The sequence below is a fragment of the Photinus pyralis genome, unplaced genomic scaffold (assembly GCF_008802855.1).
Source record: "Photinus pyralis isolate 1611_PpyrPB1 unplaced genomic scaffold, Ppyr1.3 Ppyr1.4_LG7, whole genome shotgun sequence".
Classification (NCBI taxonomy): domain Eukaryota; kingdom Metazoa; phylum Arthropoda; class Insecta; order Coleoptera; family Lampyridae; genus Photinus; species Photinus pyralis.
The window spans coordinates 35,115,688-35,247,066 of record NW_022170738.1 but is presented as its reverse complement, the minus strand read 5'-3'; the positions used below and the strand labels follow the sequence as shown (position 1 = coordinate 35,247,066).

General features: G+C 36.2%; 1 long non-coding RNA gene across 1 annotated transcript; it reads left to right on the top strand.

Moving 5' to 3' along the window:
* The first annotated feature begins 10,204 nt into the window (after positions 1-10,204).
* Positions 10,205-126,639, top strand: LOC116177518. Its single transcript, XR_004146689.1, has 3 exons — positions 10,205-10,262; positions 76,534-76,564; positions 126,524-126,639. It is a non-coding gene; the product is annotated as an uncharacterized LOC116177518 (long non-coding RNA).
* The last annotated feature ends 4,740 nt before the right edge of the window (positions 126,640-131,379 follow it).

Here is a 131,379-nt window from a genome sequence, read left to right as displayed (position 1 = left end):
CCGGTATATCTCTTCCATAATATTTCTCTTCATGTATATTTTATCCCGGGTACCGAAGTAATTCGTGACGAGTTAGTTTTCACCTTCACATTTCACTTCCTGAACAGGTTGGTACTCACACTATTACAATAAGGAAACCCAGTTTCCACTTTTCGACAAATTGCTGTTTTAATTTTTCTTTTGGTCTTTTGATTTGTTATTTATAAAATCGCAGGTTAGTTATCCATGATCCACGTTTAAGAACTTAAAACCTTCCCCATAAAATTCAATTTATTCAAAAGTTTGATGTTTTACGATTGGCCTGATGATGGCTTGTTAGCCGAAACATGTCGCCTTAGCCTTATTTTTCAACATCAAATTTTTGAATAAATTGAATTTTATGGGGAAGGTTTTAAGTTCTTAAACGTGGATTCATTGCACCCCATTTCGAGTTAGAGAAGGAAGTTATCCATGATTTAATACATTAGAAAATATACCTGTTCCTTTTCATTATGATGGAGTTTCTCTGTTCACGAGCAAAACATATTGTTGTGCAATTACCGTCATTCAGATGTTATTTCGGCCTAGACACAAACAACATTTCAAATTATTAATTAAGTCCGGGGATCATTTATGGCAAATGAAAATGGGGCAGGGATCTTGGATAACCTCGAAACTGTAATTTGACACAGAAATAAAGGCTTCGTTGACCTTAGATGACCTTGAACATGTAATTAAAAACCACAAACACCTTGGATGGCCTTGAATAATATAATTAGACGCTAAATAAAAATGTGACCTTCGCTTATCTGGAAAATGTAATTTGACGCAGTTAAAAAATGGGTTCATTGACCATGGATGAGCTTGAAAATGTAATTAGACACCACATAAAAATCAGACCACTGTCCTTGACTGATCTTGAAAATGTAATTTGACACTCCAAAAATGCGTTCATTCAATTTGGATACATTTACCTTGGAAAATGTAATTTGTCACCTCCACAGTTAAAGCCATATTGACCTTGGATGTAATTTGACAAATATGGAGCCTTGAAAATGTAATTGGCACCCCAACAATTGAAACCCCAAAAAATAAAGTACGATAACTAATGCTTTCTCTTTAAACTTTACATCTACCTATTTTTTAAGGTCAGCGCCAGGTGGCACGCGACGTTCACGTTGATCTTCTCCCTAAGGTTACAGCCACGTGATCCTTACTTACTTTACAAGGTCATCAATAGATGGCGAGTGACTTTGAACTGGTCCAAGATCGGCCTTGTATACCTACTGAAATAAGCACAAAGTTGGCTTACGTGTTATTTTCCTTTTAGAATTGTTTGTAATTGCGTAGTTTTTGTTTTGGATCTTATAAGATAAGATAAGATGTAATTTGACACAGACCCATACTACGACCTATCTGGTCACGTTTGCGTACTTGGTAAAAGGTTACCTCTGGTCGTTTGCGATAAGAAGTTTGATTGTTAGGCGAAATCTAATACACGAACGTCTTCTGGTGCCGATAACGAAGACGCAAGTGTTTCAAGAATTGCGCGTTTCCTGTTGGAGAAGTGAGGACGTTTGGCGTATTTTACGGTGGAAGTGGTGTTTCCTTATAAAATACTGGAGATAACTAGAGATCTTTCAGAGATTTTGTTCTAATTTTTCCATGTGTTACGAAATAAATTTGTCAGATTTTTCTGACGGTGCTGGGTAAAGTTTGGGTGATAAAGTTGATCGAGTCTCTCTAATTGAAAAATTTAAAGTTAATATTAGCATTTATCTTTGTAGCAGATGCCGGATGTGTACGGGGAGAGATTTTAAAGGTTTAAGTTTCAGTTTTGATTTATTTGAGCTAGCTGGACAAGTGTTATGTGAGTGGTGTGGTAACTGTACACTATTGCACACAGCAATATGAACACAGTTTTATTAAAAAAAAATTTCTGTGGCTAGCACATGTGCCACCCGCACACCTGCGCATGCGCGATCCTGACCTTTTGTGTTTAAGACTATGTATACCAAATTTGGTTCCAATCGGTTCAGACGTTTAGCCGGAAATGAGTGTACAGACGGACCGACATCATCGAGATTTTCTTTGATTAGGATTCCGGGTGCTTCAAAACCTATATTTCCGTCAAAAAAGTGGGGGGCTATTTTTTACCCCATGCAAATACCTCCCTTACTAACGTGTGGGTGGAAAAAAATTAAGAAATGCATTTGGTAGAGAAAAAAAATGTGTACCAACTTGTATTAGAAACAGGCCATAAATATATAATTAATGTTTACAACGACATAATAACAGTTCTGGACTACCTATCTTTTCCCTTTGCTCTTATTTTAATTACAATGACCCGCTTCATTTATCTCATCCTGAATATACACCATACCGCAATACAAATATTAACGTACTCTATTTACATCTGAAATAATATTTCATTTTTAACCGCGATTGTTAATTCATACTTACAATTCCCTTTTAGCTGTCTTACGATTAAATAAAAAACCAACTTGGGTTATGAATAACTGAAACAATTAATTTCCTTGCAATGCTTAAACACACACAAAGTTATCGTTGCGTATCTATTTTTTAATCATGCATTTTTACAAAACTGTGCAATTGCGGTAGATAGAAGTTTTATCACACAAGCTCTTTCGAAATATAATTTAAAAAATCTAGATTAAACTTGATCATGGCCCCGAAACATCGGAATGTCAGAAGAAGGGGCAATGAGAAAGTGTTATTGGTGTTCAAAAAGCTCTTAAAATAAAGGCACGAGAAAATGAAAAAGAAATTAGTGAATTTCGGTTTTTCTCCGAAAGTATTCGGAATTCTTTCACTTTTAAGCAGAATTATTGGCCCCCAAAATGCGCAACTTTACCTTCATTTAACCGACGTCGTATCTCTAACGTGTCCCGCGATCCCAATGGTCACATTGGAACACCCTATACTTTAGTTGTGACATGGTTGGAAATAATTTGTCTTTCTTCTAATGAGCCTGAACACTAACTTTTACGGGGCGATTTTTCTTGAACTGTCCCTTTATCTTCTTCTAAGATTAATAATTGGAATGCGTAGGTGAACTGGAAGAACTAGAGAACATTATTTTAATTTCAAAATGGGAGAGGTAATGGAAACAGAACAAAGTTGTGAAAAGCTAGATATTCAAGACAGCATACATTTTGTGGAATATGATAAGCTCAATGGTTTGGTGCAAAATTCAAATAAAAGTTTCCCTCTCACAACCGAGAGTAGCTCTAGGGTCTTTATTGATTACAAGGAAGAAAAAGAGCTACCATGGTTCATGTAATATAAACTCACCAAAACTCATTTAAGAAACTCACTACGTCGCTTTCTGCCGATTCTCATTCGCGTGCCCTGCCATCACATTAGTACCAACCATACAAAGGAGAGGTCACCCCTAATAAAAATAAAAAATAATGGAAGCATTTACCTAGTTCCGAAAAGATCTCCCACACACAAAGGCTACCTTAAAGGACACGTGAAGAGAAATGGAAGATAATGTCAAAATTGACGGAATTTGAGGAAAATTTATAGGACACCTTCATGCTTGGCTTAAAGAGACGTTGAAGAAGAAACTGGGAAATATACGTAAAATGTTGCCAAGAATCTGATGGAAACGTCAGGTATGTTTTGGAGTACCTTGAGAGATACTAACGAGGAAAACATCAGGGAGAACTTTGAGAGGAGGACTCGAAAAGAAATTAAGAAAAACCCGATAATTACTTGAAGAGAGAATTTGATGTGATGTGCCCACAAATTTCCACAGGCTATTGTTGCGCTACTTCGGTTCTGCTTGAATACCTATTTTAAATTAATTTAATCCACCAGAAACACCCAAAAATAGTTTCATCAACTTCACACAATGGACGCGCCAGTTGCCTATTGGAATTGCCTCTTCGAATCGTAAATATGAACAACCACAGTCCACAGATGGAAAATGTTGCGCATCGATAACGAAAGCTTCATCTAAATTTTAACTTTGATGCTATATTTATCGAACCTCTACATTATATATTTAAGAATCGAGGTTCTAACTTCACGAACGAATATTTCCAATTCAAAAGAGCCGCCACTTTAATATTGGATGTTACCAAGTGAATTAAAAACGAAACTTTTCCGCCCACACCTTTCCCACGAAGAATTTTCGTGGCAATTACTACGCATTTAAACCTGCTCCTTTTACGCGAATCTTTGCATAAATTGAGTTAAGTACCTATCCGGTAGCAGTACCACAATAAGGAATTAAGATTTGCCTTTACGAGTGTGAACGTGTCAGTACAGTTTTTACGGAAATCCAAAGTTCTGGAAAGGACAGATAACCAACCTTTTACAAATCGTGACAGTTGCGGCAGTGCTGTCATATACGTCGACTTCAAAAAGGGAAATTCCATTTCGATATCAGATTACATTTTTTTTCCATATACATACACGAAACGTTATTAAAATTTCAATTTTCTCGTAAATTCTGTACCCAATACCATCTACTAATTTTTTTCCTCATGTGTAACGCCGCACTGTACGTGCGCAAGTAAAAGGACATAAGGGTAGGATCACGTAGGCTTATGGTGACTCGAAGGACGGGTATTAAGTGAAATTTGTGTTAAAAGGGTTTAAATATTTACGAAAATGTGTATTTGAGCAATATTTATTATGGTTATTCCCTTATGTGTAAGTGCAGACGAAATAAAATACGCCCGCCCCGCAAGGAAACATTTTCCTCTAGGCCGCTGGAGTCGAATTCCTTTTCTTTATTATACAATCGAGAGCGTTGGGCCTACTTCAAACTTACGGCTTTCAATGCAGGTTTTCCCGAAAATGGCATAGCGTTAGTACTTCCTTCCCCAGCCATCGTACCACTATATGTAGTCTTATCCCCTCTCGGATTAGAACAATAATATTTGAGCCTCAGACAGGGCATCCAAAGTCTAAGGGATTTTTATAGCTATGATTTAAAATTCTGCGCGTCACAGCCGATTTATTTCGGATGTCTATTTCAGCAGTGAATCGCATGCTGGAAACGGCAAGTGGGCATATTTTATTAAGGAATGCACGAATATGCTTGTCCGCGACGGAAAATTTCACAGTTGCCTTCAATTTGCTTTACTGTCTCCTTTTCCGACAGATTAGCTGCTTACATTGATGGTCCGTCGTGTGTGAACTGTGACTGCGTAAATCGGGTTTAAAGAGGAATTCAACCGACTGAATATAATTTATTTGTAGATATTTAATACGTTACGGATGTCCCACCTACAGAACTTAATGTTTCGGGAAGGTCTAACATGGTAGAAATATTTAAGGGTAAAATCGCCTTAGCTGCTCCATTTTCGGCTTTGACTAAAACTTCGTTTGATGACTGTTTAAATAATCTTGAGTGTATATTGTGATACCAAGGAACTTCTGATCACAGAATATGACTGGCCTGACGACTCCAGGCTGTTCGAGTTAGAATACAAACTTTCGAGCCGACGACGCCCGTCACGACGCGATAATTACTATCGTTGAGAGAATCAATGATGGGAAGATTCAAATCCTCCCAGTATAAAGAAAATAAACGTGTAAACAAATAAAGCAAACGAGCTCGTGGGTATGGCTATAGCACCAAATTTTGAAACTGGCGTTACATTTGCTTTTATTCCAAGTGCCTATGTATCAAATTTCTTTTAAATACCTTTATAAATAAAAAAGTTTGCAACTCGGTTCATAAATGGTCGAGATGCGAAAAGGGCATCGTGAATGTTGAATAGATTAAATTCAATTTTTGGCATTGCATATTATATGGATAAAGCTATGGCCGTATTGAATTTCATGCAATTCGGTTCATAACTAACGGAGATTGTCAAAAGGGCCTTTCTTATGTTTTTACCTACATTGCCAATTCACGAACTTCGATCTATACATTTGATAAAGAATGCTCCTGCAAAATTTCATCGGAATCGGCCTATTCGATTTCGAGATATTGCGCTACCGGACAGACGGACAGACTCCGCAAAATTATACACTCGCTAGGAGTTCGTTAATAAGCATCCTTTATTTAAAAATGTTTTATTCTGTAGCCGAATGAGCTAGCTTCTAGTCGGAGGCAATACAATGTTTAGTATGTCAATATAAAATTATGGCTCCCAAATTTTCTTCTTAAACGCCGCAAAATCATATGTTTTAGGGGAACCTAATTGTATTTACCTTATGCAACGCTGGGGATCATTGTAGCAACCAGTTTTTGGTGAGGTTACGATTTCGAAAACAAACTTTTTTTAGTCGTAAGAAGAAGCGGCTCGATAGTTGTCTTTCTTATACACAGAGGGTGCTGGCCAAATTTCATATAAATATAACAATTTTTGTTCCTCCACAAGATCAGCTTCTGCGTAAGCGAAAATTCAAGGGAAAGGAAATGGATCAACATTATACATATAATATATACATAAAAATTCTTTGTGTGACCTCTAGCGGCAGAATAAGGACCTACAAAATGAAAACTATACCAATAATCTAAACCACAACGAATTTACAGAAATATACAGATGTCGTAAAGGGTATCGGAAAGAATGTTTAATTAAAAGTTGAAAGCAACAAAACGTTACAATTTTCTTACAATACCGGACTTCTTGAGGAAGTCGATTCAACATCCCTGTGTTGAAGAAGTGGTTCCAACAAATAAAGAAATCTGACAAATTCATTGTTTATTGCGCGTAACTTTTTCTGTACTAACAGGTTCTGAGTAAGGGAGGTTTTTGGTGCCGAATGCGTCGAAATTAGCATGACGTGTGGGAACGCTTTCGTATATACGGTCATGGTGGGAATTTTGCATTTGAATGGCAGTATCAAATTTAGATGAATACAGATATACAACAGAATTTCAATAGAAGCGGCCAGCAAAAAGGGCACTTTGGTTTAAAAAAAATGGGTTACGTTGATCATTACGGGGCGATAAAAGCGGAGTTGGTCGCTCATTTTCTTATTTATGTGCTTTGGGCTCGTACACTTCAATTTGCGAAGCTTCTTTTACAGCTTATGTCTTTATGCAAATCAAACGTTTTAATTACAAGGACCTGTAAAGCTTTTAGTCCTAATGGTTTTTTTTACAGAAATTCTGCATTAGCATCACTTCTTTCATACGAAAGTTTACAAGAAATTGGTAAAATACTCACTCAGATCAGAATGACAAAGTTTCTTCTAACCTCGAGTACAGAATCTGGAAAACGTGCATTACACCCTTTTTGTACCCATCGCGGTATTTTAACGCTATAAGCCTGTTGTTATATAGATTTTCCGAAAATGCTTTATAAAGAACGTTTCCATTTATTTACCTCAGATATATGAATATTACGTCACGCCGTTTATATCGTATTGTGAGTAGGAGCTAAATCACTTGTAAAATTTTCATGTGATTTGGTTTTTCCGGTGTTGCGAGAGAGGTATTTAATTTATGGCTTTGGTTAAAATGTAAATCTTTTGTGTTTTATCATGTGCAATTCTACGGTTATGTATGTTCCTTTTTTGTTCGCACTGTCTATTATTTTATAAATAGTCTTTTGCCGCGTATTTATGTCACGAATCTCGAACGTTTTCAGAGCTAGCGTGGATTTTATATGAAGGATTACCTAACAAAAGCTACTTTTAAGAATTTCCTTTCGAAATTTAATGCAACGATATATTTTATTTATTTATTAAAAAAGCAATGATTTTGAAGTATTATTATTATGGCAATTAACCGGATGTTTTGTAATGCTTGAAGTAATTTTTAATCGAGTCTAAACACTTATCTCCTATTGTGGAGGATTTCATTGAATCTTGGGAAATTACGACTTTTCTATTTAACTGAGTTATTAGTCAGTCCTAGTTGTGGCTTCCAAATTTTGTATTTATTTTCAATTTCTCACTTCACATTCACGTTTATGTACCAGTTCGAATATCATTAGTACCTGCCCATTGCACTTTGACCTGTGCGGCGTATATTAGTTTGTAGAATGCAGACTTGTAGAAAGACAACACCAAACAGCGCTTGAAGCGGAGACTCCGTTATTGGGCCATTTATGTTAACTTTTCTGTTCTTCGATAATTAATCAGGTTTGTAATTAGTGGGTAATTTCTCTTCAAGGGATTACCTATACCAGTGTTAATTTTGTTTTAACTTTGAAAGTCAAGATCGATCTGATTTTGGAACGCGCTTTTCTCTTGGCCAGTAAATATCGACACAAAAAATCACTAAACTCTCAAAATATGATGTACCTCTGATTTTTTAGTTTTTTGTTTGGGCCCACTAATGTAGTGTAGAAGAAAAGGAACACATGTACATGGATAGAAAGGGGTGACTTGATTACAATATGCTCAGAAACACACACTATGACATGCCACGATATGTACTATGGAAAACGGGCCCTAAGCCAGCCACAAACCACCTATTCAGATAGCTCTAAACAATTCAAGTCACTTACAAAAACAATTGACATGAAACTCTTAAAATCGAGGACCGTAATTTTGGCTCAAGCTGATATAAAACTTTATTAAAACATAACACAAATTTAAATAAAGTCTTAATTAGGTACCTTGTAATGTCCATAATCCAAATATCCAGTCTTACACAGTACATCCGAAAACCGAGAAGTAGAGAGCACGACCACAAGAAATGGGTCTGACTCCATCCAACGGAAAATACGGCTGCGGTGGTGAAAAGGCCCAAAAAACAGCCAACAGCCTCGGCATCCGTTAAAGCAGTTCCTCTTCTATTTAACACATTTCCAAATCTTGCCCGATCTTCGACTCCACCTCATAATTCTTTACTTAAAATAAACATAATTCTCTTACCTAAACGCGCACCTACGTCAAACCCTTTACAAAATCAATTAATTTCTGCGAATATTTCCTTCATATGTAATAAATCCCATATGAGGTGTGCAATTATCGCTCAATTACAGCGATAATTTTTTATTCAAGCATGTTGTCAGTAAGAAACTGCATTGGGTCATTTTGATATTTTGTTAAAAGTGGAGCTCTTTCGCCAAAATATGAAAATAAACTGATGCAGTTTTTAGACAACATGCTTTCAAAAAAATTATCGGTAATTTTGATGCACTTGTGCCCTACGATAATTTATTATCTACGACCAGAGAAAAACATGAGATAAAGTTTTGGAAAATTATGCAAATAATTTCGAAATGTTCCTTATCCTGTAACACAATTCAATACGACCAAAATATTAATTTACATTTAATGTTACTAAAATTCGTCCAGATCTGTGGTATCCCATTTAACACATTGGAACAAATAATATTCCGGTGGCTATTGTTAATAAAGAGACGACCAATTCATTTGTTGCTTTGAACGTAAACCAGTATAAAGCAACTTTACTATATTAAAAGGTTCAATTAGCGCGATTGCAAGTTGTGTAATGTCTACGTCTACAATCCAATTTCTTCCATTGCGCGGGGAAGGGGGGGGGGGGAGAGGATAATTACTTCATTTAGCGCTCTCTGTATCCACGCTTGTGGTTTCACGTTGTTTAACAAAGTTGTTAATTAATTATCTAATATGTTTGAGGTTTTCCTTGTTTTATTCGTTTCCGCCCTAAGTTGTATTTGGTTTATTTGCGACATCTTCCTGTTCTCTTCCACATTAATCAATAAAAATAAGATTAAATGAGAACCGCGAAGGGAGAAAATGCTGAAAGGATGCATTAAAGCGGAAATGAAATTGTTCTACTAAAACTAATAAAAATAATAACGATCGCATGAAATATGAGTTTGCAAACAATATTGGAGACGAGTTATGGGACTAGGCAACCAAAATCCAGATGCCCTACTATTGACGTACAAGCTCTTCCGCACTAATAAGAAAGAATCCGTTTTGAAGACATCAAGCAAATGGCAAATGAAAATATTGTTTGGTTTGCTAAATATGGTCTTTATACGCTTTTTATCTTCCGTTCGTTCTAGGTTACACACCTTTTTTTTAAACTGATTGCGAAATTTTTCGCGAAACGCCTCGCCTACAGTGTCTGACAAGGGATCGTGTTATACTGCAGGCTCAATTATAAGAGCTTAAGCGTTTTAGTTGAACAGGACGACAGTTTCTCCAACGGTGATGTTACATCGTTAAAGATTTAATGACGATTCCGGTCAGCCAAAAGGAATAAAACGTGATTTGTATTGTGCCCTTTGGTTTTTACGTACCCTTTGTCCTTTCTTACGTTACAGCTCACAAACGCAATTTACTAACTCGTGTCTTTTTTTTCAGATTTTAACGACTAGCAGTGCCAGTAATTATACATGGTGAGTGTTAAAAACATTCCTTAATGACGTATTCAAATTATTTCATTTCGTTTTTTTGCTTATTAAAAGCAAACAGCATCTCATATTTTCGTACAGGCCATGAACTTATTTTCGTTCTACCTTTAATTTTATCTCTGAGTGAACTCAAAAAATACATTTACTTATATTTATATATTTATTTTGTAAACACACCCTTATTAAAAGATGTAATAACGATCATCATACTGAAAAAAAGACCTTAACCGAGTTGCTTGGAAAGTTATAATAATAATAATAATGTTTATTGAGCATACATCTAAACGTAACAAAACAATAAAATAATAATGTTGTACAGCTCAAAAGGTAATGAATTCGGCCTAAAGCCGTTTTTAATTAAGATATAAGGTAGCTAATTAGCGGAATACGTGTTGGTGATTTAATAGTTATATTATTTCTATAGTTATAGAATTTGTTGTGGGTCTTCCTTTTTTGATTTATTTATTTATTATTTATTTAATTATTTAAGGTGCCGGCAGTTGCAGAGAAGCCATTATATAGTTCTTGGTAGCATTTGGAATTGTGTCCGTAATGGAACCTATCCAACTTTGATTTTGGTTTCCTATGTTAATTTTAATTGTGCATTAAAGCTCCAAGGTCTTGCAGTTCATTTAATTATCGCAGACCTGCTGCCTGTTGACTCGAAATTCCAGGTACCAATTGGTAACGAATTTGAACATTTTAATTCGGAAAATTAAGTTAGTAATTAAGTGACTCGTTAAATGAGTTGCAGTAAATCGCATCCGAACCAATCGTGAGTGGTTTCATTAGAAGCGCGCTTAATTAAGGTAAATTTTAAGACCAATGATACATTTTTATGTTTATCACAGGCCGCACAATTAAATAAAAAAGTTTTAATTTTTGGATGTAAACAATCGAATACGCTGTGTCGACTGGAAAAGCCGTCATATGAAATAGCCGAAGGTAACCCCGTTGTTTACAGTGTATACTGTTCGATTGTCTTCTGTCGCGTACTCAATCTCGTAGCTTAATACCAGAAAGTTAAGAAGAGTTCTTGCTATCGTAAAATAATATACTATACTCGCAGTTCTTCTTGGTCGGTCGAGATTGCAAATGACACACCGGTATTGCTACGAACTACCCGATGTAGTTTTTATTCTTTTGAACAGCACGATTACATTTACGATTTTGTGGATACACTGGCACTTTGTAATTAAACTATCTTAGTTTATCGCTCTGTAGGTGCACAAACTCGCGTTTTGATTTGCGGCCACGTCACAGTGGCGGCGCGTTGAATACGGAACACAATTTCATCAGAAAAATCTTCCGTGCTTGTTTTTGCAAAACAAGACTCGAATTTGCGACTGACACGGTTGGAGACTTCCGTGAACCGCGACTGAATTCTTTTTCAATTTTTTTTTAAATCAGAGGATACGGTTGAGCCGCGATCAAGACGCGAATAATAATTCTTGAGGGGAGACGTTTCGTACCGAATTTAATTCCAAATTAGTTAATATTGTGCAACGTTTTTCTCTGGAATCACCAAGTACAGTTCTCTAGTATGACTCCCGCCAATTTTACTTCATGAATGACACTCATAAAATGGCGAATTATCAACCCAGGCGGCCAGCTCTAGTCGTACTTTTACTACTGTTTCTTTGCAATACCAATTACAGACATCCCACACGAATTCCAAAATGCAAGCTTTTCCTCGCTTGTGTTGAAATCATTCTTATTTTCAAAAACTCTAAATTCACAAGGGAACTGAAGTAATTTCTCTGCAAATTCACCCTCCGGTCATAAGTATATATGTAGTGTATGACTGGAATTCTTTTTAATTTATCAACGAATTACTATATTCAAAAATGTATCCGAATTAACATCGAAATCGTTCCAGTAGACATTAAAGTTATGCGGAGTTTCCGGGACTTTGTTTTTTGCGCAAAATCTAGTGCAATAAATAGTTAAGTTTCTGATTTCAAAAAATTTCCTGCTACCAATAAATGCAGATTTATTTTATTATTCACCGTTTTGCACAAAAAAGTCTTTCTTTGTGTACTCAAGAACGCAGTCTCAACAAAAAATCGTTAGGAAACACCGGGATCTGAAATAAATGTGCCTCAAGAACTTTCTCTCATGAGAATATTGGCTTTGAAATGTGAGAAAGTTTATAACTTCAGCTTAAAGCGCAATCTGACAGTTACGAAAGAAGCTAATTAAAATACATAGGCTATTGTAACGTACATTTAATTACGTGGTATATTTTATTTACAATTAATTAGTAATGAATTTATAACAGTATAAATTAATTAATTAATTAATTATATAATTAATTAATTATATAATTAATTATATAAATTAATTTATAACAGAAAATTATGTGTGATACTCGCTCAAACATGTAGTTACAACACACGAGCGCGAAGTCACAACTCATCAGTTCGGCGTCGACTTTTATTACATACGCTTCCATTTGCCGACGGGAAATTTTTTGATTTTTTTTGAAAAGGCGTGTCAAATTTCAAGGAAAGAATGCGTCGCATCCACTTTCATTCTTCATCGCCAGTAATCTTTCATCGACTTGATGGCGCCCCGATGTCTAGGATGCTTTCTTAATGTTTGCGACAGTATCGTTTCCGGTTCCTTGTAGTAGGCATTCTAAACATCCAGTTCCATTTTTCCTGTAACCCTGTAAGCTATATTTTTAATGTTTCATAGTAGATGTATTTATTTGACTTTTAATTAACCCAGGATAAGATACAAAACCTGGAATCAAAATTTGACAATCTACTATACTGACGCTTGCAAATGCCCAATTTTTCTTAAAAATCGATACTTTTCTGATATTCACCATATAATAAAAAAGACGTACAATTACACGTAGAATTAAAAAATGCATTCAAATACAGGGGGTTCTTATTAAAAAAAATGTACCATTTTGGCGCCCTACTTTGAGGCGCACTGTGTATAATTCCAAATATTTTTAAAATGTGGAGAATATTCAACCATATCATAATACAAAAGCACTCTATCGAAAAATCTTATCTTCAAGGCATTAAGTTACTCCGCGCAATCGTTAACTCACCCTGTACTGTAACGCTACTAAGTGAGGTGGTATAGGCAAAGGGACAAATTTACTTGAACTAATAAGTGAGAGACACTCGATAATTTGAGAGTCACTCATCTAACACAAGGAGGCCTTATGGCCACACCCTTGAATTTAAATACACTACTAGAAAATGATTTTTTTAGTACACCTAAGCGGTATATGGGTATTTAATCGACCGTACAACTATTACTAATGAACATTATATACGCCTGTAAAAGGAAAAACTGTATGAAAATCTACAAAAAAGGTAGAGCTATAATAAGCTGGGGTGAAAATTAGAAATGAACACATAAAACAGTATAGATTGACACGGAATAATTTACACGATGTCTGATCCCTATCCGTTTTATCTAAATTGCGCTCAATAAAAAATTGTAGGTAATCAAACTTCTCGTGTCACTTGGGTTGAAAACTTGTTTTATCAGAACATAAAAAAGTTAGCACAAGCCATTTACTGTTTATCACAAAAACCGCAAATAATTAACTATGGTGGAGTGTATAGCACGCGGCGCAATTTGCAAGCTACTTCAGAAAAATGTACAGGATTTACACACTGGTGCTAAACTCGACAATAGGGCAAAATGGCTTGTTACAGTTAAGAATCTTAAATTATTCATGATAGCAAACTCTCGAGCAACTGAAGAGTACAAATCTTATCGTAGCAGAAAATCGTAGTATAAAATGAGCTGCGCGGAAGGTAATACCTCAAGTGGATGACGTATAATATGCATACGATGGGAGCACTCTTGAATCTGACAACCACGTTTAATCCAGCGACTGGCTTCTATTGTACTTTATATTCTGTAGCTTAGCAATTTCGCTGAAGGGTGAATACTTACTCAAACATTTCTACCAAATATGCAATGCTGGTGCATTATCGGTTTTCATTTCCGATTTACTCGAAACCTACGAATTCAAAGAGCTTTTATGTGTTACGTTTTGCATTTTCGCATTTCCCTCTAAGTTACAGTTAATGACTGTTGGAGATTGCAGTTAAAAAAAAATGTGACTGTCACCACCGCAAGTTTTACGCATAAAAAGGACAAGAAACCAATTTAAATTAGTTCTCAATTGCTATTTCAGAGAGGAGTTAAAAGATAATTTTCAATATATGTCGGCGAATTTTGAAGCTCCCATACAAGCAAACATTCACGATTGTTCCAAAAAATAGGAAACGATTTCCGCTGAAGTATTTGAACTAGTAAGAGACTTCCTGTCCGTTTCAGTTGTTGAAAGACGTGTCTCCAGTAAGTTTTTAGCGTAGATGAATAAAATATTGTGGAGTCTTCTTTCAAACGATGTAGCGGCCATCAAGTCCAGTAATAAACGTTTATTAATCTCGGAACGTTTAAGAATAAAATTGCTTCATAAATCAAAATTACCAAATTAAGAAAGTTTCATTACTCTCTTCAAAGGGGTTGTTTTCGAAAACCACCTGTTATATACTGGGGAATATTCGTGGCTTGAATTGTCCAGATATGTGGTTTCATGGGATGGATTACCCAAGGATGGCAAACGAAGCCACCCATAAATCACCTATCCAGCTAGCTCAATTTAATAAAGTCACTCATCACAACAACAATAATTAACGTGAAGCTCTTAAACTCCAGGGTCGTACTTTGGGTTCAAACTGGTACAAAATTGTTCATTTAAACAACAAAACTTAGTCGGTAAAATTGCTGTAATAAAAAGTGGCGACAATGCCAGCGATAAATGCCACGCTACAAGCGATCTATCGAAACAGATTAAATAAAGTTCTTAGTTTTCGCTTTCACACCTTCTTTCTTTGAAGTCCCTCCTTACGCTTTCCTCCAGATTTTCCGTTGACTCTACGCCCGCTTTACATCTCTCCTTTTTACATTTCTTTCATTCAACTATTTCCCTTTAACGCTCCACTGTCTTCACACAATTTTCGTGCTCCCTTAACACCACATGCATGACTCTTTCCTTATTGCTTTGTTACGCCCTCCTTGGTTCTAATTCTTTTATCCCTTCTTTTTTTTGCTCCTCTCTATGCAAGCTTTTTTCATCGACGCCAAATTCAAGTAAACTTCTTTATTTTATGTTTAATTCAGAACCCCATAGCGGGCTTGGTTAATTTACTAGGGTCAAAAACCTCAATTGCATAGAACCCCGAGCTACCATAGTTACTTAAGACAAAAAATAAGTATTGCTATACAACGTGGCAATGTGTCAAGTGTAATGGGGACGCTTCCAACTGCGATCCCCATGGAAGAAATTTATTATTTATTATAAATGTTTGATCTTTAGAAATTTTTAATTTTTCATTTGTTAAAATAAAATTTATATTGTGTTCTCATTAAAAAAAAAAATTAAAAAAAAAAATTGCATAGAATGAAATTGAATCCCTATACCACTGGCAAAAATTGTAATATTATAATTAATTTATAATTTCCCCGCGGCTAGCTCAATAATAAAAAAATGCTTCTTGCGAAACTTTGGCCCCTTATCTCCTTTTAAAATCTAATGATTTGGTTTGATTGAACTCTGATAAATACGCATATGACTTTAGTTGAATAAATTTATTAATGAAAATAAAGGCGTCAAATTCCATTTTTATTTACACGTTCCTTGATGTAAACTGTTAGATTTATGAAAAGGAATACAGAAAATGTGATGCCAACTTCGTGATCCCGTGTGCCAAAGTTGATCCCTATCTAAACTGTCATTCTTCTAGACATAATAAATTGTTGCTATCTTCTTCTGTTTAAAACGTACATACAGTCCTGAATACTAAACACATTTTTAATCGCACCAAGGGATTTGTATTACTGAAATGAAATGCAAAATTTCAAATCCATTGTTTAGATTTGATTATTATCAATAAATACAATACAAGATCTGTTTCATGCAAATAATTTTTAAGGGTCGATTCCTTTAGGAATATTAAAATTACACCGAACAAAATTTCTTAGGCAAATTCCTAAAACTAACCGACCACTATTTTATACAAATCAAAAGATTTAAAATAACTTATCGACGTGGGTCTCCTTGGAAAATTCTGCTATCTTTAGAAATATAAAATATGGTACAGTCCGTGATGAATACAAAACAAAAATGTCCTTACGTATTGTTAATTCGAGCAAACTGGCCCCAATTTCGCGAAGGTAATACTCGAGATCGTAATTATGCACAGGAATGAAGTACCAATGTCCGCTGTATTGATATTAATTCTGCCCAATTTATTAACTAGGTTTCTTTGGCGATAAGCGTCTTTAAATTCTCTGCTGTTGTATACAAATTTGAATTATCGCAGAATGCGCAGGTGAAAGACGTAACTTAACTTTAAGAAACTTGTTTTTAACCAGCCCTTACTGTTAGCGATCCGAAAAACTTCCGTTATTTGTCACAATGGGTGTTAATGTTAGTTTTATTTAGTCTCGCTTTTTACCAACCGTAGATAAAAAGCGTTGGTACTTCGCACACATATAACTTACAATTTTCTTACACTTTCTCTGCCACTTATTTCACTTTGCTTGCTACCCGAAGATAAACTGTCAATTCTTTACTACTACTCTGATAAGTTTGGCTCAATAAATATACGTTGTGGTTTTTGAATTTGGACTAAAATCTCCACACATACGCGAAATAAAATCGCTTTAACACAAAATCGTACGCGCTTAGCATTTAGTTTCAACGCACTTAAAATGATACTCGATGTTTTGCGAAAATTAACGTGGAATAAATTTTTAACGATAGAAAATTCCACGCTAAAAGCGATAGCTCGCGAATTCGTCTTGGAATCTAATTTTTAACCCACCCAATGGGTACGTTTTGACTGGCGAGGAAGGAAGGCATCTTCCGCTTCCTCACTTCTTTCGCTATTTCAATTTCGCCCACGAGAAAAACCGAAAAGGAACTTATTTTTGAATGAAATCGTTATTATCGCTAGAGATACTTTCGTGCACGTTTGCTATGTGAAGCGGTACATGTGGAAATTTTGTTTAGCAAAATAGAAATCCAAAACCAAATTTTTGAATCAGCAAAGTTTCATTCGGATTCATGTTCATTCGGAATTGTTTAGATACGAAATTTTAATCCGGGCTTCTTTTTGTCCCGTTAACTTTCACGACAAGTTTAAACATATGTTCAAACGGCACGTGTAATTACGGTATTCTTGACCACTAATAAATTTTCTTGAACATTCTCGTGCACCAGAACCGAATGTCCTACCGTATGTCTTCTGGACTCCTACCCTTCTTGAACTTTCATTGATAGTTCAAATTTGGCCCATCCCAATTTTCTTTTTACTGTTTTTAGTGTTAACTTGTAAAGTGAACAATCAGTACGTAATTCTAACTGACACAATTTTTAATAAGGGAACATAACTATGCAAAGTGATTATTAACAGTGACTTAATGCAACCAAGTGCTAGTCCGAGAAGTGGCCAACTTGAATGACACTCCTTTATAAAGTTTTCATAACCACTTAACCCTAAGTTGTAGCTAAACACAAGTTTGTTCGCTTTGCCGTTGACAAAAACCGTAAATATGAAATACACACAAATAAGAATAATAAGAAATAAGTACACACTAATTAATAGTACATTATATATCAAGGTAGAGAAGTCCACTATTATTGCCTGAGCACCAAGATTACATCTCGAGGCGCTTGCGCCGAGGGGTGTAAGGTGCGAAGGCAATAATAGACTTCTCTACCGTGGTATATATACTATTTTTTTCACTACTAGCACTTGAAATCCTCTAAATTAACATATTATATTGATAAGAGAGTTAACGGTTGGACAGAATTGTTTGTTTCTTAATTTAACATGTCAATCAAGTACGTGGAAGTACAAGTCAAACAGGCCGTATTTTGTTCTGTCATTGAGATTTTTCAAAGAGTAATTTCGTTCGAATTTTTTCAAAATGTGATAATTTTAGGTATGTAATTTCTCTGGAAATTGCGAATGGTGGCAATTATTCGTTTTAGAGAACTTGTCTAAACGTTCATTGAGCGAAATTTCGGGTTGTGTTTTCTAAAAGTGACAGCGTGACAGTTCTCATTATTGACTACTAGTTAATAATAAAAAATTATTAACCACTTTGAACAAATGCCGAGAAAGCCTACTTTACAAGTGGAAAAAAGGTTAATAATCATGTCATCAGACGCTAGTAGTGAAAAAAAATTGTTAAAACACTTAAAATTGTCGTCCTTTGTCAAGAGAGGCACTCAAAAAACGGCATTTTGAGTGAAGTATACGCACTGTGTGCTTGTGTCCATAGAAAGACAAGATCAACACAGTCAATGGAACTTGTTTCTTTGTGTCGCCCTTAAAATTCGGTACTCCCCTGATATTAAATATTCAAGTTGAAAAGTTTTTATCTTGGTAACACCCCGCATCGAAAAGAATTAAGAACATGGTCAAATATAAAGGACATTTTCGATAGCATTGAAAAGGACCTTTTTGACACGGCGTTAAATGACCCTCACGAAAGATAAAAATTTGTGTACAAAACACAACGAAAAACCTTTGATTCTCGCCAGTAACGTGTATTTGAACACGACTAGATATTAGATAAAACAGATGAGCCGACAAGAATGTTTTATCCCCTACCTTTCCGTTTTTCCTTTCCGCGTTTGATATATATCTTGTAGGGCGACAAGAAAAACCATTTGGTGGATTTATACTGCTGTAAAATAAGGCAGTTTCGTCCTTAAAGTAGAGAAGTGCGTGTGTCGTCTGTGCTTACATGATTTTCTTCATTTTTGACGAAGGGGGCGTACTCCATTGAAAGGACGACTGTACGAGTAGATAATGTAAAACCGTCAAGCGTAACTATCATATTAGAGTTCCAAACGTTAGCTCTCTTTACGGACCGTGCACTTCGGCTATTTTTAATGACACTCGAACCTACAGCACGTCCTCTTTTTTCCGACGTCCTCCTTTGAGCGTGTTTTATAGTTGTGTTTTATTGCATTATAAGGGATGTACCATAAGATAAATAGTTCAAAATAAACAATTTCCCTGTTTAACTGTCGGAATATTTTATAGCATTCTATAATGTCGCAAAGCATTTAGAGTGTGACGCTATTTATCCTTTATCGCCTAACTTTAAAGCGTTTTATGAACTTGCAGTTATAAAAGCAGGACGTAAACACTGGGTACGAAATTTTTTAAGCGCACAATAAATCTTGAAACCAATTATTACTGCTGGTCAAGCGAGGATTGTAACGCTGCTACTGCACGATCTCTAGTCAAATTAATTAAAAATCTATACAAGCGAGGATTTTGAAAACTCGGTAGAATTCAAGGAAATCTGAACTTTATTCAACAAATATTGCTAATAATTTCAGCAGACATCTTTCGGAATCATTACATTCCCTTTCGTCAAAAGCATGCAATAAAATTTCATACAAATTGCTCCAGTGTTGTTTGCTAAACCTTATCCAAAATATCGCGAAGTTTCGATTGCCGATAAATTATCTTTGGAATATATCAGCTCCGGGTGCTTGTTTTCTTTGATATTACCGACTGCGTATTCAGCCTAATTCGTATTTACTGGAGTTATCGGCCTATTCTGGACTGCTTTTTTACCAGAAATTCCAGATTATTCCTTTCAAAGCAACGCAATGAACATCAATCACATTCTGTGACACCCTCTGACGCAAAATAATCATTAACCCAAGCAAAAGTGCGATTTTGCACCTGGTAACGGTCCAGAATTGATTAACCGGCATAATCAGAGTATTAACGAATAGTATAAGTAGGTCTCGATATTAAGATGCGGTTTTCGCGAGCTTGTTTAGCCATCATTTAGCTACTTTTTCATGAAAAAAATCAAACCAACGCATTTAATTTTTTTGAGAAAATTAACCCTTTCTGTCGGAATGTCGAAAAAAGCCATCAAGCGGCGATATGTGAAACTAGCAAAACTTCAAATATTATATTTGTAGCCGAAGAAAACTCTTTTCAAGTAACCCGAGTTTGTTAAAATCGGCTCAGTCGTTTCGTGTTCTTTACGGAAACCTTTGAATACCCCTCACCACTTCATTTTTAGAGATACAGGAAAAATTGTCAAACAAAAAAGGTTCAGATTATCGTCGTCTTCATAAACCGGACATTTTTTGTTAGGTTAATATAACGGAATTCACAGAAAAATCACTTTTTTAGATTACAGATTGCAGTTATGCCCCCTAGCTACCATTTCAGAAACTTAAAAATATTTAGGTTTTTCTCGCGGCTTGTTTACTAATAACTTTTTACCGCAAGCCTCTACGATGGACAGGTTCCCAGATACAGTACCTCGCATTCTTATTTGGCCACCCTGTACATTATGTATTTCCAAATTTACCAGTCCTTTTTGAGCCCTATTGAAACCGCACCAATGCAAATTGTCGGAGATTTATAAGTGCGTATTGTAATTTGTAACGTTATTTCCTCGCCAATTCCGCTTGAGTCACCCTTGTTCTGTGCTCTTTAACTACATATTCCTACACTATCTACATGTTTACTTTGTAATCTACTGGTCTAGATGTAAGTTAAACTCTGTAGTGTAAATGATTCCTGTAGTAGAGCTCTTCTACCTAGTTTTGTTTATTTTTCGTTGTTATGGAGTTTTTTATAGTTACTTCTTTATCTAGTTGCTAGAGTGCACGCCTTGTATCACTTTTTTCTCTCAGCTTGAGCGCAGTTGTAGTTCTCTTCCTCTTCAGTGCGAAGTTTCTGCCGCTGAGTTGATTGGATGCAAATGTTTTCTTTTGGTATGCCATTCTTCGCGTCTATCTTAAAAGGTCTTAGTGTTAGGTTTTACCACATTTATCTTTGGAGTGATTTCTCTTTCTTCATGATGCTTATGATTGTGGCTGCATTGAATCGTTTTGCGGATCTGTATTTTGCATTTAACCAATACGAGGTATGTTACATTATTGCGCAGTATGTTTCTTAGGCTTTAACCTTCACCCAAAGGATTTAAGTTTTCTTTTTCTCATCGTCATTTCCTTTGAATTGCCTTTCACGTTAATTTACCTGGATATTACCCACACAGCACGGATGATGATTTAGCATTTTTATTTGAACCCGCCATTTTAGCAAAAATGACGCGTGGATGTTTCTACATTACCGACTTGGCAGAATTACCCGCCATTTCAGTGTAACTAAACACCTGATTCCAGCAACATTGGCCTACTTCGACTTTATTTATATACCTGGAGATTTCAAAATAGTTTCTGTAACCGCAAGTATATTACAAAATGTTGGAGCTTAACGATCTTGTAAATGGCTCCGCCGCTATACCCGATTTTACTTGCCTCGCTACGCCCCACATCCAATGTTGTTTACGATTACTTTTGTTACTCCAATTCTGTTAGTTTAATTACGTTGTACGTTATACCGATATTAGTACCGTCGCTTTGTAACCAAGTTTTTGAAGTTACCGAAGCTTTCTCCCTAGAGGGAAGCAAGTACCATTTTTGGTGTATGTTGGTTTATTCAAATTCAAACTAATTCACGTTAATTCAAAATAATTCACTTAAATGAATGTTAATTCACGTAAATTTTCACATTAATTAAAATGAATTCACGTTAATTCAGAGGAGTGTACACAAAAAATCCCAGTTGTTTCCCCTAGCTTTGTCCGAAGCCGATATTTACGATTCTGTGTTGTTTTTTTTACTTCAAATACTCGGCTCATATTATCTTGTTGATTAGATTGCATTGATATTGAATAAAATTTAGTTATTTGGGCATGGCGAGGTATTTTTCTAAAATTTAATGCCACTTTTATGCTTTTGTAGTTATAATGATAGTCGTAGTCGTTCAAACTTTTAGTTTTGCTAATGTATTGTTGATTTTTTTTACTATTAATTACAGTTTTAGTATACAATTAGCCTACGTGTCAGACGTTAGCATTGCTATTTCGCAATATTTTATGTGCGGCACGATTCACTAACCCCCTTTTATTTGTATTTGCGGTATTATCTGCTACAGATTTGCAAAACGCGTCCTTCTGAGCTCGAAAGGTTGTGATCCGCAGTTAAAAGGTAAATTTTGTTATTTTCGTCGATTTGATTACATTACTGTTAATTGATACACTCGAATTGTAATTATTACATCTGCTTGGTATTCACTTAACGATTCTAGCATAAAAAATGTTGTGTGTACGTGAATTGCAATTATTACGGTTTGCACGTTAATCATTCGAGGTGCACGTATTTTCAATTTGGAAATATTGATACCACACTGTCTGCAACGGTAAGACTAAATGGTGTTGTGATCGTAAGAATAGTATAGGAATTCAAAAGAAGTGAAAGAGGGTTCGATATAAACCAATTCATACAGGTATTAAACGAGAAATAAAACACCGTATAAATAAAATCGCGACAAGTTCCGTGAAACACACAGCGTAAGTTTATCAACTTTGATATATTCGAGAACACTCGTTGGATACATTAAAAGTATTTGAATACTGTATTCAAATACTACCCAGCTCTGATATATAACTTCTGTTGTTTCTTGTTAAAATTTAAAAGTCACGTAAAATGTTTAAGGTGCGACATCTCAGAAAAGTTTAGTTTTCTGCCTTTTTTCGATATCGGGATAGGTTAAGAAATGATACAGTGCGCATCGTCCAAATGATTAGGTATTTTGCGTTGCATACGTCATGTAACAGTGGCCAATGTCAACTTTGATATTTTAAGTACACACCCTGTATATTTTTCAATTTTTCAATTCGTCGAAACCTTATAGACATATTTGATATACAGAAATGGAAAGTAATTATTGCGGACCAGACTTACAATAAGGTAGAAAGAAACCCAATAACTCGCCCAATAAGCACTATATGAGTGTGAAGTGAGATGAAATACACGACAAAATAAAAGCGCTCATACTATACAGCCTAGTATCAATGACACATGTAATCAATAACAAAATAACCAATAAAATCGAAATGCAAATTAAACGGCAATTGATCTTTATTTTTCTTTACTTTAATACTTTCTCGATGCTTGGATGTGCAATGCCCACGCACCGACGAGACCCTAGATGTAACTTTTCGTTGATTGATTCTCCGATGTAGAATTGAAATCTCCGAGGTGTGCTCTGCACGGACCGGTCACAGAATCCGCGGGTTGACTTCCGTGGCTCAACTCCCAATCTCTTAGAATTTTGGACCACACACTCATCGCGCTGGAATTCCAAAAACGAATAAACGAATCTCTCGCTCGAGTTATCCCTACGTAATTCATTTTGACTCATTAGCCACTACAAAATGGCTTCTTATTACTGAAAAACGGCCATATTTAATCGTTGATTCGTTTTCTTCGTTTCTGACCTACGAACTAAATGAGAGCTAGGGTAATAATCAATCCCACGTACGATAAAATGACCTAATTCTCACTCTGCGATCTGAATTTAACCCTTGTTACCTCGATACGATGACGCCGACACTTCCGGGACTCATTACTAGCTCAACAAGTTGTAGAATTTAAAAGCGCAGAAAATGACGATCACTAAATTTAATTGAAAACTCCGACTTCTATCCAGATTACCAAGCCTATCCTTCAATCATCTGATGAACTCCCTGAAAAAACCAAAATTTCAACTTCATAAAGATTAAGAGTTACCGTTACAAGCCATGCAGTTTTCGATGCCCCTAGTGTTCAAGTCATAACCTTCGATCCTTCAGTATTCAGTATTAGTCCAGTCAAATAAGAAAAAATAAAAACATTAATCGGTAAAGATCTGAAATTTTGGTACACATGTTCATTAGTGTTCCCCATTGGACATACTAAAAGTCCCCGTCAAAATCTGTTGCGCTCGAGGCGCCATCCTGGAAAAAAGGAGCACTTTTTCAGTTTCTTGCCTATATATCGGCAACAATTATTGATACGGAAAAATAGTTCAGATAAAAAATATAGTTTATTAAATTGCCCATAAAAAAGCATATTAACATTTTTCTGTATGCCCAATACTTTAGCTATAATCCGACATCGAATAGGGAATCAAGTATCCTGAGCTCTCGAAACAGTCGCGCAGATATTTTTTTACAACTTTTTACAAATCATTAAAAATTCATTGAAAATTCTACCAGTATTTCTTATATATGCGAAGTCGTCGCACTCAAGCTTGGTATGAGACACGTTTAGTAAGGTTTCTCATAAAACTCTCTCTCAATAGAACTTTCATCTTCAATGTGAGCACTGAGTGTCCGAACAGGGTCAAGGTCATTCTGAAGGTCTGATAACGATGTCGGTTTTAATATCTCTCACTAGCAGGCACGTTATACTTATGCAGATAAGGGCGTTCTTCAGCTTCAGAAATCATTTCGTTGCTCCAACACTTTTACACATTTTCGCTTACCTTTTTGAAAAAAACATGATGTATCATCAAACATTATGTCATTGGTAGAATGCTTTATCGCACGACGATTCTGTTCATTTTTTGACTCTATTACAGCTATCGATGTAGTCATAAAAAAGACGGCCTCCTATAATATTACGATACGGGGCCTAAACGCGTTCTGACGTATTCAACGTGAGATTACAGCTAAAGTACTGGAGATACAAAAAAATGTAAATACTCTTTTTTATAGGGAATTTAGTAAACTATATTTTTCATGTAAACTATTTCTTCGTGTCAGTAATAATTGCCGAGACATGGGCAAAAAACTGGAAAAGTGTACCGTTTTTCCAAGATGGCGTCTCGAGCGCAACAGATTTTGACAGGGACTTTTAATATGTTCAATAGAAAGTCCCAATAAATGTGTATACCAAAATTCAGATCTTTACCAATTAATGTTTTTATTTGTCCAAAATTGCGCTAATTTGACTGGACTATATTATTAACTATATTTAAAAGGCACACAGCATTTGCATTTAGTTTGGAATCAGGAGCGTTTCTGAAACCACACGCCATCCTGGGGAAGGTTGACCAGAGCGCGTATGCAATTAACTGCCCCAATGCACCCATCTCTCAAGCTTTATAAAATGGTGGATTATTGACCACTGACCAATCAGGTGTTTTGAATTATTCCGCATTTTACGAACAAGGGTGTGCTTGCGTTTTACTCTATTCCATTGTTATAAGTGTCACTACTAAAATACGAAAAATAGTATCGCCGGAAATTCATGCTCCAGTTTTGTAAATTGTTTTGTAGTTTTTAAAATACATTTTCAACACTTTGAATTCCTTACTCCAAAAGTGCAGTTTTCAGCAAAAGGATTCAGTCTCTTTCATTCAAATTAAATACATTTGCATTTACAGCAGTTCCTCACATATTTAACAGCCCGGCTGCATTTAATGTAGTGAATCAAATGGGGTTCATTATTGGAGATATACCGACGGAGTTAGGGAGATGCTAAGGATTACAAAATAATGCTCCTACAATGTTCTGGTTGCGAGTAACTCTCTCATGGTGTGGTGTGGTTATTATATATGTTTTCAAATTTTCTTTTCGAAATGATCACGACACTTTTTACTCACAAAATCGTCACTAATCGAATTTCTCTGACTTGCCAATTGAAGATTAATGCGCTTAGACGTAACACGCATATTAATCGCCATTTGTTGGCCACGAAATTAACCTAAATCATCTAATAAATCAATCATGGCAAATCCCACAAATGTAAATCAGAGTGTAACGTAGGGTGAATTATGGACAAGCTACTGCTTCAGTATTCTCTCGTTACCTCTATAAGCAATTCGAGCAGTGGGTTAAATATTGATTTATTGTAAACATACCCGTTGTCGTTTTAAATTCTCGACCCACACTTCGTCCCGACAGTAATTTCCTGGGAAAAGAACCTCGGGTAATTGGGGGAATTGGAATAACGAGCTGACAGCGATTTCGAATACGCCGTTATTAAAATGGTGGGAGTTAAGCACTAATCGCCGGCATACGTGCAAGTTTTTTTTTCTGTCTTAACGATAGGTATAACAGTAAATTTTCCAAATAAAAAGAAAAGCGGACCATTTACGTTTTATTTTTATGTTTGGTACGTTTATCTGGTTGAATTAACTTTGGAACATCTCGTCGTGCTTTTTTTGCAGATGCTAATAAAATTAAGGAGGATTTTATTTTCCAAACCCCAATAAAGGTTGTTTTCAATACGCAACTGATGTTTTACATATAATTATAATATTCACGCACTTTACCATTGAGGCATGTTAAATTTTCATTTTACGGCTGATTTCTCAAAAGAGTTGGTTTATACTAAAAAAATGCGCCAGCATGCAGGTTTGTTTTCGATGTAACCAAGCGTATAAACATTCGTATACTGTTCTTCGCACACATTTTGTTTTAAACCCAGCAGAGACGGTAGCTCGGAGGTCCAACTATCTGAACCACCATCTTTATCTTCATCATTTAATTAGAAATACTATAAAAACTACAGTAAATTAAAACTATTCATTTTTGCGCCAAAATTTGAACTAAAGCTTTAACGTTATGACATGCACTTGCTATGAATCAAGCTGTGTGAGTGGAGTTAAATACTGGAAATAGCAACTCTGAAGTTCTTTTTCTGGATAAAGCTTATTTCGATATTTGGATTACAATGAAGTGGCCGCAGAAATTTCTATTACACAAATATAGTAGTACGTGTGAAAAACAAACAAAGTCCGTTGTTGGTTTTGTTGGTCATTTGCAACGGGCTTAGCACTTCTTTTTTGAAACAAAATGGAGAGACGAAATTTTTCACCAAATTTTGTAACTGACCCACGGTTCGGTTAACTCTTGAGATTTATTTACGGTGACGTACTAGTGAAAATGTCTCCTTCGGCTTCATTTTCCGAAAGATTGCTATCTTTAAGAATCTTCAAATCCAAAGTTTCCGTAATGATATAAACTGGATTATTACGTCGGATACCTACTTTTCCTTCTATGAATTCGTTAGGGAGTCATTGCTCGACACAACCTCCTAGGTTTATAAATGGCAGGAAAGCAACGTTTTTCTTCTTATCACGACAGTTAACGGTTTTCTTTGCAGACGTTTAGAACAATTTTACCGTTGTGATTTCCAACGACAAAGTTCAGTCCCCTCTCGTTTCACGAAAATGCCAACACATTTTAAGAACTTGCTCTTGACCGGATACGAGTGTAATTATTTACGCAAAAGAAATGCGTTTAATCAGCGTTACAGTTTCTCAGGCTTCCTGTTAAGACATACTTCTTTTAATGGAGATAAAACGGATATATTAAATTCACTCAGTTGTGTTAGTTTGTTGTTTCTGTACAACTTACGGAGCTTGCCTGAATATATACGCCCGAAATCACAAATTTATTTTATGAAGCCAGTAAAATTTTACTCTGGCAAAGCTCGAACGAAATTTGTCTTAGCAAACGAATTTCTTCAAACGTAATTGAGCAACGAGTTCTCTCGTGACCTTTAAAATCAAAGCTGTGAACTTGACCCACGCAGTGAATTCTCCAGTGGCCCAGGACCGAATGCCTAAAAATGTTTCTTACAGATTAATCTCCCCTTTTCTGCTATAAAATAAAATAAAATAATTCATTAACGGGCCCTTTTTTCCTGATTATTTTCGGTTATCTTTCTTCCCAAAATTATTACCTTTGGACTTTCTACGAGACCGGTTCCTTAAATGATAGAATACACCCAAAACAAGTGTATGTTTAGGAGTAGTTAAGTGGGGGTAGTTTGCAGCGTAGGAAATATGAATACGGACAAAGTATATGAGGGATAAAGATCTCCAAAGGAAAAAAATATATCAATGTTTTGATCTAGAAAAAGAAGGACGCCCGAAGACATATGATAATAAAATTTCTAACTTGGACCAAATCGTAAAATCCATCCAGTAACTTCTGAGAAGACTTCAGATGTAGATGATTATAGTCAGATTAGTTTGAGAAAACAAAAATTGTGGTTCATAACATTCAATTGTATTTTAGATAGCATTATTTCATTCTAAGGAGTCATTAATAAAATTGCATTTAAGAGTGTCGATTATATTCGAGAAAAAAATAACGTTAAAATCAGCTGTTCCTTCTTATAAACCGTACCCAACAAATTGTTATGTTATTTGTTGATGTCTCTCAAACCGAAAATACAATTAAAATTTGTCAACTAAACCTGGAAACATATGCAGAAATTAAAAATAGAGAAATGTGGGAATGCGGGGAAGAAGGGATACATGTAAAAGAGTTACAACATTAGGCACTAGGAAGCACTAAAAATGCACAAACCGTTAAAGACCCAACATGAGAACTAATTACCAAAGGGGGATGAACAAGAAGATTTTAACGAAGAAACAAGAATTACAGTATGAGCAAGTGATACAGAAGGTAATAAAAATATAGAAGACTTAGAAAAAAGCCCGAAAATAGGCACAGGCTCCCGACGACCCGAAAGTTCTCTGATATTCCGTGACCGAAATCTCGATCCATTTATATAAAGCTTAAAATAAGTCCGGGCGACCGACAGTTAGTGAAACGATAAGCTCCTTTTTGAGAATCAAAAATGCGCTAAAAAGGAAGTTATAGCAAGATAAAATAATTTATCTTCTCATATATGACGCATTTTTCTGCGCTAAACAGATATTTTCTAAAGAAAATTTCGGTAGCTCTTAAAAATCAACCCTTAGATCATCATCAGAAGCAAATATTTGACCTAGTAAGTGCTTTTTCTACATATTTGGTTATAGCTGTAGCTGTTTTTTGTTTCATTGAAACTGTCGTCTACTGTTCCGTTCCTGTGACCTAATTAGAAAATAAGTTAAAGAAGAACAAGTTAGTGCGATACGTTTTGTTAAGTGCGAAAACTGTAAGTAGTTGTAAGATTTCATGGTAATGCGGGGTGTGTAAACGGACCTTGTTATAGTCCATTCTGATTGTTGGAAGTTTATCGTTAATTTAATTTCTGTGTTTGAAATAAATTTTGTTTGTCTGAATTCATGTAAATCGGGTGTTTATTCGAACCCCTTCACGATTCAGATAAATGTCTCATGCTCCATTATGATTAAAAAGGTGTGTGATTAATCTTTATGGAATTTAGGCTATTATATTGGCCTTAGAATTTGGAATTTGAGGTAGAGGTTGGAATTTTTTTGTTTGGGCTGGAATTCACATGTCCTCTGAGAAATTTAATAAGAGCTAGGTTTAAAGTGTTCATTTTAGCCGGGCCATTGGACACAGCAATTTTATTTGCTCACCCAACGAGGAATAAATTGCGTTTATGTTTTATGCGACCCCATTGTTTGGGTCACAGCAATATTTGTGACACCTGTGCGCTCAATACAGACGCAAATACGATGTGTCTCAACTAAAATTTGCATCCTCCGAGTAAAGTTTATTAGTTTAGTCTAAGTATACTCTCATTTTCAAGTGATACGATTATATGAATTCTCATAGGTCGGGTGGCTACTCTCTTAAAATGTAGAGGTTATTTGAAAGCTTATTCCGTTCTCTATCAAGATCAAAATATATTACGATGATGAATTGAAAAACTTAAAAGTTCGATGCAATTTGATCCCACTTCAACGCATATTCGAAATGTTCAAGCATTTCCTTTGTTCATTTTCTGGAAACTGGTTGACGGTGCATGAAAATGTGACCCCCATATAGCACTCCCTCAAAAAATTTAAATTAAAAAGAAGGTTGTGTGCCACTTTCTTTCAGAGGATGTTCACAAAAAATACAGTTTTGAAACTGGCGCATTCGTAACTGATATTTCATTTTGAATGTTTGATTTAATAGCAAAATAAATAAATGGAATAATACACTAAATAATAAAATGCTGCATTCTATGTAGATTTCGTGATGGGGACGTTTTCAAAAATTATTCTTTCCACAGAACCTTTTTTTTTAATTATAATGTTCGAGGGGATACTGGGGGGGGGGGTATGAATGTCAAATTATGATTAAAAATCGAACTGTTTCAGGTTTTTTTCCAAATAGTACGTATATATAAAGGTGAAAATGAATTTATTCCGTACATATGGACCGCCACTTCAAAATAGGTTTGGGTATAACGCCTGAATTTTGTGCTGTAAGTACTTAAATACATTAATGTAATTGTCATCTTCCAAAGCTTTGAATATTGAGCAGTAAGGGCTACCAATGACCTTAAAACGAAGGCCAAAATTTACCATAAAGGGAACAATATTCGAAAACGCACAGCCATGATTAGTCAAAAAAGGGTGTTCCCTTAGTACTATCCTAATTTGACTAATATTTCAAATCAAATTTGGTGGTCACGTAAAGCAACAAATAATGAAAATACTGGTTACTTCTGGTCGAACGCTGTCGGTCCACACCCAGACTAAGTTAATTATCTTAATTTAGTATAATTGAAACTGTAAGTTAGATACAGGTCCCGTAATATCTCAACATTTTCAAATGGGAGAAATGTGAAGCTTTTTACTTAAAAAAACGCTTTTAGCGCATGTATTTCGTCTCGTCGTATGTGCTCTATTGTGTAATTCTAAGGCCAATGGAATGATTCATTTTTGCAATAAGAAACGACAATCGAAAATATTCTGTTAGTTTTGTCATTCACTATCGTTATCGTGGTTTCCCCTTGTGATCAATAGGTATAGCTAGCCAACAGTGACTCCACAAACATCGAACACCTACGGAATGCATAATCTACCCTTAATTCCTTAAACTTTGGTATTTTCAATGAGAGGGAAACTTTTCCACTAAATTATAGGCTATTTTTGTTACGCTTTCCGTGTGCTGAAATATGATCGTTTTACTAAACTTTTCGGCATAGTGTTTAGAACAATAAATAACTCGATGAGGTAAATCATGTTGGTAAAATTTGGAGGTTGTTATAAAAGCGCCTACTATTATAGTAATGAATGGTTTTGCAACGCAAGATGAAAATTCCGACCATCTATTTGTCACGTTAAGTATACCGGGTGATCACAAACGATTGTAGACAGTTTCAATTTGTCGCTTAAAGTTTTTAGTGTTTTTTACTTAAGGCATTGGCCAATATGGTTTTCCCCCAACGGTAATTATTTGTGGGTATTTTTATTTTCTCGTCTTTATACCGCGATCCTTGCATTTTAAATTAAATAGTTCTTTTCAAAGCTTTTTTCAAGTGCAACATTTTGCAATGACTCAAGAGAATGGATTTTATTCCAAGTGTTCACTTTAATTCCGAAATGCTTCAAAATTTCGGTAAATTATTGCGCGTGATTATAAGTGGTATAAATGAAATTTCAAACCTGAAGTGTTTTAGGTGTAACAATGTAGGGCACTTTGCTGCTAATTGCACCCTCCGAACTAAAATTTACTGTTTCAAGTGTAAGAAACCGAATTATACAATTCGCACTTGTCCGGATTGCAATCGACAGCCAAAAAACGAGTTCACGAGACGCTTCTAGGTCGTGAAGTGGTCTCCACAGCATCAGCCAAATCGACTAAATATTTAACTAACACAAAACCTGTCTTAGATTTCATTACCATGGATTCTCCATTTGGGAAATTTTTCAGGTTTATTTTGGATAGAAGTGAATTATAATAGTAGTACAGAAGTATTACGATTTTCAGTCGTACTTTTCACTTGTGTTATTAACGTAATTTCGGTTTGAATATTGGAAATAGCAGTCGGGACAGACTGTATGTAAAAGAATTCAAATAATATCATAAGTCCTGGGGAATTTTTTCAAATAGCCACAGAATTGGGAACATTTGTTGTTTTTTTAATGTTAGTTTGTAATTGTTTAATTATTTTAATTCTATTTGTTGCGTACAGTTTGTATGAAAATTTTAAAACGGGTAACTATGGTAACATTAATTAATCGAAATTTTTGCGTAAGTTTAAAGTTCTATCTAGTCAGATGTTGATAAAAAATTGTTATCGGACAAGAATTAATTGGTTCTTCGACAAACAATGTCATGTGCGAGATAAGCGATGCAGGTGTTTTATCAGTTCTGGTGATGGAGAGGAATTCCGAGTGTCGTCAGGTTAACAACGATGTTGAATTTGTTAGAGGAGGTGGTTTTGGTTAAATAGGAAGAATGAGGAGTACACGACGCCGTCTCAGGGGTAGTTTAAAAGAGAACTTAAATGTCTGCGACGTTAATTTTGATACAGATAGTCCAGCCGGCTATACAATTTTAAAAAAGAAACGTAATCGACCTCGCGGTAGCAAAACAAATCAATTTGTATCCCAATTTGAGTATTATTTTTCTGTCAGTTTTTTATAATTTCTTTTTATCCGTACGTTATTTCCAATTTCATTCAAAATTTCGTAATTTCATAGGAATTTGATTGAGTCTTTCAGGTTTATAAGAGTTTTGAATCAATGTTAAGATTTTCTTCTTGTGTGGGAACCAATTTGCGTCTTGAGTCACCATAGACATCAAAGAGAAAGAGAAACCACTCCAAAGATAAAATAATATGTAGCTCTGCACTTCCTATTCTAAAATATGCTTAGAGGCCTTTTTAAGTGCTCCTGAACTCTTCTGTAATAGTATTTTTCTCAACAGATTCACTAAACTCCCTGTTCAGCGTATTTCCTCAAAAATGAAAAACTATTTTGACTACTTTTTCCGTCCGTCCCTCTGTCCGTCCATCTGTCCGTCCGTCTGTTCGTTATAGTAAAAATATTTTTTTTCATGTACCATGATTTTACACGTTGCCGTTTTTTGTTCTTATAAATTCCATACACTAAGATGTTTCTTATAAAAAGAAATTGAGATGACGTGTTAAACAGGCGCAGTGGTAGCTTTCTTATTTGCGGCCGAATTTTTTCGAAATTTTAAAAAATAGTGCTTCTTATAAATGGAAAGCGAGCTCAGAAAATGGATTGCTCGCGCGTAGATCTAACTTGTGGACCATATTTTCTGAAATTATAACTGGAAATACTACTTACAAAAGGAAATTGAAAACATAACCTTAGGAAACAGATTGTATACATGCCCAGAGGCAACTTTTTGAGTTGTGGGCGGATTTTCCCGATACTAAAAAAACGAATTGGGCTGAGTTAACTATTTTTTTCGCCGAAAAGACTGTTAACGTGGAAATGCGCTTTTTGCTATGTAAATCGTTTATTATTGCTTTTTAACTTGTTTAAATTTGTTTACTATTTAACACATTGGCTACTATATATACGGCGATCCTTTTCAGAAAGAACTAATTAAGAAGCTGGAAAAATTTCGCCGGTGATCAGTGGTAATGCAGCGATAGATGGAATAGATAACGGTCGAAGGGACTCGTCAGAAGCAAGAAGGCAAAAGTACGCGTAAATCAAATTAAGCTACTCATTATCCCGAGATCGATAAGAACGCAATCAACCCGATTTTCATTTAAGTTAATTATAATAATATTCAATTATCCACTTCTTTGGAGCGTAAAATTGTTAAGGAATAAAATTAATGTACTACATAGTTGAAACGGTTCCCTACTTCATGCTGTTAAAATCACACGGGTTCAAAAAGTTTGCTTCTTTAAGTGAATTGAATTAACCTTCTTTGTTTAAATTTATGGGGCACCTTTGCATAAAAAGTGACTACGCTCGATAGAGGGAAAGAAATTTGTCTATGACTCTAAATTATAGGCTTAGTGTGAATGCACGGCTGCTACTTCGCTGCTTCTGTAGCTTCTCATATTAATATTTCAGTATTCTCAAATAATCCATTCGCATTTTTCTTGGTGGTAGGACTGTTCTTTGCTTACTTTAACCGTTTTACGGCAGTACGCTCGAGTTATAAACGAACGTAAACTCGAAGTTTTAATTATAACTTGCACTTTCCATTTTTTAGACGACTTTATCATCAATTTCCTTTTATGCGGATAGGGTCGTCGGGCGTTTATTAAGAAATACCCTACGAATGTGCAAAAAAGTAAGAGCAATTTTCTTGTTTGAGATGTTCATCTCCGTCCTCTTCATAGATTTTCTAAGGCGCCCTCTTATCTTGTCGTCCGCAGAGTCAAGCCTTATTGACCTCGGTCATAAAATTCATCTTTACAGTCCATTTTAGTATATGCCAAAATTCTACCTTTTCTTGTGAGAGTATTGAAATTCCTTCCCTTATGATAGTGGTAGAAATTAAACGCACACTAGCCGATGTCGTCTCTTTATATGAAAATCTTGTGTAAATATATAAAAAAGAAAATTTAGGAATTCTTTTGTGTGCAGTTTCGTCTGTGTGTGTATGCGTACCTTTTTTCCTCATATTGAAGGGGCCCCTTTTGAAATGTAATATGTTTTCATATGTGAAAGGAAGTCGAATCCTCTTCGACAAAATCGCAAATCCAGCATGAAACGTCCTTTCGTGTGTGTAATTAACTTTTCTTCAAATTAGTGCACAGTTCCTTAATTGATCTTGCAAATTGTGTTAAATATAAGGAAACTTTTATGTAAGAAAACCTTGTAAAATAGTAATTAAGTATTTATCTCTCTCTCTACAAATATGGATACCCCAGCAGCACCCGACCCGTTCTTTTAGCTAAACAACCTTAACCACTTGCATTAACATTTGACACTTTCACTGGCTTATTCTGAATGTTTTTGCTTGACTTTTCAACGTTGTACTATTACACCTTAGGGCTTAGAGCTTTATTTTCGGTGTGCCTTTTCGCATTTTACCGTAGACTTGACTGGCGGGTTCTAACACGATTTCAATTCAAGACGTAAGAATTTTTATGTTCGTCGATCTATTATCACTTATCAGTTCAACAGTGAGCAAGTATAAATTTGGGTGTAATGAGTATAGTGGGGCCCATAGCTCTTTACTCGTACTATGGTTTTAGGGATCATACCCCAGTTTTAAAAAACCCCAATGAAGAATGACCGACTAACAAACTAGTTTACTGAAAAATTCGCACGTAAAGGGCCAAGTACAAATAAAACATATAAGGCCAAGAAGTAAGCTTAATTCTCGCATCCAAAACCTGAAATAAATCAAAGAAAACCTCCAAAGTCGCAAGGGTCGGTATATAATTAGTTGAATAGTGCCTGAAGGGCCTCGCTCTACTCGTAATATGCTTCTATACCAGGTACTTAATTTGTCAACCACTTCACAAGTAAGTGGCGCGGCGGTCTACAATATTATTCGCGTTTCAAGCTCAATCATAACTTAACCGAAATGGCAAAGATATTAAGTTAATGTTAACAAATTACTTGAATGTATTAGCATAAATAAACCAGAAGAAGTAAAATAGTTATGAATTAATACGAGAGCTACGGAAGTTGTCTCTTTGCTGAGATCGCTCCTTGATACAAAATTTCGTTCATGAGCCGTTGACTCATTTCACAGCAAATGGCCGCTTGTTATCAGCAGGTGGAAAATAAGTCAAGAGCGTCGGTACTAAAAAAAATCAAAGGTAACTCTCTTAGTTGATGTCATAAATCTAATCTTAGATGAAGCAGCAATTTTATTGTCGATGGAAAAATTATAGTACACAAATATCAGTCGAACCTAAAGAAATGTACACTTCAATTACAGGAAATGCAAATGGTGGTACTTACGTTAAGAAAAAAAAAACTCAAACTCAAAACTTAAATCCTAGGACAGTCGGAGTAATAGACGAATCCGTCCCAATTACGGCGGAATCCCCAATTTAATGAATCCAATAGCTAGATATTAATAAATATGTATGATGGTAATTAAAATTCCATGCGTTCTAACTAACGGTTTCCACTGTTTTAGTAAAACGAAGTGATACGGTTCTCGACATAAAGAAGGTGAAATTAGACACGTAGTGCGCGGCAAACTTGCTTTGTTAAATTCCAACGATGGAGAGAGTCATCTGTTCAAAAGTTGTGAGGATTTCAATTAAATATACCGTGAACAATAATGAAGGAGTGCCACGCCGAGGAGGAGTGGAAATGATCAGGATAGCAGCAAGGATACAGAAGAAAGCAACAGCATGAGGGCCACATGGAACGTACAAGGGGCAAACGACCTAATGAAAAGGGAGCTAATTGACGACGAAACCAGCCTACAGGAAACCAAACTAACAAGTGGGATGGCAAGGAACTACGATTGGTGGATAAGAAGAGGGAAGAAGGAGAGAACCAGAAGGAGCACAGCAATCGTAATAAGTAAACACCAAGGATTTGAGATTGAGAAATTTGAAGAAAGAAGCGAGAGTATATCTATTGGTTCTAATCAAGAGGAGCATAGGAAGGATGCCACATATCTCGTCGGACAAAACGAGGAAACTAAGCGAAATAATAGAGCAAAAGAGCGGAAGATAACCGGGCATCATATTAGGTGACTTCAACGCTTCAACTAGACAGACTAGACGGAAGGGAAGGGGAGGAACAAAGGATAGGCGAAATGCTCAAGCGCGAGCAAGACAACGTGAATGGCAGCGAGCTTATTAACATGGTACATCTCATGAACTGAGGGTGGGAAACACATTCAGCAAATCCAAAACGGTGCTCACAACATGGAGGTGAGGAAACTCTGAATATCAGTTCGACCACATAGCAAGGACCAAATCAAAGAAAATAAGCATCACGAACAGTAGGATCGGGCTACAAAATGAGAAGAGGGAAAGTAGAAAGGGGGGAGTGAAGAAGAAGGAAAGGATAGGGAGAAAAGCGGGAGAACTGAATGGTCGGATATGAAAGTTCTCATAAAGGAGGAGAAAAGGGAGATGTATAGAAAGAAGCAGGGCGAGATCAGAAACAAAAAGGGGGAAGGGAGGCCATTTTGGAACAGGATCGCCGAAACGCTCAAGGAAGCAGCAGGGAAAACACTTGGGGGAAATAAACCGTCCACTTCCTTCACCAAACAGGAAGTAAGCCTGGGCTGAGGTAAGAATTTTTCATCTGTGGCAGAGATGGGAATTTCCTTAGATCCGTTTCGAGCATTCTGCCGGCTACTCCGAATTAGGTTTTCCTGCAGGTTTCCTAATTCGTAAGGGAAATACTGGAGTAGTATAGAACAACTTAAGACCTTCTGCAAGGGCATCTCTAAAAAGAACTATGCAGGTCACTCTGTAATTGGTCGAAAGCCTGCTGAGGGCCAATAACAAGAGACGATGAAATAAATAAATAAACAACCACAACAGAGCATTGAAGAGGTTTGGGTAAAACCCACACAAACCTTGAGCAAAGAAAGAGCTAAGGGAGGTTAGAGATGAGAAAAACAGACAACATGATGAGATCAAGGAATTCACTGAGTTTACAGAAATATCACCAAGATTAGCCCAATGAAGAGGAATGCGCAAATGTATAAACACATAAAAAACAGAAGGAGGAAACAAGGAAGAACCAAAACATATGTACCAATGACAGCACGGGAGAAGCTTCTGAAGGAGGAACAAGGAGCACAGGTCCAGCTAATGGATGAGAACGATATTAGGCAGATTTCACAAAATGCAGATCAACGGACGACCATATATTAATAGATAGTATGCACGATGGCTTCCTAGGCACCTCTCGGGTTGCATCATACATAATAAATTAATATATAAAGTAAATGCAATTGAGGTGCAAATAGCAAAAAGAAAAAATTGTCATTTCCATTATTAATGTTACATTAGAACTATAATCGACTACTAAAAAGACTATCAATCCTGGGAGGTATAACAAAAGTAAACCGACGTATTACGTCCATCGTTCATATTATATAATATTATTCTCGACCTAAAAAACGTTTCAAAATTTGTAAATGCCGGTATTTTTCGGATTTCGGACTACATTTTTATTTGTTTACCCGAAAACTTCGAGGTAAACAGCGCAGTGTAGTCTAAGAAACTCCTTTTCGGGAGATTTTAAGTTATAGGATCTTCTAGGTCAAGCTTTCTTTTTAGAATAAAAGCAGGTAGTGGATCTTCAAAACGATTTGCTACATCGGATAACTTTGTTTGTTGTCGTTTTGAAAGGCCATAAACCACTGACAAAGGGGGCCCGCTTTTTTTGGTTAAATAATACTTTAAGTGGCGCCCGCAAATCACCCTAATTTAACAAATAAAGGATGACCATCGGTATCGTGCAAAAATTTCGTCAAAAGTATGGAGCAAGGGGAGAAATTACATTGTTTACAAAAATTAATCGACGATTACACTCTTGGGAAGGGCGTGCTAAATCGATATAAAGAGAGGGGGTTGCGGTATGTTTAGCGTAAAGAATTATGCATTGGCATACGTTTCACATGTTGGACCGTTAATTATGGATGAAATTTCATTCCAACTTTTTACACGGGCTAACGCGAAATAAAGTTCTAATGGAAGGATTGTACAACCTACAGGGTTTCAATGAGCCATCTCAAACTGCGATTCGCTTCATCGTTCCCGGGGAAAACCTCGAATTTTCTCTGCGTTTTAATACGTGAACAAATCCCCTTGATACAGTATATTTACTGAGAACCATTAGTAGGTATTAACCGAAATGCCAATTTCCCTCAACTGTTATCGTAGAAGTTGAGGGATTTATCCCGTGTGGGAGTCGATTTCGTTCAAATTATGCCCACATAAGATCAATTACCTTTGTTCAAGGCGGACAGTCGAAAATTCTTCGAGTATTGAAAGTCAGTCGAATTGATAATATTGTTAATAAGGTCACCTATTGTGAATGTTTTGCTAATGGCAGACATTGGAGCATTATTTGGTAGCAAAACTTAGTTCGGACTTGTCCCTTTGTAATAGTAGATGGAAACAATTTTGTAAACTCTACCCTACCAGCGCAACATCTGCGTAGATGCCACGTAAATCATGGCGGGTATGCTCTCTGTATCTCCCTTTCAATCCTTTGCTTTCCATTCTTTTTCTCTTGCAGTGGTTGAAGCCGTCTGCCCTTAATTGAATTGGCGTATCTCGAAAAAAATGCAAATTAGCTCGTTTTATAATTTAAACTAACCTCTCCTGCTTGCGAATGCTCGTTCGTTGATAGTTCACCAGAATCTTCACTTTGTATGCGACCCTTTACCAATATTTCCATTTTAAACTGTTGTTTTGAATGCGAAAGCTAAAGATGTGCTTCATCTTATCGAGATCGTTCGTTAGTTCAATTTCACGTTTACAGCCAATATCAGACGGACGTTTCACTAAGTAAACATTTTTATACTAAACTTCCTTTTTGCCTTTCAATTCCCCAGAATTCTTGCTTATACGTCAATAACGCATTTACCTAATATCTTCCATCGAATAATTTCGCAAAATTCAAACAGTATCAAGTAAACAATGTTTTTTTTGCATATTGCATTAAGAAAATCCCTTTAGAGTTAGAATGTCTGTTAAATGACAAACAAGTTTAAAAAGTCATTATGCAAACATAATGGCGAGAGCGTATTTTCGTCCTAATAATATTAATGCTAGCGTACCGGTAGGCACGAGATCCTTACCCCATTCTCTGTCAAATGAGCCGCCTATCGTCGAAGTCTATACAGTTTAATGAAAAATAGTGGAGCGTATACAAATACAAAACAATTTTGAAATGGGCATTAGATTTACTTTTATTCGAAGTGTCTACATATGGAACTTTTTTTAAATGGTACCGTAAATAGCATTGCCTATTGTCTACATTAGAAATTTCAATCTGGTGTTAGATTTGTCTTTATTCCAAATGCATGCAAATGTATACAATTTTATTTAAATGCTTTCATAAATAAGAAATATAACATTTTGAAAACGTCGTTAATTTTCCTTTATTCGTAGTGTTTCCATACAAAGTTTCAGTTAAATATATTAATAAATAAAAAAGTTAGCATTGCACATGCGTTAAACTAAATTTTTGACACTACGCATGCGCAAAACCAAAAAATATCTGTATCCTTGGACCTTTCAAATGAGCCCTATATCGCCCAAATCGGTCCAGTGGTGTAGAAGGAGTACGTGTGACGGACGGGCGGACGGGCGAATGGACTTTGAGGAAAATACGCTAAAAATACCTATTTCAAAACCAAATTGAAACATGCTACTGTATAGTTCCAATATTATATGAAAGACGAAAAAAATTGCAATGGATTTTGTATACTTTCATGTGCAAACCAGTGAGGTAGAAATAATTTTCATACCCACCACAGATTTTGAGGGATGGTACAAGGTTTTAATTTTTTTAATGAATGTAATATTTCATATCATAACGTTGTGAAATATAGGGTAACGGGTACAGTTCTTGGCCGGTCACTAGTTATTAGCCACTTTTACAAAAATCCGAAAGTTAAGGTTTTAAGAAATTATAAGAAAATAAATATATTTGCATTACAATCTGGCAACATTGATATTTATTTTCTATCTCCGTTAAGATTATCTTGTTGTTACGGCGTGTGTTGTTCAAAGCTCCAGTTTTAAGAGTTTTAATAGTCTGTTCTATCTTGGTACATATATTACAGTTTTATAGTGATTTAGGAGGGTATTTCTTCCATTATCGATGGTTTTAAAAGTAAGGTTACACATTTTGACAGTAAATTTTAGTGGCCAACAACTGTGCCTTAATTATATCCACGTTACAATGATTTACTGTATCTGCTTTAAATTAAAATATTTATTATAATTTATGTTGTTTTAGCCTATTATTTATTATTATAATTTAAGTTAATAAAACTAGTTTCATTCAAATCAAATTTTTTTTATAAAATTTGAATTATCCATATTGTAGCTAAGATTATTGCCTTCAAATAATTTTTATTTTTAGATTAAAAAATGCCAAATGTTCAGAAAGATTAAACGTATCACAAAAAATATACAGAACAAGATCTTCGGTATGCGAGATGAAATATGATTCGGCTCAAAAAAGGACCAATATAATGACGGGCCCTTTTTTAGTCAGTCTCATCGTATATGTTGGTAAAAATGCTTCTCACTTTAATACCTATTTCAATGGTGTGGGTTTATTTAGCACAAATTCCGCCGAAAATGGGGTATCTTACTTTTTGGGATGTAATCTATATTCGGGGTAATACGTTACGTTTCTTTAATTTTGTTTGGTTATCGTAGACTAAACTACCATAAAAATTTCGATCAAATTTCTCCTCAAATATGAAAGTTGTCTGTACCTACATCCCTACACTTACATTTATCCTAGGGATGGTTATAATCACAAATCTATTTATACTTTTCTGCCGTATTTATTTAGGTTATTTATGTTTATTGCGTTCATTATCCAAGACTATTGCATATATTATTTCAGAACCCGTTCTGCCCAGTAACTCGGGAATATTCATTTATTGGTATTTTTTTAGAAATATATAAAACACCGTTTGTGAAAGTTAGGTTGATTTTTAACTAGCTCGATAAAGAAAAAGAATCCTACTCTGAACGTCTCATAAACAACTGGTATTTAAAAGTTATGTTCAAACACATGAACACGTAGCACATAAATCCATAAACTTGCGAATAATATTTGGATGCGCATTATCTCCTTGCGTTTCACAACAAACGATAAATTTCAAAAGGTTTGAAATTTGCCTTTGTCTGCAAAGTTTATTTCAGCTTGAGAAAGGTATCCAAATCCAAACAAGCATCTTAACCCCGCGTTAGTGCGGTGGGGTGTGGTAAACCCCAGCGCCATATTTTTGTGTAGTAGAAATTGCATAATCTTGTATACCTTTCAGGGGCATTCGGCTCGACTAAATTCAACATCATTTATCCGTGGTTTCATCCGGTTGTATTCGTAATATGGTGTACCTGGGGCGTTAGCCGCCATGTTGCATCTAAAATTCAAATTAGAAATCATCAAATACCAATATGATTTAGTGTAGGCAACACACAGTACACAATAACCATATACAGTATACACGTAGCAGAATCTCGATGCAACATGGCCGCCGACCTCCACAACCAATAAAAAACTAGATACTATATTGTGGTTACTGTCTCGTATAAAGTCACTGTAACACGAATTGACATGAATTATATTAATTAAGGCACTGAATTTTAGGTAAGCTGGCTCTACTAGAGAGCCGGTATTCCAAAATTTGGTTATTTTAAATGTTTTTGTGTTGCAGTGTGTGCAGAATTTTTAATTTACGTATAACATCTTGAGGAATTATTAAGTCGCTCGACAAGCTCAGGTTCCTGATAAATGGGTACAGTACAGCTGAATCCGCTCGTTTCGTATTATACATTGCTATGTCCTCTAGCCTGTCGGCCCTTTTCTACGTGAGAGGAGAATGAGGTTTGTTTTGGTTGGATTAACAGATAAGCCCCCTTGTTCGCACCGGGTTACCACTAGATTTCAAGCTCCCTACACACGGTGGAATGTACTCCCTTGCTTCCCATAGCAGATTTAATCAATTCTAGAGTCTCCTTACAGGAGATCGCCCTTTCAGCTATGTACATCCAGGATATCAAGTTCACTGGATTTTATTGATTGATAGGCATATTGGTGTTTACTGATGGGTTCACGCCCCAGAACCTCATCCAGCAGTTTTAGGAGAAACGACGTCAGACTGATGGGTCTAAACGACTTGGCTCACCCAAGCTCCGGTATGAACCGTAGCCTACCGATAGAACTAGCCGTGACACTCATCCCCACTATTGCGTTGACGTCACAACTGACGGCGGCCGTCATATCGACTTTTAATGTAATTAATTCCAAGTAGTTTAATGTTGTACACTTAAATTAACTGTATTCGAACAGAATAAGTACGAAAATGCCAAATACGTGCTGCGTCCCTGGTTGCAAAAGCAATTATAGTTCAAGAGACAAGGTTCCTTACGGTTTTTCGTTTTCCGAAAATCAAAAGAAGTGGTTAAGATGTATTCACCGGGACAATTTTGAAATTACTAGTTACCCCAGGGTTTATATAAAGCATTTCTCCGACATTTTCATTATTCGGGTAGACAAGATGACTAGATAAGACGATACAGTATTAACAGTTCCATGAGACCAGATTAAACTTGCCGAAGACACGTATCCCACCATTTTTGAAAATCAGTCATCATATATGAAAAGGATGTAAATGATGAGTTACGGGAAAATATAGACCTTTGCAACTACAAATGACCGAAAATCTGTAGTCTCTAGGTGGTCCAGGGGCCGAGATCTCGATGGAACAGACGAGGCAGACGCGGGAACAACGAGCACATAAGCCTTACCTCAACTTCGTTGTGTTACGCTAAAAAAGGCAGATGTGTGTATTAGAATGTTTAAATTTTATTTGTTTTCAGCTCGGTTTTCAGTGAGTATTTGTTGTTTATGTACGTATTTAATAAAATTTTTGCATAATAACACGTGTCTATAATTAGGAAACAACATATAACAATCCTGCGGCTCAAAATAAGTAATTACTTAATGTTTTCGCGTTCAATGAGTACGCACGCGAATCAAATTGCATTTAAACACATAGTATCGCGTTGCAGTGGCCCATCTCCAGTTGTGACGTCACTAAATCAATGTCACGGCTAGATCTATCGGTAGGCTACGTATGAACACGACGTTTACGTCCCTCCATACCATGGGTATGTATCCCAGGGCAATACTTGCCCTTAGTAACGCACATAGTGTGGAGGAGTGGAGGCTAGCACGTCGAGACCTTGTTGTACTAAAGCAGGAAAGATTCCATCAATCCTTGGAGATTTATACGGATGGAAAGTCTCCACTGTCCACCTAACTTTGGTTAGGTTCTTTATCTGTCGAACCAGAACCCAATCCCCTCTGTCCCCTGAGAAGTGGTTCCAGAGTAATATGGTTCGCTCTCGTCATTTTGAGAGAGGATCTTTGATTCCTGAAAGTGGACCTATTGCAATCGAGGACTGTAGTTCAGTATGAACCCCCACTCCCCCGTGTTATTTTGCTTTATCAAAAGGCTTCCTAGTATGCGCCCACAATCTAGAGAGCCATTCGTACCACCAGGTCACCTCCTCTCGCTCGACGAGGCGTTTGAACGGCACCCTGGTGAAGTTTACATAGGGTCAATGGTTACAAGTGGCCCCCATTTAGTCCCAGGAAGTTTGGACAATAAAGACAACCAAAGTTTGTCCCTGGTGGTCCTCCTTCCTGTGTACCACACCCCAATTGCTGGTTGTAACTCCAACATTTTGGATTTCGATCCTTTTCAGGATCTTTCCCAGAATCCAGACGTGTGCCGTTACTGGTTTTGGGAGGTTCTTCACTCCGACGAATCGAAAACTCGCCCACGGGGCTACTCTCCCTAGCTTCGACCTCAACCAGTCCACCAATACCTGGTCTACGTATGGCGAAGCTACGAGGATACCATATATGAGGTACCGTAGTATGTGTGATCTATGTCAAAGTAAAGGTTTGGTACCTTTAATGAACTTTCGTAGTTTTGGAATTCAGTAACGTTTTATAGTATATTAAGTATGGAGAACGGTAAGGGATTTTTACCGTTCGAGGACAATTGTTTGGAAGAGGAGCGAAGCGACGACTCCAATTATTGTCTGATAACGGTAACCCTTAACGTTCGACGTGCTTATAACATTTTTTGCGCGATCGAAATTAAAATTATGCAACCAATATTATGCACTAAGAAATTAACGAGCAGAATAAATCGAAATGATCGAAGTGGTATGGTGTAGGTACATCACTAGGTAACCAGTTTATTTGTCAAAATTGAAATGAATAATTTCATAAAATTGTGCATGTGTCTGATGTAGTTTGCTACTACACTTCGTTTATGACTTATGAGCGAGGTATTCGCCGGTGGCCGAATGGTATGTCGAAGATTCTTTACAGAACAAAATTGTAATTGGAATGTGTTAAGAAAAACGAAAGTACATCATTGATCTCTATTGCTTCAGGTTTAAATGAAGAACGTGTTCTTTCTATAGGAAACAGCACAAATTGTACGTATAATGTAACAATAATTAAAGATTAAATGTAAAGTAAGACTGTTGATTTTGAACCGATTGTTCTTCAAAAGGCGTCGGTAAGTATTTTTGCTGTTCTGTTTTTAGATCGGTAAGTAATTTTGGCGTCGTCGTAATCATAGCAACTGGTAAATTCTACGTACTGTCATGGAAACACCCATGGTAAATAGTCAGAAATGCCCGATCGCGCAAAAAAGGTTATTAAGTAAACATCTAAATTTGTGGGTTCAAAGTTATCTAACCTCCAGAAAAATGGAATCATCATCATCAATATTGCATCCCATCTCGTTTATGTGTAAGGTAAATTTTTTTACCCAAAATCGTCCTGAAACCTTCATTTTCATGCCTACTTTCTGTCAGGAAATTTTAGTTTCCATGACAGAGGCAGAGCAGACTACGTTTCCTGCCGCTTGTCACTTTACTGGCCGCACTTGTCACTTTACCGGCCGCACCGTCACTTTACAGCCGCATTTTTGACATTTTTAAATGTCTATAATGACTACTGTCATCACTGACAGAATGACATCAATCAAAAGTTATATTTGAAAATTGTAATTTTTTATTAAGAGACGACTTCGGGTAAAATTTAATACAAGACTCGGCAGTAAAATGTTATTACCTAACTCGGAAATTAAAGTTTAATATTTCCTCGCCAGAATGTATCATTTTCCTGACTTTTATGTAAATAACTATTATCTAAAAAAAGTCGCGCTTTTTATTGGTTTTCAATTTTAATTCGAATTGAAGTTAGTAAAAAAACCGTGGCCACATGGGTAATGGGTATAAAGTTTTCCTAAAAGACATTTTTATAAGTAGAAGGAAAATCTGTAAAGGTAAATGTAATTTGAAACCATGACATAAATTACTTTCTTTAATATATTTGAAATCTTACGGAAATTGGGCGGTTAATTTGGCAAGCAAGCTATTTGAAAACAGATAGCCATATTTGAAGTAAATTTCAGAGAGAAAAAGAGAAAAAGGAGAAGTTTCAGTATGTAAGTAACTGTGTATTGCATTTAGGGCTAGCCGTGTACAGACCATTATTAGAAATTGCCATGTAACAGTAAAAACCAGCCCCCTTATAAATGCAAAGCATGCTGCAGAAACGTGTATAAGATGCACGTTATTTCAGTACCTACTAAATGAGATGAACATAATCATTGTTTTAAGGCATACTTTCCTCAATGGCGTGAAACAGTTATGCCCTATAATTCCCATTTTCATCTGATTTTCGCCTTCCGTCAGTCAGAAACCTCCATTTACGAGACGTATGTATAACAATCGACCAATTTTTTATTGCCATCTCTTCATTTACATTGTGTTAACTTCCATTTTCAAATAGACGATGAAGTAATTTTCAAGTCTCATATCCACTTGATGTATATGACAGATAGTGAAATCCCACCCAAAAAGGCTCAAGTTTTTAGTCGAGATCCTGCGGTATTTCGTAGAAAATTTAATAAACCTCAAATTCCCTCAATAACTCCATGCTGATGTTACTCCGAGGTCAGGCGGCATTTAGAAACTTTAGTAAAGGTATTCCAGGTGTAAAATACAAATTATAGGCGGGCGTTAGCTAATATTTGATACTTTTCAATTGTCCCTTGAGATTTTCTACGCCACAAAGTAATTAATTAATTCTGGAATACGGTCAAGTTTTTTTTAACAAAGGATTCTTATAAATACGAATGTAAGGGTTTTTACGTTTTAAAAATTATTGCTGCCCATCTGGGCTTTAAGAACGTCTGCTAGCTCTGACAGTTCATATTTCACATGTGACAAAATAACTTTGCCTAATAGACGGAAATGTCCTTTTTGCAGGGTCCGAAAAGGGTTTCGGAACTTCAATGAAAGGGGCTGTAATTAATGACGACAATGGTTAAATTTATGAAACAGAAGACGCTTTGAAGTACACTTTATAAATTTCTCCCCTTTTTTTACCCGTTCATTTTTAGGGTCAACGGGATAATCAATCATAATTAGCAACCCTAACTCTTTAATCTTCGCTATGCTACGTTCCCGTTAGATGCAACAGTATCCCGGTTCGTTTAAAACAACGATTACAGTAATGTGCGTGGACGTGCAACAAGTTAAAGCGCACGCTAACAAATGAAGGAGGAATAAGTGGGCCAGTAATATTTATGTGACAGTAACTCGAAGGTTAACATCAAAAGCGCATTATGATGCCGTTGTAATGAACAACGTTAAAAAGCGAAGCTATCCAATTGTAAATCACTTTCAAAGAGCGTTCAACATGTATACGAGCAAGGCCTTTTAAAACATCGAGAATGGAAATAAGCGCATGTTATTTTTCTGTTTTGGTGTTGTTTTCCAGAAACCTTTTCGTATTAAAAATCATTGTTGAATTGAGATATAAAAACTTTACAGTACCGAATATCGAACAATGCGGTTTTGTAATAAATGACTTCGATGTAACCTGGTGAACTCCGAAAAGACTATTTTCGTTGGAATTGTGTTTCACGCCGGCAGATATTCTACATTAGAGGCACATTAAGGACTCTAGCAGAAAACGGAACCAAAGTGGAAATGCGAATAGAAAAACAAACTTATACGCGCTAAACGGGCGTCTAGAGGATAATGTCGATGTTTTACATTTCACACTTTCTTGCAGATTACTGCTGCCACATTTTACATGTTTGTTGAATTCAATTCAGTGCAAAAATTATATATTGCTTTATTTATCGTTTGCATGTTACAAACTTTGACATTTCACGTTCATAACAACTTATCTTTTCGAATAAATTAAAAAATTATATTTCGACAATACAAACCTGTATGGCGCAGACATGCAATAAGAGATATTACTACCAAGAGAGTTCAAAGATGACCTTTTCTCTGAGTTATAATTGTAAAATTATTGCGGAAACTTATTTTAGCATAAAGAAGTATTTTATTGGACAGCCAGATCCCTCCAGTGCGTGTATCTTTCGCTGAATGATGCAAAGTTGGTTTTGCCGCAAATGCGATAACACATAACAGGTAAACTAATATTGAAAAAAAAATGAAACGTCTTAACATCTGGGAAGGTTACTCTCCACGAGCGTTGCGAGCGCTTATTGGAGTATCGAACTTGTCCATTTACAACGGAATATACATTTCACAAAAGCTTTTAACATTTATGCAATTTTGAAGCATCCATTTAGTGCTCATATTTCGGGTAATTTAAATATTAAGTGCGCCATATATGTACGGATGGGAAGTATGTACTATAGAAATAAGTTAGTATAATACGATTGAATTTATAACTATCAGAAGCGTGGCAAGAAATGTGATGGTTTTCACTCGCTTAAATTGTAAAACGTAGATGTTCACCAAAAGAAAAAGCATTGTATAAAAACACTACAATAGCCATTTTTACTATTATACGGTTACCCCCAGAGCTAAGTGTACAAGTACATTTTGGGAAGAGATTGGCAGTACTGTATCACGGATTCTGGTTTTCCTTAAAAATGAACGCTCTACTGCCCTTAAGGTTTCCAAATAAAGCTGGCTAGGATTAACCTGGAATACGCAATGGAGGTAGTTTCTTTGTGGTCTTTCTAATTTTTCTTTTTGCACCATGAAATGTTGTTAGAAAATTCGAATTCGGCACGCCAAAAATGGTACTTATAGAATAGAAAAAATTAAAATAATCCCACATGTTACTTTTATACTAATAATAAAACAGAACAGCCCTCCTTAACAAACGAAAAAGGTCATTTCACCTAAACCTAAGAAACGAGCATTTCTTCCTTCAAAAGGTTAACCCAAGCCTAAGCAAGGCCCTTCAGTATGTCTGTCTGTCTAAAATGTTTCAATCTCCGCCATTTTATGTCAAATACTGATAACGATAGCAATAAATCCACTATTAGTCCCCTTCATTATGTTTTGAGCTCCCCGCATTGCTACCAACCGACAATGAAAACTAATGGCTGATCACGAACATAAATAAAACTAAATTATCTCTCAACCAAGAAATATGATGCTTTACGAAATACGGCTGGGATTCTTTAAGTTTGTTAATCGAGAACTTCCGGTTCTCCTCACACGATTTTCTGTTTCGCTTGACGTCAACCTCTGCACTAAACTACGAGTAAAAAATAAAAGGAGAGAAACTTGCATTAAAAGGGCACGAGACGGAAATGGATAAAAAATAAGTTATAAGAGTGGGGGGAAAAGCGTCACCATTCGCAGTGGCGTTATAAAACAAAACTGACACCGAATCTTCTATTTTATGATAAGTCCATATAACTGACCAGCGCAAAAGAAGTAATATGATGGCGACTTCCGTCGCGTGCTATGCTATTTCCCACCTCTTATTTATTACTCGTAGGCACTAAAGCAAGTTTACAAAAAGTCAACATGTGCAGTTGAAAGTTACATAGATCGAGAACATTCGTATAATGAACCACTTCAATGCAATGAAGTCGAGCGTTAACCTCTATCCGGAAAACTTAATGTTCCAGGGGATGCGCAAATTTTCCGAGTTATAATGCTTCGAAATTAGTCTTACATCATTGTGGTTTTCGTACACATTTATTACAGTATAGTTCAAATGTACAATGCGAGTTTTCCATTACGGGCCAAAGTGAAACTTTCTAGCAGCCAAATATGGACAAGGCCGTGTATTTGCAAGTGGTGAACTACCTCAACTATACCGTAGTGGAGAAAGAGCTTTCTACAACATTCGTATTAGTTCCATTAGGCTAATTTAAAATCTAATTGGAGGTAAAGTACTCACACAGTAAAAACCGTCAAGAAATCAACAAACATTTTGTTCCATTCATTAATTATGACTTCGAGTTTTACTTTTGCGAATTGCAGCCGGTTCGCTTGAATTCAAAATACGCCTGGACATTTTTCTTTACATTCATGACTTTAACGTTGACTGTAATATTGGAGCGGTTTGTTTTCATATTTCTAAGTATTTCTAAGGATAAGATCAATTTATTGTAACCAGAAGATAATATTATCAACGTCAATTAATATGAGATATTTGGAATTGTTTGGTTTTTTATAAAGTGGTGGTCGCTTATGTTTAGGAATTTGCATATTAAATTTGTGATATTCCTAAAGGAATCGACCCATGAAAACTATTTGTATGAACATCTTTTAATACACAAGTCTTTCAAAGGATTTAAAATGTGCACAGTGTAAACAAAGTTTTGCACTCGGGGCGTATGAAGATCATCGCCTCCCACTATTCATATTCTATTAATTACATATTAGTGCGCCACGGATCCAGTTAGCTTCTCCTGCAGACTCTAAATTAGTCATCCGCCCATAGCTCGCTCTAGGCTGACAATACATTCAATTATTTAAAATTTGGGCATTTTTTACTTTCGCAAAATTTTCCTAAAATCGTGAACCGATATCGAGAATATAATAGTACATTATATATCAAGGTAGAGAAGTCCACTATTATTGCCTGAGCACCAAGATTACATCTCGAGGCGCTTGCGCCGAGGGGTGTAAGGTGCGAAGGCAATAATAGACTTCTCTACCGTGGTATATATACTATTTTTTTCACTACTAGCACTTGAAATCCTCTAAATTAACATATTATATTGATAAGAGAGTTAACGGTTGGACAGAATTGTTTGTTTCTTAATTTAACATGTCAATCAAGTACGTGGAAGTACAAGTCAAACAGGCCGTATTTTGTTCTGTCATTGAGATTTTTCAAAGAGTAATTTCGTTCGAATTTTTTCAAAATGTGATAATTTTAGGTATGTAATTTCTCTGGAAATTGCGAATGGTGGCAATTATTCGTTTTAGAGAACTTGTCTAAACGTTCATTGAGCGAAATTTCGGGTTGTGTTTTCTAAAAGTGACAGCGTGACAGTTCTCATTATTGACTACTAGTTAATAATAAAAAATTATTAACCACTTTGAACAAATGCCGAGAAAGCCTACTTTACAAGTGGAAAAAAGGTTAATAATCATGTCATCAGACGCTAGTAGTGAAAAAAAATTATAAGTACACACTATTAAATGAAAATACCGGTATAACCAATATTTCTATTATAAAAGATCTACAGAGTATTATCAAGTCGTCCAATTACATCAATATTGACACTTTTATACGCTCCTCATTGGAGAAATTGCAAATTTTCCCCACAGTCAGTACAACAAAGTCACCCGAACACTATTTTCGCAAAACGAATTGTCTCTACTTAGGTTTTGATGGTACGCCACATTACGCGAAAGAGAAAGCCCCATTTTCGCTTTTGTCTTAAAACCCTTCCTTTCCATTATCTAATCTATGTAGGATGAAGAAGTCTGAAACGCCCAAACTTTCTCTAAAGGAAATAATTCTACTCTTATGAGAGACGTAAGTACCTACAAATTTAAAGGAACACTACAACGTTAACATCGTATCTAACGGAACATTTAAATTAATCTAAAAGTTTTGTTTCGCCAACTTTACGTAGTGGCTTCTTGAAAGTGGAGACTCTATTCAATGCGAACTCCCTTTGAGGATATCACTCAGAGAAGTACGAATTCGGAGCATTGTGTGCGTGTTTAATTCGTTTTTAGTTTAACAAGACATTATTAAACCGATTGTCAGATCTTTCACTTCCATAATCTAGCAAATTGCTCCCGTTATTAATACTATTAAATCCGCGGATACGGAAACGTTAGACTAAACTTAGACAGTTTAATATTACGTTAAAATTATTGGGTTAAGCTTACTGACTTTAAAGTCTAATAATTTGCATTACTAATTATCTGGTAAGTTTGTGCATGAAAAACTAAGATTAAGACTAATCTGGCGTAGCGTCTAGTTTAATTTTCCAAGGAGGGCGAGAAGTCGCCTTTCGTTCGAAGGTATCTGCACGAGTGGGTACTGGGTGCACGATGGAAGTAATCAGCCGATGGAATTGCTATGAATAGAATAATTCCCCTAACGGATAGTACAATGAACTAAATAAACGGAGCAATGCAGTTGTGCTGCCATTGTGCATTCTGAATAGAAATGAGTCGATTGTAATCGCAAGTGCATTCCATCAGGCGTACAACGGTGTTGTTAGTCACTTCCAAATTTGGACAATTTTATTTTTAGATCTTGGTGACAAATTGATGTTTGCGACATTTTATTTCAGAGTTGCAGGTCTTGTTCGTTATCTTCGATAGCCTGTAACGCTGAGGAGTTATCATCACGTGGAGGATTAGTCGCAAAATCACAAAAGTGAAAAGGTACAAGTTTCGAAATCTTCAATTCCGACTGCTTTTACTTCTACGACTTGTATCTTCAAAGCGATGACGAATAACATTTTGTAAAACGCACTTGGTTCCACCAGTATGATCCACACAAAAATACAAAATGCTGGAATGGGTAGCGGTTAATTTACATTTAGGTACAAGGGTTGAAGACTCGACTTCCATAAAATAAAACTGAACCCCTACGGCACTGACAAAATTTTTTTATTACTATTAATTTTTTAACTACCACCCCTCCCCACCCCGTATAGTTCAGTAATAAACAATGTTCTTTATACCCCTTCACGTGCAGAAGTTTTGGTTTCCTCTTAAAATCTAAATTTTAAAATCTAATGCTGTAGTTGATTAAATATTTTAATAAAAGCAAAGGCGATTAACTTCCATTTTTCTGTACACGTCCTTGGATGTGAATTATGAGTTTGATACCCCAAATCCTTTGGTTAGATTCAACCGTGATCAATAAATACAATACAAAATCTGTTTCATACAACTAGTTTCTACGGGTCGATTCCTTTAGGAATATTAATCAAAATGTCTTGTGCAAATTCCTAAAAATAACCGACCACAACATTATACAAATCAAAAAATTAATATTGGTAATTAGTTTCCCTTGAGGAATATGGAAACAGACCGCTTCGATGGTACAGTTGACTCCAAGTAAAAATATCACTACGTATTGCGAATCCGAACAAACCACTTCAATTTCTTGAAAGGAATACTCGAGTCCGTGATTATGCACAGGAATAAAATACCAATATTCCGCTTTGTCGATATTAATGTTGCCCCATTTACTAGGTATTGTTTCAGGAAAAATTCACCGATCAATGGTCTTTCATTTCTCTGCCGTATGCAGTTGCATTTACTGTTAACCGTCCGAAAAAACTCCTTTGTTTATCAAGATGACTCAGTTTATTTACTTGCGGTTTAGTTTTAAAGGCAATTCACCAACTCGAAAATGTTCCTTCGCGTAAATTTTATCACGTTATCCAAAACCAAATGATTTTTTGACTTTCGCTTTGTAACTGCCAAACTGATGTTCCTGCGATCAAAGAACAGGGCGCTTTTCCAAAAGTTTCCTGGATTAATCCCCGCCTAGAATCTCTCAGAGAACAAACTTACTTTTTTAGTAAACACCGAACGAATGCAAAATCTTACCATGGTCGGCGCACTAGTCGCATCGGTGACTCAAACACGAGTCTAAAATCTTCCGGAATCATCCCTATTTCAGTTCTTCCTGATTTGCGACGAACTTTGGTAGTAAGTACGTGCACAAAGGGCATGAAAATTAAATAATACAATTAGCGGAATAAGGATTACAATTTAATTGCCACAAAAATAAATAAATCACGTCACTGGACAAAAATAGCGCTAGTCGGCTGTAACCTGGGAATGATGTCGGCGGAACGGACGGACGTACGGGCGGACTCGAGCGCCACGAAAGGACACGGCCTTGCTCCTGGTCAAGGTCGGCGGTAGTAGCGGTTTGCGGAACAGTGTTCGAAATCTCGGATAGACTCAGAGTAAACGTCAGCTCCAGGAACCGGACTAACTAGTTCAGCAGATGTCGGTGTTAACAAAATTAGGGCGCATACGAGAAGTTCCCTGGCGAGAATGAAAACAACACAACACAAATAAATTAGCTGTGTCTACAGAAAAGCAAATGCAGGAAAGCAAAACAATGCGTCCCTACTAATCAATGCATCAGAAAGTAGCAGCTTACCTTGCTATTAAACGGAGCGGTAGAAATTATTGTGTAAGGAAAAGCAAAAGCTGTTAATGCGGTGCGGTCGATTTACTGTACAATAAAAAATCAAACGGTGTGGATGCAATATACATTTACGGGAAGTATCAAAAATTAATACGGTACTTACAAATGTAACTAGAAAATCGCCAAAGGGAAAGAATCCTCTCTAAACAACGACTTTACCTTTTATAAACACCGGTTTTTCCAATCAGTCCAGTATATTCGGATAAGAACGTCCAAAAATTAATTGTGCGACCTGTTGGCATCCTAAAGACCTGTACTTGCTAAATTCAAATTAATTAAGAGCGCTTCTTTTGAGACCACTCAGGACTTAATCGCATGCTGTTGCTGCAACTCATTAAATTAGCTACTGTTAATTATCCTCACCTTAAAGGGCGAAATTTCTAAATTCGTACATTAACTGCCATTGTCTCTTGGAATTTCGTAGGTCAGGTAACAGGTCTCTTATCAAACTGATACCGGCGTAAAGCTGCATGCTTGTTTTAAATTAAGATAGCAAACCAATATCGAGACTGAAATTCTAAATTATTAATTTGCTTTCGTCTTCTAAATGACAAGATCTTTCGGACGCAATAAAAATATCTTGACGTGAATCGCGCAAGCGGCGAATTAATTACAGTTTTTTTTTACGGTAACGACGGTTGAAACACAACTCTACCAATTAAATCAATTACCTTTATCTTTTATCTTCAACCTCTATAACCAGAACAAATATTTGCCAAACGACACGTTTCGTAACAAAGCGCCGTATTGATAAACACTTGCATTGCTTATCTCGCAAATGGTATTGTTATCACAGAACTGATTAACTTTTTTGATAAAACTTTTTTTAACACACCTGAGCAGATTAAACTTTTGGCATTAAGTATAATTAAGTTTCGATCACATGTTCCCTTATAGCAATAATAATATAAATAATAAACAAAACAAGATAACTGACGTTACAATAATTAACTAAAAATTAAAATGCCAATTCATCTACCTTCTCATCCAACTCATCGACCTTCTACATTAAAAATACACAGTTGAATTAATGTTTCCAAATAGACACGCTATTGCACTCCAGGATGGCCTCGTATGGTCTCACAACCCACATTATCTTTATCCTATCAAATATGGGGCACCTTGCATGTAATTCAGTCAAAACTGCGACCCAGATGTCTGCTCTTTACCCGTTTCTCACCCCATCTCGTCCATTAAGGTATGAGGGACGAATAAAATCATTTATGGGGGAACTTGTTGAAACGCAACATTGAAACTTCGGAGAAGGAACGTATCCAATCGGAGTCTTGTGGCAATAACTCTGTCACGAGGATGTGATTTACGACCTATTCTCATACTCTAAAGAAATAAACCGTAAACACGGCACGTATTAGCACATTGCATTATTTGCATGTTGGAGCAGGTAAACAGTATTCTTGGCGTGGAAACAAATAATCGTAAAGTGTGTCAGGGAATACGCAGGTTCTAGATATTAAAAAGCCAGAGATTCTTGGAGAATTCTGCTTCTAACGATACCGCATTGCATAATCACAATGTGGATTTTTGTAGAAATAATGTTAACACAGAAATAACGTTGCAGTATACATACGAAACGAATGATCTTTAGAAGTGCTTATAAGATAGCGAATTTTGCTTTGATATTCGCATCTCTTACTTTTTATTTCAAGCACGTTTACCTCAACAACCTGAAAACGTACTGAAGAACTTAGTGAGCGCAAACTTCTCGCGATATAAAGATCGATATGGGGACTATAACGCGTGTACGGCCACCAGTTATGCATCTAGTTTAATAATCCCGAAATGTTTGTACACCATTTATTTTTGGGGATGAATTAACGATCTAGAACCTTAATATTGTCACGTACGCACAAACTCACCCGCGTTATATCATATCCAATAACGTGGAAATTTTCTGAACGTGTTAGTACCTTTTGTATCTATTAAGACCCTTATTTGCACATTCGCGAAATTACCTCAACAAATTTTAACTATTATACACTTACGAAATTCTACCCAAAATGACCCGACATGAGGACGTCGTTAACGGAGTTCACTTTTTGGGCTTAAGAACACTCAATTGAAAAAAAAATGCAGAATGTGACTGAGTGCTTGTAAATGTCAACTGACACTTTATTAGTGATTTAATTAGTGTCTTGTTGCTATAAGACAAACTAATCCGCAACTAATTCGGGGAGTGAACTGTAAGGAGATTATTTTAATTGCCACGTCAACGAAATTATTATGTTCTCTTAATTTAAAATTGAATGAAGCCCCAAAAATCAATTATTATTAACGAGATATTAAAAGCGAGTTCACAATTTTGGACTTTCTGTCCGTCTGTACATCCGTCCGCGTGTACATGATAACTCGCAAACGGTTTAGAGTTTTCCAATATTCTGTTTTCAGTATTATATTTATCACTACCCAAGGAAGAAGTGATTAAATTTTCAGTGACCTAGGAGCTCGTTTGGTGTATTTGTTAAGTTTATTCAGTTCATTTAGGATACTCTTGTTCGAAATGGATCAAGCAGTTTCAATCGCTTATGGAAGTCTTGCAATTGAATGATGAAAAATCGAAATTTGATATCCTGCTCTTTAGGTGTCTAAAATTGATAGCCCCGAAATTTTTAACCGTCAAAAAACTTCATGAGTATCTATTGGAGGAAACGACATCAACAAAATTAGTCAAAACAGGTAGCTTGCTCAAAATCAATCCACCAGCCGCATGACAATCGAATCTGTTGTTCAAAATACTCTCTATAAAGTAGTCAAGGCGAATTAACCACTTTTTAGGGGAAAAAAAGGAATTCTTTGTCAAGTAGATATGTTAAAATGGTCTACAACAAATACAAAAAAAAAATAAATACGTGAGCAGGAGAGTGGAACTAAGTTTTAGGGGAGGGTGAAAATCGTATGACGGCAATTTGCGACAAAAGTTGAGAGCAGAGACAAAAGTGTTCAATGGAAAAGTTGTAGGTCGTGAAAGACAAATTTTTTCAATGCAAAAATTTAAGAGGTTTCCGAAATACTCGATTTTTTCGGCAAAAAACTTTTTTTTCAAATGAAAATTGTTCTTCAGAGATTTATAAGTAGGGAGTTCCATTTGGTGTCATTTTCTTCGTGTTTATCTATACTTTCTGATGAAATAAAAAATTATAGTCCTTATTGAAGAAGAAGCTCAAAAAACGAAAAAACTCCCAAAACGACTTCAGTAACATTTTTTAGTAAATGTTGATAATTTGTTTAAATTTTGTCAAAAACTGATCTCAGCATTCGATTCTAGGGAAAAAAAATACAAAAGACAGTACTTACATTTCATTTTTTGAACAAAGACTTTTGTTCCTTGATAGTAGTAGGTATTATTACAAACATTCAAATGAAATTATTTTGTGTGCTGAAATATACTATACTGGAATTTTTGAAAGCGGAATGACCGTTATGTTTACAATAGAATTAGACCCCCCTTCTCCTTCCCAGAGTTCCAGATCGTTAGCAGCCATAGCGGGGAGTGAGAGGAGTGTGTGAGTCTCATTCGAATCCAAGATATTTGTACTCCTGAAGACGCTTACCAAAAAACACGTGCGATAGAAACTACTCTGCCATGCAAAGTTTGAGAAGCTTTTCAGCGCCATCTCTCAATTGATGCGAAACTATTATAGTAGTGGGAAATTTAAAATTCTACAGGTATATCCTTCCGTAAAAATGAATCTTGATTCTTGTGAAATGAAGTAGTCTGGTCTTCCTTTGGATGCTGAACATCAATTACCTGAAGAATTCAGTGATGAGGAAGAGGAGCTTGAAGAACAGGAACAATTTGAGAATGATAAAGATTCAGTTCTCGAAATGAGTGAGTGATGTTTTTTTTTATTCCATAGAAATAAAGTGTATGTTCAAACACTGAAATAATAGGTTCTTTTGTATTTTTTCTGAAATCAGTTTTTGCAAAATTTTCAAAATTCAAACAAATTATGAACATTTACTAGAAAATTCAATGTTACTGAAGTCGTTTCGTTTTTTTGAGCTTCTTCAATAGGAACTATAATTTTATTTCATCAAAAAGTATAGATAAAAGCGAAGAAAATGACACCAAATAAAATTCCCTACGATAAATCTCTGAAGGACAATTTTCATTTGACAAAAAGAAAAAAACGAATATTTCGGAAACCTCTTAATTTTTTATATTGAAAAAATTTGTAGTTATTTGAATCATAAAAAGTATATTTCACCCAAGTCTCTTTAAAAGAAGATCATTTTTGCGGAAATGGAACAATAAAAAACAAAAAACACGGTTTTCCGCGATTTTTTCGGTTATTTTGAGGTTATGTGAGAAAGTGACTGACGGGAAAGTTGTAGAGTTTTTCATGATCTACAACTTTTTTATTGAACACTTTTGTCTCTGATCTCAACTTTTGCCGGAAATTGCCGTCATACCATTTGCACCCCTTTTCATCCTCCCCAAAAAATTATAGTCCCATTCCCCTGCCTACGTATTTCTTTTTTTTTTGTCGTTGATACATTCAAAGGCAGTTTTCTTCTCACTTCGGTCACAGCCCGTGATTGGGTGACCACCGAGAGGGCTGCTGATCTTGATGGACCTGCAAAATGTTGAATGTTTATTTTCGAATGTCCCGATAAAAAGTACAGCATCATAGCGTTCTCCTGTTGACTTACCGAAAGAGTGTGCAATGGAGTGCACTGAGATCTGTTGTCAGGGGTTAAGAACTCTCGGTTATTTACCCCCTCCCTTCCATTTTATCCATAATTCCCTCTCTTCCGGAAAGGAATGAAAAAAATTTTATAATGAAATGAATGAAAAGAATGCGGAAGATAGCGTTAGTTAAAGTCTAATTATGCTGCTTACATGTTACGGGGGTTCTCCGACAAGTAATAATACCGTGAGAAATAATAATGCTACGTAACTGAGATAATAAATCGCTACAAACCACCATAAATATTGCTATTGCAGATTTTTTGCACTCATGGGTTCCCTGAAATCATGATATCAGAGAATGCAATAATTTTTCACAGTGACGTCTTCCAAACCTTCTGTGCATTTTGCAAAAGTCACCTCTCTCCAGAATGGAAAAACTCCGGCTGGAATTTAACTAACAGTGTAGAACCTCAAAAAAGAAACATAATAGATATGAAAGCCCAAGTTTCTGAAAATCATTATCGAGTACACAGAAACGGACAGACTAATTTGACACCAATGGATAAATGATGTGTAGTGCCCGTTTCGAACAACGTACAAGAACACAGATCGTACTTCGGAAAAGAAAAATCTATGGAAGCTTACTTCATAACGCAAAGCACAGGGAAAGATAAAAATATAAAAATGTTCACCAGGAAAACCTATAAAAGCATTTCGTGCATTTAGGCAAACTAAATGATCAAAACTTAGGCTTTTATTTTAAACGGAATTTTTGTTGAAAAACTGCGAAAATTCAGTCTGTCAAATTCCACAATAATTAAGGTAGACGTTTTCAAAGTTCAATTGAATCGTGAAAAGGCATTATCAAGCGTTTGCATTGTTAATCCGGATATTGATGTTCATATGAATAATAAGGTGCTCCTGTTTGGAAACTGGAAAAGTTTTATGTTATTGATTTTCGTCAAAAAGGGCGCATATTAGATTAAATGTGCGAATAAAGGTATTTGCGTAGGCTGTATTCTGTATTCTTTCTAATCGTGGAATGCCAATCAACCTAATTAAAGCTATAGATATGAAACATTCCATGACAATGGATTTTAGGTACGTAAAACTTTGTAGATGTGCTGATGTAGCTGACCATCACCTACCAATTTTACGTTATATGACGGATTCGAGCTCGTTATACTTCTCCAACTCGTTTTCCCAACAAATGTTTTTCTCAGCGAATCGTTTCAGTATAAAACAGCTATACTCATTCGTAAACTTTTCGTTTCTTATTCTTCCTCGCCCAATTAATCTTAGACAATAAAAAATATCACTACGAACGTTTTTATGGCTCTACGGGTTGACGTTTTGTAGATTAAACACATAAAGGTATGACAAATGTCTCACTTTACCAGTTGAACTGCCTCCAAATGGACTAAAACGATTGATAAATTTTACCGCTTAAAAAATCGATAGGCATTATTTTACATACCGGCGTCTATTAATAGCAGTTAAACCTGTATGGGTCGGCAATGATGATGAGAGATCCTCGAGTTCATTGCTCCCATTTTCCAATCAAACTAGCTAATACATGCTTATTTATTTAGAAAGCGTCGTTTGTATCGGAAGCGAAACAAATATTGATGCGCGATGGAATCGCACAGAAATGCAAAAATTGGAAGTTTATTCATAAACCCATCACGTTTTTTTTTCGGGATGAAAGCCGATCCCTGGAAACTCGTGCGAAAGCAGAGACTGACTGAAACAGAAAAATAATCACGCACTTTTCGCGCTACATGTTTCTCCGCGACAAGGACCGTATTTCTGGCATAATTAGCATCCACAGACCGCGCTTTCTTGGTGTTTTCTAAAAGATATTCTACCGCTTAATTGAGTTTCAGTCATTGCCTTACCTACCAAGCAAAAAATATGTTATAAATTTCCCACCTAATTGGCATTCACAGTGGCGATTTGTATTTTGTGAATAGATAAAAGTGGCTGCTAATTCTCTCCGCGTTTTCATTCAAATTGGTTTTTTTCCCTCTCTGTAAGATCGTGTTCTGGCAGAAGACAGTTTGAAATATATCATAAAATATGTAAGTCGTAAACATAAAATTTTATTGTGAATTTTCTTTTCAGTAAGTATCATTAAGCATCACTGTAAAAATGATAAAAGTTACAGTTCCCGCAGAATTCGTTTCAGAATACTGTGGATGCGGTAATATCGGCATCATTTTTATATTGTAATCGTTTCATCTCCTTTTTTATGTCTTATGTACTATCGATTCGCTTATAAATCGCACTCAACTGCGTCTTACTTTGCCTCGCCGCAGAGGCCGAACGTAAAACAAAGTGAAAATTTATTTTCTATCTATTCCCATTTTTTTTATTTGATATCACAAACGCATTTTTACTATACTAGTTTACTAGTTTTGGAATTCTACGTTACGGGGAGAGATATCGCTTTTAGGTGCGTGCCGTTGGGCTTTTACACCTGTGTACGTGACAAACAGGGCGTTTTAAAATTGCTACGTAGCGTTCCGCGCTTGAGCTATTGTCCGGTTTTAAAATGTAGGATATACATAAAGCACCGTAAAACCGTGAACGGCTATTGTTACTGAACTAAGTAGGTGCAACCACTCTTGGCGCATATGATGCGATAAATTACTTCTCTATCCTATTCAATGTCGTATTTAAATATACGACCTTTGAAAACTGATTAATGTTCCTACGTTTAACAAATTCTGGGTAATTACGTGAATCGTGTAACAAGTTCTCTAAATTCAAATGCCACGTGCCGTAAATCAAATTTACACGTTAAGCTAATTAAGATAAGAATACAAAACTACAACATGTAACAATGAAAAAAATATAGTAATGTCTCTGAGAGGTAATTACTGTATTTCCGCCCGCCCTAAAGCCGCAAGAATCCAGCGCATAATGTGTATGTGTAATATAAAACGTTGTGTAAAATAACATCCCTGTCTACATCGTCAGTTGTGCTTTATAGAGAAAGCGACACAAAGGGGATTATAAAACCTTCACCACCTGACTCTTTTACCGTAACAATCTTTGGTATTCTTTTTAACCCGAAAAGGCAATACCAATTTAATATGGATGGGCAACGTCCACAGCTCGATATTGTCGTCTACATTATTTCGAACAGTAATTATTCTGTTACCTATCTCGTGAAGATCACGGGATTTGGTAACTACTTCCTTTGAAGAATGGTTAATTTACAGAAGTGTTCGCTATTGTCATGAATAGGATCGGTTGAAAATTCAATAACCGGTTTTGGGTTGATCTCGTGTTTACCTTCGCATAGGACAGTGTGTAGACAACCTTCTGTTGGGTATTTCTCCTCTACCAGTGAACCTTCCAGCTTCGTTGGTTTCTCTTTTTCTGGCAACGTGAAGTAGATAAGTAAAAAACAGCTGAAAGCGTAAGGTAGAACGCATGGAATTCTAATTGCCATCTTTCTAATATATTGATCTCGTGGCTATTGAATTCTTAATTAGGGAATTCCGAAGTACTACTATTTTTTTTTGGACGGGATTTTGCTTGTGGTGGTCATCATATGCGTTCTTCCCTTTAGATGTAAGTACCGCCATGTTGCATTTGCGTTTATTCTTTCGGCTGTAATTTGTCGTGTTTTAAAATCCATCGACAACCGTTGCTTCATCTACAATTAGTTCTCTTATCGAAGATGTAGATAAATTTTATGTCATCAAAGAAGAGGGATCACCTTCGATTTCTATTAGGGTTCAAGTTTTATTTTTTATTAACAATGAGAAGCGCCCCTCATATAAGGACAACTTCCTTTACTTCTGCATATTATAAAGCGTATCGGAAATTACATGTAAGGGATAAATTTTGCATTGTAACTTTGTCAGTAAGTTATCGTAATTCCTGCCGATGTGACGCATGATCGACTTGAACAGGGGAGATGCATTTATGTTTTCTGCGGGTAGTATCCTTCTGACTGCTACAACACCGAGTGCACATATTTTGGATCTTGGACTTACGGCCACAAGTAATATGTATTATGCCTTCAGGCAGTAATAATTAGTTCACGAAGGTAGCACTGAGTTTAGGTGCGCTCTCTGGAGCGATCAAATTTTATTTCAAGGTAAGGTTGTTATAAGTATATTGTAATAACTCATGTTGTGTAAGTAGAAAACCAGTTTAAATGCAGCCGAAATAAATAAAAAGGATCTTTCCCCAATGTTTTCATACAAAGGAAGGTAGTCGTACAAGGGCGATTCAAGAAAACTTCAAATATATTTCCCCAAGGGGATCCAATTTTTTGGTTCCTATATTGTCCAAGGACAGATATCATTTCCAGGGAGGACTATATGTAAGTTACTATATTTTCTTGATTTGTGTAAAATTAACGATCGGTTTCGAAGATTCACCCTCAAATAATTGTCACGTTACAATACATGTTACAAGGCATGAAAACCAGGCAACCACTAAAAATATAATAAATCCTATATTGCCAATATCTTTATAAATGATGTATATAAAACACCTGCATTGGCAATCCCAAGAATGCTGTAAAGCTCAAAGAAAATTATAATTTGTAGTTACGGAATTAATTAAATTTCCTTGGTCCGTTTTCCACCTTCCTCCTTTATAACGTACAAAAATTTTTGGTAGTTAACACAGTAATACTTCATACAAATGACGAGTGAAACATATCTAAAATCTATTAAATTCTGCAGAGTACTTCAAACTGGCGGAGTAAAATAATCAACATGAAGCTCGTAAAATTTATTAGGGAAATTAGTAATAAAAGGCAACCATTTGTTGGCGCTACCAGTTTATTATACTTTCGGGTGCGAGAATTTAATTCTATTAGCGATAAACACAAGGGCCATATCTCAAATTATAACATTGATCATAAACGTCGCTTACAAATACCTGTACATTCCGAAATAATTCCAACACAAATTTACGACGCGGCGAATACTAGGAGGGTGGTAGGAAAAGAAGGCATCTCATTTTGTTCCAATTAGGAACACGTTTATGATATATGAACGGGGATTTGCCACGTCCACACTAATTGATCTAATCTGATTAAAATTTACATAAGTCCGCAATCCAGCCGAAATGCTTATTGGCTGGAATATGTGTGTGAGTATATTAAAAAAAACACGACAGCGGCGAGAGGAATATAAATCAGGACTAACGACGAGTTTTAATTACGACGTCCCAACTTTACTGCAACTCCGTAGAATATTCATGTTTCTAGAAATTGAATATGCTCCATAATCCTAAATAGGGAAGACAGGATGATAATCAGATTCGCTGTTATTCCTTCAACCACATGCTTTATTTTTATCCGATATTTAAAATACCATGAACTAGAAAAATAATTTTTATATGGAGCAAGACGCAAGATGTCGATTTGAATGATTCCTGGACTAAGTTCAGGCACACGTGTGTCACCCTGAACCTGTACTTAGCGGTTGCAATGTACGAGTAAATGTGCCCAGGAAGGTTGGTCTTTATAAAAAATTTCAAGGGAGGAAGAATACCAAAGGAAAAGCACGCAGTGAACGAGAAGGCTCTCTTGCCATCGTAGAAAGTGACTGTATATTTAAAAAAAGTACACACACAGGGTAACTTATTTTGCCTGCTACCAAAGGCATTATAGAAAAATTGCTAAAGACATTAAGCAAACTTAAAAACTGGCGCCACTCTGACCTCTAATGCGGCAAAAAGCGTCCTTTTCTTCCTGTCCGTGGTATTTAAACGCGAAATCCCACTTATTTCTTGGCAAATTGAGTAACGATGGTTGACGATGAAACTGGAAAATTGCCCTTAGATATGGCATGTCCACATTGAAATTAAAAGATAAACTTAATTTTTTTGAACAATTTTCTTTATCAGAAATATGACGATTAAACGGAGTTCATTTTTTCCAAATGCACTCTTATCCTTCGTAAATAAAAGGAAAAAGCTAATAAATTACCTCCAATTGTCAATTATGGCTAATACTCAAACTAGATATTATGAAATAAAAATTAGAGATAAGACAATTTTATAAAATTACAAATTGCTTCACATTTAACAGAACGTAAACAAAAGTAATTTTGAACATTAACAATTATTAATTGAGGCACCCGAATGCACTCTAACTGTCCATTTTCCAAAAACCCCGTCCTGACGAACGTAGTGAACACCGCAATTTATTTTCAAAATTGGAGAATATTCAACAATTATTATACAGTTCCGGTTCTACCGGATGTCGATAGCAACATTCTTATTTTAAATAGAACACCCTATATTTTCTTGCATTTTTGAAGTCTACATGAAAATCTACGTCGTTTGATACATTTCCCTATACCCAGACTCAAAGGTTTTCAAGTTATTTAAGATTTTTCAAAATTTTTGACGTTTGACTGCTATTTTTTAGTCCTGTGCGTATGATTCCGTGGACTTGAATTTTAAAAAGTATTCCAAAATCGACAGCAGGGTGTTTTAAAACTGATAGTCAACTTCAAACCTTAAAACGTTGATTTTTTCAAATGAAACGTGCTTGATTTTTTTGCACTTTCTAATGTCGAAAATTCTGCATTCTAGTCAAAAGAATAGCGGTCAAATATTTTTAACAACCTTGTATAACTTGAAATCTCTTGATGCTGGGTGTAGGGAAATGTAATATCAAACGACGTAGACTTTCATGTAGATAGAAAATGCAACAATATATAGAGTGTTCTATTTAAAATAAGAAAGTTGCTATCGACCTCCAGTAGAACTGGAAGTGCAACGACCGTGATAATATTTTCTTTCGATAGATCATAAAAAATTGTTTGTTAAGCAGTAATTAATCATTCTGGTTCCATTATTATTATTCACACTGTCTCCAAATTTACCCAAATTTATTTTTCTTCTCCACTAAGGCATCTTCGTTTGGGCCGTACGTTACTATTATGGTCTGTCAGTTTCTATTTCTGCAGTAAGTATCCTTTCCGATACATACTGCCATCTTCTTATTTTAACTTTTATGTTGTAGGTATTACGCAACCTACTCCTTCCTTGGCTTTACTATTTGCATCTACTCTACTATATGTATATATTAGAACATAACGGTTTAGTGTTATGTTACTCTTGCCTTTTTTTCTTTGTTTCGGTGATGCTTTTTTGTTACTTCCTCTGCTAGTTCATTTTCTTTGGGGTAGAGGCTTTTTTAACGTTCCATGTTGCAACTCTACATACTACATCCTTTCCTTTTTGAATTGTTTGAATCTCGTGTCCTTTTCCATTGCTGGGCCCATATTCGTGACGTGTTTTTTTTAATATCTTGAAATTCTATTAGATTTTTGGGCGTGTTACTTTGCTACTTGGCTATTGTCCGCTGATTCCTTCTGGCGATCTTTCGTCTACTGTTCTTTTCCCCTGTCTTCTTCCTGAAAACTCTCTCATAAACTCTACTATCCCCATTTCTACTTTTTTAACGCCGTTAGCTTCATTGTTAATAATTAGTTTCCCTGGCATCTCGCTTCCTTTAATCGTGGTATCAATATTTTCTTTTCTTCTTGCACAGTTTTGGTGTAATCCTCGTTCATCATATATTTGTGCCTATTAGTTCATTGGAATGGTTTGGTATTGGTTGTGTGTACCTCCCAAGTTTACGGACCTCATCCACTTGTATATTCGGGTCAATATTCACTCCCATGTTGTGTGCTACAAATTTCTATAATTTTTTTCCCTGTGTCGCCTTTCTTTTTCATCATCATTTGCCCCTTTTATCAATAAATTTCTTCTCCTCTTTCCTCTCTAACGCTTCGATTATTTTGTCTTGTTCATTTATAGCCTTTCTTTAAGTTCTGTGCTAATTTGCTTTAATACTTGATCTAATCTACAAGTAGTATCCATTTTTTGTGTCCAGTATTGATTTGTATAAACATTTCCTCAACTTTACCATTATTATTTGTTTCAGCTGTGCTTTATTTGGTTTTATTACGCGATAATACCTATAAACTCGGATCAACTCCACGGAGGTTTATGTAATTGTTGGAGTAGTTAATTAAAATTAAAAGTTTCTCATATTTTTCAGTAATGAATTCATTGTTGAAGGGTTTTTAAAATAAATATGTTTTCGCTTTTTCAAAATTGCGAAATCTAACAATCAATAAGAATTCTTAACTTATTAAAAATATAACGTAGTCGAATTAATTTTAGGTGCTCTCTCTATTATTACACTATGCTATTAGCAAAGAGTAACTATAATACTCTTTGCTATTAGTTAGATATAGGGTTTACAGTTTCGAAGGTCATAATTCGTATATTGCGTAATCGTCGTCATCAAATACAGAGTATTCGGTTATGCGATAATAGTATATTAAGATACAAGTGTATAATCAAGTCTTTAAAGCACGCGCAACGAGTTTAAGGGCACGACGCAAAGCGGAGTGCCTTTAACGTTGCAAGTGCTTTAAAGACCAATTATACACGTGTATCTTATAGTATTTTTTATTATACCTGCAGTATAATTTAAAAATAGGAAATACAATGAAATCATATTGACGTTATACTCGAATACATGTCTAATTAAGTGGGCTGGGTGTTCGTAATTTCACGATTGCCATGGAAATGTCACTTGACGTTTGCTTATAAAAATCATCGTCTTTGTGAATTAAACGATTTCCGTTGAAAAAGATAATACACCGTCCATTAAATCGATTGTTGTAAAATCTAAACAAACGTTGGTAGGTGTAAAATCCAACTCCAGTAAAGCCTATTATAAAGAATATGAAAAGTTGTTTCCATGGATGAATAGGAAGTTACTTACGAATACAGTCTTAAATGCATCCATAATGCTGGCATATATGAAGGAAATGTCAAAGGTATTTAAATCTTCTATATTTTGGTGCATTCATTCAAAACTTTAAAGCAATGCTGCGATTAAAAAGTGGAACAGATTTGGAAGCATACCCTAAATTACGCGCGTTTGTGAAAGCTTCAACCAAAGGATAGGTACAAAAGCCAAAGAAATGTTCTGCATTTACAGAAAGCGACCTAAGAGGATTTTTTATTTCATCCAGATGACAGTTTCAAAAGTCATACTTGAAGTATCGTTACTTAGCAACTTTAAAGCACGTGTGTTTTAAAGGCCCTTTTTCGCACGCATTTGAGTGTTTAAAACGGAAATTGTGATTCAGGTATAATAAAAAAACAATAATTTACGTGAGACGGCAGTCAGGCAGTGAAACTCGTGAGTGATAGGAATGTGCAATAGAATCATAGAGTATAATGATGGCTAAAGGTGTATATTTTGAGCACTGTGAACGTACAGTAGGTACCTACTGCAAGGTGATATGTTTTTATTTACCACTGATTATTATTTGCATTGTACACATAATAATAGTTGCAAGTACCCTTTTACAATTCATTTGCGTGTGGTTTAATCCCTCGAAATAAATATGTCCGTAAGTGCAGCCGAAGAGGGCGTGACCCAAGGACGGACTTACTGAATTTTAAGATTGTCGAAATTATGCATTGTGCTTTATTGTGATTAATTAAAATTTAGCCCTTGTGAAAGTTGACATCCAAAAAATATCAATTATTTGGGCGCGAAAAGAAAAATCTGACATGAAAACTCTATCTGGGTCGCACAAAGGATTCAAATAAACACATAATTAATTGATTGAAACACATAAAACAATTAATCCCTGAAAGAAGATACACGCACGCGGTTGATATAAAAAATTTATTAAGAGGACATTTTGGATCCTCGTCTTGCATTCGCTGATTCGCCAGAAAATCTACATGTGTCTCCCTTACTTTCATCTCCCCACTGCTCCGCGACAGTCCACTATGGCCGATGTGCCTGCTTGAAGATTATAACCCGCCCCATCATTCTACACGACCGGATCAAATTTTGCAGGGCCCTTTGAGACCAAGGAGACCGCCAGCCATAAATTGTCCACAACACAACATAAATGTAAGTCATACTATTGCATTTTCGTGGACACCGCCAGCAACGCTCGAAGCAGTTTCCGAACTATATACTACTGCATTCACGGCTGCTTTTCATCGACTTTGTGCCCGTCGTTCTCTTCCTGCTAATATACGCAGTGACTGTGGAACAATCTAAGTGCCACAGCTCAAGTAAGTTACTATCTCCCTCAGAAGTCACCAACACGACCTGTACACAGAGCTGGGTACTACTCGCGAGCTTTTCGCTTGAAAAAGTGCTCCAAGCGGAAAAAGCGCTCGAGAGAACTTCTCGGATCGGCCGCATGGTGCTCGATACTCCGGCGTTTATTTAAAGTGCTCGGCGCTCGAGATTTTTTTCTGCCCGCGAGCGGTTTTTCAGCTCATGAGCGTTTTTTCCACCCGCAAGCTCTTTTTCCGCTCCCGAGAGCTTTTTTTTTTTACTCCTGAGCGTTTTTTTTTCGCTCGTGAGCGCTTTTAACCGCCCTCAAGCGCTGAAGGATTAAGCGCCGCTCGCTCCCGACCGCTTTTTCCGCTCTTGAGCGTTTTTTGCGCGCACGAGCATTTTTCCCGAGCGCTCGCGATAAGCCGCTCGAGCACTCATAGGTGTTCTCGGAACTCGCAAAACGAACTTTGCAAAACAACTCAATGCTCGCGAGCATCTTTGAAAAAATTGGAGCGCTCGTCGCTCGAGCGGTTTTTGAGAACGCTCGACCCAGCTCTGCCTGTACACTTAGCTCGCATCGCTAAAGTGGAAGTGGTGTATCCAGCCACCCCCTGCACCAAATTTCGGAGGAATCTTCGAAGCCGCAGTTAGGTCGATAAAGATGTTTATGTATCGCCAAATTGCAAATACAATCCTCACGTACAAGGAGCTCAGTATGTTTTTCGCGAGCGTCGAAGCTGGATTAACAACCGCCCGCTTGGTATGATTTCCTCAGACCCTCGTGAAGGTAGTGACGTTGACTCCAGGACATTTACTTGTCGGAAAACCGTTATTCGCCCAGGATCGCTTGTGTATATCACTGGTAGTTTCAGGTATGAAAAATGTATCTAGATGATAGAGAATATAGTTACGTTGTTGTTTTCTGTTGTTACGCTTTGTTGTTTTAATTGCTTCCGTGAAAATCGCTAGTAAATATCCGCTACCGCTAACACTACGAAACACCACATTTCTAAAAGGAAAACAAATACGGAAATACGAATTCAAGTAAAATTAAACCATAAACTCTGTGCTTATACGTAAATAAACCCCCAGATTTACACTTAATAAATTGAAATATTCTCATATACAGGGTGTTCCCTCATTATTTTTTCTGTCTAGACCGAAATAACGCCTACATGACAGTTGCAATCGAACTGGTTTCTGTGCTTTCCAACCAAGTCCGAAATATTATTATTACTGTATAGAAAAAGGCACATTACAGTAAATTGTATTTAGTAACAAAGTTTGTTTGATATTGAAAGTTGCTATATAATTAGCCAAAGGTCTTCAAATAAAACGTTACAATGGAGATGCAGAAGAATCGCTACCGGACGACCAGTCCTTTAAACTGTTCACATACTTGATACCCGAACGACACTTTCGATGTTTTTCAAAGTTGAGCGGAATGACTCGAGTAGTTTTTATTAATGCAGAGACAATTTGATCTGTGGGAAATGTCCTCAAAAGGAACGTCGCCTTCTTAAATTCCTAAAAGGGTGACTTCCATTAAATCAGGAAGCTTCAATCACAGTAAAAAAATACGAATACGTCTCGGCAACAACGAAATTTATTACATTTATTTTATCAGTCACAATCCCATTGTGCTTTCAATTTATTAATCGACAGACGACCATCTTATAGGTAATAATATGTGTATATGGTGGCGCACGGATTTCATTTCAATTTCCTTCCAAAGCAAAATCCCAATCCATCTGCAAAACGTAATAATCACTTTATAAATTACCCGATTTCGGTATACGCAAACATTTTCCAATGCAACTTCTGGCGTATCGAGCCAGTGACAGCGGCAAAACGTCCAAGAAGTAATTTATGATTCTCGTATAAAATTTGAAATACACGTCAACGAAGTTTAATATTTCAAGAGAGAAGTTTCTCAAGCGCTCTCGGCTTCTCAATTATGCGAAGACCGTAAAAAAGTGAAATGTATCAATTAGTTTTGACGGAAATTGCACTTTCATTTAATATATTAAACTTACCCCATACGAACACTGAGCTCTTTTCAGTTTAATTGAAGTTTGTCCGTCGAACGAACGTGTAATTAGTTTTCAGTGCCTCGTAACCCTTTATACCGAAATGACCGATAAATTGTACAGTTTTTATTTCTGCGACGTTTGCTCGCGAATTCCTCACGGTTCGATCAAAGGGCTCTGAGCTTGCGAATTTCATTCTCGTTAAACCGAAACGCTGAAAGTACGCGAAGGCTTGAACGGTATTGATCAAATTTGATGTTTCCGCATTGTGTTGAGGCGGATTTTGACACATTCCTTTTGAAAAATTACAGATGACAAGTTCATTTGCGACAAAGGTAGATCTTAGGTAAAGAATCTCAGGATAATACGATTACTCAGATTTGTAGCTGTATTTACGATCAAAAGAGCCCACAGGATTTTTGAAGCATGGAATTTCATTGTAAACTGGAAAAGCGTAATAAGTATTTCGCAATTTATGTTCAAGAATAACGATGCAATTACTTTTCGCTTTGGGCGTGTACTGCGCTTTCCGTTTTCATTCATCTCTGCTCTTGGAAAGGCTGCAAATTTGTTTAGTAGATACAGATGTGTTGCATTATATTTCTTTAGGACATTTTAGTGGATAAACTGAAAGTCGGTTAACCATTTTCAGTATAATCATAATGATAATTATTTGAACCCGCTCTGCTAGATCTATCTACTGATAACTTAATTCCATTTTAATTAACGTAGGCTATTACGACAACATTTATAATCCCTGTGACTCTTATTGCTGATCTTAACGGATACGGGGGCTCTAACTGTTAATTTGCACTAGAATACGTGTTCAACAGAGTGATACTATGTATACTAATCATGAGTCATGGTAAATGATGACCATTAGAAACTTGTCTAATTATATTTAAAAGTAGATTCTTTCTACATTTTTTCATAGAAAGTTGCCCCATGAAACAGGAAGTGAAAATTGTTTTATTTTGTAACCATTTGGTGATACTTTGTGGACAAACTCCCAAGATTTGAGCGTCCATATTAACGATATATGAAACTGAATGCAAGAACGAAGGTTGCATTCTAATGGTATCCGATTTGTGAGTCAGTATTACTGAAATGCGAAATTTACGATATAGCGCCATAACTTATTGGTAAGTTTCGATCGTGACCAAAGTTTGTATCTGAATTCTGCATTTTTATGCCAATTTTTTCGTCTACCCGCCCGATTTTTGTCCTCGTTTTTGTCCATTAATAATAATGCACATACATGAAACTTTAATATGGATTACAATCACGGGATAAAATAAGAGTAATGTATGATCTGCTGGTTAAATTGTGATCATGCTAATTTATAATAAAAACAAGTCAAACTGCAATACGTTAATATATTAAGATTTCTGGTACGTGTCTAAATTAATATAAAACGCAACTAGGCAGTTAAATCTCCTTTACGTAAGTATTCAACCTTAAATAGCGCTGGAGCATTCAATTCTCTTCAATAGTTTGCACTAATGCACTACGACGCTAGTTCAAATATACGAGGCAAACAACAACAAATGGTAATATGACGGAAAGCGTTAAAAGCAAAACTACAACGCGATAGAAAAATTGTTTTTAATTCTCTTATTTGTTTATTGTATTAGATGCGTTGTGCTCACGATTTTCAATCACAATGGATCCGCATGGACCCATTATGAACTTTCCTTTGATCGTTTCTTCGATCTGAAATTGAGGTTGACTTTCCGCTGTGCCCTACACGGACCGACTATAGAATGCCCGGCCAATTACTCCTTTCTTGCTTTCTTTCCCTGAAAATCTACGCCCGCAGTGTGAAGGTGATTTGATGTAGCTGATGGTTCGCTCTTGGCTCAGTTTATCTTTCCTCGCGAATGTACAACGACCGGCACAGATTCGGTACGGTGTAACGTCTATTCACAAAGCGGATTTCCCCGGTATTTTCACTCATATTTATAGGTATCTGACCTAGTAAACGCTTTATCTTACAACGGTGAATGGTTTAAATGCTTAACTCGGCGATATTATAAGGTTTTTGTCATTCAACGTACGGTTGCAACAGACGTCTTCAACTCGCTCTTGTCTCTCTTATTTTAATTGCAATTCCCGCTTTTAATAATAAATAATAAATAAATAAAAGTCAACTTGGGTTATGATGAGTAAATGATATCGTTAATTTCCTTAAAATGCTAAAACACACCTTATTCGCTCACACATAGCTATCGTTGAGTATCTATTTTTAGATTATGCAATTTTACACAACTGTAAAATATCTGTATATATGGAAGTTACCAATAACGTAACAATATACTACTCACCCTAATTTTACTGATTTACTAATTTTTACATTTAAAATCACAGACCATGTCAAAATTATGACAAGAAAGAGGAACTTTCAACTAAATATATCCTAGAAGCCCCCACTAAAAAATCTGCGAAAAATACAGGAGCTCCTGTTTCGGCTAATGAGAAACATTACAAAAAGGAAATTGGTGACGGTAGAGTGTAGAAGAGTAAAGTGAAGATCTCCTCCGTGTGGCATATATGGGTACGGCTATACGAAAGTAGAAGTCCTCGAGTTTCTACGGAATTCATCACTAGAACAGGATTACAGACACGGTGGTGTGAGAAAAAGGACCTGGTGATGAATGGTTTTTATTGTTTTTAAAAAGGCACCCGGAAATGTCTATTCGTAAAGGCAAAGCTCTGGGCCCACAACGAGTGCGAGTTGCCGATGCATTTTTGATAAAGCAGTGAAATGACAATTCACAAACTGTTAGAGAAAGAAAAAGAAAGAAGATATAACCGAAAACGACGCCAATCTGATTTATAATATTGTAACGGAAGTGGATTCGGTCATGATCCGAAAAAAATATTGCAGTGCTAGCCTGTGAATGGGCTGATAGCACAAAAATGACCCGATTTATAATTTTTGCTGGTAAATGTGTGGTTCTCCTGGGTGTGTCCCAATCCATATCCTGAAAGGGCTTACACAAGACAAGATAGAGGATGGATAGTGGGAAATTTCGTAAACATATTCGGCAAAAGGCAGATCCTTAATTAATTAAATTATTAATCCCGTGTGGCGCAGTTCGAATCCTGGTTCGGGATATTTGTAAACGTGTAGTGGGTTGGGTTAGTGGAGCAACCCTTGGCTGAAACGCAGCCCATTTAAAAATTAAGATCCAAAATTAAAGAAACGAATATTCAAAACAACCATCGGTTTCGTTATAAATGAAATTTGATTTACGACTTAATGGCGTACGGACTATAACATGTTCTACGTCAATTTCGGATAAATGTTAACACCTAAAGAATTTGCATATCTAGGATTATCGAAATCATTTTATTAAAGGATGATTAGCATTTGAACCGTTTTATTCGAATTTAATTTTAGTTCAATTGAAATACACCAAATCTCGGCTACTTAATTAAATTCCTCTATCCGCCCAGGGATTCGCCTCTTTATAAAATTATTTAAATTCTGGTTTGATTTTAGCATTCTAACGGTATCTTTTAAGTAGAACGAAAAATCGTTAATAAATATTAAAAATAATAAAGGTCCCAGAATGGAACCTTGTGGCACGCCTCTTTGAAGTTTAAAATTGGATGTATTTCCATCAACCCTTACACCTTGCATTCTATCGCTTAAATATGATCTCATCAATGATACACTGGAATATAGATGTATCAAATGTGTACAACTTCGATTTCTGATGTATGTAATATTTCGTGCACCACACTGCGAAATGTGAATATAAATGGCCATACGCATAACGAACATGAACGAAATGAATGGCCGCATCAGCAGTGATCATATTTGCAATAAATAAATGGTTCTCCTCAAAATGTTTCGAAACTTTCATGTTATGTTGCTAAATGTTCGCTATCACTGGTTTTTTAATTTCTTTTTCTACCAAGTGACGTAAAGACTCAATATGGCGTCTACAATAAATAAAAAATTAACACAATCAGAAAGTAATGAACCAATTACTAAGGGTTTGTTAAAATTTTATTTTGAAATCTTTGACAATAAATTAATGCTAGGGCATTTTCGAAAATAAATTTTTTTGGTATTTGGGTCAACTTAATCAGCATAAAAGTCTATTTAGGCGGCAATAAATTGTATCTCTTACGGTTTACAGGACCTCCATAGTGAAAATGAAAAAAAATTGTGGATGTTTAAATGGTACGAAATATCTCAAATAGATCACTCGCCCCTCGTTCGGGGTTTCGAACCTAAAATTGATTGTCGACATCAGCCGTAGTATTGAGTGCCGTAATTCATTTGGTTACATTTTTTTGCCACGACCGTGACCGTCTCTTCAAGGCGAAAATGTTAGTTTACAAACAAGTCAGTACACATACACACATTAAATAAGTCAATAATTCCCACATGGGCCAAGACCATGTAATCAAAGCAAAAATAAAAATTTAGCAAACATTACACCAAAAATGAACGCGATTTCAAACAAAAGGTTAACGGTATCAAACACATGAACCTGCATTGGGGTTAAATCGAGTCATTTTCAAAATCAAAAATTGAAACTGAGAAAAAATATAAAATGCGACATACAAAACACAAATACATTATAAAGGAGTGCCAAATTTACTACCTGCATTAAATAATGCAACAAACTTTTACAACCGATTCCTTTGAATTGGCGTAATTAAGTTGAAATATAAATTAAGTTTATTGCGTTGCAGTAAGGTAGAATGTTCAAAGGGTTTAATATTCCACGCTCCAAATATCGCAGTTCTCAACAAATTATATCTGCACGCAAACATTAACACTAATTATCAGGTAATTGACGGTTCATAAATTAGCGATTATAGTCTATTAGAGATTAGGAAATGAAAATAAATGCAATCCCAGATAATCCAACGCATCGACTTGTAATTAAAGAAGCGCTTAGTCGGCATTACAGTTAAATTCATAACGGTCGAATAAAAGGCGTTAAGATAAAATCTATTGCCCCATATATCTAAATAATTTTTTTTGGGAACCGCTTTCGCTTGTAAAGACGTGTGGGGACGCTTCGAGCTTCAAACGACGCAATTTCCTTGGATTCAGGATGATCTAATTAAATGTACGATGTTGGGTTTAGATTGAAATTTGAATAAGCTAAGGACATATTTTCGGCATTAGTTCTCTTAGTAAACATGTATCTCGTCAACTTTAATCTTTTATATGTAATTACAGCACGCGGTGACCGAATAAATTAAAATTTCAGTTACATAATTTTCATAAATACTTCCCTAACGTTTACAAAGGGCAATGGTGGTAATTACAGTTTTACTCTTTTATCTCTGTTAATATTCGTGCATAATAGAAAAAATTTTACAGAATTAATTTTAAAAAGCTTTGCAGCTTTCTCTTTTTAAAAGGCATTGCCTTCAAGCTATTCTGTAAAACTGAGTAATTCGCTTATCTGCTGTGTTTCCACATATTTGGGAGATACCCGGGGTGAGTTCGGTATACGGTTTGATATTACAATCGTTTCAATTAACTATACCCTCTGCACTAAGTCAATTGTTTCCCACTAATTGCATACAAAAGCGTTTACGTACGATGATTGAAATTATCGGGATACTTTCGAGATGTTGCCATTATCTACTGGTATATGCTGTAGGCAACTGATAAAAGGTTAATTTTTGTTCATTGGTTTCGATTTAAGATATATCTGCCCGAATTTATTTATTATGATAATACGGTTTTTTCTTGTTTCAGACTTCTCAAACGGGCGACACCTTGAAAAGAGGTAAGTGCAATTAAACTATTTGCCCGTACTTTGAACGGCGTCGCACTTTATGGAAGATTCGCCAAAAATAAAAGATCTTTCCAAATTTCGCAAGAATTATATATATTTTCGTAAATGCGTACAAATTATGTTTGGTTGATGGTCACTGTAATTTTTGGTTAAGAACCACACTGTCATATTTAAATTATCTGTCATTTCCTTTGCGGCGAACCTTTCACGCAAGCCTAAACACGCATTTTTGTTTTGCTCTGTCGTTTCTGGTTAATAATCCGTGTTGGTTTAATTGCACAAACTATTGAATATTGTTTCTGCCCATTTAACCAGTTGTGGTGTATTCTCGAAGTAGTTTTGAAATCGCCAAAATTTTTAGGGTAAATATGAATGTATTCCCCTTTATAAAACTATTACCATGAATATTGGGTTGATTTTTCATTGTGAATACTTCGATGAGAGACCGAATTGTAGTTTTGCGTTTAAGTAAGCAATTCTATCATAATTATGATAAAATCTATCTAATACAAACGGTTTCAATTTGCCCATAGATTGGTATCTTTAAGAAAAAAAAAACAAATGCAAATCCAAATTTTCTTGGCGAATTCCTAACATCAACCAATTGTAATTTACAAAAAATTTTCTTAAAGGTAAGAAACTAATTTTACCTAAATAAATATCACTGTACCTTATATGAAAATGCCCTTCGACAGACATAGCACTGACGTCCTTTCGAGACAGTACTTAGAAAATTGAGTAATAGTAGCTACAACTACATATAAGTCCAAAAAACACGTTTAATTAATTTCCGTTTTCACTCATAAATAGAAACTCTTGGTAAAAGTTGCGGAAAAATTCTCGTTTAAACAAGGATGCCGGAAGTAACACTGGATTCCGGATCAACGTTGTATTTTGCTCTATGAGGTCGTCACATTGCTGACGCCAGAGCGAATGTCTTCCTGGAGACCGGTGTTGTTATTTTTTTTGTAGAAAACCGAATTTTCAAAGTATCCTCCGGATTAATCCCTACCTATTTTCTTTATAATTCATTATCGCCCTTTTAAAATGGCACCATTCATTAAATGAATCATTTAAGATATGGATATAGTTTTTATAACTACTTGTCACTAATACCATTCTTTTGTTTAGGTTAAATTTTGTTTAGCATCAAGAGGTGTGTAAATACAGGGTGATTCCTATAGTACCTGCCACCGTTTGGGAGCGTGTAGGTGGTGCGTAGGGGAGTATTTTGATATAGGACACTTGGGGTCGGAAATCTAAAATAAGGGTGCCAGCGCCAAATTTACCTTCTGGAATTTCGCGCCTGTAGGTAGGCAACCCAACCGGCCGGCGGTGCACACGGAGCGATCTCAGGCGGCGATGTGTGGCTGACACTTGATCAGAATTTTGTTAAAACCCACGAAATCCCGTCTGCAACGACGCGTATCAAGTGAATAAACACTATGGCAATAGTATAATAATAGTTGGCTAGATGTAGGAAGTGCATTGAGAACAACGGTGGCCACGTTGAATACTTGTAAACGTTATTGCTTTTGACTGTCGTTTTCCCTCCTTCCCTCCCATGTCGCTTCCTCGCGCTAACTCGCTCTGCATCGCTCCGAGCGAAACGTCGGTCGGTTGGGTTGCCTACATACAGGCGTGAAATTCCAGAAGATAAATTTGGTTCTGGCGCCCTTATTTTAGATTTCCGACCCCAAGTGACCTATATCAAAATACTCCCCTAGGCACCCCCTATACGCTCCCAAACGGTGGCAGGTACTATAGGAATCACCCTGTATATTCAAAAAATTTAATTTATATGAGTATTTATGTGAGAGTGACCAAACCGGAGCATCAGGTTTTAATTTTTAGATTATAAGTGGAGATAAAGAGCCAACATTCTGCAAGTTAAGAGTCAATGAAAATGTATTGATTACTGAGCCTGCCGTGGTATTAATTATTATAATTAAATGAATTATAATTTTTGTATTGCTGTCTGTCTGTCCGTCTATCTGTCCATCTGTCTGTCCGTGTGCATGATAACTTTGTGTAGAAACATCCAATTGCTTTGCAAATTGATACGCATGTTCTTCGGGATATATGAAAGGTCGCTATTGTTTTTTGGCTACGTAGACTAACGGGCCAAAAAGTTACCGCCCAAAAACTACCCAAACCTCCAAAAAGGGTTTCTCTTATAACTCTTGTTACAAAGAACATAATGAATGTCCAGTTTTCTGTGTTAGTAAATATTTCTTAAACTTCAGGCAACTCTGCCGATGCAAAAAATATTGCGCATTACAACTTTTATATATGCGCAATCCCAATTTTATTATTTGTTACGATATTTAATGGAAATTTTGTATGTAGGCACCTCGAATAAAAGGAAAACTGATACCGATAAAAAAATTTGTTTTGCGCATGCACAAACTAATGCGGATTCAAAAGTTCGTTTTACAAGCCATGGTGATCTGGTGGGACCGAATCAACCCCTTAAGGTGTATTGTAAAAATGATGTATGTGTGAAGATCTCGAGGATCGTTCGGTATTCAGTTGTATCGGATTTTTTCAGTATAAAAAATTAATTGTTACAGTAAAGTTGTTACCAGTGCCGTAGAGAATAAAATTTATTTTCTACAAAAGGGGTGTAACTGTAGTTAGTCCGTTACAGGCTCGCATTTCTTTTTCCTTAAACTTTGCCCTTTTTTAGCGCATTTCCACAAAAATAAAAAAAAAATGCGCTATTGTGGCCACTTTGTCCGTCCGTCCGTCCGTCCGCTCGTTTTGCGACGCTACTAGTTCTTTATCTTGAGAGCTATTGTTCTACTTTTTTCGCTATTTGGTTCGTTATGGTGTCGAGTCTTGTACCAAGGAAGGAATTTTTTCTGTACCGCTTACAAAAAAGTTATTGTAAAAAAAACAAAAAACCGTTTTTTACATGTTCCATAATTTTACACTTTTGCCGTTTATTAACGATCCTAGATATCGTTTATAATTTTGCATTGCTATCTGTCGTCTACCTATTGGTCTGTCCGTCTGTTCCTTTGTCTGTCTGTCCATCTATCTGTCCGTGTGAACGATAACTTTGTTTAGAAATGTTCGATCGCTTTTACATCTCCGTGAGTTATGAACTGAATTGCATGAAATTCAATATGGGCATAGATTTAGCCATATAATACGCAATGCCAAAAGTTGAATCGAATCGATTCAAAATTCACAGTGCCTTTTTCGCATCTCGACCATTTATAAACCGAATTGCAAACTTTTTACTTATAAAAGTATTTGAATGAAATTTGATACATAGGCACTTGGAATAAAGGAAAATCAAACGCCAATTTCAAAATTTGGTTTTGCGCATGCGCAGTGCCAACTTTTTTATCTATGGAAGCATTTAAGTGAAATTTGATACTTAGGCGCTTGGAACAAAGGAAAATCTAACATTAGTTTTAAAATTTAGGTTTGCGCATGCGCAGTTTCAACTTTCTTATTTAGAAAAGCATTGAAATGAAATTCTTCTCATAAACTGAAATTGAAGTAGCACGTCAAAAATGGATTGCCCATGTGCAAACGCTATCTTTCATATTTGTGGCCGGATTTTTACGATTTTAACAGAAGTTGCATCTTACAAATGGGAAATGAATGCAAGTGGAAATGCGCTTTATGTAAATCGTTTACGATTACTTTTTAACTTGTTCTTGGTTGTTGACATGCAGTACCTGTGTTCACTATGTAAGCAGAATTTAAAATTTTAAATTATAGACTCAATTTTCTCATGTAACTCCTTAAAACAATTCTATGGGGAAGGTTTTGAGCAATTAACACGACTTTTAAATTCAAGAAAGAGATATACGAACACTTAATAGCACAGAAATGAGGTTTCACATACGGATCTCCAGCAGTTGTTATACTACTTAAAGAAAGAAATTCCCACAGAAAGAAGATACACTGGAGTAATGTCTCAGAATGAATGTGAGTGGTATACTGGATGTGACATAGCCACTACCACAGCGTAGAACCCACGATGTCGAAACGAAGTCAAGGAATCGCTAACTTGATCGACGCAGGTCAGAGGCTCCACTAGTCTCAAGCTTCCGGTCATTGACTCTAGTTTTTTTTCTATAGGATAAAAGGGATAAATGGAAAGCGGTATGAAATGAACTGGAAAGTGGATGAATTGGTTTAAAGTTCAGGTTGTTATAGTAGAGGAGTCCAATAGAGGTATTTGAGATTTATCCGATAGCGTCAGATTAAAGTAAGGTGGGTTGACTACGTGTTGAAAAGTGTGCATTTCAATAATCTCACGCTTTGAGTGACATAAGGGAGTGGGAAGGTGACAAACTTGCAAAAAGAAACGTTACCTTGACATTCTCGAGCGCGTTAGATTTTACCAACTGTACATCTTTATACTGCTGCTCAATAGAGGGCGCTTTTAAGTATACCTAAAATATGTGTTACCCATAAAATGCTTATGGCAATCTGTTGTATGTTCTGTGGTGGTAAGAACGAGAAGTGAAAGTGTTATTGCCAATGTAGTTAATGTTAAGGCAGCGTTAACATGCTCTATAAATAGAATAACGTTCACATTGTAAGCTTACAACTATAGTCTGGGGTGTCTCATGTTGGTAAATGGGGAAATGTTGTTTAGCTATCTGCAAACAGAAGAATAAGGCTAGAAGACCACGCTCACCAACTGACCAAACTGGATTAATTTTAACGACAAACTAATGGCATATAAATTCGATTGCTATAGATATTGTAGGTGAGGTAAGGATGGAAAATGTACGCGACCAAATCGAATTAAATGCAAATGGTATTAGATTCCACCCTCTCTCTAATTAAGTTGAATTGAAAAGAACGCTATTAACTTATTACGTAGATGCATTTGATAAACCAAGGAAAATGATTATACCAAAGGTATAGCTACTATCGCTTACGTTTCCAAAGAAAATTATCCTTTGAGCATCGTTCATTACACGTTATACGTAGTAGGTATTCATTATACGTCGTTGATATTAAATGTGTACCTGCTTAATCATTAAAGGAGCGTGCATATTCTGCTTGCAAGCTTTTCATTAGGTACAGCATTGGTAAGCAAACAAATAAGATCGTCGTTTCCTGGACTATCGTGCTTGCTGGTATACGTTCCAGCTGAATACAAACAACTAGAAACTATCAATTCTACTTCTGCTTTACTACACATTGATAATAATGTATACAATTTTGAAGGAACAAGATAAGAAATAATGGCGGGTAATACAGAAAATAGTTTGGAGCATTGCCAAGTGTAAAGGCACTGCCATTCTACTAACTAAGTCTGCAGCTTATCGCTTTCAACCGTTTTCACATGACATCTGTGCAAGGGTATCTCTGGAAGGCATGTCGCTGAAGTAAACGTATTTAAAGTGCATCTGGCAATTTTCTCTCGAACGAACAAATTGTAATGTTTCCGCAAGTAAGCTTTTAATCCAAATACAAATTACACCTATATACCTTCGCAGATTGATCTAGTTTTTGTTTGTACACCTCAAATGATTCGGTCCTTCTATTAGAACTGCTTCTGAATTGGGGGAGTTTGGACTTCTTCGGCCATCTTATACGTACGCTGACCAGTGACCACTCGTCCTTAAACATCGTTTCAGGTGCTTCGTTTTAATTTTCTTTCTGAGAGCTGAATCCTTGTTTATTCCAGTTTCTCTTGCGCCGAATGTTCCGTTAAAATTGTACAAAGTCATCGTATTTTATAATTGAATACGCGCACCATAAACGTATCAATAGCAACTCCGGAACTGATCAGAAATTATTAATAGCTGATCAAACAACAGCGCTTTCTACTGTGAGTGAGGACGTAATTTATATGAGTTTAACGAATCCGGGGGTTCTACTTAAAACCGATGCTACCTGTTTGATGTTAGGGTGGATTGTCTTCTGTCGTTTATTTCAAATCAATTATCAACTAAAAAAGCGTTGCAAATGTTATTAAAGGTTGGCAACGTTTACAGTTGAAAATCTGCTTGAAATGAGTTAGGAACGTAGGTATACATTAATGCTGTAAGCATTATTTATTCATGAACAATTTACTACCCTTTATCCCTTTGCTTTTTGTTCTACCTGTATCAGAACATAAAGGTACAGTAATAATACCTTCATTTCAATTTGACATTTAGACAACTAAATGTAACGGCGCAGTTACATTCACAAAGGCCGAAGACTTCGCTTACATAAAATAAAATGCTACCTGTACGGTACTGGCCAAAAATTTTAATATTAGGACAATTTTTATTTGACGTATGGCAAATTCCAGGTACATTTTCCTGTTTAAAATATATACACTTCTGAATGGTAAATAAAATTTAAATCCAAACAAACGAATTGTATCACAGAAATTTAAATTTTCCAATCAATGAAACCAAATAACCTAAAATCCCTTGCTTGGATTGGATTCTTATCAATAAACGCAATACAAATCTGTTTCATGCAAGTAATTTTCACGAGTCGATTCCTTTAGGAATATTAAAATTACTTCAAACAACATTCCTTATGCAAATTCCTAAAAATACCGACCACAAATAAAATTTTAAAATAATATTCTCTTCTGGTAACAAGGTGATCTTATCTATCCTTGGAAAATGCCGCTTCCTTTGTAAATATGAAAACAGATCGCTGCGATGGTATAGTTAAACTGTTCACCACCCTAATGGCAACGTTATCTTTGTGACGAATGCAAAGGTTTGGCGGAGGAAAGGTTCGTATGAATCGCGAATCCAAGCCAACCGGCTTCAATTTCGCGAAAGTAACAATGGAAATCGAGATTAAGCACAGGAATAAAATGGCAATGTTTTACTTGCTTTTAAAAGACTTCTTTGTTTATCACAATGAGTTTTAGTGCGAGTTTATCTGATCCGATTTCTATTTGACGAGCGGTTCTGCGGTTCGAAAATGTTCCTTCGCGTAAATTTTACCAATGGTAAATAAAAGCTTTGCTACGAATTAGGAAAAAGCTCTCGCCCCAACGCAAAACCAAGCTTGCAGGTAAATGGCACTTGTCACAAATCTTCTCTTAACTTCTCTTAATCACTTTGGGCCCATTGTGGATTGGGTACTGCTTAATTTCGAATGAGACATATGTGCTGGATGGGTTTACTTCGGTGTTGGCTTCCATATGGAGTTATCATACCTATTCAGTCTGGTCACATAATCATGGAAGGACCTTTCACGTTCTTCTTTAATTCTTGACTTTAATAATTATTGGAGTGTGTCTCGATTTAATCTTGCAAAACGCGTGTTCTTTGCAATCTTGTTCTTGTCCTTCTTTTGAATGTTACTAATTTTTTTATCTTCGCTGGAATGTGGTTGGTTGATGGTTGTAATTCAGGTGTATGATGTTTTGCCGCCTGGGTGAGCATTTCTATCATACTATTATCTACTAAAGCTGCATTGATTTTGGTTGGATTTTTGAAACTTACAGTTAGACTTAGCATTGACTCTATTTCGGTGCGAGGTCTGGGATTTTGTGATAGTCTGTTTAGCCGATTCTCTACCTTTTGTTGTGGTTAAACGAGCTCCCCACAGTGTATTTGTAGCGCATTTTTTAAGAATCAAAAAAAGTGCTTTTGTTTGCGTTTTGTCCGTCCGTCCGTACCCACTTCTACCTTTTGAACTACTTCTAGGGGAATGGTCCTAGAGTCCTGGAATTTGCAGTAGGCAGCCTATACCTTGAAGGTGTGCCAAACGACCATCAAATTTCGCTGTCTAAAAGGGACTCCCTCCCCACGAATTATTTCCTGAGATGCTGTTTTTGAAAGTACGTGCTTAACTTTTACATACGACAACCAATTGGTCTCAGAATTTTGGTCTCATCGAAATAAATTGGTTTGTACAAACTATAACTTTCCCGTGCGACTCTTTTTCAAGATCAGTGGGCCTGAGGGGCCTGAGGGAGGCGAGGGGGGAGGGTTAAAAATTAATGTTATCTCAACCGTTTTCCACCAACTATTGTCCTTCTTTCTGTACTCTTATCAAAGTAACGGGGGGAGGGGGAAGGGGGGAGTGGATCTAGTTTTATCGTTGAGTGAAGGAATCGAGATCACTCGACGGTTTGATCCTTCATGGTACTCTAATGAAAGGTCTCAACAAAAGGAATTAATTTCTACCAACCATAGCCCTCCTCCTCGACCTCTTATCGTGATCGGGTATATTCCTTTATACCTCAAGAACGGATTGTCGGAAGAGGGTACTCACAAAGGGCGATTGAGACGTCTACAAGAAATATATCCATTGGTCATGTCAAAACAAAATCTATTTCGGTTAAAAAAATGCGCTTTATCTGCACAACAGTTGTGCACAATTTATACTTGTTATAATTGTAGTCACCGCCTGCTATAAAGTTTGGCACATCTGGCTGGGATTCCTTTGGTTTCTTGCAAATGGTGGTGTTGTGCTATCCGCCACATTTCCAATATGTCCAACACACTGGATTATTCCCTTAGCTTTTTTGGGCGGTTTTATTACTATTGATTTTTAGGTTGACAGTTTTTCGAGTCAAATTGCTAAAGGAAACAGATTTGAATAACAAGGCAAGTTTACGATATATTTATTGTGTTAGATCGAGCAGCACCGGGTGGGCCGAATGTCCGCACATAAACCAATGGCGGATATATCTCAGGTGTTTTCGAAGCTTAAAATTTAAAATTTTTAGTGCCTCAAATTCGACGAGTTTCACTACAGAATTTGGTATCTGAATTAGTGGTTAGTCTTTATTGTCGAGGTAAGTGTATTATGTTAATAACACGAAATATGTACAACACATAAAGCGGAATTTTTTATTTTTCATTTTGTTTGTTATAGATGTTGCTACAGTAAGACATTTTGATGATAATTGTTATTTTGAGCCAAAATTTGATTAAGGATTTTGCAGTGAAAAACTTACAGTGCCGAGTGTCCCATGCATTTAGACTATTATCAAGTGCAGACTATCTTGATCATGAATGCATTGAACTTGAAAACTCAGTTAGTGACTACAGGGACTATACAATAGTTTGTCATTTGTTTATTTATTTGTTTATTTCATAGAAGCTGTGTCTCTGTTTATGATTCTAAAGTTTATGTAAAAAGAGCAAAATGTTACGCAAACAGGGGAGGCATTTTCAGCACAATCTCATGGTTTTCGTGTTTTCTTCTTACTCTTTACTTTACTTCGTATCGGTAGTAAACAAATCGCTAATCATGCATTCTGCGACAGGAAACTAACAATCTTGTTCATCAACCAATCGTAGTGGTTATAGATATTAAACAACAATCAAATTTATATCTATTTACTTATGCTACAGCTACACTTCTCCGGGGGTTCGGTTTGATCGGAAAGCCGGATTAAGCAGTTTCCACAAAGAAAGTTTTATTGCTCAGCCAACAATGGGTCCGTTCCGTTCTTATTCCATTACTGTTCCAAATAAAAACAAAGTTACAACTCTAATGAAAATGTCGCAACGAAAAATTCCGAAAACGTATAAATCATCGCGATCGCATAACAATAAGAAGCGTAGTTTGCATTTCCTGCTCATTATTCAAAACTAACATTTTGTGAAATCCACACAATTAAATTGGAGATAAATGTAAAGTAAATTTCTCATGGTCTCTTGAAAATCGGAATAACAATAATAATTATTAAACGCTTTTCGAGACATTCCAAAAATTTCACAAAAGAAAATGTTCATTAAGAGAATTGCTAACGTTATTCCGCCGTTTTAGACTTCTCATTACTTTTAATAGCATTCCATATTATAACTTCTCATTTTTTTTGCAAATGTATAAAGTTAGGTTTTGCATATTCCTATGGGTCGAGTCCAATTCGTTTCAAACCCAGAGTAAATTATTGTGTCATTGTCGAAGGTTTATTTGTTTTGCATTAGCGCCCTCGAGCTTCTTTATTTCATGCTTACATTTCTCCACAAACAACTTAAGGTGTAATTGCGCTTTTATGCAACGCCGAATAGAAAACTTGCCTTGGATGTTGAAGCCTTTTATTGGCGTTCCTTTGAAGCTACAAGCATGTGTTACCGTTACAAGCAAAATGAAAATTTTATTCTATTACTGCTACCCGTAGCAGCAGCGTAACTGTGTACTTGAAATGGAATCTCCTGGATATTGTGCAACAAATGTGCTATTATTAAAATCTGTAATGTTGCGCGAGGGGTAATAAGAACGTCCCCGATTACTACGTATACAGGATTTCTGACCATTACACGTTCAGTTAAAAGTAAATTAAATGCGCGTGTAAGCTTTGGGGTGGAAATTAATTATCAAACTTAACTGGGACTATATACGTATTAGTAATTTATAAACAAGTGCGATCGTATTTTGGCTATGCAGAAGAGTAAAATCCCTTAGGGCTCTATGATCGGCGCTATAATGAGAGGACTCGCTGACAAAATCTACCCCCTAAAGAGCTTCGCTCCTCATACGACGCTCACATATTTCGCCTTGACTAAGTCTTTTGTTAGCCATTTTTGCTTTCCGGCAACATTCTGCGATGGATATAAGAAATCCTATAACGATGTCTGAGCATCGATTTGTAGGTGGGGATTGCTGACCCCTCAACGTTTTTTTTTTTTTTTTTTTTTTTTATTTGAAATTAAGACGCTTCAACTACGTGGTCATTAGCGCCGTGTGATACATGTTGACACAGTATGTTATATTTCTAGTTTCGTTAGTTTGATAAATCTAATTATGTTTGCTATATGGTATTTGTTGTTAGGTTGGTCGTCTGATCGTTCGTAATGTTACAATTCCTTCGTTCGTTTTCAAAAGCATTGCACTCGGTTATTAGGTGATTTATTGATATGGGGGCTTGGCATTGTTCACACATTTTTGGTGGCTCTTTCCTCATTAGGTGGCCGTGGGTAACTCGGGTATGTCCAATTCTCAGCCTTGTGATGTCCACCTGGTCTTTTCTTCGTGTCAATTTATTGTAACCGCCATCGAAGAATGTAGTGTCTCTAATTGATCGTAGTTTGTTCGTCAGTGGGTCGATAGCTTTCCATTGGATTTCCCATTTTTGTCTAAGGTTTTTGTGGATACTTTTTTTGAGGTCGTAGGTTGTGAGTCGATATTTGGTTTTCCAGTTGCTTCTTTGGTTAACTTATCTGCGGCTTCGTTTCCTGCGATACCTATGTGTGATGGGATCCAGATGTAGTCCACAGTCTTGCCGTTGTTGTGTACATCCTCATTTAAGTCGGAGATTTGTTTAATTAGGGGGTTTGGCGATAAAAAGTGTTTTATGGACCTCAGTACACTTGTCGAGTCGGAGAGAATTACATACTGTTTATTTTCACTTTGTTTGATGTATTTTAGGGCTTTTATTATAGCTACCGCTTCGGCTGTGTAATTTGAAGTGTCTTCCGCTAGGCGGTACATTTCACTATAGTCTTTGTGTATGAAAGCACATCCACTTTTGTGATTTTTGACCGAACCGTCCGTGTATATGGGTTCGTGATTTAGAAACTTGTCATTAATTATTTCATTTAGTTTGTTGGTATAAAATTTTGGGTTGGTTTCTGTTTTATATAGACTGATAGATCGAGGTGGGTACTAGGGGATTTAGTTAACCAGAAAGGAGTGACGGAGGGATACTTATAGGTTGGGATAGGTAAAGGTTTGTTCAGGGAGGAAAGAATTTTTTGTGCCCTTATGTTGAGTGGTATGATTCGTGGGTGGTGTGGTTGGGTGTTTAAGGCCTGTGTGGTGAAAAGTGTAGAGTTTATGTGATTATTATTGGATATACAAGCTATTGCATAGTTGCTTACGATTTTTTCCCTTCGTAGTTCTAGGGTGGGCTCTCCAGCTTCGCATAGTATGCTAATAGTTGGGCTGGTACGGAAAGCTCCGATAGCGAAACGAAGACCTGCGTGGTGAATTGCATCAATGGTTTTTAAAATATTTTTGTTTGCAGCTCCGTATATTATGCTGCCGTAGTCTATTTTGGACAGGATTAATGTTTTGTAGAGTAGTTTTAATGTGTTCTTGTCAGCGCCCCATTCGTAATTTGATAATGATTTGAGTAGATTGAGTCGTTGTTTGCAGTCCTTTTTGAGTTGGTTTAGGTGTGGTATCCAAGAGAGTTGAGAGTCGAAGATCAACCCCAAATATTTTATACAATTTTGATAAGCAATAGGTTGTCCGTTTAAAATTAAAAGAGGTGTGCAGGTCATTTTTCGTCTAGTGAAGCAAATTGCTTTTGTTTTTTGAGGTGAGAATTTAAAGCCCGAGTTCTCTGTCCATTGTGTTAAGTTAGTTATTGTGTTTTGCAGCTGTGATGTTATGTCTACGAGTTTTCTTCCTTTGCAATATATTATAATGTCGTCTGCATATAGTTGCATTTTTACTGGGCTGTTTACAGATTCTACGACGTCATTTATTGCTAAGAGAAAGAGTGTTACACTCAGTACAGACCCTTGCGGAACACCATTTTCCTGGGTGAACTGTTTTGATAAGCTGTTACCTATTTTTACAGTGAAATATCGTTCTTGCATAAATTGGCTAATAAAATCCAAGATGTTGCCTTCTAAGCCTATCTTTTTTGCTATTTCCATTACTCTTCTTCTCCAAACCAGGTCGTATGCTTTCTCGAGGTCGAAGACTACTGCTACAGTGTGTTGTTTATTTAGGAAACCGGTACGCACCTCTGTGTCCAGCTTAACAATAGGATCTATCGTTGAGCGATTTTTCCTAAAACCGCTTTGGTGTGTAGTGATTATGTTATTCGTTTCCAAATACCATATTAGACGTTTGTTAATCATTTTTTCAAAGAGTTTACCCATGCAGCATGTGAGGGAAATTGGCCTGGGTTAATGTTTGGCTTGCCAGGTTTTGGTATCGCAACGACAGTTGCGGTTTTCCACTTGTTTGGGAAGTTATGTTGTGTCCAGATGAAATTGTAGATTTCCAATAAGTGTTGTTTTCCTTTATCGGACAGGTTCTGTATTAATATGTATTGTATGCCATCAGGTCCTGGGCTGGTATTATTTTTGACCGTTTGTAAGGCAGATTCAAGCTCTAATAAACTAAAGGTTTTGTTAATTATTGAGTGTGTATTATTCCGTGGATGTATGAAAACATTTTTTTCTACGAAAGTGTGGAAACACGATTGTTTTTGTAGGTAAATTGATTGTGAAAACAGGTCTTTGAAACACTAGTGCGGCAATAGTATATTAAAGTACAAGTGTCATTTGACGAAGATTGTCGCACGAGGTAGTTTGCCGCATAAGCCGCGTAGCGGCGAATGCGGCAAAAGCCGAGTGCGACAAGTAGACAAATGACACGTGTGCTTTATACTATTTTTTCTATTTCGACTTTTATTTTAAATAATAAATTATACAAATTATAAATATTGCCATTAGGCGTTGTTAGGTAATTTTAAACTATCATTCAGTGTATGTTGGTAATAGACACAGTTCATTTATTTTCACGTTGGCTAACCTGATTTCTGTATTTTCAAACTTCAAACTTTTAATTATTTGGTCATAATTCCATTTTGCGGCAGTTATGATGAATACGGATGACAAACACGTCTCTTGTACCCCACCAGAGATCCAAGAGATTGCCAATGAAGCGACGTTAAATTTACTGCTTGTAAAATCGAAAGTAAAGTACGAGGAGTACAACATTTTTGAAAACTGGCTGGCCGAGAAGGGAGTTCAAAAAGTAAGCAAGAATGTTCTGCTGGCATATTTTACTACGCTAAGTAAAAATAAAAAAAGTTCTACCCCTTGGAGTATATATTCAAAATTAATCGGAATTAATACAATCGGTCAAGTTCCTCGTACGTGATTTACACTTTACAGGTTATGTTTAGTTTTGATTTGACGGATACCGTTGACGGCAAAAAAGCGAGGGGTACCAATCCAACAAAATAAAAAAAATAATACGTTTCTATTTCTTTCAGCATCATTTCTGTCTAGAAACGCACGCAAACTGGGCCAATCAAGTACGGTTTCGGGATTGTTTCCACATCGAAATAGAAAAAAATATTTTCTGCACGCATTTTCTACACGCTAATAAACATATGCGAAGTAACTCTTTGTAATTGTATTGCTTTATTCACAGTTTCGTTATATAAGACAGGCAATGGTAGAATTTTCTTTGCCTTCTGCTACAGAAAACGTTCTTGGGACATGATTCTTGGAGTCAGGAATCGTTAGGTATCAATAAAATTGCATCTTGTTCTGTGAAATCCGTTATAGTTGACGCCAAATTAAGTTGGGTATGACTCATCGCTATGTATTGCAATAATTAGCGTATGGAACGGTGCCTCTCACACAGATTGACGGTTGCTAGAGAAGGATAGAACTTCGTAACTTGAGTCTGCTGTACAATTCATACGGGCGGTCTAAAACGTATGTCGCGCATTCCTCAGCTTTTCTTCTGTCATTTCGTGTTTACCTGGTTAACATTTATTTTTACGTTTTTACTTCAATACATCAAGAAACAGTTTTTTTAAAAAACTACTTTGCACTTGTGAAGAGTTTAATCGGTAAATTGTAACAACTTGCATATGAAATTGTGAAAACCATTGACGTAACTTTATAATTATCTTGTAGCATCTAAACTAGAACTGAACATCTGTTGTAAGTATAACGAAATTGTTTTTGATTTCTTCTTGACATAATCTCATAAGCTGAAGCACGATAGGTGCAGAAACAGATGTCTCGTTACCAAATCACCTTTGCCGAAAGAAGAGGACTGTACCTATACGATATTGTGAAACCTTGCTCGTAGCTAATGTTCAACATTTTAGAATAACGCATTTGATTTGCCAGTTTTCTGCCTGAAATGCATGTTATAAATGAATGTAGAGGATCGGTGTGTTTACCTACATTAAGTATAGGTTCAAATAAGTGGAGATAATTATAACAACCATTTCTTCTATTTTAATAATTCACTAAATAGCAACAGTTCCCTTTAACAGTTCCCTTTAAGTGCTTTTAGTTTTGAATCCGCATATCAATTTACGCAACCTCGAAGTTTGACAGATTAAAAGTTGAACTTGAAGTTAACAAGTTACAGAGACATCTACCCGTGCGCATATTAACTAAACGTCGATTTAGATACGACTGACGTTGCTTGAATCTTAATCCGTACAATTTTAAGAATGAGTCATACCCAACTTAATTTGGCGTCAACTATACAGTCATTTTACAACGTTCGCTCCGACGCTCCGACGGCAAGCTCCAGCCACTCCGAGAGCAACCTGTAATTAAATTATGCTTATTTATGATTTAAAAATACAATAAGAAATTCACAAACCTTCATCATTACAAATGTTTCATCAGGCGCTTCTCTCAAAAACTTAGCGATTTGTTCTCTTATGAAAACGCTCCTTTCCGAAACGCTGCTTAGACTTTTGGGGTAGCAATTCATGCGAAACCGCATTAGCTATTTCCGCAACGTCCGGCGGGGTGCACATACCTTCTTCATCTTCAGTTTCGTCAAAATCCATCTTAACACTTCTTCACTACGCCACAAATTGTTTGACTTAAATTTACGATTTTTCAAACAATTATGTTTTGTCATGGCAACCGGATTACTTGATCATTTACAATTGAAACATCCAACTACGATCAGACTACATGATTTTCTGCCGTTATCTGACTAGTTTAAATTTATAATATTTCTAGATAAGAACTTTTCACTTTCGTAGAAAAAATAGTATGAAACACGCATGCCGAAACGGTCATTGAAAAACTCGTATAATAGGAACACGAGTTCCTACATTTATACTCGTTTTTCAATAATACCGTTTCTGCACTTGTATTTCAATGTACTATTTTCTATGCTGTGTTTAGTTAATAAAAAATGTTTGTCATAGTTTTTACTGCTCGAGTTTTTTTGGAAAGTTTCTCCTAATAGAGTTGCTATTTCTACTGGATCGTTTATAATTTTGTCGTCGTAGGTGAGAAGGCTGATTTTTGTAGACCCAGATACGTTTTTTATCCTCCTAATTTTTTCCCATACTTTGGTTACTGGAGAGTTTGGATTTAGTGATGAGACGTATTTAGCCCAGGATTGCTTTTTGCTGATTCTAATTGTTCTTCGCGCTATTGCACGTTGTCTCTTAAAATTTATTTGGTTTTCTTGTGTTTTATCTTTTCGGTATCTATAGAACGCTGTTTTGTGGTGCCTGATTGCCATTTTGCAGTTTTCGTTCCACCAAGGCATGGGAGGCTTATTTGGTGGGGGTTTTGTTTTTTGTATCGTCTCTTGGGTTGCAATATTGATTGCTACGCAGAAGTTTTCTACTTTCATATTCACATCTACATTGTGTGGCGTATCAATGATGGCCGTATCTACTAATTTTCTATATCTCTCCCAGTCTGCTGATTCATATTTCCAACGTGGTATATATGTTTCGTTGGAGCTATTGTTAAGAGAAAGACATTTTGTGTGTATAGGATAGTGATCGCTTCCATAAAGGTTATTTATTGGTTTCCATTCAAATAGTGGAGCCACATCTGGTGAGCAAATAGTTAGATCTATTGCAGATTCTTTACCGTTTGCTATGTTGAAATATGTTGGGCTACCGTCGTTTAGGATTATTAAATCGTTTTCCTCTAAGGCTTTTTCTATATTTTTCCTCTTGGGTTTGTTTTTTGACAACCCCATAGTGTGTTGTGACTGTTTAGGTCCCCCAATAGTAGGAACGGTGTTGGGAGTTGTGTTATTAGCTGGTTAAGGGTTTCTACATCGATATCTAAACTGTTTGGTAAATAAACATTGCATATATTTAGTTTACCTGAGGGTAAGGTTACTGAGATTGCAATCGCTTCTAATGTTGTATGCAATGGAATGTCATAGCTTGTTAATGAACTTCTTATCAGTATTGCCACTCCACCACTGGCTATATTTTGGTTTTGTCGGTTTTTTTGATAAACATTAAAATGTTTTAGTTTGGCCTTGTAAGTTGGATAAAAATGTGTTTCTTGCAAGCAAATTACGTTTGGCGATATGTCGTATATTAACAATTTTAGTTCGTCAAGTTTGTTGTAAAAGCCATTGATGTTCCATTGTATGATTGACATTAGTTATGACAGCCGATAATATTTAATAGGTGTTATCTTCAGATGCCGAAGAGTAGCCTGAGCCTGAGATGGCTTCATTAGGGGATAACTTTTTGCGAATTCGGGTAAAAATGTTCTTCTGGTGTTTTGTTGCATAAGGATATAAAGTTGTTAACATGTCGATTAGGGCAGTTGTGTTTGTTGTATAATCGTTTGCTACGCTTAGTGGGTGTTCAGCCCCTTTGACGTTGTTAATGAATTCTGTAAACTCGTTATAGGTTAGTACAAATTTTTGTGGTGCGTTTTCGATTATATCCTTAAGTCTCTTTTGATAATTTTCCATATCAGGAGTGGTTGTTACTTCATTTTGTCTACTTTCCAAAATGGTCATTAGTAAGTGAGATATTTCGGTTCTGACCGGCTCATATAGTTTCTACAGAGTACATTGCAGGTTTCTAGTATTTTGATAGGAGCTGAGTAAACGAGATATCTACTACACCTGAGAATCTTTGGCAAATAAAGGAAGTTGTTTGTGAGTGAAGGGTTTCATGAAGAAGTAAATAAAATTTCGTTAATTAAATTTTCGCACTTACAATCGTAGCGCTGGAATACCAGCTGTGTGTACCGTATGGTCACATAAGAATGGCACGAGGTCAGACAGTAATTAAGTTTTGGGGTTTTTATGTAAATATCGCAAATACCAAATGCTGGAAATTATTTTTGGTTTCGTACGATCAACATGCCGAAGTAGTAAGTCGGAAAGTTGCTAATTAGTTTCAAGATAAGGACGAATTATCGTAGTTTTTAACACAGGTGCATTATTTTGTAAAGGAAGGAGGAAGGAATTAATTGAAAAGGGAAGGAAGGTTTTAAATAAGCGAACCGGACGTTAATCGTGGCTCTTTTTAATGGAAGACGTGACTCGAGTTTTTTCAAACGATGAAACGTAGCCGTAGTCGTTATCAAGGATTTTTGAGGGCTTTGTTTATAAATTGTGTAGAAGAAATATAGAGTGTTTAAAGAATTTTGTTTCCGTCGTGATAAAAGTGAACGTTAAGCGGAAGTGTGTTTTCATGTTTATGAAAAAGTTTAGTCGGAGTACTGTGGGTATCGAGTTTGTTCGCAGAAGAGAAGCCATTCTTTAAGGTTTTCAAGTTATTAGTTAAAGGGACTTTTTCCATCATCAAAGAGATAAATTGTACAACAGTAATTAAAACTCATTGTTGTTGTGTCATTTATTGTAAATACTAGCTACGATGGGAGATTTTGGATTATTAGGTGATTGAGATTTTTTAATTAAATGTTCTATCGATCGCTGGTTGCGTGGTATGTGTGGCATTCTCGCCTTGAGTTTTGTGTTTAATCCAGCCCAAATTACAACCTAGATAAGAGTTCCCAAGTTAAAATTTTCCCTAAATTACATCAGATATTTTTTGGAATCGACTCTCTTACCCTGGATTTAAATAATTGCTATTTTTGAATAACTTCCGCCAATTGATTATTCTTTTATATTTTGAATGTCTTAAAGAACATAGGTGTGTGTTTCATTTGAAAAACAAGAACTGCATAGATTTCCGGTTAAACCGGTATTGGTGCCGGAAGATTCAATATGCCATCGGATAGATCGCAATATCACATATAAAATTATATGTATCCCGTCAAATAAAAGAGATGTAGTGACACTCTTATCTCGCACGCACTGTATATATTTTTGTATAAACCACACGACGCGGATATTTTATTGGGTATCAGCACCTAAAATAACGATGGGTCACGTTGTATCTTGGATATAATTGAACCTGTGCTATCTCTGGTCAGTACGATAAGGTTTCTTTTCGTTGAATGAGCTAATCATATTTCAAGATAAGCACATAATTATTATCGTGGAAGTGTTTACGATTTTTTAGATTTGTGTAAAATTAAAAATAAAAATGAAGGCTTGGGAGGGGTTAAAAATGGATGCTGGTAGCGAATTTTTCGTTAGTTCCGTTTTAAGCTCGCACGGCAAGTGCAAAAACCAATTAACCGTCGTTTTGGTGACGTGATTCATAGGAGAATGTAGTAAAAAGTTGCATGTCATAAGCTAATTTCGTCAAATACGCATACGGGTAAATCAATGTTCAGAATTGTTGCATAAATTTATACAATTACAAACCGATGTGTGTGGTGATTGAATCATAGTTAAACTAACGGATCAGTTGATGAAAAACTATAATTCTAAAGCGAAAAGTTAACCAATTCATTTTAATTCTCTTGACCTTTTAACTGCTCTAAAATTAATAATAATCCGTACCGTATTACGAAAGCAGAGCGCCGGGTTGAATGCAGTAGAGATAAATAAAAAACTTCATGCCCGATTGGATCCTTTCAAGGAAGAATTTACCGTCTGTACACTAGGGAAACCATTGACTTTCGAAAACACTTTAATTGAGGTACCGTAATCTTTTTGATTTGTATAAAAAATTGTGATCGGTTCTTTTTAAGACATGGACCCGTACGAATAAAAGTAAGCAAATGCTTATACTTGCAAAATTCAAAGTAAATACTCGTAAGTGCTCCTACGCACTGGGCGACTTAGCAGCGCTGCTAAGCAGAAGGACAGGACGCAGTGCAGCGCTGCTAAACAAACCAGTATGAAGGGGCACTTACGAGTATTTACTTTGAATTTTGCAAGTATAAGCATTTGCTTATTTTTATTCATACGGGCCATTGCATTAAAGCACTTAGGACATTGTTAAAGAAGACAATCGGTGTAAATTGATTGCATGGAACGAATTTGTCTCTTATTTAATACCGATTATTTGAACACATCTAAAGAACTTTGCGTGTTTTTATTCTTTTGGAAGCTCTAAGGTGTATTTTTGTATAAAAGTTGCAATTTTTCTTATTGTTGTTGAAGTTTGAATAGGAGTAAGTTAGAAGCAAACGTGGTCACGATATAGATTTTGCACTTGCGTTTCTTTTTTTACACTGCAGTTACGCATGTGGTCCGTGTAATATGCCACGCGTAAGGCTGTTTTAAACCATCATCGACGTAAGGGAATTTCGGTGAGTTGTTGTGATATATATAATGTCGTGCGCTAGAACTTAAATGATACATTAATTGTGACCTTTATTTCTAATTAGAAAATTGAGGGAATTGTGTTCACGCTAATTCGAGACAGCGTCTAATTCTGAAGAAAAATGCCTTTATGGATTAAGGGGTTGTATTTAAAAGTCTCAAAAACATGATAAACTCAATTAACTTTAAAATTGGTAGAATTTAACTTAAAAATCTGCTAGAATATTGCTTCCGACTACATACGCCATTTGTAAATTACACCAGTACTTCTAGTGTTAGTCTGAATTGCGAATACAGATGTGTCATCGTTTTTTTATACTATGAAATCAGCCAACAGAGGACAGTGCCGACGAAATTACAGATCTCTGCAACTGATTTTGAGGTTACAAATTAAATTAAATTAAAATTACGAATCCTTTCATGAACACAATTATTCTCTAACGAGTTGAAATTTGCAGTTTCAGGTTTCTACCAAACGTATAATTTTCTGCAAGCGTAATTAACATGGTCATTTGCCATTATAATTAGGAAGTGACCATTCCCTTATACTCATACTGCAGGTTTATTAATTCCGAGGAAGCAGGCTGCCCCACTGCAAACGGCGTCAACACTTTGAAACGGATACTCGTGTACAAACTTCAATAAGGAAATGGAACGAAGTATGAAATTAAATCCAAACTGCTAAACTTCTTTATAAGACAGAAGTTTGCCTAATTCCCACCCGAGCCACCATATGTAATGTCGTGCGCTCTAATTAGGCACCATTAGCTGCATTACTGAATGCAACTTGAGCTCTTAAAAGCTTAAATACTTTTACGTTTAAGCAAAGTGGTGAACCGGATGCGCTTCTGCAACATTAAACCCGCGCCTCAATGCTTCCGATTCCCAATTGGGAGCTAAACACCCCTTTATAAGGCTAATCCAATGCAGCACTTCCAGAAAGTGAATTCGGTATAACAACCCCGCCACGCACCGTTTAGACGAATGGCTGTTAAAAATAGATGCAATTAACCCAACAAGCAATTAAGTTCTGTTGGTTTCTGAAATGGGGGCGTTTTAGGTACTTCTATAAATAAATGGGCTAATGTCATTCGTAGCACCTTTTTTGGTTGATTTATACGTCAAGTTTGTTTATTATACTACTTTCCTGTTACATTAATCCTTGCACTAAATGAAACAAGAGGACTGTTTTTTTATTGTAAAAGTAATTGAAAAAATGGGATTACGTTTGTAATGGCTAAAGTTAAAACACGACTTTTTTCTTATACCTAAACCGCCCCCGATCACAGTCATACAATGGAATTGTAGGAAGTTCAGGAATTGCCTGTCGTAGGCTTTTTCTTTAACAATAGTGTAATTTAGGAACGTATAATGTGCAAAAAGGAGATATGTCCGAGCGACGAAAATGGTCGATAACACGAAAAATCCCTGTTTTCGTGTCTTGTTTTCTTTTTATTGAAATGGAGTTAATCTACGATTAGTGCGGTGACATAATTTTCAGTCTTTAACCAACAGTAATAATTGTTACATTTGATTTTATTGAACAAATATGCCTCTCTCTGATAAACACTGACGCACATACTATTCATGAAAGCTCATATTAGGTGTACCTCATTTGAACTGTGAGTCTACTGAAATGACTAGAGTTTGTCATTTTGAGTGCCGTTGTTTGCATTTTTCCAATATGCTATAGGTATTGAATTTAAGCTGGAACTTTACGAAAGTCCCTATGATGAGTGATGACTTCCACGCTGCTTTAACGACAGCATTATTTTTGTACCAGTCCAATCTCTTGAGCAAACCGTGTCCTTTCTCTGTTTATTTATATCCAATGACGAGAACAATAGAGAAATTAATGAAATAAAGAGTATTACTACGAAAAAAGGTTTTCATAATTCACTTCAATTTTACAAAGGAGGCTCAAAGAAATGGAAATTATTAGTCCACCAATACATTAGTAGCGAATATACCAGAAATCCCGATAGACATCGAGGCGCCATCAAAGATTAGTCATCGGTGATAAAGAACGACGGCGGATGTGACGCAATCTTTCCGGGAAATATGACATATTTTGGTCTAGAACAGACTCGTGACCACTCCAGTTTACTATATAAGTAAATCAAATTGCGATTCAGTTAGTTCCATTTTCAACGCCGAAGTAATAAATACTTCTCGCTGTTATAAATTGTGTTAAATGTGATAAATGATATTTTAACTGACTTTAATTGATTTCAATAATTCAATAATTAAATTCATGTTACACTAATTTTCAGAATGGGTTTGAATGCAAGAAAATAATAAAAACAAGTAACTTAGACAAAACTGAAGAAGACGTATGATACAATAAAGATGTTTAGGAAATAAAAACAAAAGAATTTAAGAGAGTTACATATCCTGGCACGGTAATGTTATTTTAAAAAGCTTCGAAACTAACAGAGACTATTCCCTGCACAGAGTGCGCCAAAAATGGAGAAAAGACCCACGCGGATTTCGTCTTCGGAAAGACTATATAAATATCTCAAATCAGATGATTATTTTAAAGAGACCAGAGACAAAAGCTTCAATGTAAAGGTACCTTAGTGACCAAGATAATTAGTAAAGGTTATCCACAAGGTTCAGTCCTTGATAGTGTATCATATTATAGTGCTAGGGGTGGTCCCAGTCGATTCCTGCATCTAATGTGCTCCCCGGTCTTGTCTACCCTTCAAGAATAGTTGTGTCTTTAAACAAAGTTCGGGATTTTGATAGGGCGAACCCTTCGTTACTTTCTCTTGTCTAATTTTTCCATTCCAAGTAGGTGTTCCCTTGCTTTTGTGTATGATTCACATTGGCAATTGACGTTCTCTTGCCGGTCCGTGTGGCGCAGTTCAGTTGAAGCTGGACTGGGGTACTAAGGGTCCCTGGTTCGAATCCGGGTTCGGGCATCGGTATTTGTAAATGTATAGAGGGTTGGGTTAGTAGAGCAGCCTACTTAAAAATAAATGCAAAAATAATAAATAAACATGGCGTGGTGTTTCTTTTTCCGCACCACAACTCCTGCATAACGGACTGTTAGTCAGTTCCATTTTGTGCAGGTGTTTGTTCAGGCGATAGTGACCTGCGACCATTTCTTTTATATTCATCCCGCTTAGCTTTAAGATGAACGATGCTAATCCCCATTTGGGTTTTAGAAAGATCTTGGAATGGTTCTGTCCTGGAATTTTCGGTCAATGTCTGCAGTGCTTTTTCGGGTGTTTTCCCTGAATCTCCTTTTTGGCTGTATTTCCACAGTCCGGTTCGGGTCCTATGATTGGTTCTGCGCTTATCGAGTTCGCAAGGTCGTCTGCGACCTGGTTGCCTGCGAGCCCAGGTGCCCACACTAGTATGACTGTGGTACATTTTTGGTAAAGTTTGGTGTAGGTATAACTCGCCCGTTTTGGTTATCCTCTCAGTTATACTGAGGAGTTTATCTTTAAAGATTTCATCAAAGATGTGCGAATATCCCACCCTTGACGATCCCTCCTCGTCATCGACTCTCAGCCAATATGCCACCCTGAGTGCCTCTTCCCTGATTACCATGCGTAGTGGCGGTAAGTTCAAGAGTGCGTAATGCGTAATACTTGCGGTTAACTAGGAACAATATTCAACTATCTAACTGTAAATTTTTCGAAATAGGTCATGAGTTTGGGTTTAAATAAGATGGTGGTGGCACTTGCCAGTGGCCTTGTTGTGCAATAATGGAAAATCAAAAATTCTGCGGTTGCCACCAAAAATATCGATAGCAGTAATCAGATAGTAACCAAGAAAAAAAGCCAGCAATAAAAAGCCTAAGAATATTATTCAAAGTCATAGTTAATACGCAATTGCAGACACATACCCTAAATGGTCTTAAAACTTTTAAGTATGTCCGCAAAAGCGATTCAATGAAGCATAAAAAACAATCATCATCAAACATATCATACAGCCATTACATTCCTTTTAAAAAAACAGGCAAAGTCGAAGAAAAATATGGCGCGTACCTTCTTTTCAAGTAAACGATCGAATCTGTTCTGTACAAGGTATGGCTGTAGTAGTGGAAACGTAGAAGAAAAGGTTACCCACAAAAACTACATCTGCACGACCTCTAGCGGGAAAATAAAGACCTGCTGTGGATGAAACCTCAACTAACTACATATAAACTAAATGGATTTACAGACGAAGCGGCCTAAGAATGTCACCCAAAAATATATCATGGGATTTTAAATTGTTACAGTAGATTTTAGAAAACCAAGAAAGGAAAAAAACGTGTCACGTGTGTTCACTAGAGAAATACATGCAGATGTTTTGCGAGTTTTACAGGGAATTAACAGAATTTGCATACAAATATTTTTGACTTTGAAATATTTTTTTGAAATTGACCTACGCCTAGCTCCTGAGATAGATGAACGGTTACATACCTATTTCTCTAATCCCCTCTGTTCCTGATTAATTAAAGAACGCCTACAAAGTGACTTCTTATTGCCGCAGGCGGCCATCTTTAAGCAATCCAACACATAATATCGGCTTGTACACGACTTTCACAAACAGAATACAAACATCGAACGATACGATCAAGTAGTTAAAATGATACAACAAAAAATACACTCCATAGATAATACTTGAGAACCACACACATAAATTATTGTGATAAGACATTGCTCATCACAATAATAGACTTATAGATACAATACAAAGATATTTGCTGCAAACACTAGATAATGATTTTGTTGCCTGACATACACGAACGAAAATCTGTGCTAGTGATCCAACGATAAGTAAACGAAACTCTTCGTTATAACACCATAAAGCTCCAGCGTGCATTGGCATTACTCGGTGCATCTAAATTTTCTGGCGGGTTTAAGGAACAATTTAAATGCAAAGTAAAGCTCAAGAGTATCGAGATCGGAGCACGTCAGCCATAAATTTTACACATCCCTACCTGTTGCTAACCACTTAAATGTATTTATGAACCCGGTAAGCGGTACTACTTTCAAATCTAACATTTAATTTCAATTCAAATTTGCTGAACTGCTGAATTTAGCACGCTGATAATAATTTTGCAACCCAACTCGTTTCATTTAGTTAAGGGATGGACTATAAATTACTTCGCTGCGATCTCATTAATAATGATGTTACGTTGTGATTGTTATGCGTTCCCGTTTGATAATTACTTTTCAGATTCGATGCGCTCGATGGATGGCACAATGCATGTGTGCCTGCGTTATATAGCCTACAATACTCTGACTCTAGAAACTTGATCTTTTCAGCTTGAATCCTTCATCTTGATTGAAGAAAATCAAACGTGAGGAGTTTGAGTCTTGGTTCTTGGCTTTAAGAAGCTTGAGTCTGGAAGGCATGCTCCCTTGAAATTGATTTGAGTATCTCGAACACTGAATTTTCTTCAGTGCTACAATTTGAAACTTCAATGGTGAATTCTGAAGCTTATATCTTAAAAATTTAAAGCGCCAGTCGTAAGCCTTGCCCTTGAGCTTGAATCTTATTGGCACTTGAATTTCAAGGTTTGAACTGTTAATCCAAAATCTGACACTCTAACAAAACTTACCTTTGAATTCTGGTCGTAGCGGCCGTCTGAATTCAGAAGGGTGCGTTCTGCAAATCCCTAACAGATAAAACAAACAAATAAAAGTGAATCGCGCGGCACGTAATATTGCGAAAAAGCGTCTGACGGGGAGCATAATCGTGTACTCAAACTGTAATTAATACTCAAAAATCTGTAATAATTTGAATGACTCACTAGCAAAAGAAAAATTTTGTTCGACTACGAGTGTCCTTACAGTCCGCGAATAACAGCATAAAAGTTACGTTAAATTCAAGAAAACTGCTTTACAATACGCTAATAATTCTAACGCTTTTAAGTTTTCATATATTTGCGTTTGAACTTGTGAGTAATTGGGCCATATATCTTGAAAAGGTTTCTGCATAATGCGCCCTCTTTGTACGAGTTCCATAGAAGGGAAATTAGAACCTTTGTGAGACCCCGATAAAGACACTTTTTCTGCCTATTGTAACGGCACAAACATCTTAGTCATTCGTCGCATAAAATGGGCATTTAATAAAACGCCCCTCTTATCTATATTTCGAAATATTCCAGCATCCCTAAAAGTGATTTCGCAAATCAATAGTGCCGAATCGAAAATTAGCTAGAACGCTAAAACTCTACATTTACATTTACGTGAGTATACAACGCTTAATTAAATAAAAGGCAAATGTAAATCTTTTCGGTTCAGGGGAGCAGTGGTTTTGGATGGCACGCATACTTTTGCGTAAGAATGCGTTGCCAATTTGTGGGTAGGAATGACAAATGTGTGTTTCGGACAGCCGTAAAGTTAACATTTAATTACTTCCTAAAATACAAAATTCCCAACACGTTATGGCTGTCCTGTGGACGAACACATGTAATCCATGACAAAAGCCGCATATAAATTTAATGAAAATCATTGCGCAGGGATATGTGTTTTTGTTGAAACATTAATTGACATAGCAAAAACACATTTAAATACATCGCTAATATCCAGTATCATGTTGTTTTCAATTAAATTCTGATTTTCAAATTTATGGCAAGCAGTTCCTGCTTCTGTCGCTCCATCGCTTTGAATGAAAAGGGCAAAGTATCATTCGCAATTAATGTATTGGTTACTTGTCAACGTTGCTCAAGCTCTAATTAATTTAATGCCACGAATTGTACAGATTTAAAAAAAATGTTGCAGATGGGGAAAGGGATCACCACCACAATACGTTGGAAGTGCTTTGCTACTATCGACCCGGAATTTTTTACACCATTTACTAGTGAAAGTGGTTTGATTTTTTGTCAAATTTACATAATATTCGAATTCATTGTTTTTACACTCTCCCCCCTGTATTAATTACTCACAAATAAAATGAATAAAATTATTCACTCGCCGGGCCAGCTATTTTATTCTCAATACCGCAATCTGTGTAATGCGATGCTTCAAAATGCACTTATTCGTTTTTATGTGTCTTCATACATTTGATGATTGCTCATCGTCACAAAAAGTCGGCGACTTTGTTGTTTTAAATCCAGTCAAGGGTGAAAGACACTTCATCCAACGTTTTCAAAATTCATTCGATACCTTCTGAATATGTCGTCATTACTTATTTCGGACTAAATTCTCTTTTCGGAGTGAGGGGTGAACAAAGCAAAAATTAATAAATAAACCAAATACCTAAGCGCCACTTAAAAAAATAGAGAAGAGAATACTTACTGAGGAGAAACGAGTCAGACTAGTAGACCCTTGTTGGCTTGTTCTACTACTCTTCATAAAGCTAAAAGGGTGAAGAAATTGAATGGATTAAACATAAACAATAACTGTAGTCAAAGGATAACTACAATCGATGACAATTTAATTTAAAAACTATAAAATATAACAAATGGTTTTCAAACGTTTAAAATAGTGCTTGAAAAATATATGGGTCTTACTAAAAATCAAAATTTAAATTCAAAAATAAAAAAAGGGATCAACTCGTAGTCAGAAAGATATATTAATTACAATTGGGCTGTATCGAAAGCCTTTATGACCAACAATCTCATGGGGTATGGTGAAATTAAAATATTACCTTTTAACTCTACCCACGACCGTCTGAATTCAGAAGGGTGCTCTCTGCCGATAAACTGCAATCAGATGAAACACCACCAGAACATAAGAAAGGGGTAGTGATAGCGCGGCATATAAGTACGAGAAAAATCGTTTTTAACGTCGCGCGACTCGAATAGTTATGACTAAATTTGTCAGCAGATATGAAAGCGTGTTCTTCTTTCTTACAAGACACAATCGAATCTCGCACGTACAGGATCGAAGAAAGGGAAATTTTACAACCTACATCTGCGTGACCTCTAGCGGAAGAATAAGGAACTATGAGATAAAACCTCCACCAACAAAACTAACTACAACGAAAACTTGCACGAGAAATACACAGATGGCGTAACGGTTACTCAAAGGAATATAAACATTTAGATGTTAAATGTAAAAAAGAACGTCACAAATTGGTTCTTCCTCACATGAACAGGATCAGTCAAAAACACAATGAGGTGTTAGATTTCGCATAGGATAGTTGGTATGTCTCGAAGGATCTCATCAACCTTTCCCAATAACCATGAGCCGCGGTGGGGGTGTTGAAATGCAATTTTACTCCGTTTTCAAGTCGTATAGATTGTTGCCTGAATTTTGTTATTCGACAGCAATTTCTGCTCATCCATGAGTCCTGTCCTGCGATCCGAAAAAATTACTTGGATACGATTTTGAGGTAGGTGAATGTCTTGACTGCCTTTATACAACAGCATTGTAGCAGGGCTGGTTCTCGACCACCTCAATGTCGCTAGCCATCTGGCGTTGATCTTGAAAATAAGGCCAGGGTGATTTCCCCCTTCCCCCACTTTTTTTCCCCCTTTTTTCGTAGTTCCGCATTTACCGCATTATTACGTTGCATTTGGTATCATAAGTATTAAAATTCCCTTACTTCCTATACCCCTTCCACCTTCCACTTCTATTATATCACCCTTTCCCCCTCACCATCTTCACTTTTTTGAAATTTAATTCCATTCCGTTTCCTTCCCAGTACGTCTCTATTCTTCCCATCATTTCCTTCATCTGTTCCTCCTCTGTTGTCAATAATACTATGTCATCCGCGCAAACTAGGGACCATATCGCCCTTCTTACCGCCAGGATTCCTTTTTAGTTCCTGTTTATTTTTCCGAAATTTTCCACCTTAGAAGCAGAACCTACGTCTTGATTTCCTCCCCAAACCGCTCAGAAAATTTTTTACTATTTGGAGGGGCATATTTCTGCTTGTTTCCGTACTTTCTAATCGAATCATATTGTCACTCTGACAAACGTTGATTAAAAGACGGTCACCCTTCAATATTTCCGTTAAAATAAGGAAGATCGGATTTATGGCTCAGTGGTAGAGCATTGGGTTATAAATCCGAAGGTCGGGTGTTCGAACCTTGGTTGAGGTGAATTTTTCATCTGTGGTGGAGATGGAAATTACCTTACACCAGTTCCGAGCATTCTACCGGCTACTCCGAATTAGGTTTTCCTGCAGTTTTCCTAATTCGTAAGGTAAATACCGGAGTAGTATAGACCATCTTAAGACCTTCTGCAGAGGTACCTCTAAATAGCATTATGCGGGTCACTCTGTAATTGGGCGCATGCCTGTTGAGGGCCCAAAACAAGAGAGGGATAAAATTAAAATTAAATTAAAATTAAATTAAATGTGGGCTACTCAACGTTACGTTTTGCTTGAAAGTCTTCTATCATGTTTCGTATTTGAATTTTGACATTTTTGCACTCTTTCCTGGTGAGTGTACGGTGTCATTGACAAACAGTTACTATTTCTTTAACTGATAAGCTCCCCCAAACGACGATTTTACTTCATCGTCTATGTTGCAACGAAGCGCCTAGCTACAAGTGATGATCTAAATGTGAAAGATTTCGTGGTTCTTCACCTATCCTTGCTTTTTCTAATCTTAACTGTAAACTTTACCTTACTTGGACGTCGTTGCATCGGCTGCTGCTTTCCTTGCGTTTTCGCTTTAGCTTCTTCTATATTAATACCCGCTACGCGTCTAGATGACGTCAAATCTTCTTACCTGTGCTGGTCAGGCTTTCGCAGAGTTGCCGAGTTGTCGGTCGGCGCTTTGTCGTTTCAAAAATTTGTTTTTGAATTTGTATTTTGTTCAACATAGGCAAATTTAGACATATACCACTTTATAGCGAACATGAACAAAAGTATGTCTGAAATTAGAGCGATAAAAACGTGTACAATTTTGATAAAAGTTTGCATTTTTGAAAGTGCAAGTTTCTCAAAGTTGAATCGTCATTGGGCAGCGCCTTGTGCGATAAATAAAATTTTGTACATAGCAGCATACAGCATCAGGACAATTAATTGATGCATTTTCCCGCAACAAAACCTGATTAATAATTTATTCTAATTTTTTTTTATTTATATATAGGAATTTGCACAGATAGTTTTTTTTTATAATCTTAATATTCCTAAAGGAATCGAACCGAAAAATTATTTGCAGGAAACAGATTTTGAATTGTATTTATTGATAAGGAAATTTGGATATTCTGTTTCACTGATTGGAAAATTGCATTTAACTTCAACGATACCATTCCTTTGGTTGGATGAAAATTTTGTTTAGCATTCAGAGTTGTGTATATATTTTGTATAGGAGAACGTGCCAGCAATTTATTATGGGGTAAAGATGAGTTTAAGATAAGGATCAAATTTATCATTGACATGTGATCACGAGATCTGCTTTTGTATTTCTTTTTATAAACCAAACCGATATTTTAAGTCAAACAACTTGGAAACAAACATGGAATTTGAACGCACTAGTCCTAAACCTAGGCTCATACGACATTTGAAGCTTTGTAGTTGCTTAGAAAAAATAACAATAAAGGTAGTTAGTACAGCGGTAGCACAATGTGGTCTTGAATTTGCCTTTCGTATTTGATATAAATTTATCAATCAGTCGTGTATATAAGTACGGGGGGTAGGTACATAACTTATAAAGTTAATTGAACGAGGTATTATTCACATCATGGACGGATTTTTATACTGTACGCCAAAAAGCGTCAAGCGTACCTGACTAATAAAAGTAAATTTTTCAGTTCCATCACGTCAATTTTTGTTATATTACGAAAATCCCGCTCTCGTTTCTGTCAGGCGATGTTGAAAGAAGGTGATAAATTTTCAGAATTTAATGAAGATATGTTAAGGAAGTTCTCCTCACGATTTTTCGCCTCTGATTATAATTTCGAAAACTTCGGGGTTCTTTTAAATTTAGTTAATAGAGATAATTTCCATTTAATGTAAATTTACAAGCTCAAACTTCTTTAAAAATTTTAATTAAAAAGTTTGTTTGAAATACAAAGTATAAGTTTGGCGAACAAAACATCCGCGACGTACAACATTATTCGCACGTGCTTCCATGGCGTTGCGTATAATTCACCTACGTGCAATTTTTTTTTTTTGCGTCGTATGCGCACGCGAAAAAATACACCAAATTGGACTTTCCCTATAACGTTATGTTAATGTAATTGAAACCGGAGACATATCTGAAGAATCGTAAACCTGAAAATGTGCGGAGGAAAAAGGGAAAGGCCAAAGATACTCTCTAAAGCTTTAAAGTTTCGGAAGAATCGATGTCAACTGCTTTAGTGTCAAAACAATAACTCAGAATTACTGTCCTAAAAATAATCCAAAAAGGGTTCCTGTAATATACGGTTAACCTCCAATCTTTGTGGACAGTTTACCGGCTTATCCTTATTTCTACGCCTGATTCGTTTTTTAGCGAAATCTTTCTTAACCCTCCACGTCTTGTTTATGTATTAATACAAAGCGAGGGGAAACTTCAAAGGTGCCGCAAGCTACTATGTGCTTTTTGATCAATTTCGCTTGTTACCATACCTACAATTAAGCCCTTACAGATACACAAGATTTTCACCACGTAGCACGAAGCAAGTGCTTTTGGGAATTTTGAAGTTCGTTACAAAGTATTGCATGCGGCACCCTTTCAGTTGCCATCAGCATCCACTTTTACACTTCGGAAATGACACCTTCTTAGTCTCGTTTTAGTGCATGCAAGTATAACGCTTTCCTTGAGAAGTCATCACATCTAGTCGCTTCTATTAATACTGTAATATTTGAATATATGAATAGGTATAAGAATGTTATATTCTGGTGTTACGTTACTACCATTTCTAAAAACGTGTAAATTAATGATGACTGTCTTTTCAAATAAGCTCAAAGAAGGGTAAGTTTCAACGTCCACAAAAAAACAAAAACTTAAGAGCCTCGATCAACGTCTTCCTCTCCTATTTAAAACAATTTCCCTTTCTTTTCAACTTTCAGTTCTCCTTCCTGCAATGAAGGGCGGAAGGGTTTGTATTTTGAACGGAAGTAGCCAATTAAATGAGGCTAATTGTCGGTCAGAACTCATTATTAAGATGCGACAAATCCACTGTAAACTCATCTTTCATTAGATACGCCCCTATGTAATCTAAGCGTGGATGGCTACGCAGCATTCGGTCGGAATGCTCTCCTGGACCTCCGAACACCCCGAATGGTGATTGAAGTTGAATGCATAGGTTTTGTTAAATATTTTTTATCAGGTATATATGAGCTAGGAAAGACCGACGCAGTGTTACAGAACTCTGTTCTAATTCTAAAAGTTTTCTGAAATCACTTCTAAAAATCTTTCCAAAAAGAGACTATGAGAATCTTTAAAAAGTTCAAAGTTTTCCAAGAATTTTAACAATATTTCAAAAATTATCTCCAAAGATGTTTCCTAAAGTTTCGAGGAAGAGCTGCGAGATGATCTCTATCAAACCTTTTAAACGTAATTCTAGGAAGATTACTAGCCAAGAGAGGAGGTAGAGTTTGGAGAGGGACTTCGAGGGAGTTTCCTAAAAACAGTTGGCTGGTTTTTAGGTGAAATCCCCCTCCAGAACTCCCGGTCCATTGTTTCTCTCTACATCTCCACATAGCCGGTTCTCTTCTTAAAATCATCAATCTATTTCCTTTTTCTTCTTCCTCGTTTCCCTACACCTTCAGTCTCCAACGATCCCTGCAATACGTTTTTCAACATTCCAGCCCCTCAACACGTGGCTCACTCAGTTTCTATTTCTCTTTCTAATATTACGTAACAGTTGTCTTTCTTTTCTTGCTCTAATACTCCCTCCTTTCTAACCTTATCGTGCCATTTTACTTTTAATAACCTCCTCCAAATCCATATATCGACTGCTTCAAGTCTTTCTAAGTCCCTCTGACACCCATACAACAGAACACTCCAAACCGAGGTCAAAACTAAACATTTTACCAACCTTTTTCTCAATTCTAAATTCATTTTACTGTTAGCACCACTCTTTCTCATATACAGTGTCTTGGCCTTCCTGTTCTTATCAGTATCTCATTTTCACTCAACCAATCGTCCGATGTTACTGTTCCTGTGTGTATTTATTTGCTTTTACTTGTTCCCATTTCTCTCCCCTTACCCTTACGTCCATTACTTCCTCTGCCCCAACTTTCATTACCTTCGACTTTTTGTGGTTAATTCTGAATCCATACGCGTCTTACATTTTTTTCAATAGTTAGTATTTCTTTTTTACCTCTACGTTATTTTGCTGCTTATACTTCCGCCGTTTTTCCATCTTTTCAACCATTTCAAATGTTAATCCATGGCTTCTTTGCCCTTTTTCCTCCGTCTCAGCCACTTTGATTATCGCATTATCGCATTCTTCGAGCTCTCCAATTTGTCTTCTGTAGTTCGATTGCAACGGCCCTTTACATTTCAATTCCCTTGGCCCTTGCTATATTCTTTATCCATCTTCTTTAATTTTACCAGATCCCACTCCTTTATTCTTTTTGCGACTTTAATCATTTTCAATTTTATTTCCAACTCTGCCACCAAAACAACATGATCACTATTAATATCTGCACCGGGACACCCGCGCGCATTTTTTTTACCCATGACTGTATTCCTCTTCAATCATGATGAAAACCAATCTGCCTTCGGTATGAGTCCAAGTTTCCTTTTATGGTGTTCGAACCAAGTGTTGGCGATGACCATCTTCCTTTATTATTATACGTACACCCCATTCATGCCTTGCTCCCAATCTATAATCTCCAACGACTCTGCCCACCCTACCTTTTGATTCAGAGCCTCTCTATAAGTCAATAAAAAAATACCGTTTTCGCATTTTTTAATTTGTTAGTACACTATGATCTACAGACGTCGTTCTGTACTTTCCTTATGATTTTTCCCGTAAAATGAGTATTTTCCAATATCAAGGTTGAACATTGTCCAAATCTGAAAAGTTTACTTTTTCGGAAAAAAAATGTCAATCTTTGGAGGGTTGTAATTCGGTAAGTATTGAAGCCCTGGTTGTCGCCTCACAACTTTAACACGTATAGAATAGTATATTAAGAAACGAGTGTACAATCAAGCCTTTAAAGCACGTTCAACGACTTTATTTTTTTTATTATAACTGCAATATAATTGAAAATCATAATATCAGATCTGAAAATGGTTTTATCATTAATTTGACAATTGTAAGTACTCATGTACACTAACAAAATATACCATTATTATTAAAGAAAAATAAGGGAAATAAAATGAAATCATATTGACGGTATACTCGAATACATTTCTAATTAAGTGGGCTGACTATTTTGTCATTCCATGATTGCCATGGAAATGTCACTTGACGATTGCGTATAATAAAAATCACCTTCTTTGTAAATAATATGACTTCGGTTGAAGAAGACAATACACCGTCTATTCAGTGGACTATTGCTGCAGCAGAAGAACCTGTAAAATTCAAATGCAAAAGCCTGCTATAAAGAAGATGTGAAAAACTGTTGGCGGTCTTAAATGCATCGTTCATGCTGTCATATATGAAGTATTTAAATCTTCTACCCTTCGGTGCATTCATTCAAAACTTCAATCAATATTGCGATTAGAAAGTGAAACAGATTTGGCAGCATACCTACTCTAAACCACGTGCGTTTGTGAAAGCTTCCCACAAAGGATCGCGATATGAGTCAAAGACACCTTTTTCATTTGCAAAAAGCGATCCAAGAGGATATTTTATTTCAATCTCAAATTACAAATATAAATAGTTTCATATGTCATATCTGAAGTAACGTTACTTAGCGCAACCTTTAAAGCTCGGCGTGTTTTAATCGCCTTTTACGCACGCTTAGCCGTGATTCTGATGCAGATATAATAAAAACTTCGTTCGTTGTAATTGCTGATGTAAAATTGGTTCTTTGATGGTGGAAAAACTCCCTTTAACAGTTACCGGGAACAACTACTTCTTCTGTATGCTTGATGAACGACTCCATTAATAGGTCTCTAATGAAGGTTGAAGGATTTATAGTGGATTACCTATTATAATAAACTTTTTTTTTTTCTTTTTTGGCGATCGATTTCGACATTTATTGTCATCATCTGGCCCTAGCGTCAAAGTTAAAATATTAAAATATAGATGAATGGTGGTAACATAAGTTATTTTTGTGGTTATGATAACCTCACTTTACAGCCACAACACAGTTGACCGCCACATCTACATCCACATCGGCTCACAAAAAATAACTTATGTTACCACCATTCATCTATATTTTAATATTTTAACTTGGACGCTAGGGCCAGATGATGACAATAAATGTCGAAATCGATCGCCAAAAAAGAAAAAAATTATTATAATAGGTAATCCACTATAAATCCTTCAACTACTTCTTCCACGTACTTAAATACCAACTCTAAACAGTGTAATAAATTTTTTTCCAAACGCATAGTTTAGGTCTTATTTTAAAACAACCAAAGGAACTGCGAAAATTTGGCGTTTTTTTGAGTGCTACAAAGTTAGTATACGTCTTTCCAAGCTGCAAACGTAGATATACACTGCTGGTAGTGGTCCTAATAACATATTAAAAAAAATTAGAACTGGCAGTTACACATGACTGGCCTACTAATTCACCCTTCCGGCTTCCGTTTTGCTAAGAAAACTTACTAATGAAATTAAAAGACATTCATGGATACGCCGTACCATTTACGCTAATTAAATTATAAAATAAGACAATAGTCAGTCGAGTATTTTCCTTGGTTAAATTTATATGCCGGAAAAACAGCGCGTGGGATATCTTTGTTTGAGCGACTGCTGCTGATAAAAGCCGAGAGGATGCCTTTGAGAAGTTGAAGATACACAACCGTAGAACTGCACAGTATGTGTTTCTGCCTTTCATATCTACTTTGAACAGCATTTGAGTAACAAAACTGTCGTTGAAATAGAGTAAATGGAAGGGTTGGAATGTTTGAGTTAATCTCCACGCTGTGCTTGCTTTAAAACTTCACTCGAAATTATTCCTACATTGTATCGACAGTGTAAATTGCGTTAGCATAGCGGTCATCAAATGAACATGACGGTAAAAGAAAAGCGGTTCTCATTGAAATAAAATCGTTAAAACTACAGCGTGTGCAAAGTTGAATTTGCGTACTCGACATAAAGAGGACGATACCTCAGAGGCACCTTTTTGCAAATGAATTAAACAGGCGAGGGAAATGTTGGCATTAGTTTTACGCTTATCCGAATTTATTCAGCACCGCCGCCTCTGTTCTATTTCTACTGAAACTTAAAGCCGAATATGTTTCCCAAAAAGGATCGTTTACACACGCACGTGTATCCGAAAAAAGTTGTTAATCGATTTATGTACGCAATTATCAAAAGTGGTTTCGCTTTTTTTTCGTGAAATTTAATTTGCAAGATTGTAAATAATGAGTCACGAACTTACGAGCCGAACTCCATTTTTTATTTGCGTTTTAGAAGGTTTTCCACGACCCCTCCATTTGAAAAATTAATTCCATTAACGGCCGTGAAATGAACTTAAAAAGATGTACCGTACCGGTCCGGTTAAACCGAATCTGTCGGTTTCTGCCAAATTTTCTTGTTATATTGAAAAATTGTAGTAATCATAAACTAACTGAAATCAATTTTGATGCGTTCACTCTAATTACAGCGGTTACTAATCCACTGTTGTTATTTTTCCATATTAATGAGCATTAAAATTGCAATTCGACACCAATGTTTAAGATTTACGTTTTGACCATTCGAGAGAGTTGCTTTTGCCATTTATTTGTCATCTAATTTAATGCCACATGCCCCCCCCCCCCCGTACGTATTTTGTCGCTTGTAACTAGGTCACCTGATACATTTGGTTATGCGCTCAATTGCGCCACTTGAATTAAAGCTAGCGCCATTACGGTTAAGTCATTAAAAAATTTTAAAAAGTGAAGGGTCTAGCGTTTTCAAAAGTTACGTTTTTTAACATGTTTTTTCTACTACATCGTACCTTTCATCATGCACTAAAATGAGCCGTAAACATAAATCTTTGCGCATTATACGAGTAGCTTTTGAGAACCTTTTTTAGTACCTATAGAACTATAACGCTATTCATTTTAAGAAGGTAGCGGTAGAAAGCATAGGGACAGTTTAACCTTCACTGTGATTGGTTAAAACGAGTCACTATTACCCTGAAAAATAAAACGACTGACGAATTCTGTCTGTTAGAAGTTTCAATTACGAACTAAACTGTCGAACTGTCATTTGCTGTCAATTTCAAAGATCCAAGCGTGATATCGTTTGATTTATAATTATTTTTTCCAAATTTTGTACCTTCTTATAATAATAATAATTTTCATTAACGCTACAAGGCATTTTGCATACAAATTAAAATTATAGTTGAAAGGTTTCTGTGGAGTGCGCACGTACAAGTTTAGTGTTTACAAAAATTTAAAATTTCACAAAACAGTATCACCCACGGGTCCCAAATCAGAGTAGAGACGAGGACAAGGCAAAAGAGAAGGTACTGTACCATCCCGTCAACTCGCCCCTCTCTATAACCATTTAATTTAAACATCTAAACTTAAGTAATAATTCTAACCTATTCGTTAAGTTGATAACAAATCAATAAGTGCATCGATCGACATTTACGGATCAATATCCGTAATGTCTCAGTCAGTAAAACTGAAAAATTTATTTAATTCAGCATCTCACACGTCCAATTAGAAAAACAAAAACACAAACGCGACGGCCTCTGTATACAGGAGCCGCCAACAAACCAAAATGCAACAAATAAACAATGCCAGTTCATTCTCAGACAACCGCAACCAATCATACGCCAATGTTACGCGGATGACGGAATTTCCAAAAAAAGATCAAGCAATCATCATGCCCGCAATTGCTGACATAAAAATTAAAGATTATATTACAGCTATAGGCGCAATTGTTCAACCACAAAATGTACTGTTCGCATCAAAAATTTCCAAACAAAGAATATGCATTTTTCTAAGCAACAAAAGTCTTGCGGACGAATTAGTAGACAAGCACGGAACCATAACCATAGAAAACAAGCCGATATCTATAAGACATTACAGTACTCCTGCAAAACGAATAATTATATCTAACGTGAATCCTATAATACCACACCATCTAATCGAAAACCAACTAAAAGAACATAATATAAAATTAGTATCCCCACTAAACTTCCTCAGAGTCGGCATGCAGGACACCCAATATACACACGTACTGAGCTTCCGGCGCCAAGTTTATATAACTCCGGATGAAAATACTATTTTGCCCAACATAATCTCCATTGAATTTGACGACACAACACACAAATTATTCTTAACAACTGAAGAAAACATGACATGTTTCCTATGTAAAAAATCAGGCCACACAGCAAACCAGTGTGACTTTGAAGAAAGAAGCACTGAACAGTCACAAAAAGTAACAATAATTGACGATGCAAACGCCAACAATCAAATAACACCTACAGAAACTGCGAGACAGGACATAAATGGAAAACAAATAAATATAACAAACACTGAAATACGAAACAGTCCAATATCACAAAATCCAAAACCTATTCAACACACTCAAATGACAATGGTTAAAGAACAATCAGCTGTATTTAAAAGACCCGCATCTGGAGCATTAAGTGACACATCGTCAATTGCATTAATAAACAAACCAAAGAAAACTAAACACAGCCAAAAATCACAACCACTAGACACAAAAATACTGGAGCAAATACAACCACTAAAAGAAATTATAGATAAACAACAGAGCAAATATATACTGACATATGATGAGCTAAAAGATTTTCTGGAAAACGTATACGGCAATGAACAACAACTCAGTGTCGCCAGAGAATACACCAAAAACGTGAACTCTCTTCTAGACATGCTAAAAGCACTATACCCGCATTTAACAAGCAAAACAATGAAAGCTAGAATCACACGAATTACAAAGAAAATAAGACGCCAACTAGACACAGAAGCAGGAATTGAATTATTCAGCGACTCTAGCCAAACCACTAACGAAGAAGACCAATTCAGTGATAAAGACAATGAACCAGAATACCTATAATACCACCATAATACAATGGAACTGCAACGGCTTCTACTCCCACCTAGCTGAACTACAGAGACTCACATACTATACAAATGCTCACTACATATGCCTTCAAGAAACCCACCTAAAACCATCTCAACAATTAAATTATAGAGGCTACAACTGTCATCGTAAGGATAGGCAAGCACAACATGCCAGTGGGGGTGTGGCAATACTAATAAAAAAAGCCCATCACTATGAGGAATTACTACTGAATACAAATATAGAAGCCACAGCTATAAAAATACTAGTACCAGACAAAATCACAATATGCAACATTTACATACCACCTGACCAAATTATACAGAGGGAGGACATCGACAATATCAAAAAACAATTACCACGCCCATACATAATAGTAGGGGACCTAAACAGCCACAATATCATATGGGGATCAGAATTTACTGACCAAAAGGGAAAAATTGTAGAAGAATGTTTCGACAACGATATTATTCTGAATGATGGTACCCACACGCATTTCTCAGCAAGAAATGGTACATTTTCTTGTATCGATCTCTCCATATGCAGCCAAAACATTGCATCCGACTTAGTGTGGGATGCACTACCTGACACATTTGGCAGTGACCACTTCCCTCTAAAAGTAACCCACATCAACGACATAGTACAAAACCAATTTATCGATGAAAATGTAAAAAAGTGGAACCTGAAAGAAGGAAACTGGGAAATCTACAAAGCTCATCTTAAAACTAACTATCAACCAATAGCTACAAATTCAGATGCCAATGCACTAATTGATAACTTCACCAAAAAAATTCACGTAGCAGCAACAGTGGCACTCGGACTAAAATCCACAAAAATTAGAGCCAAATCAACCCCATGGTGGAACAAACAATGCGCTGACATAATAAAAGAAAATAAAAAAGCACTATACAAATTCAAGAAGAATAAAACAACGGATAATTTAATTAACCTAAAACGAACACGAGCTAAAGCACGAAGAATTATAAAATTTGCAAAAGAAACATCTTGGAAACAATACGTATCAAATATAAACATAAACACACCTGTAAAAGAAATGTGGGATAAAATTAGGAAAATTAGAGGAACCAATATATCATATGGGACATCGACACTAAAACAAAACCAAATATATATAACAGGAGACCAAGAAATATGTAATGAATTAGCAAATTGTTTCGAGCGTAATTCCTCAAGCAGACATTACAGCCCTGAATTCCTAGACATCAAAAATAAAGCGGAAAAAGTCGAAATACCCATAACACCAAACAACGATCCAATAAACGATCAGTTTACCTATAACGAAATAAAATATGCCGTCAAACACACTAAAGAAAATACTAGCCCAGGTCCCGACCAAATTCCTCCTGAACTCATAAAAAACCTACCCAAAGAAGCTATCCTGCACCTCCTAGACATATACAACCACATATGGATGACCAACACATTCCCGAACAAATGGAAAGAGGTAATATTGATACCATTACTAAAACCTAGCAAAGATAAGACGAACCCGGAAAACTATAGGCCCATTGCACTCGCAAGCATACTTTGCAAGATTTTGGAAAAAATGATTAACAAGAGACTCCTATGGTTTCTAGAAAAGAATAACCTACTATCTAATCATCAAAATGCATTCCGAAATAACAGATCAACCAGTGATCATCTTGTCAACATAACCTCAAATATTCAAACAGCGTTCGCCAATAAACAGCATCTTATTGCAGTTTCCTTCGACCTTGAAAAAGCATTTGACACCACTTGGAAACATAATATATTACTAACACTAAAAAACTATGGAATTGAGGGAAACCTACTATACTTCGTAAAAAACTTTCTATCGGACAGGACATTTAGAGTACGACACAATAGATGCAAATCAGAGACGAAGATACAGGAGAATGGTATACCGCAAGGATCAATCATAAGCCCTACTCTCTTCTTAATAGCAATAAACAACCTAACCGAACAAATACCAACGAATGTACAATACTCACTATTTGCTGATGATCTAATAATACATACCAAAAACAGAAACCTGCAAACTATACAAAATAAACTACAAAGTGCAATAGAAAACGTAACACAATGGGCCAAGCAAATTGGATTTACCTTCAGTAGCTCAAAAACGAACGCTATACATTTCTGCAAAACCAGAAAACATCAAAATGATCACCCTATTCTCTCTATAAATAATAACCCTATTTCCTATCTAAATTCCATAAAATTCCTAGGCATGCATTTCGACAGAAAACTAACATGGAAAATTCACATAGAACACATAAACAAAGAATGTCACTCCAGACTCAATCTATTAAAAGCACTAGCAAGCAAAGACTGGGGTTCAGACAATGATACACTAATGAAAATTTATACATCTTTAATCAGATCAAAGATTGACTACGGATGCTTAGTATATGTAACGGCTAAAAAATATATCCTTCGCAAATTAGAAATAATCCAAAACACCGCACTGCGAATAATAACAGGTGCATTAAAAACAAGTCCCATTGTTAGTCTAGTAGCAGAAACCGGAGAAATGCCACTAGAAAAACGCAGAGAACAGCTTCTATTGAACTATATAATTAAACTCGCCTCGAACAAAAAAAATTCCGCATATGATCAGATATTCACTATAAGAAACAATACAAGGATCATCAAAAAGGAAAACGAATACCATGAATATATTATCAGATCACTTAAAAATATGAACCTCACTCTATCAGTTGTTCAGCATCAATATGAAACCCAATATGCCCCATGGACACTAAAACCAGCCAATTTTAATCTACAACTGGTCCAATACGATAAAGAAAAAACCTCAAAGACCATAATACAAAATGAGTTCCTACAACTAAAAAATAACATATACATGAACCACAAATTTATCTACACAGACGGATCAAAGCGAAACTCCCAAACTGGCGCAGCACTAGTAATGGATTCATCAAACCAACAATTCCACCTTCCCAACTTTACATCAACATATACAGCAGAAGCATTTTGTGTCCTAAAAGCGGTACAGTTCATTAATCAAGCAACTAAAAATAACTATGTAATATGTACAGACTCCCTAAGTACCATCCTAAGTATTAAATCCGCGTATCCCACTAATCCCATAATCCAGAAAATACAGGACAGTATACATCAATCACTCACACAATCCAATACCATAACTATCCTTTGGGTACCATCTCATTGCGGCATTAGAGGGAATGAAGAGGCAGACACCTTGGCAAAAGAAGGAGCAACTCTAACTGACATACTTCACCTCCCTATACCATCCAGGGATCTCGTTAATACAGTTAAACAAAAAATGAAAGAAAAACTGCAACACCAATGGAGTCAAACTACCAATAATCAACTAAGGAAAATAAAACCAAGCTTAAAACCATGGAAAATGAACGGAACCAGAAGAGAAAAAGTAGCGGCCACAAGGTTAAGGATCGGTCATACCCTATTGACACACGACTTCATCTTCCAAAAAATTGAGCCAACGCAATGCACCACATGCGGTACTCGACTTACCATTGAACACATACTGACTGAATGTAGAAGCTTCGACCAACAACGTATAACATGCAAACTACCGCCTACCCTCACGGAATGTCTGGGAAACGACAACATACATAAAGCCTTAACCTACCTGAAAACCATCAACTTGTTCGGCAGACTGTGACCAACACATCATGTACCTACCAATGTGAAATAAGTTTAACTGTAATTTACATCATTACCTCTACTGTATACTCACCATCATGCTGAATGTTCATAATGTTATCTTTCTTACCACATCATATCGCAGAAACTAGTGTATTCACGTATTGTACTTACCAAGCCGGAGCACCAATAGTCTATGTAATTGAGGGGCTCCTAAATATATTAATTAAAAAAAAAAAAAATTATAGTGATACACAATAAAATACACAACATAAATCAATAAAACGAAGGACAAGATCGACGTGTAGGAGAGATAGCGAAAAACTTGTTTATTGGATCAACAGTGAATTCCCAGTACGTTTGAAGGCGGCTAGTGGCAGTCCGAAGAAATCGATTTTCAGATGTAAGCTGTTGATCAGGTCAACCATGCGGTTTAAAGGGCTGTTTTGGAAGTATAGGGTTCGGCATTGTCGTGCATGTAGAAGTCGAGCCGAACGAACAAATCGTTGCGGTACGTTTAAATTAATAGTGGATAAAATATCCGGACAGTTTAGGTGACCATTTAGTAGTTTGAAACCAAAACATGCGGTAAGTAAATTTCTCCTCTGTTTAAGAGTCAGTATTCCCAAGTAATGAATGCAGTTTTATTTGGGTATGCGGTGCAGTTATGTTCTAATGGTGCAATTTTAACTCGGTTTGCAATAATCGCCAATAACTCATAGGTGTTAACTTACTTAGTTTGGAGTTAATGCATTATGCCGCAGTGTAGTTCATGTATTAACGATCCTCGAGATCGTTTATAATTTTGTACTGCTGTATGTCTGCCCGTCTGCCTGTGCACGATAATTTTGTTTAGAAACGTCCGGTCGCTTTGAAAATTGGTACACATGTTCTTAAGGATATCAGAAAGGTCGCTATTGTTTTTTAGTTACGTAGACTAACGGGCCAAACAGTTACAGCCCAAAAACTGCTCGAACTTTCAAGGAATGGTATCTTTTATAACAAATTCTTGCTACAAAGAACATATAAATGCCCGGTTTTCTGTGTCAGTAAATATTCATTAAACCTCAAACAATTTTGAAGATGAAAAAATAATATTTTTGTATTTGTTAAGATATTTAAATGAAATTGTATGTACGCACCTCGAGTAAAAGTAAAAGTAATGCTAATGGGAAGGCGGAGAAGTCAAAGATACTATTAAGACGATGGATGTTAGTGTTATTTGATTTGATCGTCTGTTAATAGTAGTAATAGTAATAGTGAGAAAAGGGTCATTCAATTAAAAAAAAACTGAGTTTTTAGTCTTTGAAGTTTCATAACTTTGGATCTCCATAGGTGCGGTTGTCCGCAACTTAGCTTTTTTTTAAGTACACTAAATGAAAGCCCTATTCATTCTCTATGCACTAATAATGGGTTGCTATGACTACAACCGTTTTCAAGTATTCAATTATCAAAGTACCATCTGCATCCGCCATTTCTTTTCTGAAAGTCAAAATAACTTAAAAACCATAAGTGGTAGATATCGACATGTGGGTATCAAAAGAACTGAAATTTCACGTAGAATCCAAAAATGTAATAAAAAAATAGGGGTTTAAAATAACGAAGTTACTAGCCACTTCCGGTATTTCCGTAAGTGCGTCCATTTTGAAAATATTTTACATCGATTCGGCCTTCGGAGTAACTCCTAAGTACAATTTTTAAAAACCTACCTATTTTACTTTCCCAGAAACGTTTAACTAAAGCTCCCAAAAAAACACCCTGTATAGTGTTTCTGAAACACTATAATGGTGCAAAGATTTTTGTTTACGGCGCATTTTGGCGCATGATGAAAGGTACGATGTAGTAGAAAAAACATGTTAAAAAACGTAACTTTTGAAAACGTTAAGTTAGCCCCCTCCACTTTTTAAAATTCTTTTATGACTTAACCGTAATGGCGCTAGCTTTAATTCAAGTAGCGCAATTGAGCGCATAACCAGGTGTATCAAGTGGCACAAATACCGGTAGCAAAATGCGTTATGGGGGGTTCCGTTCACTTGGCCCCTCCCAAATATATTTAAGGATAACCAAAAAACAAGAATGGCGCAAAGATATCTTTTTACGGCGCATTTCAGCGCATACCAGAGAGTACCATTTCGTATGAAAAGATGTTAAAAAAAAGTAACTTTTAAAAACGTTAAGTTGGCCCCCCCCACTTTTTGAAAATTTGTCACGGCTTAACCGTAATGGCGCTAGCTTTAATTCAAGTGGCGCAATTGAGCGCATAACCAAATGTATCAGGTGACCTAGTTACAAGGGACAAAATACGTACTGGGGGGGGCTACGTTCACTTGCCCCCCCCCCAATGTTTTTTCGGATTTCTAAAAAACGATAATGGCGCAAGAGTTATTATCGGTGGCGCATATGAGCGCATAACGAGCGCATTCATTTTAAAATAATACGGCTATCAAATCTTTCAGTGGGGGGGGGGGGGGGCAAGTTAACGGACTCCTAATAACGTTACATCTTACTGAACCTCAAACATCATATAGCCCCTCTTGATGTTCAAAGGTATTTTTACCTTATTAAGTTTTATGAGAAAAGCAAAAAAACGTCATGTGAAGAATCCTTCTCTGGAAACGAATTCGTTTGTTGCAGATTTGTAGTACTTGCAAAGGGAAAACTGTACCAGATTCCACGTAATCGCATCACTAGCAATGGAGATATAATGTATTTTGTAAGACGAAGTGTCGGAACAGGGTACTCACAAAGTGAGGGTAAAAAATGCTCTTTGCTAGTTTCTACTATTGTTACTTTGTATTTTCATTTACGGATAAAATTTCATTGACAGAAAATCCTATGCGATTCTTCATGTTTATTTCATCTTTATTATCTTTAAATGCATAATTTCCATTTATATTAACCACGAATAAGTAAATTGCAAAATTAATTATTTCCGGCAACATACTAGCGTAAACGATAGAAGCGTTTCCCTTGCCAAACGAACCGGATATGTTTTTCCAGAGATCTTGTCGAATAATAGACACGAAAACAAATACAAATAGAAATTCCCACGGGAAGCATTTTCACAAGATCAATACCTGCGAGGTTTAATCGGTAGAGAGGCAGCTGCTTGCAGTACCTTTAATTTCCAATTTACTTTACTGAATGAAATCTTAGGAAAGCATCCTATAATTAGATTCGCTTCGATTTCGCTTAATAGCCCATAAAAAAATTAAGATAAATTAAAACAAGAAAAGAAGATAATTACATCCTAGCTAATTGAAAGCTAGTGAAATTTTGTATAGTAAGAGAAAGTGTACGAATATACAGTCGCATAAAATCCATGCTGCCTTTAGATCCCAACTCATAAAACGACTCTCAGATTACGTTGAGACCAGATCATTTCCTCTTTTACTTGTCAATGAAAATTGACAGGGCTGGTTTTCCATTAAACCATCCCTTCCTTAATCAGTCGTATATAGAATACGAGAATTTAAATCCAATTTCGGATTTTCTTTTTTAAATAAAGTCAATTTTAGAGCTATTCGGATGTAATGCATTCCTAATTTATATGTATAAGATGTCAGATGCTTACAACTTTTTGTAAGTATATCAAATTGCGTTTGGTGGTTTTTTGTGGCGACAGTGTTCCGTTACAACGCCCGTTTATTCAATCCAAAATTATTTTTCAGAGGAGCCTAACTGCAAATAATTGATATCCTGAATCAAAATGAACTTTTTGAGCTCCCGGAAAAAGCTTACTGAGGATTAGATACATGATCCATTTTTAATACTATATTGGAGAGCTTTGCATGCAGAATAATTCCCAAGAACCATCCTTGTCTAAAGTTACTGTAGCAATTACTAATAAGGATTACGCCCAGAAATATCCTTATTTACTTAAGAATTATAAAAGAGTAAATCCTATTTGTCTTTAGCAAAGCGAAGCGAATAAATTTTTTACTTCTTTCTTTTTAGAATCCCATAACCACATGTAATGTTCTCAAGACACATAAAACTGAATTATCTCGTCAATAAACTCTCCTTGCAGGAAATTAGTTAAGATTAAATTGTATGCAGTACGTCCCTAAATGAACTAGACGAGCAAAAAGCTGTTGTTTGCAAATTAAAGAAAAATGATCATTATTTATACACTATTTTACTTCTTCATCTGAACTATTTTGGGCTAGAGAAAAACATAACTATATTATAAACATTACGGGTCACAAATTATATAAGAATTGTTTTTTTTTCAAACAAAAATTTTCCATCTTACTTAATCCATCGAGGGACATCCTGTATATTTTATTACAGTTTACGCGGAATAAAATTAACAATATTATACTTCTATGGCGTCGAATGGAGATTTCATTTTATGAAAAAGGGATCTGGACAGTATACAGGGCCGTATTTAGCATGGGGTAACGTGGTCCCGGGCCCATAGCGGCAAATATTTTTGGGGGCGGCAAAAAACCAAATTTTGGAAATAATTCTACAGTACATCGTGGAAAAATAACAACCTCTTACGAAATTGAAGTTAGAATTAAATATGGAGTAACATTATAATCTCACATTTCGACGAAGTTATGTGAATCTTGTATTAAGATTGTGGAAAATTTAGGGCTTCTCCCGCAAATTTTGTTGAAAAATCTTAATGAAGGTGTCTTCTAGCAATTTTTCTCAATTTTATGAGCGTGCCTAGGGGGCAACTTGAAATACGTTATTTGTTTTTCATTCAAATTACAGTCACTACAGATATTATACTTTATAACACTAATACAAATCTAAAATATAAATAAATAAAAAATGTTTTATAATTTCTAGACACAAATCTTGCTTGGGGTCTAACATGCTTGCGATTGTTTCGTTGGGGGGGGGGGGGGGGCTTTATAGACGCAAAATATGTAGTTCAGGCCCTGAGTATATACGTCTGTTTTGCCTACGGGTACGAGATTTGAGGTGTTGTGAATGGTAGCTAATAAAACGATTTTTGTCGTATAAGGTGTATGTTGTGCCCCGAACATTTGACCCCGGAACCACGGAAATTCCCTTCCGAACAGTTTGAATTAGCGATTATCGCAAAGTTTGCTAGCAGCACGTCTTGTTAATTTTTGCTTTACTTTTTGAGGGTATTCTAAAGGGCAAAGTTTGCCTACGTAGTGCCTCAACAGTATACAGCTCTCGAGAAATAAGCGAGATTTGACAACACCGACATAAATCTCGTTTAGGGGCTCCATTTTCCCTTTACAAGCGCTCTTCTGAAATGCGAGGGAGCATATTATTATAATATCATTAAGGGATCGAACGAAATCGCACACTTTTATTTCCTAGGGGTACACTAAACATATTGTTGTGTAAACTACGTCATGTGGACGTTTTAATTTGTTATCAGCACCTAGAATATCGATGGACCGGGAATTTGGAAAAAAAGAGAAAATTGTTTTAAATAGGAGAGACGGACTTTAATTTTAGTATGTTTGGTGTTGGAGGTTAATCGTTATTAGCCGTATTTGAGCGTATTTGTTACAAGACAGTTAGTTTTGCCAGTTATACCGTTTTATAAGAACGTTAGTTAAGTGCCATAAACAATTTTTATTACGCTGATTAGAATGGGTATTTAAGTGGAAAAAGTAGTTGTTCCCGGTACCTGTTAAAGGGAGTTTTTCCACCATCAAAGAACCAATTTTACATCAGTAATTACAACGAACACATTGTAGGCTAAATCGAGATCCAAGTGAAATAATTATAGTGGAGAAATATCAGTTGCTGTTTTGCGATAAGGCGCCTGCTTGTTGAAATCGCAGTTACTATTGGATATTTTGGATTACTAACACTTTAAGGTAACTAAGATTTTTAATTAATTTGTGCTATCGATCGCTTGCTGCGTGAAAAATGTCTTCTGACCCTGAGTGCCTATTTTTCGTTCACCTTATTAGATTTATTTATGTCGAATAAATTTGTTTCGTTTTTAAAAGTTAGTTTTGTGTGTAATCGAGCCCAAATTACAACCCAGGATGGGTTATCACGATAAATTTTCTGTTAGTAATCAGCGTTATGTATTCTACGCTGAGTTTTTTCAAACCTCGAGGTTTTTAGTTGTGGCTGATGCTGGACGTGCTTTGGAAAAATTGTAATCGTCTCGTATAAAAGATTTTGTTGCTTCTGGGGATTAGTGACAGTTTGCCATTGCACATAGCCGAGCACATAGCAATATATTCGTCAACCTTATCAACAAAAAAAAAGTTAAATACCGTGGATCGTACGGATAGAGGGCATCGACCAATACGAAGTGCGAATTATGCTGTATGGAATTTTTTTTGCGAAAATGTATTAATAATGCACTCAAGGTTTTTTGGAGTTTTTCAGAATCTCTTTGGTTAGAGATACTTTAGGTATTGCATAATGGTTCAAAAATTCAGAGGATCCGCATTTTAAGTATTTTCTCTAATTCTTTTAGATTAATTAGGTAATTACGTGTTGGGATACCCTTCGGGGAAGCTGTTTTGAGTACAGTCAAGAATTATTGAGATTTTGATGGAGTTTTGCTAGAATATATCAGTGTATGCTAGTGATTCCTCAGTCTCTTAAGGAAAACTTCAAGGGTTTTTCCAGAAAGGTAAAGTTTTAAGCGATTCATGATCACAGATTTCTCGGCATTCTTCAGAGATTGTTCCATAATACTTTATGGAATCTTAAACTTTTTAGGAACTCCCTCAAGAAATCCCCCTAGGATGTTTGAGATAATTTCTGGAAGATTTATAAATTCTGTAGAAACACAATCTGAAACAAATGCCAAAAGAACACAGGCAAAGGAATTCGTGTATGTTTTTTCCGGCTGGCTGAGCTGGAAGATTTTGTACATTACTCATGAAAGATTCTGTAAGGAATCCCATTACATCGTAAAATTATTAACATTTAAAAAAAGCTATTTGTAAATCGGTAAACTTCTGCGCAAGATCTCTAACGAGTATTGGGAGACCATTTATGAAGAGCTTTTTAAAGAGTGATGAGCTTTAAAACATACCACGAATAGTTTGAAGGATTTTTTTCGAATTTTTCGAAAATCCTCAAAATAATCTAATTTAATAATCCTATTAAAAACCTTTAATGATCTCTAAAGACCTTTGAAAGTTTTATAAAAAAATATTTATTGATCATGGAGGAACTTCTAAACAACTGGGCTCAAGGCTTTTAAATAAATACATTTTTAAGTGGTATTAAATTTAGTGACATTTTTCTTTAATTTCAGAAGCATCTGGACAGAATGTTTAGTGGGAGTCTGTAACGCTGCTTGAAAGAATAATGGAGTAGTCATTGAAGAATATAAAAGAAAAACCTTTCAATCTGTCAAGAATTTACAGGTAAGAAGTTCGATAAAAGTGGTTGTATTGTAGTTTGGTAAAATCCGTAGTTCAATCAGTCAATATCATTACCATTCTAAAGAATGAGATTTTTTTAAATGGTAACGAGACTGCTGTAGACTAAACATTCCATAAAATAAATTAGCTCAAAAGGAGGAACCAGATTACTAATTATTTACTTTGAATATTAGATACTTCTAGTAAAGACAAACATATCGCATATATTAAAAATCAGATTCATTATGGAGATATTTCTTTGAAATTTTAACCATAGATGCTCCTAGTAAATAAAAACATATCACATGTAGTAAAAATCGAAAACTACAATGTCACTAGCAAAGGCAAACATATCGCACATAGTAAAAATCAAATGTGCGCCGTGCAAAATGCCAACTTTTTTACTTATGATGATGATGATGCGTAAGTTAGAATTTTTTAACTGGCATAGGCAATTGGTCGTTCATGCCGTTGTTGAGTCGATGCGAAAGCGCTGCTCCGAACTCAGTTTTGCTGCCCTCTATTGCGAATAAGAGAGGTGGTCCTAGATCATATTGTATGAGTACCTGTACCACTTTTTTTAATCATAGGCGTTGTCAGGCAGCCGTATATACATAACACTAGTCGACATACTATGAAACAGATTAGCGTATGCAGAGTTTATTTATGGAGCGATTTTTATGAAATTTTGATGCTATGTCCTTCTAATAAAAACAGTTAATTGCATATTCGAAAATCACATAAAATCATGGAGCAGATCCACTTGTCAGGTTTGAAATGTCGAGAATATTGTCGAAAGTGGGCACTCACAAAAAGAAAAGTGAAGGTCTTGACAAAACGTATCTGTCGATGAACTAATCTTCAAAATCCAATATCCCCAGAACGAAGTATCAGAACTCGGTACTCACAAAGAGAATTTGATAGGTTTCTCGAGACACGTCCAGTTTCGACATGATTGTATCTCTAGTAATGGGGTGATGACGTACTTATTTTGGAAAGTATTGAAACAGAGTGCTCTGAAAGTGAATAATATAAAAATTATTACCAATATAATGGGAAACTGGTCTAAAAAGAAGCTGTTAAAAAATTTCTTTTGTACCCCATTCTTAAGGAGTCTTTGCTAAATGAACGCTTCCCTTTACCACCCCTTGCACATTGTGAAATTAATAACGTATGACGATATAGTTCTAATTTACGTATAAAGCAGTTCCAAGAAAAACTTTTTACTTACGGTTCACAGCGGATATTTAAGGACCACTTCACTTGAGAGAGATGACATTATCCCTATGATATCAATGGGGGAGTGTGTCAATTTCATCGCTACACTGCCTTGGCTCAGTTCCACTTTTCCACATTGAAACTATGAAAAAATCCCCATCAATTTGCAGGTTGACTAGCGCGGTGGCCTTATTACTTTAATTATCTTAATCTAAACTATCTTTTAAATTCACAGATTTAATCCTCAGGACCTTATTCAGCGCAAAAAATTAAATTTATAAAGTCAAAATTACTACGTAACGCCAGTCTCACTTAGAATGCCAGCTTTGAAAATCGTAAAAGTTAATAATTGAGAAAAATTCAATTGGGAAAGCTATGAAGGCCTATACAGAAACAGCAATTAAAAGAACACAAAGGTAAAATTTAAACACACGTCCCTGCGCGATTTTATAGAAAGGCTGGAAAGTCATCTACTCTCGAATCCCAAGACGGAAGACCGCTGTTGTCGCGGCGGGTTTTCCTTGATTTTTGTTATACTCAAGGGGTACCTAGCTTTCAATTATTGAGCTTGCAGCCAAAAATAATTCGGAAATTAACTTTCAGCCTGAACTTGGCAGTCCGCTCGATTCACCACTACAAGCTCTTTTGAAAAGAACCTTTAACCTTTGTCTATTTGTTAATACCATCAGTTGCACTAATTTGAACCCAGAAGTATCAGTAGGTAATCGTGATGTCAGCTTGGAATTGGAGCAGCGTAACTTAGTCCAAAGCACCGTCAGGGCGTATAGTAAATGTAATAAAATTGGCATTCCCCGTTCAACGTTTAAACTTAATCACTCCCAGACAGCATGTTTTCTAAACTCATTTAGTTGTTAACCTTTACAAACGTACCGGGGAAGTAAATAGAAGACGAACAAACGCAGGACTCGAAGTCTCGAAGGAACTAAAGGGTCCTTCCATTTGTCAACTTCAGCTCTCCTCTATCAAAAACAGCCCTACGTACAAACTATTATGCTGGCATACTTTATCAAATTCTCAACAAATCCTTAAGCTAACTTATAATTAAGAAAGTTCGAACCCTTCCCAATTATTTGATGGGGTTTTACATCAAAATCACAAATAGTCACTTGACCCAAATTACTTAGTAAATTTATCCACCTTTTCGCACGCTCTTCTAATTACATTATTAGAGGGAAAGTATGTCATTCAACTTTTCTACACTATTATTTCTTACTAATTAAAATTAACTTTAGTACACTCCCCAAGGAATAACGCTGGATTAAACGGATTACGTGACTGTTACTTTAAAGACCAATTTTCTTCGGATGGCGATTTTCTTTACCTCGAATTATGTGCATTTAAGTCGCGAATACCTGAGAGGAATTTCATATTGATTACTTACGTTTGACAAAGTTTAATCGCTCGCTTGATTTAGAGCTTGAACTTTTGAGCAATCGGCCTTAATTCTCTTAACGAAAATGCTGCAAGTGAAATTGCAGGCTTCTCGATGGGAACCATTTTTAAAGTTTAAAAGGCGTAACAAGATCCGAAGATGAAATAAAGTTTTAGTAAAAGTTGAAAGGTGTAAAAAGGCGGAAAGTTTTTTAGTGAGGCTAAAGTGAAACGTAAATGAAATTATTGGTGTTCTGGAATTTCTCCCGGCGTTTATAACTTTTTGAATTTTAGAGGCAACTGTACGCAATAGTCGTTAATCTCTACGTATTGTCGCACAGAAAACCTTTTAATGGTGCACATTACGTACATGCTGCGCGTTTTAATAATGCAAGTATATTTCAAACTGAGTAGGCACTACCAAAATGCTGAAGCCTTAAATGGCGAATCAAATTATAATAGGTCACCGGTTCTTTGTATTGTTAGGTACAGAACTGGTAAGATTTTGGATTGCGGTAGGAAGGTGGACAGGGTCCACGCGTACTTAGGCCTCACATTCGGGCCCTTTGTATTACCTCCGTGACTAGGGTGGTCCGACCTCTCAACGTTACTCAAGCCATCACAGCACGTGGGTTAAACCTAAGGGTGCTGGAAGGGGAGGCGGATCTAATCGTAGTATGTGATGTGTAACATTCTCTACAAGATTGTGATTATACCAAACCCTTGGAGAGAATGACCTTGCACCACAAAACAAGGTTACGTCTTAACCTTGATCTAAAATTCAAGGTCACGATTTTGATCCAAAATCCAAGACCATCACCGAAGCCACGACCTTCGATCAAGGTCCAAGGTTACGCTCTTGGGCCAGAGTCTAAGGTAACGGCCTCTCTAAGGCCATGACCCTCAAGAACTCGGTTATATGAGTAGAACAGCGCCACCAGACGCCATTTTGGACTTTGTGACGTCACAAAATTCAAGATGGCGTCTCGTGGCTCTGTTCTACTTACACAGCCGATTTTTTTTAGGGTGTTGTGATTGGTATTGGTATGGTTCATTTAAAGTACCCTTGAGAATTGGGTCTGTTGTTTTAAGTATCCAACTTGAGAAAAATATTCAGGGATTGTCGATTATGAAGATCTCTAACTGAACATCCCGGCATATCTTGTCAACCGTATAGTGAAAGAACAATTTTAATTATTATGTCACAGGAGATTTAGATATTCTAAATGTACCCTTGAAATTCGTGATCAACTTATCATAGACTGGGAGTCTAATTTACGGGTCTTTTTTTACTTAGGACGGGGCAACCGGTGTGTTCTGTGAACGGGACGGACGGGCGGACTCGAGCACCACCAAGAGTACGGCCTTGCCTTTAGTCAAAGTCGGCAGTAGCAGGGGTTTGGCGGATCGGTTTCAAAAACCTCGGGTAATTACAATTAGAGTAACTCCAGGAATCGAAATCGGACGAGTTTAGATGGCGGCGGTCACTTAACGTACTTACGAATCTAAGGAAAGCAAATGCAAAAATGCCAACACAGTTCAAGATTTCAGCTAGATACGGTACGGTTTTTCAGCAAAAATTAGCACGATAAGTTAATGCACTTATGGCAAGCAAACATGGTAAAAATCACTTTTCGTATAGCGTTTTCTATTTATCTAATCACCTATTTCGGGTAGAGACAACTGGAATTCCCATCTCGTACGCTTATTCCTTCGATAACTTTTGAAATTTAAAACTGTTTGAAATTAATTAAACCCTTCTCATACGGGACTGGTGTCAAAATTCCAATTAATTAAGAGCGCTTCTTTTGAGATAAAGGCTCAGCTCAAGGCGGGCGGGCTTTTACAACTTCATTGCCAATCGTTAATTATGCTTACTTAATTGACGGAATCTCTCAAAATCAGCAGTCCAATTAACAACTGAAATTCTAAAATATTAATTTTCGTCTTCCTCGAAATGACAAGAGTTTTCGGGGGAACAAAACCCACTGAAATATCTGGATGACAACGGTTGCAAACGGCGAGCGGATTAATTGCAGCGTTAATTATGATAGCGACGGCTGAAACACAACCCTAGAAATTAAATCAATTACCTTTAGCATCTATCTTCACTTTAGTAACGACGCGCCTCTTTATA